The sequence below is a fragment of the Rhinatrema bivittatum genome, chromosome 4 (assembly GCF_901001135.1).
Source record: "Rhinatrema bivittatum chromosome 4, aRhiBiv1.1, whole genome shotgun sequence".
Classification (NCBI taxonomy): Eukaryota; Metazoa; Chordata; class Amphibia; order Gymnophiona; family Rhinatrematidae; genus Rhinatrema; species Rhinatrema bivittatum.
Genome location: NC_042618.1, coordinates 9,190,274 through 9,334,452, shown reverse-complemented (window position 1 = coordinate 9,334,452; position 144,179 = coordinate 9,190,274). Strand labels below are relative to the sequence as shown.

Genomic DNA, 144,179 nt, shown 5'->3' with positions numbered 1-144,179 from the left:
GGGGATGGAGTGTAACATCAGGAAGACCAGGTAGAGTTGCAGTAATCTAGTCCTGTTAGAATCAGAGCTTGTAGAACTGTATAGAAGTCGTTAGTGTAAAGTAGGGGTTTTAATTTTTTCAACATGTGAATTTTGTAGAAGGATTTTTTTTACTATCGCAGAGATGTTATTAGACATTGCTAAGTTTAGAATTACTCCTAGATTATGAGCATGATTTGCAATTGGAATGGTACAATTTTCAAAAATAAATTCAGGAAGTGGACGATAGGAGGAGTGAGGACTGGTAGATACATAAATAAATTCAGTTTTTCAAGTGTTTAATTTGAGGCGATTTAGTGAAAAAATGTTTGACCAAGATGATGTATAAGATATAGAGAACTGGATGTCATCTGCATAGATTCTAAAATGTATTCCCATACCTGCAAGCAATTGACAAAGAGGAAGTAAATAAATGTTAAATAAGATAAAGATAGCAGATAGACAAGACCCCTGAGGTACACCTGAGTTAGTGTAGTACCAGTTAGAACAGTGTTCGTCAATGTTGACTTGTTGAGGGCGGTTAGATAGAAAAGATTTAAACCATTGAAGAACAGAACATGTGATGCCAATGTGTTCAAGGTTCTACAGTTAGGAGGATTGCTGGACCCTAGGCAGCATGGATAATATACTTAGTTATATATATTATCTCTGTTCTTACTGTCCTGCATCTTTAACTGTTTACATTTTTAGTATTTATTTACTATTTTATTTGTTTATATTAGTTTATTATGAAACTTTGTATTGACTTCTTTTAATTTTAATTTTGGAAATGCAAATATTTTTAAATGAATATTTGTTAACTAATGTAAACCGATGTGATATGTTCTCATGATACATCGGTATATAAGAATAAATAAATAAATAAATAAATAAATAAATAAGGGGAAGGTCCTGTCAGTCAAATCTGATTGATTTTTTTGATTGGGTGACTAAAGAATTGGATTGAGGAAGAGTGCTCAATGTGATCTACTTGGATTTCAGCAAAGTTTTTGAAACTGTCCGACATAGGAGGCTTGTGAATAAAATGAGAAGCTTGGGAGTGAGTGCCAAGGTGGTGGCATGGATTACAAACTGGTTGACGGCTAGAAGAGAGCGTGTGATGGTAAATGGAACCTACTATGAAGGATTGGTGTTGGGACCAGTCTTGTTCAATATCTTTGTGAGTGACATTGTGGAAGGGATAGAAGGTAAAGTTTGTCTTTTTGTGGATGATACTAAGATCTGCAACAGAGTGGACATGCCAGAACGAGTAGAGAGAGACATGATCTAAGGAAGCTTGAATAGTGGTTGAAGATATGGTAGCTAGGATTCAATGCCAAGACATGCAGAGTTATGCATCTGGGGAGTGGTAATCCAAAAGAGCTGTATGTGATGGGGGGGCGGGGGGGGGGGGGTGAAGGGCTGTTGTGCACAGAGCAAGAGAGGGACCTTGGGATGATAGTGATCTAAAGATGGCAAAGCAATGTGACAAGGTGATAGCTAAAGCCAGAAGAATGCTGGACTGCTTAGAGAGAGGAATAACCAGTAAGAAAAGAGGTGATAATCCCCTTCTACAGGTCCTTGGTGACGTCTCACCTTGAGTATTGTGTTCAGTTCTAGAGACTGTATCTCAAAAGGGACAGAGACAGATTGGAGGTGGTCCAGAGAAGGGCAACAAAAATGATGGGGGACTCTCCATCAAATGACTTATGAGGAGAGGTTGAAGGACCTAAATATGTATACTAGGGAAGTGTAGAAGGAAATGATACGTTGCTATTCGGTATTTGTTGCGCCAGGACCCAAATCCGTTGCATCCGTTTTCATAGGGAGAAACCCGAATCATCCATGAGTTACATTTGGTATTCGTTTTCCATTAAAGTTGGAAAAACAAAAAAACCCCCATCCCAACCCTTTAAATGTAATTAACTACAACCCCCCCCCCCCCACACACACACACACACACACACTCCTGACTCCCCCAAGACTTGCCAAACGTCCCTGGTGGTCCAGCGAGGGCCTGGGAGTGATCTCCTGCACTTGGGCTGTCAGCTGCCAGTAATCAAAATGGCGCTACGGCCCTTTGCCCTTACGATGTCACAGGGGCTACCGGTGCCCTGTCACTTGGTAGGAGCAATGGACGGCTGGCGCCATCTTGTGCTCCTACCATGTGACAGGGGCCAACCAATGGCACCAGTAGCCCCTGTGACATCGTAAGAGCAAAGGGCCGTCAGCTGCCAGTAATTAAAATGGCACCGATGGCCCTTTGCCCTTACAATGTCACAGGGGCTACCGGTGCCATTGGTCGGCCCCTGTCACATGATAGGAGCAATGGATGGCCGGCGCCATCTTGTGCTCCTACCATGTGACAGGGGTCGACCAATGGCGCCATAAGCCCCTGTCACATAGTAAGGGCAAAGGCTATCAGTGCCATTTTGAATACTGGCAGCCGACGTCCCACGTGCAGGAGATCGCTCCCGGACCCCAGCTGGACCACCAGGGACTTTTGGCAAGTCTTAGGGGGGTCAGGAGGGTGGGGGTAAATTCGGTATTCGTGGGGGTTTGCGATACATTTCGAGAACCCACGAACACAACAAATAGGGACCTATCCGTTGCAGTTTGCGCATACGTTTAAAACGAATGCACATCCCTAATGTATACCCTGGAGGAAAGGAGGTGCAGGGGAGATATGATATAGACCTTCAGATACCTGAAAGGTTTTAATGATGCACAATCGACAAACCTTCTCCACTGGAAAGAAATAAATAGAACTAGGGGTCATGAAATGAAACTCCAGGGAGGACCACTCCGAACCAATGTCAGGAAATATTTCTTCACGGAGAGGGTGGTGGATTCCTGGAATGCCCTTCCAGAGGAGGTGGTGAAGACAAACATGGTGAATGATTTCAAAGGGGCTTGGGATAAACACTGTGGATCCCTAAAGGCTAGAGAATGGAAATTAGGAAAAGAGCACATGGGGTAACTTGCTGGTGTGGCGATTACTACCTTTAACCAATAAGCCTTCATATTGTTGATGCAACTCCATTATTGCTCTCTGCTTTAATAAGAACAGAAGAACATAAGAACATAAGAAATTGCCATGCTGGGTCACACCAAGGGTCCATCAAGCCCAGCATCCTGTTTCCAAAAGAGGCCAATCCAGGCCACAAGAACCTGGCAAGTATCCAAATATCAAGAAGATCCCATGCTACTGATGCAATTAGATTCAGACAGCAACCAACAAGACATTGAATTTTATGGTATGGGAAAACAAATAAGCATGTTGGTAACTTGCTGATGCGGTTGTTACTACCCTTTACCAATAAGCCTTATACTTGTGATGCAACTCCTACATTGCTCTCTGTTTCAACGGCAAGAAGTAACAAGGAATTGGACTCAGACAGCAACCAACAAGGACCCTGACTTTGACAGTTTGGGAAACTAAGTATGGGGGTAACTTGAATGGTGTGACAGATGCTACCATCTGATGCCACCATTATGGAGGAAACCTGTATGGTGCCGCAGATACTATTATAAGCTTGCTGAGCAGACTGGATGGACCGTTTGGTTCTTTTCTGCCATTTCTATATTTCTATGTAAGTTAAATACAATTTGAAGGTCTAATTATGCAGATGCCTAAGCCACAGAATTACTATAATTATATAGGGCCGCACTTCTACTGTAATAACTAAATAAGTTGTAGTTGACCCATACTCAATGTATCACACAAATAATAAAAAATATTTTTATTTAACTAAAACTTGTGTGTACAGTTTTATTTAAAAAAAGACATAACATACTCCAGAAGTGCTCGGATTCACCTACAAACCCATTCATACTAGTGACATAAATCATCTAACTTACCAAAAATATAAAATTTTGATAAGATATAAAAATCCCAACAAAGGCCTCTTGTTTTGCCACAACATGTGACTTCTTCAGGGGAAAGAATGTTTTTTAAAGAACAAATTGTTAACTAATTATGTGATCTTTATGAATGCAGGGTCTCATCATAAATGACACAATATAATTTTAAAACTACAATGTATTATATATCACATGGAAGACATATATCAATGTTACACATGACTAGGTGGGCACAAAGGTACAACTAACACAATAAACCCTCGACAATCAATGTGACCGTCAATGTGTAGCATGACACGTTCCTTCACCGACAAGTGGGTTCTTCACAATCTGAACGTCGGCCTTGAATCAATTTCAAGTTTTTGAACACTCCTACTTGCCAAATGATTAACTCTAAGAAGGAATAAACTTTCTTGGCTGACAGTTTATTATTATCTTATTTTAGGAGGAGTCTTCAGAGACTTGCAGCTCAATGCTTTACAAACAGTAAACTAACTGGTTAATAAAAAATATTGAATTTTCTAATAGGCACCATAGTGTGCAAAGGAAGACTTTGCGACTATCTCAGGAGACGCGTCAGTAACGTGGTCTGCCTGACCGCCATCCCTCCCATCACCAAGCTCAGGGGCTATAACGCAGAGCCCAGTAAATATGGTAAGAGGGAAAAGAAGGCTTCTGAACCAGCATGAGCAAGGGGCCGGTGACTGGCAGGTAGAAGACCTGCAATGGCTGGAGTACTGCTCTCATTTTAAGAGATCCACTTCTCATGTTGACCAAGGCTAAGATATTTTTTGGTTTCCAAAATTTGCTAAACCCCACACTGCTCAATGTAAAACCCTTATTTTATCATTTGAAAAGACGCTATTCATTTTTTTTTTTTAATTGTGTCTATTAAGGATTGCCTTTGTGTGTGACAGTTTCATGAATTTCCTACAAGAGCAGAATGGTTCACAGCAATGATAAATCTTGCCTAATAAAATGTAATTAAAGGCAGATAATAATATGCACAGCCTAGGTTTTATTGCTTTGCCTGCTGACTAGATGAGTGCTTGCTCTGATTTTCAGGGGCTTGATACAATTGCGTCGAGGGGTGCACAGTGTGGAGCTCGTCTCGGTTAGGAGGCGAACCAGCAAGACGGAGCATTGCCCGCATGCAGTGTCTGTGGGGCGCCTTTCTGCAATAATGGAGTCACTGGAGAGGTTTTCATGTGTAAATAATACTTGGGTTGGGTATGCATTGAACAGCTTTCTTTTTTCTTTTTTCTGAGAACAGCCCAGAGCAGACGTCTCTGCATGGCACTTCATAATCCAACATCTTATTCTCATTTTTTTCCTTTTTTTTTATGTTCAGTGACCTCTGAAACATGCCTGCCAGAGGCACTTGGGGGGAATAGAAGAGGTAGAGAATGTTTAGACATTTTCTTCATGAAAAAGGATACTTTTTGCAGCAAAATCGGTCGGTCGCCTTTTGAAGAGGAATGCGTGCAGTTCGATTCGATTGCGTTTGAAGAAAGGGGATTTGTGTTTATTCAAGATCAGGTTGAAATTAGAAGTAGAAGTCAGGAGGAAGGTGAAAGTGCTCCCAAGCTCTTCTGCATTAAACAGCCTGAAGGCCAAGAAGGCTTGGATGGAAATGTAAATCTCCGAAACAGTTTGCGATGATTTAAAATGGCAGATTTAAGGTCTGTACAAGTTTACAAAGATTTCAGACACTGTGCCTGGCTTTGATTTCTGAAATAATTTACGGCATGTGCTCGAGGCATGGAAAGAAAGCTCTTCATAGGCTGGATTGAGGGCTAGGATGCGTAGAATTATTTGTTGCAATGCGGAGGAGCTCTGGTCAGTTCCCAAATTAGACTCCTGCCCTCGGGCAAGCCAGGGTGAGAAGCGGTTAAATACCAAGAAGGAGATTGGGTCACTTTTGCACTTTTGGTAGATAATGGTTGATCACATTCGCTTAAACATTGTCCAGTGCTTCTGGTTATGCAACAAAATATATTATACCTACTTTCTACAAGAATAATATAATTTTTTTTTAAATTTATTTATTATATTTTTTTATATACCAACATTTGGTCTCAATTGAGATATCATACCGGTTTACATTCAGGTATTGTTGGTGTTTCCCTATCCCCAGAGGGCTTACAATCTTAAGGTTTTTTTTGTACTTGAGGCAACGGAGGGTAAAGTGACTTGCCCAAGGTCACAAGGAGCAAAACCAGGACTTGAACCCTGGTCTCCTGGCTCATAGTCCACTGCTCTAACCACTAGGCTATTCCTATTCCAGAAAGCAGTCAAAGGAATATAAAAAAAAAACAAAACGCTTTCCTTTGGTGCTGGAGACTTTTCCAAACTGGTGAAGGATTTCACAGAGAAGCTGCTACCACTAAACTAAGCCAACTTCATGTCTTGTGCCTGCTGGCTGACCTTTGATCAGATCACTCCAGTCTTGACCAGCCTGATAACTTGGCAGTGGAGAATTAAGGTGGTCACATAAGCAGATCCCCAGTGCACATGCAGGTAGATATTCAAACTGCCCATGCAAGAGCATAGTCTGGAAATACTTCTAACCTGCACCACTATTCCAAAAGAAAATGTTTCCTTGGAAAATTGCCTAAGTAAAAAAGTTACCCACATAAATATGCATATGTTGGTTATTTTTTCCAGCTAAAAATATATTCATATTCCCAAACTCTGCCCCCAGGAACATCTCCCATACTGCAGGTAAACGTACTCACATATAAGGTGGATAGTATTCCACAAGGCCAATTACGTGGATGAAGCACATTTTTACCTGTGTACATGGCTTTGAATATTTGCCATCATGATGACAGATGATGTCTCCACAAACCCACAGAAAGGCACAAACCATTCACTTATAAGCCCAACAGTGTGGTATATCTCATCCAACATGGGGAGATCTAACAGGCCCTCCAAACCTGTAGTACCTTATAGCCAACCCTTGCACCAGCACACAAATTGTGCAGGGCCTCTGCCAAGCAGAAGCTACAGCCTCTGACTTATCTGTCTTGCTCCATAAAGGCAACTTTAAAAAACATATACAGGAAAGGAAGGCATCCATTAGACCAAAAAAACAATGGACTAAACCATTACCTTGGATTCATGACACACTATAGGGCCTTAAGCACCTTATGCTCTCAGTCATGTTGAGCTGTTACATTGATGCCCTCAGTGACATGTGGTGACATTTCAAGCAGGGGAATTCAATTTTGCTCCCTCAGCTCTTCTCTCCACTCCCAGCCCCGAGTCACGAGCAGTTTTGCTCCCTCAACACCGTCTCCCAAAGACACTTCATGAAACGGCCTTTCTTTCTCTGTCAGAGACCAGTAGGGTGTCTTTCAGAAGCCAGATCACTGCAGGCATCATCGGAGGCATCTATCACCAGGACCATCAAGGCAGGGGGCCTTTAATCATGGTGGTGTGCAGTGTGTAGCATGCCACCGCCAGCAAGTCTAAGTCACATGCCAAAGGGGGGTGCCCCTTTTGTTGTTTTTTCCCAGAAGATGGGGAAGAAAAGAAAGGGAAAAACATCTGTGTCCCTCTCCACATCAACTTCAATAACCAATCCCATGGATCTATTTGTGGCCAGAAGTACTTCTTCATCGCAGATAAATCTGAAAACGGGGTAGATGAAGGTTCCCTTAATTTGGAAGAGTGAACCCTCTTCCTCCATGCCACAAATTGAGTTGGGCCATGTGGAAGACTTTCAACTTATTCCCCTGCTCCTCTGCAATATTTATTGGACAAGTCTCAAGTGCTCCCTCCAACGAATATACCTGGGATTGGTATTTTGTCATCAAGTTTAATGGGAGAGAATATTGGAAGTTCTGCTAGTAATGATTTTGCAAGTAATAAATCTGTGAGGATACCATCTCAAGTATACATTCTTCAATCTTTGGGACCTTCCGAAGCTCTATTAGTAGAACCAGAGAATGTAACATTAGTTGATGTTTGAAGGGTCGTAAACCTTGAATCCAGCCTTATGAGTCAGTCTGGTTCTCTTTCCAGTGTTCAGAATTTTTTATCAGCAGGAATTAAAAATAGTTTGATTCTTCATCATAAGCAGGAAATCCTGGAAAATAAGCTTCAGGCAAAGAATTTACGTTTTCTAAACTTTCCCAAAGCAAATTTTATATCTGGTCAAGAATTGTTTAAAAAATATCTAACAGATGTCCTACAGTTTACCTCATCTAGAGATTTTTCACTTTTCTAATTGTTATTATGTGCCAGAAGTGAAGAGAGTCGTCAGTGCGGAGGAGGAAGCTATTAATGTATTAGCGTCTCCTTCTCCTTCCGATTTATCCTTGTTTCTTCATTCTTCGATGGATAATATTTAAAGAGAGAGCAACTCTGGTTGTTTCCTTTATTTATGAATCTGATAAGGATTTATTTTTCTATCAATATTTTAAATTTAAGGGTAATCTGTTCTGTGGGCAAAAAATCCAGGTCTTCCCAGACATAGCCAGAGAGACACAAATGAGGAGGAAAGATTTCCTCCAGTTAAAATCTAAAGTGCTCTCTACAGGGGCTTCATTCTATCTGAAATACCCTTGAAAATGTTTGGTTGAATGGCAGGGACATAGGTTTATCTTCCTGGGCCCATCTCATCTTGAAACTTTTATTTCTGAGAAGGCTTCCTAGTTAGGTTAAGTAGGGGTGAGCGGTCCCCATGGTACAGAGTTGCTACTTGGATCCTTCTTTTAGGATCAATAGACTTAAGTGTTGTTTGTTCCCAAATAGAATGTGGACTTGATAATATCTTATTTTGTTCCTCTTATTAGTTTGTATGGATGGATTTTCTTTATAGTGATATTTTCCCACTTTTTTGTATTAAAACAAATTTAAAGTTCAATAAAGAGTAAATTAAAAAAAAAAGACACTTCGAACCCATGCGGCATTAGTCTTTTTGTAGCATGTACTGGGTGTGGGCTTGGCCCTCAGAAAGCAATTAGGTGAATTTTAAAAGCTGGAGGCACGCCGAAATTGGGAGATTGGTGACATCTAGCACTAGCGCCTGGGCACCCTAGTTTATAAAATGGCCAGATGCACACACAAGTGCTGATGCATGTACATCTTGCATCAGAAGATAAAGAGGCATGGTCTTAAGTGAGGGCCTCTGCTGATGAACTGGAGATCTGTGGAGATGGTTGAGTCACAAGCCAGGGTCTGGAGCAGGCTGGTTACAGGCGTTCTTGGAGACTGGCGGAAGTCGAAGCAGGCAGGGTTCAGGCATGGTTGTGAGTCAGGCAGTGGGCAGTGGCAGGCAGAGTTCAATCGTAGGTGAGCGTCAAGGCCGAAGTCAAAACCAGACATCCATACCAGGGAAGGCGGGACGGATAGGCAGAACAGGTGGGCAGAAGAAAACACTGAAGAAGTGAAGACCAACCACAAGATGAAGACAAGGACCAGGAACTCAGGAACAAAAGACCAGGAACACAAGAACAAAGACTAGGGACATAGGAACAAAGACCAGGAATGCAGAGTCACTTTGCTCTATTTAACAGTAGTTGATCTATTGCCAAGGCAAAGAGTGGCTGCTGAGGTAGCCTTTTATAGGCCCTTGTTGGTGATGTCATCATCAGGTGCCACAGGCATTTTCCCACAGCAGACCCTTTAAGAGGAGTAACATCGGGCGTGTGCCCACCTTAGGAGGAGCCAGGGGGAAGCAGCAGCATCAGAGGCAGGTTGAGTGCGGCGGCCTGCCACACATCCATTCGGAGGACTTTCCCGGCCAGCATTGGAGCATGTCGCTTCAGGCTTGGGGCTGGAGGTAAGTCTACAGGCCTGCCCCACGGATCACAAAACAGCCTGGGCACGCATCCAGGTTCAGTGCCGTGTCACTTTATTCTTCTATGGAGGAGATGTAAGTTTTAAAAAAAATACAGACATCTGAGAGGGGTTTGAGGGATCTAGGGTAACTGCGGGGAGTGCAGGCTATATAATAAGGTGATTTTGGAGGACCTAAGAGTAGAGATGTGAATCGGAACTGGAATTGGTTCCGTTTCCGTTTCCGATTCACATTGTGAATTATTTTTCGTGCAGCCCAATCGGGTTTTTTTTTATCGTCTGCGCCCGAGCCGATAAACAAAAAACCCACCCCGACCCTTCAAAACATCTCCATTAGCTTCCCCCACCCTCCCGACCCCCCCCCCCCCCCCCCCGCCCCAAAATGTTTTAAATTACCTGGTGGTCCAGTGGTGGTCCCGGGAGTGATCTCCCGCTCTCGGGCCGTCGGCTGCCACTAATAAAAATGTCGCCGATGGCCCTTTGCCCTTACCATTTGACAGGGTATTCGTGCCATTGGCCGGCCCCTGTCACACGGTAGGAGCACTGGATGGCCCACGCCATTTTTAAAGATGGCATCGTACGATATTTTCAGTCGTCAGAAATACGATTCACATCCCTACCTAAGAGTATACTGAGGGAACTGGTGGATAAACTGGTGAAACATCTCCTTGGCTAATATGCAGTTGCACGGTCATAAGCCAATTTATGCTGCTGGGTGTGCAGATTAGGAACAAACAGATGCACACCTAGGCTATTTTATAACATGCACGCATATGTGTGCACATGTTTTAAAATGGCCTTATCTCTGGGAGCATGCCAATGTACATTTTTCTATGTGCATCCGCACGCCCATTTGAAAGTTACTGTCTATGCCTTTACCATCTTTGCAACACTGTCTGTTACAGAGAAACCTGTCTCAACACTCATGTCTCTGTGGTCTAGCTGCCAGCTCTCCAGTATCTTTCTTATGACTGATATTCAATGAGGTATGGAGATTGTGCATCAACTGGGCTTGCTCCTAAATCCACCTGCACCCTGTTACTCCGTCCTTGCTAGAGCTGTTGCCAGCCCTTGCCTCAGCCGGGTCTCACCAATGTGCCATCGTGGAGAGTAAGCGTGCATAGCATTTGTGCTGGTCCAGATATCGCTGGTGAAATGCACGCTACTCTCCTCCGCCCTAGCTGTGCTTGCAAGTCTCACCAATCAGACACTTTGAGGTAATGACTCTCTTGCTTGGCTGGTTGTGGTGAAAATTGCAACTACTGGGGTTACGGAGGTCAATAAAGGATTCACCATCAGAGAGGAAAAATAATATTGCTCTTCGTCCAGCTGGGTCTTCTCAAAAAGAAAAACTGACAGAACCCACCCAGAGATTTCCAAGGGGAAGAGAGGGAAGACAGATTCTTGACAGCAATAATTCAGCAAACTGTAAGCATTACATTTTATTTATCACACTCTAACTTTTGCAAGGATAAACATGAAATAGCATTCACACTGTCAGTAGCAGTACTTAATACTTTTCTCTCCTATTCACGCAGATATCTATAACTTGAACAATGAAAAGAACCAGTTCTTTAACCTAACAGAGTACTCATCAGATAAGTGGGTTTACTTCAAAATTGCTTTACTCTTTGTAAACTGTAATGGCTGAACTATTATTTCTGTAAAAGAATTGAGTCTTTGTGGTAACGTTTGGTTTTTCGGGTGCAGGGAGGAATGAGACTCCTGGATCTGGTAAGTATTAAATTGTTATTCTCCCTGTTATATTGGTGTCGGTGTCTCTCTCTTGATTGAAACTCTCTTTCTGTCTCTTTTGTGTACCGTAACGCTCTCTAACAGGCCGATACAGTACAGTGCGTTCGCCCACTCTCCCGCGACTTTTACTGTATCGGCCCGTAAGTGTTCTCTTTTCTCTCCTTTATAATATTTAAATTCAAGTAAATAAGTAAGATGGCCTCAGTCTCTCTTCCTAGGATTCCCTGTGTAAGTGTTTGGGATATCTCAGGTTTTCCTAGTCCAGCTAGACTGTGGGTAGATGTTGAAGTGAATAACACTTAGCTGTTCCCGCTGCTCTTTAGCTGCTCTTCGTCTTCCACCAAAGTTTGATATCGCTGCTGGTGAAACGCTGATTGAGGTCGAAGCTTGAACAACTGGAGGGGCCCGGTCACCGGATCCAATCGGGGTGCGTAGTCTCCTTGCTTGTCCTTTTCCTAAGCTTTAAATAACAAAAATAGTGTACTCTTAAGTACAGTGACACTGACAGTCTCTTCCGCAAGTGTACTAATTTGGGTTCCTCATATTGTTGTCAGGAAGTCTTATTGGACTGCACTAGCTTAGTGAGTGAAATAATAAAATAATTACATTTCCCTCTCTTCTATCCTTGCTCAGAGGAATAGTCAGAGCAGTTTCTTCAGTCTGCTTAATGTTGATCACACACTCAACTCCTCAGTATTATTCTCAAGCCAGGTATTTTGATATATAGAGAGCAAGTTTAGGTCAATTCATATGACTAGATCTCTCTTGCAGGCGAATATACATCTGTGTACAGATTTGGCTGTAGTGCAGGTGCCAGTATAATAACTCACAAGCACCGTTGCACTTGACTCTTCTCGGTGCCTTCTCACTGTCTGAAAGTGCAGAGCCTGGTTTACCAGCCTTCTCCAGTGTTTATTTTATTTCCTTATGAATTAGGATAGTGGTTTTAATATAAAGCACTGTCCTCTCTCTTACTGTACTAGTACAGCTTCTGCAGTCAGACCCTCCTTTAAGTTTACCATTTAAATTAACAAGCAGTCTCAACCAATTGATAATTAAATTCAGTAATAGCTTGCCAAGAACACCTTACCTCAGGTGATGAAGCAGAGCGCCTGTGCCCCTCACAGGGGACTTTATCACCTTCTAACAAGTATAAACAGAGAATTGTGTATATATACACAGGGAATCAAAACTTCTCTCTCTTTTAATTATAGTTGTGATGAAAAAGGTACAGAGAAGGGCGAACAAAATGATAAGGGGAATGGAACAGCTCCCCTATGAGGAAAGACTAAAGAGGTTAGGGACTGTTCAGCTTGGAGAAGAGATGGCTGAGGGGGGATATGATAGAGGACTTTAAGATCATGAGAGGTCTTGACCGAGTAGATGTGACTCGGTTATTTACACTTTCGGATAATAGAAGGACTAGGGGCCATTTCATGAAGTTAGCAAGTAGCACATTTAAGACTAATCGGAGAAAATTATTTTTCACTCAACGCACAATTAAACTCTGGAATTTGTTGCCAGAGGATGTGGTTAGTGCAGTTAGTATAGCTGTGTTTAAAAAAGGATTGGATATGTTCTTGGAGGAGAAGTCCATTACCTGCTATTAATTAAGTTGACTTAGAAAATAGTCACTGCTATTACTAGCAAATGACTAGAATAAGATAGGATGTGATTATCCAATTAGGCAATTATCACACCAAGAATAATATACCGCTCTATCAGCAGTCAACTACCCAGCGCTCTATCAGCAAGTACGATTACGTACACAAACATCAGCATGATTGTCTCCCACATTCCAGTTCTAAAATACTCGAACTTCACCTCCAACATAATGAGATCGAAGACAGTCAATCCATGCTACAGTTCTCTCATTCCCATCATGACTTCCCCATTGACACAAATCATGGGTCTAATGACATTCTCCATACTCCTTTTGAACACACAATCTCTTCTAAAAAAAGCCATTCTACTAGGGGACATCATGACAGATGAGGCTCCTGACATTTGTGCCATCACAGAGACATGGCTTAAAACCACGGACGTCTCAATAACTAACCAACTACCTACAGAGTCATACGATATATTCTCTATTCCAAGATCCAAAAAGAAAGGAGGGGGACTGCTATTAGCAGCAAAGAAGTCTTTTAAACTCACCCTACAATCCTGCCATCCACCCTACAAGATGGAAATTGGCCTTTTTAAATCGAAGAACCTCCAAATCTGTTTAATTTATGCTCCCCCGGGCATATTAGAAAAAAACCCATCCTCTCTCACCGAATATATTGCGAAATATATCAACTTCAACATACCCACCATTATACTAGGTGACCTGAACCTTCACTTCGACCGCACCCCCCTTACCTCAGCTTGTGAAGCAACACTAGCTTCTTTGAATGCAATGGGATTTAAACAAGCTGTTACAGGCCCAACGCATAAAGCAGGCCATACTCTGGATGTAATTTTCACGAACTCCCTAATAATATCAGATCCGCCTCAATGCACTCCCATACCATGGTCGGACCACTTCAGAGTTGACACTAGATGTACCGTGAACAATAATCTTCGCCAGACATACCCGAAACACAAAACTATTGAATTCAGGAAGAAATGTAAAATGGAAGACATTATAGAAGCTATAACGGAGGAGAGCAACAAATTAGATCTCTCGAACGCCAACTCAGCATGTATGACTTGGCATCAAATCACCAGTGACATCGCCAATCGTCTTTGTCCGCTTATAACTAAAGAGATCAACGCTGAGAAGAAAGACAAGAAACCTTGGTACACAACTGAACTCAGAAAGATGAAACAAGAGCTTCGTAAATTGGAAAAAAAAATGGATCAAAAACCATGACTCGATTCAGCAACAAAAATTCAAATCACTACTCCACAAGTACCGTAAATCAACCGATGAAGCTAAAAAAAACTATTACTCAACAAAAATTCATCAATACCAGTTTAATCCACGTGCCCTTTTCCGATACGTTTCTAATATAATCTCCCCCACAACTAACATCTACCCTGAAGATGAGACCAAAAATAAATGTGAGAAATTAGCCGCCTATTTCCAGGACAAGATATCAAATATCATGGCTCGTTTTACATCTCCATATCGGCCAACAATTCCAGCACTAACAGGCTCCCAAAATGATTCACCCACACTCTCAAATTTTGAATTATCTACTGTATCGGAGACTGAAGCAATTCTAAAAAGAATCAAACCAGCATTACACCCCGTTGACATTATGCCAACAAAAACGCTCCTAGCCATTCCTACTAGAATAGCCCCAGCGATCTCCAACATCATTAACACCTCTATAACAGAGGGAGTCTTTCCCACACAACTCAAACATGCTATAATAAAGCCTACCCTTAAAAAAGCAGACCTGGATCCATCTGAACCGGCTAATTATCGACCAGTATCGAACCTCCCGTTATTATCAAAAATATTAGAAAAGGTCATAAACAAACAACTAACTGACTATCTAGAGGAAAATCATTTACTCTTCCCATCGCAATATGGATTTAGGAAGAACCATAGCACCGAAACACTACTAGTGTCCCTTTCAGACTCCAAACTCAAATCCCTTGATACTGGTAACTCTTATATTCTGGCCCTTCTGGATATCTCCTCAGCATTTGACATGGTGAACCACAATACACTCCTCTCTCTCCTTTCACAAATTGGCATCACCAGCACTGCCTTATCCTGGATACAATCATTCCTGAAAGATAGGACTTACAGTGTCAAAGTGGGACACCATACGTCAAAACCTAGAAATCTGTCACAAGGTGTCCCTCAAGGATCCTCACTTTCCTCAACTCTTTTCAATGTATATCTATCTCCACTCTGTAATCTACTGAAGAAATTGGATCTCCGGCATTTCATATATGCCGACGACGTCCAGATCATTATTCCAATCAAGGATTCACTTGCTAAGGCCATGGAAACCTGGGAATCAGCACTTACTGAAATAAAAAATCTACTCATGGAAAACTTTATTGCAATCAACACCAACAAGACTGAACTACTCATTATAACACCACACAAGAACACCTCAACTAACACGCAACATGATCCCTCCTCAACAACAGACCACACTAAGCTAAAGCAGGTCCGCAGCCTTGGGGTCATTATTGATAATCACCTTACTTTGGACAATTTCATCTCAACCACAATCAAGAGTGGCTTCTTCAAGTTACATACTTTGAAAAGAATTAAACCATTATTACATCCTCAGGACTTTCGGACGGTGTTACAAGCCACAATTCCACCAAAGATTGACTATTGTAATGCACTACTACTGGGTCTCCCTAAAAGCACAATTCAACCTCTTCAGATGTTGCAGAATGCCGCTGCTCGTTTAATTACTAATACTCGACGGCATGAACATATTACTCCAGCACTCATGTTCCTACATTGGCTACCCGTATCCTTCAGAATTACTTTTAAAGTTCTCTCACTCATCCACAAATCAATTCACAACCAAGAGATGCAATGGTTCTCTGATCAGCTCATTTTTCGCACCTCCAACAGACCAATTAGAAATATTCACCAAGCGAAATTAGCTGTCCATCCACTAAAACACATCAAACACGTTTCCACCATAGACCGATTATTCTCCATAGCGGGTATCAAAATCTGGAACAACATGCCGTTGGACCTGCGTCTTGAATCCTGTCACAAAACCTTCAAACAAAACCTTAAAACATGGTTGTTTGAACAAGCATTCACTCTATGAATCTCATCTAACCTAAAAATTCAGCTATCCCTTATTATTCCTCACTGGCTCCAAATTCTTTTCCTCGCATTTTGTATTTACATTCTGCTATTCCATACCCCCCCCACTGTTACTCAATTTAGGCTATTGTATGCAATGTGACATTGGTCTTGCTGCTGACAGTTAATTTGCTCCTGCGAATACATGGTTATTTATATTTTATTGTTTGATATTTTAATGATGTATGCATATTATCTTTAAAACCCTTGTTTCTGTAAAGCCTGTTGCTGTCAAATGTTTTACTGTTTTTTAAACTGTTACATGTAAAGCCTGTTGCTAATTTATTGTTTCACTGTAAACCGAGGTGATGTATGTCTATACGTACCGCGGTATAAAAGAATCTATAAATAAATAAAATAAATAAATAAATAAATAGCAATGGTAACATGGAATAGACTTAGTTTTGGGTACTTGCCAGGTTCTTATGGCCTGGATTGGCCACTGTTGGAAACAGGATGCTGGGTTTGATGGACACACTGAGAGTTTCTAGCAGCTCCTAGGTTCCACCATGGGCTCTGACAGCCCCAATCAGCTGCCACTCTCCAAGAGCTCAGTTAAGTATTGGAGACCATATCTCAGACGGGACAGAGACAGGATGGATGTGATCAAGAGAAGGGTGACCAAAATGCTGGGGTGTCTCCATCAAATGACTTATGAGGACAGGTTGAAGGACATAAATATGTATACCCTGGAGGAGAGAAGGTGCAGGGGAGATATGATACAGACCTTCAGATACCTAAAAGGTTGAAATGATGCACAATCGACAAACCTTTTCCATTGGAAAGAAATCAGTAGAATAAGGGGTCACAAAATGAAACTCCAGGGAGGATAACTCAGAACCAACATCAGGAAATATTTCTTCAAGAGAGGGTGGTGGATGCCTGGAATGTCCTTCCAGAGGAGGTGGGGAAGACAAAAATGGTGAAAGATTTCAAAGGGGCATGGGATAAACACTGTGGATCCCTAAAGGCTAGAGATAGAAATGAAGAAATGAATGCATGTACATAATTTGCTGTTGTGGCAGTTACTACCCTTAACTAATATGCCTTCACACTGTTGATGCAACTCCATCATTGCTCTCTGCTTTTACGGCAGGGGGAAAAGAGGAAAGGGGGGAATTAGAATAAGACAGCAACCAACAAGAACATTGCATTTTATTGCATTTTTCTCAGTGGAAAAGGGTAAACAGTGGAGTGCCTCAGGGATCTGTACTTGGACCGGTGCTTTTCAATATATATATATATATATATATAAATGATCTAGAAAGGAATACGACGAGTGAGGTTATCAAATTTGCAGATGATACAAAATTATTCAGAGTAGTTAAATCACAAGCAGACTGTGATACATTACAGGAGGACCTTGCAAGACTTGAAGATTGGGCATCCAAATGGCAGATGAAATTTAATGTGGACAAGTGCAAGGTGTTGCATATAGGGAAAAATAGCCATTGCTATATACGATGTTAGGTTCCATATTAGTAGCTACCACCCAGGAAAAAGATCTAGGCATCATAGTGGATAATCCTTTAAAATCGTCGGCTCAGTGTGCTGCAGCAGTCAAAAAAGCAAACAGAATGTTAGGAATTATTAGGAAGGGAATGGTTAATAGAACGGAAAATGTCATAATGCCTCTGTATCGCTCCATGGTGAGACCACACCTTGAATACTGTGTACAATTCTGGTCGCCGCATCTAAAAAAAGATATAGTTGCGATGGAGAAGGTACAGAGAGGGGCAACCAAAATGATAAAAGGGATGAAACAGCTTCCCTATGAGGAAAGGCTGAAGAGGTTAGGGGTGTTCAGCTTGGAGAAGAGACGGCTAAGGGGGGATATGATAGAGGTCTTTAAGATCATGAGAGGCCTTGAACGAGTAGACGTGACTCGGTTATTTTCACTTTCGAATAATAGAAGGACTAGGGGGCATTCCATGAAGTTAGCAAGTAGCACATTTAAGACTAATCGGAGAAAATTCTTTTTCATTCAACGCACAATAAAGCTCTGGAATTTGTTGCCAGAGGAGGTGGTTAGTGCAGTTAGTGTAGCTGGGTTCAAAAAAGGTTTGGATAAGTTCTTGGAGGAGAAGTCCATTAATGGCTATTAATCAATTTTACTCAGGGAATAGCCACTGCTATTAATTGCATCAGTAGCATGGGATCTTCTTAGTGTTTGGGTAACTGCCAGGTTCTTATGGCCTGGTTTTGGCCTCTGTTGGAAACAGGATGCTGGGCTTGATGGACCCTTGGTCTGACCCAGCATGGCAATTTCTTATGTTCTTATGGTCTGGGAAAACAAATAAGCATGGGGGTAACTTGCTGGTGTGGCAGTTACTACCCTTAAACAACATGCCTGATACTTTGGATGCAACTCCAACATTGCTTGTTGCATCAACATCAAGAGGTAACAGGGAATTTGACTCAGTCAGCAACCAACAAGGGCCCTGACTATGACAGTTTGGGAAACTAAGTAAGAGGGTGACTTGTATGGCACAGCAGATGCTACCATAAGCTGTCTGGGCAGACTGGATGGACCATTTGTTCCTTTTCTGCTGTCATTTTCTATGTTTCTATGTTTTAAAAATTAAACAGTAGTTAAATCTCAAGCAGATTGTTATGAATTGCAGGAGGACCTTGCAAGACTGGAAGATTGGGCATCCAAATGACAGATTAAATTTCATGTGGACAAGTGCAAAGTGATGTATATAGGGAAAAATAAGCATTGCTGTAGTTACACAATGTTACGATCTATCCTAGGAATTACCACCCAGGAAAGAGATCTAAGCATCATAGTGGATAATACATTGAAATTGTCAGCCCAGTGTGCTGTCACCGTGGTGATCAAAAAAGCAAATGGAATGTTAGGAATTTACTAAGAAAGGAATGGAAAATAAAATGGAGGATGTCATAATGCCTCTGTATCACTCCATGATGAGACTGCACCTTGAATAATGTGTGCATTAGCTCTACTGGAGAAAGTACAGAGAAGGGCGCCCAAAATGATAAGGGGCATGGAATGGCTGCCTTATGAGGAAAGGCTAAAGAAGTTAGCGCTGTTCAGATTGGAGAAGAGATGACTAAAGGGATATGATAGAAGTCTGTAAAATCATGAAAGGATTTGAATAAGTTAATGTAAATTGGTTATTTACTCTCTCAGATAATAGAAGGACCAGGGGCTAAATTCTAGCTGCATATGGCTTTAAATTTAGCCAGCTAGCCATTTAGATGGATAACTTTTCAGTTAGTCCAAATGGCTTTTGAATATTGCCCTCTAAATGAATTATTTGCTTTGGTGTTTACTGAGGAGATTGTTGGGGAGATACCCGTTCCAAAGACGGTTTTCAGCGGTGATGATTCAGATAAAATCATGGTGAGTCTGGAAGATGTAGTAGCCCAAATTGACAAATTGAAGAGTACAAAATGGCATGGACTGGATGGTATACATCCTAGGGTTCTGAAAGAACCCAAAAATGAATTTCAGACCTATTACAAGTAATTTGTAATCTGTGTTGGGCAAAATGGTAGAAACCATTCTTAAAAATAAAATCATTGACCATGTAAATATAGAGCTTAATGGGGAAGAGTCAACTTGGTTTTAGCAAACTTTTCTTACCAATCTTTCAAAAATTTGTAAAGGTATAAGCAAGTAGGTAAAGGTAAATCAGTTGATATAGAGTATTTATATTTTTAGAAGATCCACAAAAGGACATCGCCTCCTATCCCATGACTTTTTAAGTTTTCTTAGAAGCCTCTCATAAGGGACTTTGTCAAACGCCTTCTGAAAATCCAAATACACTACATCTATCGGTTCACCTTTATCCACATGTTTATTAACCCCTTCAAAAAAATGAAGCAGATTTGTTAGGCAAGACTTCCCTTGGGTAAATCCATGCTGACTGTGTTCCATTAAATCATGTCTTTCTATATGCGCTACGATTTTGATCTTGAGAATAGTTTCCACTATTTTTTCCTGGCACTGAAGTCAGGCTCACTGGTCTATAGTTTCCCGCCACAATAGGACCTCCTATCTCATAGCTTTGAAAATTTCCTGAGGAGTCTCTCATGGAAGACCGCCCACATCCTGGCCTCTCCTCTCTCTCCCCCCCCCCCCCCCCCCCCCAGATTTCTGTTCTTTCCGTTTTTCCATCTCTGGTCCTCTCACTGTTTCCTCTCCCCAACCCTGGGATCTCTTCCCTGCACTGAGACTTCAGATCCCTTTTCCTCACCCAATAAAGTGAAAATTATACAAACTCAAGCAAGGTTTAAAATCTAACATAAAAGACAAATGTTTTATCAATATACTCCAGAATGTTCACATTTTATTTGCCACAGAACTGTAGGGCTGTGCCTGAGACCTGTACTGCGTCGGGGGGAGTAACAGCACCATCAGTGCCTTAGGGGCAGCAAAAATCCCAAATCCGTCACTGACCACGCAGCACTTAGGCATCCCCCGGAGCTTCTTCCTACTGAGTCTGCTCACCGCACAATATTTAGTGGCGACTGCTGGAAACTCTCCTAGCTGTGGTCAGTAAGTGGCGTAGCTGTGACTGCTGGTCGTGGGCTGACACAAAACAGCCACCGATTTTACTCTCCTGCACCCCCTGGGACCCTAATCACTTTCTGTACGAGTTCAGTTGTACCCTGGGAATATCTATAACCATTCCTAGGGTACAACTCTCTTATACAGGTTAAATAGGCTGCAAACAACCGTACTTGGCATGACACAATTCCCAGACAGGTATCCTGAGGTGGGGGGGGGGGGGGCAGGGGGCGGGGAGGGTTCCTGGTAGAGATGTGCATCGTTTTTTGTGTTCGTGTCGTTCTTCGTTTTTCGGCCGCCATGGAAAATGTCGTTTTTTTTCGGTTCGGGTCTTTTTTTTCGCAAAAAATCGATTTTTAGTTAGTGCGCGCTAACTCCCCATTAGTGCGCGCTAACTTCCCGTTAGTGCGCACTAACAAAAACCGTTAGATTTTGTTATTTTTTGTTACTTTTTGTTAGTTTTTGTCAGTGCGCACTAACGGGAGTTAGCGCGCACTGACTCCCGTTAGTGCGCACTAATCAGAAAAACGAATTTTTGCGAAAAAATGGGAAAATCCTGATTTTTTTCGGGCTCCCTGAAACAGACTTAAAACCTGGCTATTCTTGAAAGCCTTTCCAGACACCAACTGAACCCACTCTCAACTCAAGCAACTAAGAACTCCCGTCAGGGTAATCAACAACCTTTGACAACTCAATAATGTTTTTTTAATGAGGCAGGTTTTATTTACCTTGGTTTTATTTACCTTGGTCATTCTTTTGTTATCTCAGTGTTAATCTCTCTTTTGCCTTCTCTTCATTCCAAGTTGCATTTTATCCCTGTTTTATTGTAACTGCTACCTTATTCTTCTATCACATGTTAATGTTTTTAAGTTATTAAGTATTTATTCTGTTGTCACACCTTGTTATTTGTAAACCGGCATGATGCGACTCCCATCGCGAATGCCGGTATATAAGAAATTTAAATAAATAAATATAAATAAATAAATGCCGAATTGGACAATTTCGTTGCAATTTTCCAATTCGGCAAAAACGAATGCACATCTCTAGTTCCTGGTTCCTGTCCTTTCAACCAGAACCATGATCAATGCTTGCTCCTGCATAGCAGCTACAAATCATAAACTGTGATCGTTCTGATGAAGTTTTCCATCATGCTTTTCAATTAAAATGCCAGCATGTGTATGGCATATGCCAAAGGAGAGTTGACGTAGGACATCATAAGGTGACACCGCATTTGCTTTAAAGAAAAGAAATTGAAAAAGTGAGTACGATGACATGGGGACATCTTTTTAGAAGTTGCATGTAGAGTAAAACGGTACCTGTCTCCATCGGAGTTACAACCGAACAGTGGTTATTACCCTGGGAAGGGGTACCGGACACCAGAGTTTGACCAGTAATATATAAAATCCCCGGTATTTGTGTTCTTGTAGCGTTACTCCATACTTATGATGAAAGAGTTCAGTTTATTTCATTTTTTTTTTCTGAAATGTACACAAATATTACTTAATGCCTCACAGAATCTAGAAATGGTTCCAGTTTCTTATAAAATAAGTAGTAATTTCAATTGTTGCTGGATTGTCTATGTGCTGTAAGTGCCTCTACTGTGAACCCTTTTCTGTACTTTTAAATATGGCATTGAGTTCATGATTATTCTAAAGATATCCCTACTGTATCTATGGAGCCAAATGTGTCATCAGGAGAAGGGGTGCTCTTGCTATGGCATTTCTAGTGATTTAATATAAATCAGCAGACCCAGAATGTATAACCCTGCCGTACAGGGTGTTTGCATTAACCCACAAAGGAGAACTGCTTTCTGTTCTGGCTGCAATCATGTGTATTGTGCAAAGGAAAGCACAAGCTAATTGCAATCAAGATAAAAATATTTCCTATTGTCCCCCATCTTGCAATAGCTGTTAGTGCTGTGTTGCCTACAATGGTTTTGTTTACCAGCGATGGCATACGTTCTGCCTCATTTCAGTGCAGGCCCATTGAAAGAGCCAACATTTTGCTTTTGTGTTTGTTTTGCATATTTACCATCCAAAGCAGCACAAGTAAGAATGAAAGGGAGGTGCAGCTATCGACTGGGCTTTTTCCAAAGTGCACATAATGGGCCCAATTGACATAAAATAGGAGAAACCCTGTCATGCTGAATGTGTCATTAGAGAGGCTGCCCAGGCAGATGCCCACTGTAAAGCATCGGGGGAATGGGATAATAAATATCTCCTAGATATTTGGGAGAGCCATCTTGATTCTTGAATGGGCTTCTCCCACTGCATGGTGGGAGGTTTTGTCTTCAAGGTCTTTCTTTGAATATAAATATTTCGGGACCTTAATTTCTAGCTTTTATTTTATTTTTCCAGGGACTTTATCAGTGCTTATTAAAACACACAAAAACTGGGGATAATTGGTAGGAAAAAATGTTATTTTTCCCCCACTGATTTTTCTCTTGTTTTTATTCATTTTAAGAAACACAGATCATTTCCTAGGAAAAAAATAAAATAAAATTGAAAACAAAGGTCCCTAAACATATACATCCCCAGACAGGTGAAGTAAGGAAAAGAATATGGTTTGAGATCTGGAGAAAAGTGTATTGTACTTTCAACTTTCCTCCTCTCCAAAAATGATAGAAATCCTTTTTGTGCTGCCACCTTTTCTGGCCAGAAAATTGAGAAGTATTCCATGTTGTCATCGGTGTGGACTCCAAGCGGACCCAGGTTGATAAATAATACAAGAAGACATGAATTCTCAGAAGCAGGGGCTGCTTAAGGCAGTCTGCTGAGGAAAGAGATGGGGTCCTCCTAAGGCGAGGCGCAGATCAGACCAGCAAGAGTTCAGGAACAGAGCCTTGATGGTAACATTCACGCAATAGTCTCTTGAGGCAGCCCAGGAGCTAGAATGGATTAGGCCCTCGAGGAGCGAGTACCTGGTTCCAGGGAAAGCTCTGAGAGAGAGATGGTAACTCACTGGTGTTGTAGGCAGCTATGACTTTCAGGCAGAAGAGGTATTCAGCAACCAGTCCGGGAACATAGGCCCTCGAGGAGCGAGTACCGGTTCCAGACTGTGACCTGAAAAACAAAGAGAGAGCGAGGCCCCCGAGTAGCGGGTACCCCTGGTAAGTCCAAGGAGTCAGAGTAGCTTGGATAGTAATCCAAATACAATCCTTGCTAACTCGATTTCAGAAACCTTATATATCCGGAACGGTTGATGTCATCTTAGGAGGACGCCCCCGAGGTTCGCGCCACTGCTGGTACATCAGTCGGGGCCACGCCGCGCGCATGCCCCTAGGCTCCCGTGTATCATGGCGGATTGCAGCGTCGAGCCGTTCCGAGGACGCTGGAGGAAGACGGCTGAAGGACGCCGTGGCAGCCAACCTTCCTCTAGAGCAAGAGGGAGTCACCAAGGAGGTGAGAAGGGCAGAGTGGAGATGTCGAGCAGTGATGGTCGCAACAGCAGGCAGCTTCAGCTGATAGGTCACTGCTCCCACTCGGTGTAGGATGGGGAATGGCCCCACATACTTGGGAGCTAGTTGTTGCGAGAGCAGTCGGAGGTGGATATGCCAGGTGCTGAGCCAGACCTTCTGTCCTGGAAGAAATACTGGAGCGGCACGATGGTGGGTATCAGTCACCCATTTGGCACGATCGGCCGCCTGACAGAGACATTCTTGACCTGGTACCACAGCAAAGGAAGGATTGGGCCATGAACTGCACTGCAGGTGATGGCATGCTGAGTGGAACCAGGAGAGACAGGCGGGGCTGCAGACCAAACACCACCGCAAATGGAGAGGTCTCAGTGGCGGAGGCGACATGGGTGTTCTGTGACAACCATGCCCTTGGGAGAAGATCGACCCAGTTGTCTTGTTGGTCATTAACATATGACCGGAGGAAGGCCTTCAGGGAGCGGTTGGTTCTCTTAACCTGGCCGTTAGCCTGTGGGTGGTAGGCAGAAATCAGGTTCAAGGTAATGTTAAATTTTCTGCAGAGAGATCTCCAGTATTTTGCAACAAACTGAGGACCATGGTTAGAGATGATGTCCTGCGGCAGAGCGTGGAGACGGAAGACGTTATTCAGGAAGAGTTGGACGAGTTCAAGAGCCGACGGTAGGCCCGGTAAAGGCACAAAATGGGCCATTTTGGAGAAACGGCTATTATGACCCAGATTACGATGTGTCTCTTGGAAGGGGGCAGGTCCACAATGAAGTCTGTATGAAGGCTGGTCCAAGGTTCGGTGGCTGATGGAAAGGGCTGAAGAAGCCCTTTCCATCAGCCACCAGTAGGAGGTTTTTGTTGAGCGCAGTCTCGGGAGTCTTTACCATACTGGCCCACCGGTAGTGTCTGTGAAGCATCTCGAGGTTTCAGGCCTGGCTATGATGGCCAGCGAGCTGGGAGTTGTGGGCCCAATGTAGTACACGCTCTCAGAGGCGACGAGGCACCACTGTCTTACCAGCTGGCACAGTGGTAGTGACTGCGATGGAGATACTGGTGGGATCTATTATATAGGTTGGAGTCTCAGGAGTATCTTCCGGCTCTACCATGTGACAAGATATTGGCGCGGAGATTCTTCTCAGCTGGGCGGTAGCATAGTTCAAAATTGAACCGAGTGAAAAAAAAGAGCCCAGCGTGCCTGTCATGCATTCAGAAGCTGAGCCTCTCTCAAATGTTCTAAGTTTTTGTGGTCCATGAAAATGGTGAATTTGTGCTGTGCTCCCTCAAGCCAGGGGCGCCACTCCTGGAGGGCGAGCTTCACGGCCAGATGTTTGCGGTCCCCGAGGGTATAATTGTGTTCTGCAGGAGAGAACTTGTGGGAGTAAAAAGAGCATGGAACAAGGACTCCCTTCGTGGAGTACTGGCTGAGAACTGCTCCGGCGCCAATGGCGGATGCCTCAACCTCTACTATAAAGGGACGATTTGAGTCCGGATAGAGGAGATATGGGCCGAAACGGAAGGTCTCCTTAATGGCCTGGAACACAGACTGGGCTTTGGGACTCCACTCCCGGAGGTCACATCCCTTCCTAGACATGGCGGTGAGTGGAGCAGCTAGCATGGAGTAGTCTGCAATAAAGTGACAATAATAGTTTGTGAATCCCAAGAACCTTTGTAGAGCTCGTAGTCCAACTGGTTGGGGCCGGTCACAAATACCTTGGAGATTGTCCGGGTCCATAGTGAATCCTTGGCTGGAGATGATGTTGTCCAGGAATGGGAGGCTAGACTGCTCAAAAAGGCATTTTTCAAGTTTGGCATAGAGGTGATATTCTATAAGTTGCTGGAGAACAGTCTGGATATGAGAGCGATGGTATTCCAAGTCTCTGGAAAAAAACAAGATGTCATCCAGATAAACTACGATGAAGGAATATAGGAGGTATCGAAAGATCTCATTCATCATCCTCTGGAAGATGGAAGGAGCGTGCATAGCCCGAAGGGCATGACTACATATTCGTAGTGTCCATCCCGCATATTGAACGTGCTTTTCCATATATCATCTGGTTGAATGTGGACCATGTTATAGGCCCTGTGTAGGTCCAACTTAGTAAAACTTTGCACCCCCTGGAGCCGATAGAATAGCTCACTGATGAGTGGCAGCGGGTACCGGTCCTTGCAGGTGATGGCATTCAGGATTTGGTAGTCAATATACGGCCTTAAGGTACCCTCCTTCTTTACAAAATAGAAACCAACGCCCGCAGGGGAGGTAGAGGGTCATATGAAACCTTTGGCTTGGTTTTACTTAATGTAGTCAGACATGGCCTAGGTCTCTGGAAGTGAGGGAGGATTTATTCTGCCCTTGGGAGGTGTGGTACTGGGCAAGAGTTCGATTGGGCAGTTAAACGTCTGGAGAGGGGGTAAGATGTTGGCTTGCTGCTTGGAAAAGACATCTTGGTAGTCAGCATAGGGCGTAGATAACCCAGGAAGGGTAGTGGATGTTAGCACTGGTACGGATAGGGATAGTCGCTGTAAACAATGTTCTTGGCACTGAGGTCCTCACTGGGTAAGCTGGAGTGACTCCCAGTCGAAATGTGGGGAGTGCAATTGTAGCCAGGGTAGACCGAGAACAATGGGGTGTACTGACCATTTCAGGATCATGAAAGGAATCTCTTCTTCGTGGAGAATCCCTACGGTCAGTCGGATGGCTAGGGTGAGATGGGTGATGTGATCAGGTAAGGGTTCTCCATGGATGGAGGCGATTTGCAATGGTACTTCAAGGGGTTGAGTAGGAATTTTAAGTAGCATGGGATCTTCTTAGTGTTTGGGTAATTGCTAGGTTCTTATGGCCTAGTTTGGCCTCTGTTGGAAACAGGATGCTGGACTTGATGGACCCTTGGTCTGACCCAATATGGCATTTCTTATATTCTCATGGTCCTTTTCTTCCTGCCCATGGGGATGGGATTCCTGCGTGTGCACTGCTGGGGTTGGATCTGGATGCAGAGCGAGATGGCCGTGGTAAGAGTATTTTTGGGAGCACTTTTGCCACGCCCCACCCCAAATTTTGCCCCTATTCAGAGGTCCCCTCTTTATACAGGCACACACTTGTGCCTTTCTGCCCCAGCACTCCGGAGCAGGACTAATCTAGACGTGCTCTAGCAGTGAGGAAGTGAAAGTAACACCAGAAAGTCAAGCAAGGCCTGTGGTATTCCAGTAAGCAAAGAGAAAAGCCCAGCTGGGCAGGCCTCACATCCATGATCTGCCATCAGTCTGTGTTTCTCATCCTGCTTTGTGCCGGGGAACATGGCTTCCATCACCCTGTGTTATAGAGACCCACGCCTGACGGCATGCGGCTTTGAACACGTTTGATACATTTAAAATTTGACTACACATTTATGTTAGATGCAAATACGCAGTCTGAGTTAATCTGGAAGTATAAGCGCATACTGAGCTGAACGCAGTGCCTTCTTTAATAGAGTGTGGGCTATGCAGAATAAGAAGGCATAAAGAGACTGTAGACACTGGGCATTGCAGGTTAAAAAAAAATATCAGAAATCAAAAATCAATACCCAGATTAGAAAAAAAAAAGGTTCAGAGAAGGGTGACCAAAATGATAAAGAGGATAAGGAAAGTCTAAAGAGGTCAGCTTAGAGAAGAGTCAGCTAAAGGGAGATATAATAGAGGTCTACAAAATCATGAAAGGACTTGATCGGGTAAATGTGAATTGGTTATTTACTCTTTCAGATAATAGAAGGATTAAGGGGAACTCCATGAAGTTAGCAAGTAGTACACTTAAAACACTCATTCAACACCTAATTAAGTTCAGGAATTCATTGACAGAGGATGTGGTTAGTGCAGTTAGTGTAGCCGGGCCTAAGAAAGGTTGGATAAGTTCCTGGAGAAGGAGTCCATAAGCTGCTATTAATCAATAAGGAATAGCCGCTGCTTGTTGCCAGCATTAGTAGTATGGGATCTATTTAATGTTTGGGTAATTGTCAGGAACTTGTGATGCGGATTGGCCACTGTTGGAAACAGGATGCTGGGCTTGATGGACTCTCGGTCTGACCCAGTATGGCATGTTCTTATATTTTTATGCTTTTATGCACTTAAAGGTGAATTTTCAAAGCCCAGCATGCACATTAATTAGGGGATGCATGATAAGTCAGGTTCACACCCGCCAACCATATTTTAAAAAGAGCCCAGACAACCACGTAAATGCCTCGACAAGCACATCTGCGGGTGTGGGCAGGGAATAGCCAGGACATGGGTGTGTTGGGGGTCTGGCCAAGAGATGCGTGCGTAAATAAGTCGCTACTTATCCGGCTAAGTAACGCTGAACATCTGCCTCTGTAATGGTAATAAAATGCATAACAATTTTAAAACCCTAACCTTCAATTGAATCCTGCTCCCTACTCTTTCATTAGTTGAGCTAAGACAGCAAAAGCTCTGTCAGTGTTAAAAGAAAAATCCTTACATGTCTTGCACTGAAATACAACACTGCAAATTCCTCAAGATACATTTCTAAAGTGGAGGAAATAAATGGGAATTCAAATCCCCGGCACGGCGCTGTAAGTTGTGGGGACGGAGCCCACCATTTTTCCATTAGTGCTCCTCTTTTCCATTTCACAGGATCTTACATGCAATCAATATCCGTTGGAAAGGACTCTGCTGATGCCAGTTGAGTCAATTGCCCAGAATCTATAATGCTCTGGCCGTCGCCCGCCACCTGTGACAGTGTTATGATCGACCTGTGCAGCTGTCACGCTCGTGAGAATCTCTTTCAGCTGCGGTGACTGAATCCATTAGCAGCAGTCGCTTCTGCAGGATGCTAATGAAAGCCCAACCTGCTAAGCAGAAGCTTGGGAAGAGATTGAGAAAAGTCAAATCTCTCACTAAGAGCAAAAACCCAGGAAGCCTGAGACACCCTTTCTTCCTTTAACATTGCTAAAAGACCCCTTTTGCGGAGGCAATTTGCATAGACTTATTAATAAGCCCCATGCAAATTCTTGGAATTCAGGGTAATCTGGATGTAGAGCCAGAAATCGGTGTGTGCTGTTTGTCTCCTGTAACAAGTAGTGACATACAGTCATTCTTGATTATCACTTGTTTTCTAACCAAGCTCTCTAAAAAGAAGAACTAGATATAATGAATGTTCAATAACCCTACCACGTTATTTTAATATGACTCTGCTGAATTTATAACTTATCCAGCACCCATAACAAATATAGCAGCAAGTGAATAAGAAATCTGGATCCTCATAAGCTAATGATGGATATCAAATGCCAAAGAAGTCACCCTATAGGCTCATAACATCAGTCTCATTCCACATCCATCCTCTCAAAAAAACCACACAGCACAACAAGGACAGAAAAATGCCAAACAACTTATGGAGGTCAAGGCCACAGCATTATTAATATAAACTGTATCCAAACAAGAACAAACAAAGACATCCATATTACTTCAGACTATATCCCCCAAACAAGATCTGCCCCAGTAAGCTATCCACTATGCCCCAGCAGGATATCCTACCCCCAAATCACTCGACCTGCAGGCATAAGCATCACATCTCTACAGGGCACCCACCACGGCCAGCAAGGAGCTTCTCCCAGGATGACTGAACCCTGTCAACCAGGAACAACCCCCCCCCCCCCACACACACACACACACACACACACACACTTCAGCTATGCAAAGAACTTTTCTTACTACTCAAAAACCCCAAAGCTTGGGTAATCTGCCACAGACATGCACAGGTCAATGGGTCCCCAAAAATGCAAATTTTGAATCTCGCAGTACCACACCTTCCATGGCCTCTTCAAGGGAGTTTTTAAAGAAATCAAGTCCAATATAAGACAAATTTACTCCTTCCAAGCAAAATAGTTCCAGACAATAAACTCAAGAACAATCATACAAAATATGGGCACCCCCTTATGAACACAACCAAGAGCCAATTTGCTGATTCAATTTCCTAAGTCTCCAACCCTATAAAGGCTGCTCCCATAAAGAAGGCTGTGCAATGAAGTTTGCCCAACACAATGTTGTGCCAAGAAACCAAGACCTAAGTGTGGAAAAGTCCTTGCACACTATCTCAATCAGTTGTTGGCAAGACCATCTGCCAACAGTGCAAAATCAACAACTCTGGAGAAGACAGAGACTAAATCCATAAGGACATAAAGGGTAGCGGCTAGTCCCACTGCATGCCCTTCTGAACACAACATTGCACCTTCATGCCAATCTGACCAAGTTCAAGATGAGGACCATAAGGGAACCACCAAGAACGCTCATGAGCCTAGTGAATAAAGGAATGCCCAATGATCCATACCAACCTTCCAACTGGAGGAGCATCTAAAAGAAAACAAGAACAGTTAACAGCTAAGCCTTGTCCTCATCCTCTTGAGGTCTGATGGAAGAAACGAAAGTGCTAGACTGCCAGCTCCCAATGCGCTGAACAACTGAGTCTAATTGCTCAGCCTCCGACTCACAAATCACAGTACCAATGCGAAATGAGTGAGTGCCAAAGTGACTAGCATCTTCACCCAGTACACTAAGGACCTTTCATACTACCATCGGAAACTGGTACTTTGTCAACAGAGAAAGATAGCTGAAACCTATTAGTAGCCTAAAAACAAGAAAACCTTGCACATTCTGCATCTGGCAAGTCACTAAACCACTGACTGAGCATAGAATCAGCCAACAACCCACTCACAACTGATTGGTTTTCGAGCATGGAATAAAAAGATGCACCCTGCCCAAGTCAATCTGCACGTGTTCATGTAATAATTCTAGGCAACTAAGCCTCTGACCGATATGGAGAATGAACTCACCTAAAAGGTCAAATCAAAAGCTGCCCAAAACAAACAGGGGCAGATTTTCAAAGGGTTACGTGCGTAACTTACACGCATAACCCCGAGAAAGTGCCCTTGCATGCGACGAGCCTATTTTGCCGGCAGCCATGCCGGCAGCCATGCCGGAGGATCGCGCACCGGCCAGCTGGCCGGCGTGCGCAAGTTTCGCCTGCCAGGTGTAACTAAGACAACAAAGGTAGGGGGGAATTTAGGTAGGGCTGGGGGGTGGGTTAGATAGGGGAAGGGAGGGGAAGGTGGGGGGAGCGGAAGGAATGTTCCCTCCGTGACCGCTCTGATTCCGCCTCAGAGGGAATGGGGAAAGCCATTGGGGCTCCCCTAGGGCTCAGCATGCGCAAGGTGCACAAGTGTGCAACCCCTTGCGCGCGCCGACCCCGGATTTTATAACATGCATGCGGCTGCAGGCACATATAAAATCGGGAGTAGATTTGTGCGCACCGGGTTGTGCGCACAAATCTACGCCCGCACGCGTGTTAGAAAATCTGGCTCACAGGTTTCAAAGTTTGAAATGCAAACATCAGGTAAAATATGCCACATGTCTACCAACAGATCATGAGTGATAGGGCAACGCCAGTCCAGCTACACTCACATGCGTTTCGCCCAACCCACCAGCAAGTGCTGCACCAAAAACCTGCTTGCCAGGTACCTCCAACCATGCACTCATGCAGAAAACAAAAAAAAAGAAATATGTGATGCCACCACAGTTTTGGACAGATCGACCCAAAAGGAGGACATTATTTATTTATTTATTTTAGATTTTTATATACCGGCATTCGAGACAGCAGTCACATCATGCTGGTTCACATAAAACAGGGGTGCAAAGTAAACATAATAACAATGGTGCTGAAAAGGCAGTTACATATAACAAGGTGATAAGAACTTGGCTTAGAGGAAGAGAAAGGACAGGTTATTAACACAAGTGAACGATAGGAGATAAGGAGATAATGAGATAAGGAGATAAGAAACATGAAAACGATAGGAGATAAGACATAACATTGAATCTAAGACCAGACTCCAATCCCATCCTTGCGTCAGAAGAAAGTCTGCCACCTTTTGATAACTATTGTTGTAGGATCTCCGCATGGATGGTGCTAATGACCAGGAATGAAATTGGACTACAATCAGCATAACATGATCTTCTTCAATAAATCTGCATTTAAAACATTCCTAGTTGACCACCCATTGATTGCATCTACCACCCCAAGGTTATCACACCGTTTTGTTCCTCAGCCTATCATCACAAACAACCAAATAAACACATTAATAGTAAGTCTAAGCTGTAATGCTTTATTTTCAGGCAACTAAAAAACCAAGTCTTCAGAATCTAATTCAATATCTACAAAGATAATACAGGAAGCAGAACCCTCAGTCTTGTTCTGTGCAATAGGAATACAAAAAAACTCAATAACCTATGAAAAAAACTAAAAAGAACCCCAGCACAATGATCAGAGGGGATGGGCCAACGAATACAAAGTCAGCCAAGTAATGGACAATATTCCTACACCCAAAAACCTGGGCAGTGACCCCGTGAACAAAAGAACTGAACAGCTTAAAAAGAGCACAAGAGATGGAACAGCCCATTGGCAAACCTGAACCCTATCTCGGCCATTTAGGCTTCCATGCCACAGCACCTCACCACTGGTCTCGTGGTACAAAATTGTTCACCGAACCTCCCTCCAGATATGAGAGGTTATGAATCAAGTGAAATGTTCCTGATTCCTTTTTAGGGGCCACCACATGGAGAAAAAATCATCTTCTCAAATGGTGGAGCCGTAAAAGGGTCAGCTACCTGTGTTTGAGAAATTTCTGCTATCCTGAAAACTACCACATCATGAAAGTTGGTTGATGGATATCATGTTAGGAACCCTCCCAACCACACCAGACTCAAAGTAAGAAACATGAAAACACTTCATAAAACCTGAAAATAAAGTTAAAGCCTCATCTTTTCTGGGATACCTATCCAGCCAAGGCTGCATAACTGAGGCATCATCCAGAGTAGGGGCCCTGGAAAAAAACTCCTTCACTTGGAGGCCCCCAGGGGCCCAGTATCTGACTTCTTGAAACATTTATTGGCTGCGCCCATATTGGGAGGGATCATAATGAGCCATCTCACTTGCCAAATGCAAGAAACACCTAGTCCAATTGAGGATATTAGGTGCCACCTTCCATTCTGTCCCTGCAACTGTCTTATTATTCCCTGACTTCTTACTAACCCTGTCCCCTCTAACAAGTGGAAAATGTCAGCGTACACCCCTTCCTTATCTTATTATGATAAGCCCTGGACACCCCTTCCCACAGTTCTGAGAGCACCACTAATGCTGGAGGGCCTCTCTCACCACTAGGGGCCTGTTGATTTACTGAGGGATGTGGAGGAGCAGAGCATGAAGAAGATTATGAAGTACTAGAAGAGTCTAATGGTGAAGAATCCAAAGACTACCTACTCCTGTGCTTGAGCCATCTACTTTCTGAAGCTTCAACGTGTGGATCCAGGGGGACCTTCCCAGGGCGGATCCTTAGTCCTGCCCGAAGCAGACATGGCAGATGTTCCTGTAGCGCCACCCGAGCATATCTCACCTCAGGGCGGCCACTCCCAGATACAGCTCCAGCCAATCTAGATGCTGGAGCTCCCTCAAGATGCAAGATCAGGGCACTGCAGCTTGGATGATTGTGCTACTCCTGAGATGTTTCCAGACTGTCCACATTGATCAAAGATGTGCAGTTTAATGATCTGATGGAACTTGTGAAAACACAACTTGGCCCTCCACTTTGTCAAAGTTCCAACACTAGAAACCCCACCATATGAACACTAAGGAGACCCTAAGCCCTGACCCAGAACAGGAACTACTACCCAACCTTGTGGCCAGAGGATAGGAAAAGGAAAGGATCCATACTCTGAGCCTGAGGAAGGACGTCTCCACTTTAAAACAGATGCCATGAAGGATAAAGTGGCTCCATAAACAGGCCTCATTCACAGAAGACACCCAGAACCCATTGAACTAGAAAGGAGGTATGGAAAGATAGGAGAGGCCATAGAGAAATCCTCAACCCTGGTAAAGGGGCCTGCCATCAATCCAAAAGGCACCACAGGGAATCCTGGCACTCAAGAGACTGAGGCTGAAGCAGGATTAAATCCAACTATCCTAGCATCCCCATCAGAATAAACCACCCTATCTCCTCATACCCTTGTGGTCAGCAGAAGAAGCTTCAATGGAAGCTGACTCATCCCTTCCCCGGCAGCCTCGGCGGTTCCCACAGTAACCTAGCCCCAAAGATACCCCAGACAGTGCATCCCCGAGCTGATTAGGCCTCACCCCCAAGCCGATGTTCATGAACACAGCTGATATCAACGGTGCAGACAGAAGGCCCGAGCCAGCCTGACTCACCATGTCAGAAAGGAGGTCCAAACCGGTCAGTCTCACCATTGCACTGGGGGGAATGGAAGCCATAGGGACAAAATGCTCTGCTTGCCACAAATTCCGCTTCAGTGACACAGTAGCAAAGTCGCTGCTGCAACCACAAGCCACCGCTTGATCATGATTGCCAGGATAAGCTGAGACTGGCCTGCTGCCCCAGGCCAGTCTCAGGAAGAAGAGTGAGGTCCTGCATGGGAAGGCTTGTGACCTGCCATCACCTTTGGTAAAGACCTGAAACAAGGGTTCCAGAGAGCAAAAGGAGGGTGGAAGGCAGAGTAGGCCGGCCAAATTTATAGCTGCTGTAGACCCCCTTCACCTGATCCCTGTGCCCAGTGAGCCAACCGGCGGGAGCTATTCCTTCAGCCTGGTTCAAATTAGGCATGAGGACCCATAGCAATCCCCAATGCCTCCAAACCCCCTGAAAAACCTAATCTCCCCTCCCCTTTTCTCCCTCTTCTCACCGCTTGTGAGAGAGAGAGTAGTGAGCTTGAGCTGGGAACTGGATTACACCAGTCAGCCCCAGGACTGATCCCAAACTGGATTTAAAAAAAAGAAGTAAAAAACTGTGTGGCTGTGTTCTCTCTCTATCCTGCAGTAGTTGTTGCAAGAGTCACAGTATAAATGGGCTGATGCGTGGTACAGGTGCGGGGCCAGGGATTCCCTCTCTGTAACCCAAAGGAGAGAGCTAGTGAGCATAGGGCAATGAACTTCTCCTCGGAAACACAGAATGAGCGTAGAGCCAGGAGCTCCATCACCTGGACTGCAGAAGGAGGGAGACGTTCAGCATAGGGGAAGGAATCTGTCCCAAGAACACGGAAGGAACATGGATCCAGGAGATCCATCACCTGGACTGCAGAAGGAGGGAGACGTTCAGCATAGGGGAAGGAACCTGTCCCAAGAACACGGAAGGAACATGGATCCAGGAGCTCCATCACCTGGACTGCAGAAGGAGGGAGACGTTCAGCATAGGGGAAGGAACCTGTCCCAAGAACACGGAAGGAACATGGATCCAGGAGCTCCATCACCTGGACTGCAGAAGGAGGGAGACGTTCAGCATAGGGGAAGGAACCTGTCCCAAGAACACGGAAGGAACATGGATCCAGGAGCTCCATCACCTGGACTGCAGAAGGAGGGAGACGTTCAGCATAGGGGAAGGAACCTGTCCCAAGAACACGGAAGGAACATGGATCCAGGAGCTCCATTCCATGGACTTAAAAAGGAGGGAGACCAGATATGTGAATGGTGGATCCGCTTCATAGGACCTAAAAGACAAAAAGCATCCTAGTTAGAACTGGGGAATGCCCCAGGCCTCGGGAGCAAAGAAACAGTGAGTGCAGATTAAATTTTACAAAAAAAAAAATCACTGATGCAATTGTTAATGGATTTCCACTTGTATTTCTTAAAAACAATAGAATCCTCTGAAAGAAGGTCTGTTTTAATGATATTAGAGTCTGGTATGCTTTGTGGGAATCAAAAGTGTTAACAGCATGGAAAACAATCATCAGGGTCAATGATTGCCCATTTCTCAGGTCTGCAATGTTCATTTCTGTCCAGGGATCTCCAGTATATATTTCTTTTTCATTCCTAATCTCATTCCTATTGACTAAACTGAAGATGAGGCTCCCCATTCCTCTCGAGTCCATGATAAAAAATATTCTTTACCTCCTTACTATTGATTGTGTCAAAGGACAACTGAAGTGCGCACAGTCTTGGTAAAGGATAATCCAGGTCACTAACAGTTTGAACTTTACCCTGTCAAGAGTCTCTTCTCGAGCCGGGACAGGAACTCGCCAAGTCACTGCAGCAGTGATATCTTGAAATTCCTTCCAAATATATTCCACAGCCATCTCGCTTTTATTTGGAGATAACACCGCTGTGAGATGTTATGAGGCACGACAATACCTCCAAAAGCAACTTTTAAATTAGCCTCTTACCTGAATTATGCTGTTTGTCAGTGGTCCAGAAAGAAAAATATTGTATCATTAACAACAAAAAAAACAGATTTCACCAAACCCCACATCCGCCATTCCCAGAAAAACAAAGCTGAAGCCTGCATCAGCCTGAAAATTGAAAAAAAGGACTGGAGGTCTGAAGAGAAATGCGAGCAGGAGTCACTTAGAAGATTTTCATTTCCGAGTTTGAACGCCTGTGTAATCAGAAAGGGTCTTTCATTGTTTCTTAAATGTCCACGTGCGTGGAATGAGAACTCCAGGGGGCGGGGCCAGCCACAGCGAAAGCCAGGGGTGCAAGCCTTTAGGGATCCGCAGGGTTTATCCCACGACATTTTGAATTTGCTTACTCTTTTTATCCTCACCATCTCTTCCGGAAGGGCATTCCAGGCATCCACCACCCCTCTCTCTGTGAAAAATATTTCCTGACATTGGTTCTGATTCGTCCCCCCTGAAATTTCATATTGTCACCCCTGGTTCTACTATTTTCTGGGTAAATGAATTAAAAAAGGCATTGGATAAACACTGTGGATCCCTAAAGGGGATGGGAGTAACCTGGACAGAGCCGCAGTTACTGCCCTTAACATAAACATGGGGGTAACCAGCACGGAGTGGCAGTTACTACCCTTAACAGAAACATGGGGGTAACCAGCACGGAGCGGCAATTACTACCCTTAACAGAAACATGGGGGTAACCTGCATGGAGCGGCAGTTACTGCTCTTAACAGAAACATGGGGGTAACCAGCACGGAGTGGCAGTTACTGCCCTTAAGAGAAAGCATGGGGTAACCTGCACGGAATGGCAGTTACTGCCCTTAACAGAAAGCATGGGGTAATCTGCATGGAGCGGCAGTTACTACCCTTAACAGAATGCATGGGGGTAATTTGCCTGGAATGGCAGTTACTACCATAAGAAGATTGTTGGGCAGTCAGGATGGACCATTTGGTCTTTTTCAGCCGTCATTACTATATTACCATATAACTATGAGAAGGAATCTCCAAGGGATTTTGCTGTGAAGACTTCCATGCGCAAGTTCGCCCAAATCCACACAAATCGCTAATTCCCTCACTACTCACCAAGCTTACATTTAGGCTGCAGGCTTCCTGGGAAATGTGCAGGATTTCTTTCTTTCTTTAAAACATTTCTATGTAATAATTTTTAATAAATGAGCATTCAATACGGATAACAGTAAAAACACAAGCTATCAAAAAGTACATACACAATATAAATATAAGTAAACAGTGCCAGAATACAGTTCTTTATTTATTAATCTGATTTTTATATTCCTTTCTTCGGCACTTCAAAGGAGATTATAGGGGTATGCATTCATTTGCAACATATTGGCAATCCGCAACATATAGGGCCATATTTGTTGTATTCGTGGGGAAGCGAAACGTATCACGATTCCCACGAATACAACAAATCTTCACCGAATTATTCGGCCGTCTAAAGGAGTGAATTTAAACAAAACCCCCACCCTCCTGACCCCCCAAGACTTGCCAAAACTCTATGGTGGTCCAGCGGAGGTCCAGGAGCCATCTACTGCACTCACGCCGTCGGCTGCCGGTATTCAAAATGGCACCAATAGCCCCTGTGACATAGTAAGGGCAAAGGCTTTCGGCGCCATTTTGAATACTGGCAGCCGACGGCCCGTGTGCAGAAGATGGCTCTCAGACTCCCGCTGGACCACCAGGGACTTTTGGCAAGTCTTGGGGAGGTCAGGAGTCCCCCCCCCCAAGACTTGCCAAAAGTCCCTGGGGGTCCTGGAGCCATCTCCTGAACTCGGGCCGTCGGCAGCCAGTATTCAAAATGGCGCCAATAGCCTTTGACCTTACTATGTCACAGGGGCTACCGGTGCCATTGGTCGGCCCCTGTCACATGGTAGGAGCAATGGATGGCCGGCGCCATCTTGTGCTCCTACCATGTGACAGGGGCCGACCAATGGCACCAGTAGCCCCTGTGACATAGTAAGGGCAAAGGCTATCGGCGCCATTTTGAATACCGGCAGCCGACGGCGTGAGTGCAGTAGATGGCTCCCGGACCCCCGCTGGACCACCAGGGAGTTTTGGCAAGTCTTTGGGGGGGTCAGGAGGGTGGAGGGTTGTAGTTAATGGAACGCATGAACGGATCGGGGGGCCCCCCCTTGCCAAATGCAACGTATCTGCCCCCCTCCCCCCACGAATACGAATACCAAATGTAACGTATGCGGTCCCTCTGCACATCCCTAGCAGATTACATTCAGGTACTGTAGTTAAAACCAAAGGAAAAAAAAATGCTGCTATATAATGCTTTATTTATTTACTTACTTAATAAATTTGTTAATGCAATAAATCTGCCTTTGATGAAGGGCATAACTCTAAACTCCTAGGTAAGTCACCCTCACTCTAAACATAGCTGTTACTCCACAGCTCTCACCCAGAGATTATGTGGCTAGGAAACTGATTTTAAAATAATCCCTAGACCTTTAAAAAAGGATATTGCATCTAAATACCCTGCTAGAAAGGGATCAGTTCAGCGTATGGCAGCCGAAACCCAAGCCCACAACCTATTACAGCTAATCTTTCCCGGGGCCTGACAACTTTGCTTCTTTGAACCTGGTGAAGTTACTCTGGTAAGAAGTGTCCTTTTCGGAAGATGTTAAAGACATACTTAGTCATGGGATTAGCTGTGTTTTTCCAGAGATGAGCTCTGATGATTGGCATCTGGCATTAAATTAATCTGATCTGCTTTCATTTAATGCTGCCGAGTTCAGTTGATTATCTTGTTAGCAAAGATTTTTTTTGCAATTACAGTTTGTAAGTCTCCATCCGCCTTTTCATTTCTTGCGTCTTGCAAAAATGAGCTTTACTGCTTGGGCGCAGGCTGAAATTACTTAATAAACCAGGCTTTTATTTATTTCGTAACTGCGTACATTCATTAAAGCCTGGTAGATGTTGGAAGGGTCCGTCTGCTTCTCCCCTTAAGGATTTTATTCCTCACGATATTAATATCCCTTATAATGTGGGAGGAGGATTGTTACCTAGCACCTAAAATGCTAGCGTTTGATGCTCGCCAAGGCTGAAATGCACTGGCTTAACAGTAACGTGACACCCACTCCATCCGTTGGGAAGGGGAGCGCATTTCCCAGCCCTGCCGAGAGCTGACCCACTCCATGAAGAGTGGGGGAAGGCAGATTCTGTGAAAGGGGAACAGGATAACCCGTGGAACCGAAGATGATCCCACTGCAAAAGAAACATCCCACGCTGCCATATTGGATTCCAACCGAAAACATCGATTTTACTGAAAGAATCAAAAGTCAATAGATACAAAAAAAACCAAACAAACCCCAAACTCCAGATAGTTTTTCGGGTTATCAAAATGACATCTGCAGACACAATTCTTCTGCTTGCTTAAGGCATGTCACACTTAGAAATACAGAAACTTGAAGGCAGGAAAAACACCCCATACTGCCCGGCTAGCTTGCCCCTTCACACGGCTGCTCAGCTCAGCAATCCCTACCATTCGCTTGGAGATCCCATGCCTTCTTGAATTCAGGTGCTGTCCTCATCTCCGGAGCTGCGAGCCCCTCTGGTGGAGCGCGCTGGCCCGCGTCGGGGCTTGCAATGCAGGAGGGCACGCAGGCGGATCTTTCATCCTCTCGCCGCTTTGCTGGGGATGCCGAAGGACCACGTGGTTATGGGGGCATCGCCTCAGCTCTCAGGCTATCATGGAATTATAGCAAGAACTCAGAGGAGAGCCTGGATCCCGTCACAGAGAGGCCCCGCGCTCTTACCAGGCCTCACCAGATTATTGTGCGCCCTGCATAATGTGGCATTGGCTCATTCCAAACAACAGTCGGGGTTCATCAGGGGAATGTCCCAAACGTCTTTTTCCCCACTGTCTGGGCCGGGTCCTAACAGCTGTACGTAGCCGCTATTAATCTTTACATAAGATTCCCTCATGAAAGACAGGACCTGCTGGACTTGAAGAGAGGTTTTTATGCCATTAACAATTTTCCAAATGTTCTGGAAGTTATCGACTGTACTCACGTAGCCATCATCGCCCCTTGTGGCAGGGAAGGAGGTCTACTGCAAGAGAAAGCTCTTGCACGCCATCAATGAGCAAGCGGTCTGTGACGCTCGACCGTGCATCGAGCGCTGCTCCCGCCAGGTACCCGGGAGCTGCACACTTAGGCAATCTGGCCTGTTTGAACAATTTGAAGACGGCCTCTACGGTGACGGTTGGCTCATGGGTAAGAGTGGTGCTTCTTTCTAGCATCCCTTTCCAGCTATGTGTTTACAGAAAAGGCTGTCAGGGATGTTACTCCATCAGTTACGTGACAAGTGATTTGCACAGTTAGGTCAACAAGGCCTGGGGCCAGGGCCTGCATTTCTCTTTCCATGCTGTAGAGGTGCAATTGACAGTAGTAAACAAAATAAACCAGATAAACCTAACAACAAAGAGATGTGGCTGTCCTAATGTATTCATATTGATTGTAAGTCAAAAAGAGTCACGTCTCGCCATACAGTGTGCATAGCTTGGCATAACTTGCGCCTTCTTGCCAGCCTCGGCTATAACTTTGACCGTGTCTTAACCCTCACTTGTTGGCAAGATAGTCGCATAGGTATGATGGAATGGAGCCAAGGGCTGTAAAAGATTTCACAAGTAGCTCTACTGCTTAAAGACACAGCCTGAAGCTACAAGTTGACAGCTACAATCATCAGTCACACATTGTGCATGTTACAGCCAGGTTCCTTAGCTGACATCCATGTGCATCTGAATGTATCCACGTGTATCCTGGTTGTGTATTGTCACATAAGCATGCAAACACACAGTGTCAGCACTGCCTCATCAGTTTCTGAGACAGTGCTGACATCAGAGTGCTCACATAGCAGGCTTTCACTTGGCGCCTTTTGGGAAGCACATGTCCAATATCATGGCTATCTCAAACTTCTAGCATATCTCATAGGTGCTGCACACAAACATGCACAGCTGGGCCCTGCTACATCTATAAGCAGTCAACTCTCATGCACAGATGGTGAGGGTCATGTTGGTTATGTTAGCTGCACAGGGACACCATTTAAGGATAGCGATCTATCTGAAGGTTGGATTGGGAATAGGATGGTGTCATGCCTTCATATGGTGTAGAAAGTCACCTCTAAAATGTACAGGTTCTAGTTTACCCACATGTAACAGAACTAAAGATTCACCTCATTGAACCCAAGGCAAAGCTGTGTTAGAAGCTATGAACCTACCCTGACATGTCTCAGGTAGCCATTGGGAAATATTGAGATGTCAAGGCGCAGCAATGCCCTTTGCCTGTCCAGCTCAGGGCTAGTCATATTGTCCTGCTTCATGTAGGTACATAGAAAATCAGCAGAGTAGTTTGTTCTGATTGGTAGTAGCAGTTACAGTCCTTATCCTGTCTGTGGCCACTCTTAAAGCACATAGGCTGAGGACTCCAAGAGAGACCTGCTATCAGAACGGTCATGTTCCAAGCAGAGGCTCCACCTTTCAGGTCTTTTCAGGCTTGAGGCCCTTGCTTGTCCTCATGGCTGCCATGACTTGTGGACAACATAGCAGAGTTGCTGTCCTATAGGAAAGGGTCTCCTGTGGTGGTTGGCCAGTTTACAATTTGTGGATACAGAGACCAAGACAGGTATGCTGATAGACTCTCAATCATCAGCTCTGTGTACAGTATTAAGACAATAAAAGGTGTTGTCAGCTGATGACGTCAATGAGCCAACAAGAAGCCTCTTTATGAATCCTGCCATGTGCAAATTGCCAAACTGCTCCCAGAGCTATCATGTGGTAGGCATGATGTCTTCTGCACTTTTGGTGTTTTGTAGAGACATGTCCTTTAGGGCACCTGAGGCCTGGAGGTGTCCATGTTTGTAACAAGGAAGATTCAGTGAGTATATATGCTTCTAACAGATGCCTGGTGTAGACAGTCTTCTGTGAGTAGTAGTGACTGTGATGACCTCATTAGCTTGGTACAGACATCGTTGATGGTTAATGATGAACAGGCCAGGAACAGCAAATTAAGGCCTGGATAGGTTAGCAAAATGCTGGAGATGGTCTGTAAACAGCAATGTCTTAACAGATGTGTGTGTCTAGATTTGTCTGGATGAGTGATGTGCTGTGTTAGCCTCTGTTTATATCTATGTCTGGTAGGGATGTGAATCATTTTTATACCGAATAGAAATATTGTACGATATTTCTTAATTCGTTATATATCGGGTAAAACAAGAAACGAACACTTTTTCCCCAAAATTTTCGTGAAAATAGTTTTTCGGGTTAGTGCGCGCAATGGACAGCCGGCGCCATCTTAAAAAATGGCACGGGCCATCCATTGCTCCTACCATGTGATAGGGGCCGGCCAATGGCACCGCTAGCCCCTGTCACATGGTAAGGGCAAAGGGCCATCTGCGCCATTTTGATTAGTGACAGCTGACAACCTGAGAGCAGGAGATCGCTTCTGGGACCCCCGCTAGACTACCAGGTATTTTAGGAAAGTTTTTGGGGGGTCGGGAGGGTGGGGTTTCTAAATAATTAGATTTAAAGGGTCGGGGTGAGTTTGGGGGTTTTTCGTCTGTGTACCCTTTCTTCCCCCCCCCCCCCAAAAAAAAAAACGATAAGAAAACCACAAGAAAATTTTATGGGGTTTTTCTATCATTTTTGGGGACCCACCAATACTTGACAGATTAGAAAATACCGTACGATATTTTCATCTGTCAGAAAAACGGATATGTGTAGAAGATGTCTGCTAAGTAGATAGTGAGCCAGCCACACCAGGCCAGATCCCTTTAGACTTACTCTGTCATATTTACACACTGACCGGTTAGGCCTACACTTTCCCGGCCTTAAGTAGCTGCATAAATTTAGGGTGAATAAATTAGATGGCACTTTTTTCTTGCTGAATATATGGGACAGATTTTGCTGCTAACTGCAGCTACATCAGTTGTCCACTACCCAGATTCATTATTATGGACCTCAGTGTAGTTACAGCCTCCTAGAACACTGTGTCATCTCAGAAAGTAGCCTCTTTATAAAGCTTGTAGAGTCTGCTGTATGAGGACTGAGGAGTCACAGAGGTGTTGAGGATAGAAAGAGATGAGGCCTGCTGAGACTTGGGACCAAACCGATTACAAAAGATAAGGCCATCGCGGAAAGATTAAATGATTTCTTTTCTTCGGTGTTTACTGAAGAGGATGTTGGGGAGGTACCCGTACTGGAGAAGATTTTCACAGGTAATGATTCAGATGGACTGAATCAAATCACAGTGAACCTAGAAGATGTGGTAGACCTGATTGATAAACTGAAGAGCAGTAAATCACCTGGACCAGATGGTAAACACCCCAGAGTTCTGATGGAACTAAAAAATGAAATTTCAGACCTATTAGTAAAAATTTGTAACCTATCATTAAAATCATCCATTGTACCTGAAGACTGGAGGATAGCTAATGTAACCCCCAAATTTAAAAAGGGCTCATCGGGAGATCCGGGAAATTACAGACCGGTTAGCCTGACTTCAGTGCCAAGAAAAATAGTGGAAAGTGTTCTAAACATCAAAATCACAGAACATATAGAAAGACATGGTTTAATGGAACAAAGTCAGCATGGCTTTACCCAGGGCAAGTCTTGCCTCACAAATCTGCTTCACTTTTTTGAAGGAGTTAATAAACATGTGGATAAAGGTGAACCGGTAGTTATAGTATACTTGGATTTTCAGAAGGCGTTTGACAAAGTTCCTCAAGAGAGGCTTCTAGGAAAAGTAAAAAGTCATGGGATAGGTGGCGATGTCCTTTCGTGGATTGCAAACTGGCTAAAAGACAGGAAACAGAGTAGGATTAAATGGACAATTTTCTCAGTGGAAGGGAGTGGGCAGTGGAGTGCCTCAGGGATCTGTACTGGGACCCTTACTTTTCAATATATTTATAAATGATCTGGAAAGAAATACGACGAGTGAGGTAATCAGATTTGCAGATGACACAAAATTGTTCAGAGTAGTTAAATCACAAGCAGATTGTGATAAATTGCAGGAAGACCTTGTGAGGCTGGAAAATTGGGCATCCAAATGGCAGATGAAATTTAATGTGGACAAGTGCAAGGTGATGCATATAGGGAAAAATAACCCATGCTATAATTACACAATGTTGGGTTCCATATTAGGTGCTACTACCCAAGAAAGAGATCTAGGCGTCGTAGTGGTTACCCGGGCCGCCTGGTCTTAGGTGTGCCTCGCAGGTTCTCCTAGAGAGGAAGCGCAGGGGCGTGCCCACCACGAACAAGGGTGCACGGTCGATGTCCAAGCAAGAATGTCCAGAGGTTGCAGGAGGCCAGAAGAGAGTGTCCGAGTGGATAGCGAGGCTCAAGGCCAGGGTATCAGTCTAGAATGGTCAGCCGAAGCAGGGGTCAGTACCTGTAGTCAATCCAGGAGTAGTCAGGTCAGGCAAAGGTCAAGTTACAGGCAGCGGTCAGACGAGGTCAGTGGACAGGCAGAGGTCGGTTCCAGGCAGCAGTCAGATGTGGTCAGTGAACAGGCAGAGGTTGGATCCAGGCAGCAGTCAGACAAGGTCAAGAGCAAGCAAAAGTCAGTACCGTGAGATCAGTCCGAAGGGTACTACCAGGGATGAAGAGACGAAGGAACAGGAGACGCTGGACAGGAGACACTGAACAGGCAAACTAGAGAACACAGGAGTGTATGACCTGAATGAGGTGCTTGTTGGACGGACACCGGACGGAACGGAGGTCCCAGGATGCGGTCAACCGGGAGTGGGTCCCGACGAGCCACTAAACTGGCAGCCATGGAACGGCCCGATTGTCAAGGCAAGGAAGTGGTGTCTGACCACTTCCTTAAATCCTGCTGTCAATCAGGGCGCGCCGCGGAGTTGGTATCTGCCCTTGGCCCTTTAACAGGCCGGGCGGTCCACGTGCGCCTAGGGGTGGGACCCACGCCATGGAGGACGCCGAGCCCCGCCCTGAGGCCTGGACGGGAGACTGTGAGCGGGGAGCTAGGGACACCGCGAACTGGCTGCGGCTGCGGAGGAGGAGAGGCCGGTGACAGGAGAGAAAGGTGAGCAGGGCCGGCCGCGGAGCGTAAGCGGCCAGGACGCGCAACAAGCGGCGCATACATGCTATATGTGTGTATTTGTACTAACTTTACACATTTTTCACATGGAGATTTCACATGTGTCATTTTCTTAGCACTTATTGTCTTTTATACATGCAAGTCAGTTTTATCAATCTGTCCACCAGGGTACCCCAGTCCATCGCGAGCTCATCGAGACCCTTCTGGTTCTTCAGCCTGAATTTCCCCCAGTTTACCCACATCACTCACATCACAGTCGGTATTTGGCGATAAAGATGTGTAGTCTCATTATACCAGACAATTGGCGGGTGCAAATATACACAAGTAACAGACCTTAGGCACATCGCTTTGGTAGGCTCTAAAATAGCAACTTATACGTGTAAATGTTGGTCCTTCCTGGGAACAACTCTGGACTACCCCTTTTTTACATGCACTATTTTGCTCACGCATGCTTAGATACGCGTGTCTGTTTGGGTTACTACCTTTAACAGAGCACATGGGGGTAGCCTGCATGGAGTGGCAATTAGTAATATCAGAATGCATGGGGGTAGCCTGCATGGAGTGGCAGTTAGTACCTTGAACAGAACACATGGGAGTAACCTGCACTGAGCAGCAGTTAGTACTCTTATCAGAACGCATGGGGTAACCTGCATGGAGCGGCAGTTAGTACTTTTATAAGAACGCATGGGGGTAGCCTGCACGGAGCGGCAGATGCTACCTTTCCCAGAACACATGGGGGTAGCCTGCATGGAGCGGCAGTTAGTACTTTTATAAGAACGCATGGGGGTAGCCTGCACGGAGCGGCAGATGCTACCTTTCCCAAAACACATGGGGGTAGCCTGCATGGAGCGGCAGTTAGTACTTTTATCAGAATGCATGGGGTAGCCTGCATGGAGCGGCAATGCTACCTTTCCCAGAACACATGGGGGTAGCCTGCATGGAGCGGCAGTTACTACCGTTAACAGAACACATGGGTGTATCCTGCACTGAGCAGCAGTTAGTACTCTTATCAGAACAATGGAGGTAGCCGGCAGTTACTACCTTTAACAGAACACATGGGGCTAGCCTGCATGGAGCGGCAGTTAATACCTTTAACAGAACACATGGGGGTAGCCTGCATGGAGTGGCAGTTAGTACTCTTATCAGAATGCATGGGGCTAGCCTGCATGGAGCGGCAGTTAATACCTTTAACAGAACACATGGGGGTAGCCTGCATGGAGCGGCAGTTAATACCTTTAACAGAACACATGGGGGTAGCCTGCATGGAGTGGCAGTTAGTACTCTTATCAGAATGCATGGGGCTAGCCTGCATGGAGCGGCAGTTAATACCTTTAACAGAACACATGGGGGTAGCCTGCATGGAGTGGCAGTTAGTACTCTTATCAGAATGCATGGGGCTAGCCTGCATTGAGCGGCAGTTACTACCTTTAACAGAACACATGGCTTTAACATGCACTGAGCAGCAGTGTAGAGATGTGAATCGGAACTGGAATCGGTTCGGATTCCGGTTCCGATTCACATCGTGGGGTTTTTTTTGTCCGGCCCGATCGCGGTTTTGTTTATCGGCTGCGCCCGAGCCGATAAACAAAAAAAACCACCTGACCCTTTAAAACTAATCCCTTAGCTTCCCCCACCCTCCCGACCCCCCCAAAAAACATTTTACAGGTACCTGGTGGTCCAGTGGGGGTCCCGGGAGTGATCTCCCGCTCTCGGGCCGTCGGCTGCCACTAATAAAAATGGCGCCGATGGCATTTGCCCTTACCATGTGACAGGGTATCCGTGCCATTGGCTGGCCCCTGTCACATAGAGGGAGCACTGGCTGGCCAGCGCCATCTTTAAAAATGGCGCCGGCCATCCAGTGCTCCCACCATGTGACAGGGGCCAATGGCACGGATACCCTGTCACATGGTAAGGGCAAAGGACCATCGGCGCCATTTTGATTAGTGGCAGCCGACGGCCCAGGAGAAGGAGATCGCTCCCGGGACCCCTACTGGACCACCAGGTACCTGTAAAAAGCTTTTTGGAGGGTCGGGAGGGTGGGGGAAGCTAAGGGATTAGTTTTAAAGGGTCAGGGTGGGTTTAGGGGTTATTTTTGTGTGCTGTTTTTCCCGCCCTCCCCCAAAACGATAAGAGAACCCCCACGAACAATATTGTGGGGTTTTCCTATCGTTTTGGGGGAGCCCCCGATTTCTGACGATTTTGAAAATATTGTACGATATTTTCATTCATCCGAAGCCCGTTTCACATTCCTAGCAGTTAGTACTCTTATCAGAACACATGGGGGTATCCTGCATGGAGCTGCAGTTAGTACCTTTAACAGAACACATGAGGGTAACCTGCAGGGAGCGGCAGTTAGTACTTTAATCAGAATGCATGGGGGTAGCCTGCATGAAGCAGCAGTTAGTACCTTTAACAGAACACATGGGTGTAACCTGCACTGAGCAGCAGTTAGTACTCTTATCAGAACACATGGGGGTAGCGTGCACGGAGCAGCAGTTAGTACTCTTATCAGAACGCATGGGGATAGCCTGCATGGAGCGGCAGTTAGTACTCTTATCAGAATGCATGGGGCTAGCCTGCATGGAGTGGCAGTTAGTACTCTTATCAGAATGCATGGGGCTAGCCTGCATGGAGCGGCAGTTAATACCTTTAACAGAACACATAGGGCTAGCCTGCATGGAGTGGCAGTTAGTACTCTTATCAGAATGCATGGGGCTAGCCTGCATGGAGCGGCAGTTAGTACTCTTATCAGAATGCATGGGACTAGCCTGCATGGAGCGGCAATTAATACCTTTAACAAAACACATGGGGGTAGCCTGCACGGAGCGGCAGTTAGTACTCTTATCAGAACGCATGGGGCTAGCCTGCAATGAGCGGCTTTTAGTACTCTTATCAGAATGCATGGGGGTAGCCTGCATGGAGTGGCAGTTAGTACTCTTGTCAGAACGCATGGGGCTAGCCTGCATGGAGTGGCAGATACCACCTTTAACAGAACACATGGGGGTAGCCTGCATGGAGCGGCCGTTAGTACCTTTAACAGAACACATGGGTGTAACCTGCACTGAGCAGCAGTTAGTACTCTTATCAGAATGCATGGGGGTAGCCTGCATGGAGTGGCAGTTAGTACTCTTGTCAGAACGCATGGGGCTAGCCTGCATGCAGCGGCTGTTACTACATTTAACAGAACACATGGGGGTAGCCTGCATGGAGCGGCCGTTAGTACCTTTAACAGAACACATGGGTGTAACCTGCACTGAGCAGCAGTTAGTACTCTTATCAGAATGCATGGGGGTAGCCTGCATGGAGTGGCAGTTAGTACTCTTCTCAGAACGCATGGGGCTAGCCTGCATGGAGTGGCAGTTAGTACTCTTGTCAGAACGCATGGGGCTAGCCTGCATGGAGTGGCAGATACCACCTTTAACAGAACACATGGGGGTAGCCTGCATGGAGCGGCCATTAGTACTCTTATCAGAACGCATGGGGCTAGCCTGCATGGAGCGGCTGTTAGTACTCTTATCAGAATGCATGGGGGTAGCCTGCATGGAGTGGCAGTTAGTACTATTGTCAGAACGCATGGGGCTAGCCTGCATGCAGCGGCTGTTACTACATTTAACAGAACACATGGGAGTAGCCTGCATAGAGTGGCAGTTAGTACTCTTATCAGAACACATGGGGCTAGCCTGCATGGAGTGGCAGTTAGTACTCTTATCAGAATGCATGGGGGTAGCCTGCATGGAGTGGCAGTTAGTACTATTGTCAGAACGCATGGGGCTAGCCTGCATGCAGCGGCTGTTACTACATTTAACAGAACACATGGGAGTAGCCTGCATAGAGTGGCAGTTAGTACTCTTATCAGAACACATGGGGCTAGCCTGCATGGAGTGGCAGTTACCACCTTTAACAGAACACATGGGGGTAGCCTGCATGGAGCAGCAGTTAGTACTCTTATCAGAATGCATGGGGCTAGCCTGCATGGAGTGGCAGTTACCACCTTTAACAGAACACATGGGGGTAGCCTGCATGGAGCGGCAGTTAGTACTCTTATCAGAATGCATGGGGCTAGCCTGCATGGAGCGGCAGTTAGTACTCTTATCAGAATGCATGGGCGTAGCCTGCATGGAGCGGTAGTTACTACCTTTAACAGAACACATGGGGCTAGCCTGCATGGAGCGGCAGTTAGTACTCTTATCAGAATGCATGGGGCTAGCCTGCATGGAGTGGCAGTTACCACCTTTAACAGAACACATGGGGGTAGCCTGCATGGAGTGGCAGTTAGTACTCTTATCAGAATGCATGGGGGTAGCCTGCATGGAGCGGCAGTTAGTACTCTTATCAGAATGCATGGGGGTAGTCTGCATGGAGCGGCAGTTAATACCTTTAACAGAACACATGGGGGTAACCTGCATGGAGTGGCAGTTACCACCTTTAACAGAACACATGGGGGTAGCCTGCATGGAGTGGCAGTTACCACCTTTAACAGAACACATGGGGGTAGCCTGCATGGAGTGGCAGTTACCACCTTTAACAGAACACATGGGGGTAGCCTGCATGGAGTGGCAGTTACCACCTTTAACAGAACACATGGGGGTAGCCTGCATGGAGTGGCAGTTACCACCTTTAACAGAACACATGGGGGTAGCCTGCATGGAGTGGCAGTTACCACCTTTAACAGAACACATGGGGGTAGCCTGCATGGAGTGGCAGTTACCACCTTTAACAGAACACATGGGGGTAGCCTGCATGGAGTGGCAGTTACCACCTTTAACAGAACACATGGGAGTAACCTGCATGGAGTGGCAGTTACCACCTTTAACAGAACACATGGGGGTAGCCTGCATGGAGTGGCAGTTACCACCTTTAACAGAACACATGGGGGTAGCCTGCATGGAGTGGCAGTTACCACCTTTAACAGAACACATGGGGGTAGCCTGCATGGAGTGGCAGTTACCACCTTTAACAGAACACATGGGGGTAGCCTGCATGGAGTGGCAGTTACCACCTTTAACAGAACACATGGGGGTAGCCTGCATGGAGTGGCAGTTACCACCTTTAACAGAACACATGGGAGTAACCTGCATGGAGTGGCAGTTACCACCTTTAACAGAACACATGGGGGTAGCCTGCATGGAGTGGCAGTTACCACCTTTAACAGAACACATGGGGGTAGCCTGCATGGAGCGGCAGTTACCACCTTTAACAGAACACATGGGGGTAGCCTGCATGGAGCGGCAGTTAGTACTCTTATCAGAACGCATGGGGCTAGCCTGCAATGAGCAGCTGTTACTACCTTTAACAGAACACATTGGGGTAACCTGTATGGAGCGACAGTTACTACCATAAGTGAAATTGCTGGGCAGACTGGTTGGACCATCTGGTTTTTATCTGCCATGATTACTATGTTACTGTGATAAGTGCTGCCTCTCCTGACCTAATCCTGCCCAAAGATTGCCTCCAAAGCTATGCAAGTAAACGTACCTGTGTTGCTGACATAGAGGTTGGGCAATAATAATAAAAAAAAAAGCCCATATCTGCAGGAAGGGCTTTCTCATTATTGCCCTCCAAAATAGAGAAGACCCTTAAATTCCCGTCTCCCCCGGTGTGAAATAAACCTGAATATAGCGACAGTGGGAGTCTTGCATGAGGAGCGCTGATAGAGCTGTGGGCAGTGGAAGAGATCCACATACTGCAGACAGGGCCGGTGCAAGGGGATTTGGCGCCCTAGGCGAGCCTTCTCCCTTGCGCCCCCCCCCCCACCCCCCAGTCTCGGCCCCGACCCTTACCTCATTCTCGATCATGCCCGCTGACTGGGGTTTTCTGGGTCGCAAGCAGGTTGGGCACTGCTTGCGGCCTGCCAAACTCCACTCCTCTTTGCCACCACTTGTGGCTCCATATGGCTCGCACCCAGTGGCGCACCAAGGGTCTCCGGTGCCCAGGGGCCAATGCATGTGTGCCTCTCCAGCATCCCCCCTTAATCCTTCTTGTACTAATGCTTAAGGTCACAGAAAATCAGTGGTGTCTCCAGACAGAAGAATTGGGGGGGGGGGGGGCGCCAAAATGACATTTCTTCATCTCACCCACCTCTATAGCATGGATCCTGCTTTAAAATTGGTTATTAAAAAAAAGTGTTAATAAAAAAGTCCAAAGGGTCCTCTGCGTTATTTTAAAAAGCTGGCCAGTTTCACACTATAAAATTATGTTGATAGCCTCAGTCAACTGATTCTATGTGGCTATGAGAGTGAAGTCAGGAATATATAGGAAGGGACCGAATGTCAATATAAGTCCTGCACCTCCAGTTCTGTAACTCTGTGCATCCACTGAAATTCCCCCAAACAATGGAGCTTGGATGTTTCCCTTACAGCTCATCATACTGAAAGATATTTTCAAATTCTGGTGTCACTTCACAGTAACAGCAGCACAAACAGCTTCCACTGCCAGGCACATTGTGAACTAACACAAAACACCACAAAAAAGACACTCAAAATCTATACTGCAATCCCATCATAACATAACAGTAATAACACCAAGGACTCAAACAACAATAACCCTACCTGTGAATAAGCAAGGGTAAATATTACACTGGGTCCTAGAATACCAATACTCCACCTACTGAGGAAACAAAACAAACCCGATTGCTATAGATCCCTATGCTAGCAGAATCTCTCATCATGGTCACACACACAGAGCAGAGACAGACCCTCACCAAATACAGAATACAAAATAAAGGAGCACAAATTAGAAAAAACTGAAATGGAAACCCCAAGAAGCCAGACTCTGTGTATTAACAATGGAAAAACAGAACCACCATTCTTCATAAAACAAATAAAATCAAGAAACATAAAGCATCAGTTATAATAGTAAAACCATACTAATAAAATAATATTTTAAAACTACTGATAAATAGAATTTCTATTAATTAAAATCATATACATTTTTTACAATTTCCTAAAACCAATAAAATATTTCAAAACAGCACATATATCAAATAACACACAATAATTAAAACTAATAAGGATTTTAAAAAGCCCCTGCTGTCCATACATGGGAGCTCTTGATTGAGGTTATTCTCTCTCTCTCACACATACTCACATGTCCATTCTCTCTCACACATACACTGTCACATACATACACATTCATGCTCTTATACCCAACCATAACCTCTCGCTCTCACAGACACTGACACACTCAGGCTCTAAGGCACTCTCTCCCCCTCCCCACCCCCCCCCCCCCCACAAACTCTTACTCCCCTGGATTTTCTCATACACACTCATGCTCTCACTGGCTCCCTCACATACACACAAACACACACTCCCAGGCAAGCTTCCAATCGTTCTCACACAAACACACACACACACACACAGGCAAGCTCCCAGTCATTCTCACACTGACCCCCAGGCGGGCTCCCATTCATTTTCACACCACTCCCTCCCCATCCCCCAGGCATGCACACATTCATTCTCACACCCAGACCCCCAGGCAGGCACCAATTTACTCTCTCTCACACACACACACATACAGCACAAACAGGCAGGCATCTATTCTCACACATACAAACCCCAGGAAGACACCCATTCATTCTCATACACAGACACACCCTCAGGCAGGCACCCATGCATTCACACACATACACCGCCAGGCAAACTCCCATTCATACACATGCACACACTAAAGGCAGAGACCCCCCTCTCTTTCTTTTGCCAGCAACCTCAGAGCCTCTCTCATTCCTCTGCTGCCACTGTCACTGTTGCTGTATGGCTATTGCGGAGGTGCTGATTGCTACTATTGGCACTGAAGCCCATTCTGCTGCCTCCTCTGTGCAGGCCTCATGGTACATTGTGAGATCCGCATAGAGAAAGTGCTACTCTTGCACATTCCCAAAGATTACATGTTCCAATCAGTAAAAAATAATTTATTTTTTTTTACATTTGCTGTCTGATCTTAGTTTTCTAATCAGTTGGTCACAGGCTTTTTTTTTTTTCCACCTTCCCTTTCTTATTTTTTTGCCAATTCCTTTTATAACATATTTCTTTTCTCTCCATCTGTCTTCTTCCCTCAAACACACAGTCAGGTTCTCATTCTCACATGCTTTCTCTCTCTCTCACACACACACACACACACATACACAGGCACTCACTCTCACATGCTCTCTCTCATACAATCATGTATACACCGTCTCTCTCTTGCACATGCTGTCTGACTCTGGCACACAGGCTCTCTCTCACTCCCACATGCTGTCTTGCTCAAGCACAGGCTCTCATTGTCACATGCTCTCTCTCATACAATCATTCATACACACAGTCTCTCACTGGCACATGCTGTCTGACTCTGGCACACAGGCTCTCTCTCACTCCCACATGCTGTCTTGCTCAAGCACAGGCTCTCACTGTCACATGCTGTCTCTCTCACACACACACAGAGGCTCTCACATGCTGTCTCTGCAAACATTCAGGTCCTCACTCCCACACACAGTCTCTCAACTCATCTCATACACGCACACATACACACTGTACAAACCCTCAGTCTCTCTCTCACCTCTGGGCCTCCTCTTCACGGCCGCTGCAGGATGGGCTCTGCAGCGGCCCCGGACTTCTCGAGCCGCGCTGCTCCTCTTCTGTACGCGGCTGATGCTCCTCCTCTTTCCTGCCCGCGCGGCTCCGGCAACATTTTTCTTCCGGGGCCGCGCGGGCAGGAAGGAGGAGAAGCTCCTGCATTGGCTGATGATCCTCCTCCTTCCTGCCCGCGCGGCTCCAGCAACATTTTTCTTCTGGGGCCGCGCGGGCAGGAAGGAGCTGGAGCACCAGTATGTTTAGACGCGATTGTTTTCTTCCGGCCGTGGTGACTTGAGCTCCACCACGGCCCCGCCGATCTTCTTGCTGTGTGTATTCGGCACACAGCATAGCAGTAGTTCACCGCTCAGCCGCTATTGGGATGACGTCCACCGGCGGCCATTGGCCATCAGCGGCTCGGCGCCCCCTAATGCTCAGCGCCCTAGGCGATCGCCTAGTTCGCCTAGTGCTTCCGCCGGCCCTGACTGCAGATACAAATATTAAAAAAAAAATAACAAGGACCAAACACTGAAAACTAAAAAAAGAAATCAATTCATTAATTTGTACAAGGTCCACAATACAAATACACATGAATTATTGAAATCAGAGGCATGAAAAGCATGAGAAATCTCTGCAGCCAGCAAGCAGCTCTCAATATATTCACCTCCTCGGGGCATTGGGCTTCTGCTTCCATGGAAGGTGGTGTGTAAAACCAAATTATCATTATTAATAAAAAAAATCCCCATCTATCCCAAAGATTGGCTAGAAACTGCTGGAGATGTGCGGCCCTTCTTCTATGGGGAATAGTTTGGGAGGATAAGAAATGCATGGATCATTAACAGAACACAGAGAGGGGGCTGAGCATCCAGAGTGGGCACCGGTTACTGCTCTGCTAATGTGCAAATGCACAGTGGAACTAATTTAGCCGTGAAGGAAACTTGTGCAACTAATGAACCGCACGAGCCCCAGGCTCCCTGAAGAAATCAGGCCCTGTGCAGCCAGTTCCCTGCAGTACCGAACGATGCTTCAGAGCGGCAGGCTCGCTCCTGCAGGATTTCCCGGGCTTAGGTCATTAAGCAGGACATCTCCAAGGCCAAATAAAACTTCTGGAGTCAAGGAATGTGCAACTCCCGTTCAACTCGTAGGTGATATTCCCTTAGAGGGCATTTCCAAAGCCATTCGCCCAGGTGTGAAAGCCGCTCAGCCAGGACACCGCTCCTGTCCTCCTCTGGACCACTGCCAGATAGCCGGAATCAGAAATGCGTCGAAGCAAACCTGCCGAAGCGATGTCCTTTCTTCCTTTTCAAGGTCTGCGACTTCACAGTTAACGAGATGGCTCCTCCCTCGAGACCGCAGCGTCCCCCTCCATCCAGGGAAGACGTTTATAAAAAGGCTGGTGTCACCCTGAACTCGGGGGGGGAGGGGGGATACTTGAAGATTGCCGGGGTCAGACAGGAAAGCTATGAGGGCTAAGTCACATGCACAGTCACAGGGCGTGGTGCGCCGAATGCTGGTGGAGGTTGCGTCCGTCCAGGGACCCGCCCGATACCAGGGAGCATTCCATGGTGGCAGCGATTGGCGGGACGCCATCTGCTGCAGCATCGTCACAGGTCCGTTCAAAGGGATGCTTCCTCGGGGGAGGGGGAGGAGGAGGCTGTCCTCCAGGACCCAAGGCGTTAGGCATGCCACGCAGAAAGTGCGCTTCAAAGAACCAGAGGGGTAATGGATTGGTGTTCCAACACGACGTCTTTTACTGAAGCACCCACGCAATCAAAGGAACGGTCACAGAAATTGCGCGTTTCCTTTGGGAAATTCACAATCCAGAGATAAACACATGAAACAGCACCTGTGGGGGTCCCTCCTTTCTGCACCACTGGAACTTAGGGACTTTCAGGACTCAGTACAATGGACACACCCTCCAATTTAGAGTTCCTTAGAAATCATATCTGAGCGATGTTGTAGCTTGTCTCCTAGGCGCGCGTGTGTGCCACGCTGCCATGTTTAAAGGGACTGTGGCGGAAATTCCCCACGACTCCTAGCTAACGTCATGGATACTGCCCTATAAAAGACAACTTCCTAGCACAAGATGCCTCAGCAACAAGTCCTGCTCCCTACAGCAGAGCATGTTGCTGCAGACTCTGATTTCAGCCCAGCTTGTCTTCAATTCAGCCTTGCTTTCTTGCCTGACCTCCCTGCCTATTTGTCTCTTCTTGCCTGACCTCCCTGTCCCTTCTTGCCTGACCTCCCTGCCTATTTGTCCCTTCTTCCCTTTGGATGGATATCTGGCTTGACCTCAGCCTGATTTCAGATCTCGCTTGACCGCTGCCTGTCACTGACCTCTGCCTCCTTCTTGTCACACTTGACGACTGCCTGCCAACAACCTCTGCCTGCTTCTCGACATGCTTCACCACTGCCTGCCACTGACTTCTGCTTGCTTCTCGGCACACCAGATTGACACCCAACTACGACCCTGCCATCCAAGAACCTCCTCTCCTGCTCACAGCACAGATCCCACCTAAGACCTGCCGGCTTCAACACCCGAAGGCTGAACCCGAGGGAAGCAAGGACTGGTATAGACCAAGCTCCAGCTGGGTCTCTGCTTTGTCCGGGTCTGCCTGCTGATGATAGGAACCTTCAAGGCTCCTCCCCTCAGGCTGTGCCAATCCCGCCTCAGCCTAAGGGTCCATGAACGCAACACTACTGGGTCAGACTAAGGGGCAGATTTTCAAAGGGTTACATGTGTAAGATACGCGCGTAACCCCCGAAAAGCTGCCCCTGCGCGCGCCGAGCCTATCTTGCATAGGCTCGGCGGCGCGCACAAGCTCTGGGATGTGCGTATGTCCCGGGGCTTGCAAAAAGGGGTTGGGTGTGGGTGGTCTGGGGCAGTTCGGGGGTGGGGCATGGCGTGGCCTGAGCCTCCAGGCACAGCAGCCATTTGCCGGCATGCGTAAGTTACACCTGCCGGGAGGCAAGCGTAACTTCTTCAACAAAGGTAAGGGGGGGTTCTAGGGAGGGCTGGGGGGCGGGTTAGGTAGGGGAAGGGAGGGGAAGGTGCGGTGGCGGGGAGGCGGAAGGAAAGTTCCCTCCGAGGCCGCTCCGATTTCGAAGCGGCCTCGGAGGGAACGGAGGCAGGCTTGAGCATAGGACAGACGAAGGCTGAGGATTCTGGACACTCATGACAGGACAAGGCTGAAGACTGAAGATTCATGACAAGATGAAGACTCTGAAGACTTGGAACATGCAGAAGGCTGGAACAAGAACTCCGAGGACCAGAGGCAGGACTCAAGAAACACAAAAAAAACACAGACTCAAGAACTCGGAACTTGGACTCAGGAACTCAGAAATTGGACTTGGAACTCGGACTCTAAAACCAAGGAAGAGACTCCGAAGACTTGAACCATTGGGGAGACTCAGAAGAATTGGAGTGAAGATTCTGAACATCAGGACAGGACTCTAAAGGCAAAGTACAGGACTCTGGAGCAGGCTCAGGACACAGAATGCAGGAACCAGAGAAGGACCAACAACAGGAAGATGATCAATTATCAAACGAGGCAAGAGACCAGGAACATAACGAGAGATCATGAAAGACCTTGCGAAGGCTGAGCAGACTGAGGAGCCCTTTTATAGGGCTGACATGAAGGACATCATCTCATCTGGGGGTGCCAGAGGCTTTTCCCACCAGGGCCCCTTTAAATCAGGAACTGAGACGCGCATGCACACCTAGGGAAATACCAGCAGCAGTGATGGTGGAGGCAAGAGCAAAGTCGGCGACCCTCTGAGCCGCAAAGATCAAGGCAGCATCGGCAGCAAATCACAGTCACAAGAGGAAGTGGCGGTGTCGGCAGCAGCTCAACACCACAAAAGGAGCAGAGCTTGCATCTGGCTGGCACTGGGTAGTGAGGCCGCTTGTGGGGCCCTCCTGTGAATGGTATTGTAACAATGTTGACCTGCTTAAATGTGCACTGAAATGACACAAACAACATTAACAATATTTTGTTAGGGTTTTTTTGAGAAAAGGAAAAGACAAAAAGCGATATAACAAATATCACTGATGTTTACGTGCTATTTAAAAAAAAAAACACATCCCTAATTATTTAAAGCAGACCGTGAAGAACTTCAGAAGGACCTTGCAAGACTGGAGAGCCGGGCATCTAAATAGCAGATAAAATTGAATATGGACACATGCAAAATGATCCAAGGAGGGCAAAATACTCACAGAATGGCAAGGAAAAGAAACAACCAACAACCACCCGTTTAACAAAAGTAAATCCCACAAAAATTATAAGCCAATTTATATGCAGAGTCAATTATTTTGTAAAACCTACGAGCATACTGTTTTGCTAATACTTGCAAGCATACTTAAACCAGCAGTTCACCAATACCTCTGCCAGTTCACCATTCTAGTTTACCCAGTTCACCCAGTCCTCCCACTGAAAAACTGCAGACAATTTGGTGTAAAATTGTACAGATAGGTATGATAATTCTTACATGTAAATCTTGTCCTGAAATGCCTCCAGGCTGCCTCTCTGCTGTGCTGGTAAACGGTGCACATGAAACCGAAAACACGAGGCTACCTTTGATGTTTATAAACCAGCACCTACGCGAATACATGCTACCTACATGCATGTGTGCTGTTTTTCTGCACGGAACCTCTTGGACAATTTGCTCAAAGGCTAAGTAATGTTTGCATGTTGTAAAAATATAGCAAACACTACAACAAAACAAGCAGTGTAAACAGGAAACGGAAACAATATAACCAAAATGGAAACCATAAAACCAAAACGAAAATAATGATGCAATGCATTTTTTCCATGCACATCCTATATATATATATATATATATATATGATATAACTCCAAATTTAATAAATGCACACATTTTTACATACACTAATGTTTTTTTTATATGTAGTGTTATATAGAAACAATATTCTCTGTCACTAGATCATTTATTAAATTGTTGTGTAAACATTAAATTAGCTTAATGACATGAAAGATATCCTTGAATTTCTCTGCATGTAAATGTGAAATTAAAGCTTCAACTTTTAACTTTTTTATCTTGAAAAATACAAAGCAGAAGGTAATCAATTTAGCAGGCAATGGAAGAGAGAAATAAGTTAGTCTGGCTTCAAATAAGACAGCAGATTGTATTGTACTTACAATGGATACTTTCAGACACAAAACAATTTAAGTAAATTACGTCCTTGGGAACACAGAGTTTCTTAATGGTCACATACAACAGTCACATGAGCAGCCAATCTGCGACATTTCATTGCCAAAATAATATTAATAATTTCTCGGGCAGGCAGAAAGAAAATGCAATGAGAGACAGAGATAAAATATTTATAGCAGGAGGCCGGGAAGAGAGAGAAGAATACCAGGGGAAGGGATTTGCTATGAAATCTCCTGATATGGCCTGAGGGATGCCTCATGAAGCAGGGAAGGGGAACGGCAAGGCTCGTGCAGTGCTGCCATCGCCAGTGTCTAAGGGTTGACAGGAACGGGAGCGGACGTTCGGGCCGATACAGTAACGCACGGCCCGGGTTTGGCCACGTGTTTTCCACGCGCTAGCTTTACCCCGATACAGTAAAGCCCGCGGGAGAGCGGGCGCTCCGAGGCGAGCGCCCGCTCACCTGATGCGCGCACAGGCCACTCTCCTGTGCGTGCGATTTAGTAGGCAAATGAGGGCCCGCGGTAAAAAGAGGCGCTAGGGACACTAGCGCATCCCTAGCGCCTCTTTTTTGACAGGAGCGGCGGCTGTCCGCAAGTTTGACAGCCGATGCTCAATTTTGCCGGCGTCGGTTCTCAAACCCGCTGACAGCCACGGTTTCGGAAAACGGACGCCGGCATAATTGAGCTTGCATCTTCCGAGCCGTGGGCCGCGGGGCGATTTAATTTTTTTTTTTTTAAATTTTACATTTTTTTTTCAATTTTGGGGCCTCCGACTTAAGTCTGAGGGTGTACAGAAAAGCAGTTTTTTCTCCTTTTCTTTTCTGTGCACATTCCCGGTGCCGGCAGAAATTAACGCCAGCCTTTGGGCAGGCGTTAATTTTTGAAAGCAAAATGTGCGGCTTTGCTGCACATTTTGCTTTCTGGATCGCACGGGAATAACTAATAGGGCCATCAACATGCATTTGCATGTTGCGGGCGCTATTAGTTTTGGGGGGGTTGGCCACGCGTTTTCGACGCGCTATTACCCCTTAATAAGGGGTAAAGCTAGCGCGTCGAAAACGCGCAGCCAAACCCGGGCTAACAGTGCGCTCCGCCGTACTGTACTGTATCGGCCCGAGTAAGGGGTAATAGCGCATCTAAAACATGCAGCCAATCCCCCCAAAACTAATAGCGCCCGCAACATGCATGTTGCGGGCGCTATTAGTTTTGGGGGGTTGGCCACGCGTTTTCGACGCGCTATTACCCCTTAATAAGGGGTAAAGCTAGCGCGTCGAAAACGCGCAGCCAAACCCGGGCTAACAGTGCGCTCCGCCGTACTGTACTGTATCGGCCCGAGTAAGGGGTAATAGCGCATCTAAAACATGCAGCCAATCCCCCCAAAACTAATAGCGCCCGCAACATGCAAATGCATGTTGATGAGCCTATTAGTTATTCCTGCGTGATCCAGAAAGTAAAATGTGCAGTGGAGCCACACATTTTACTTTCAAAAATTAACTCCTGCCCAAAGGCTGGCGTTAATTTCTGCCGGCCTTATCATAGCGATATTAAGTTGGAGGACCCAAAATTTAAAAAAAGTTTAAAAATTTAAAAAAAAAATTTAAAATCGGCCCGCGGGTCAGAAGACGGACATTCAATTATGCCGGCGTCTGTTTTCCGAACCCGTGGCTGTCAGCGGCTTTGAGAACCGACGCCGGTAAAATTGAGCGTCGGCTGTCAAACTCGCTGACAGCCACCACTCCTGTCAAAAAAGAGGCGCTAGGGACGCGCTAGTGTCCCTAGCGCCTCTTTTTACCACGGGCCCTCATTTGCATACTAAATCGCTTGCACAGGAGAGTGGCCTGTGCGCGCGTCGGGAGAGCGGGTGCTCGCCTCGGAGCGTCCGCTCTCCCGCGGGTTTTACTGTATCGGCCTGACTGTGAGTCGTGGAGCGAGCGTAGTATTAGTGAGGGAGGTTCTTGCGCAGTCTGATGGGCCAGGAAGGAGTAGAAAACCCAGGCTGTCTTGAATATGGAAGCTGACCTTGCACGCATGCGGTGCGGGCTTGGAAGACACCGGAGAGGAGATGCTTTGCTGATAGGTGTGCACCCTGGACAACAGGATACTCAACCCGATGCTCAAGAAGCTGGAAAGGAGTGTGCGTAATGAAGCCTGAGAAATAGAGGCATGAAGTAATGATTTGCACAATGGACCCCTAGTGAAATCACTTCTAGGATAGGAGTTCAGATGTTGATTACCTTGGGTGAAGCATGTCTGCCTTAGCTTACCCAGCTCGGAGTGTTGAATTATAATAATACTTGTAATAATAATCCATTGCTTATTTTCTCCTCTGCTTTTTGAAAACTGCTTCATTGCATGCAGTAAAAAAAATGTTCTGCACCTCACCCTATCCCAGTGCTTACGGAGTCCCAGTGAGTCGGAGCGCCCTGCCGCCCTTCACCCCTTCCAGTCCTCTAGCGGGGCTCAGCAGCAGGGCCGGAGGAGGGTGCTGTCTTTCATTCTGTGTTGTGAGGCGTTTCTCTTTTTTATTCTGATTGTGCCCCAGAGGCGGCTGCACCGAGACGATCTGCCAGGTCCGAAAAACGTCCAGGTGCTTCAACAGGACCTTATCTGCCAGACCTTTCACTCTGCACTCGTATTTCTCAAGCGTTTACGTACGTGGCCGGGGGCACTACACTCACAATATCTGGTTTGGATTCCTGTAAGGCTGAAAGATATCTTCTGTATCCAAACTCCTGACACTGCGGCTTGTGACGACGAGTATTAATGAAATGAATAATAATGAGAAGAAAAGATGTTTTGATCTCAGATTCCCTCTCTGGGCTCGGACACATGCCTTAACATTATTTTACTTTCTTACCACTAGTATTCAAGGCTGCCTGGGTGAGTCCAAGTCATCCAGTTTCGGGGTGAAGAACGAGGGGCTCGTTGCCCCCGTCCACTACTGCACAGAGCCCCAAAACCCCCGACAGGAAAAGCTCAATGTAAAGCAGCGGGTCTCAGCTCCCAAAGAGGTCTGGTTTCAGGGTAAACAGCGAATTCAAACGAGCCTGAATATACAGCTATGCCCCATGCATATTTATGCTGCTAGCCTGAAACCAGGAAAATAAGCTCCAAAGGGCCTGATACGCACCTGCAATTCCTCTTCTTGTAGTTCACTAATATGCATATTTAAATTCAATCCTCAACCCTCTTATAGAGTGCAAAGTGCCTCCAACAGAAATCTTTAATGTGTCACTGAAGGGTAGATTTCCCATAGATTGCATAAAACACGTGTACAGTACACTTTGTGGCCGTACAAACCCTGCTGAGTTTTACGCTGAAGCTTCTTGTCTACTACGTGTTGTAATATTTGCTTGGCAAAAACTCCACACTTACTCCATCTAAAATGACGACATAACGTGTGCGCCCATATTTTGTAGCACCTTTGAGTAAAATTTCAAAGGAGCTCTGTGTGGAAAATGAACATACTCACAGGCGAGTCGCCTGTATTCCCACACGTGCCGTTTTATAAACGTCAAAGGTGGTTTCACGCACATTACTTACTGGTGCAAAAAAAGGGGCATCCAGGACCGGGATCAAGGGCTACATGTGCGGAATTGCTGTTTTAGAAGAGATATTCACCTATAAATGATCAGACCTTTTTCAGTGCAATTTTACATTGACTCACGCTATTGATGTCGGACTTGTCTCTAGTCTGCAATTTTTGGGTGGGAGGCCTGAGTGAACTTGAGGGGGGGGGGGGGAGTTCAGGATAAGGAGGTAGAGGGTCTTGGTGAGCTGGAGGTGGACTGGGTGAACTGGCAGAGGAATCAGCAAACTGATGATTTCAAGTGCACCTGCCGGTATTTTTAAAACTGTATACGCGCATAGTTCAGGAGAGACCTTCCTCCATGCATTAATCAGGATTTTTACACTCATATATGTTATATATTTTTTTTCGCAGGTCAAATATACACATGGATGTTTCTAACAGGGTCATTCATCAAAATGCGTTATGGCATTAACATACACGATAATACCACAATGCTAGCGCAAATTTTGGGAAAGGAGGGAAAAGGGGAGAATTTATGAAAATGGGCAATATCACACAGTTTTAACTACACCTTTTTTCCTAACGCGTGCCCAGCAATCTTTCCTGGGTGCACGATGCAATATTTAAATGAGGGGTTGCGCTAAAATTGTGCATCCCTGGCGCCTCCTCGCATCGGGCGCAGAGGAGAGGTGGCGGGACAGTACAGGTTGGGAAAACGGACGCTCAATACGAGTGTCCATTTTCTCCTGCTACCGGTACCATATACGTGCATGAGATACAGGGCCTGGACCAGTTATCTTTTGCAGGCCCTCAGAATTTTTTTTTTCCCCAAGAATTTTTTTTTTTACCTGAATCTGCTTTCTGCGGTTCCTCCTACTTTGTATCATGACGATACTAAGAGGAGGAATCACAGAAAGCTGGCATTTTTATTTATATCAAGGAGCCCTTGAGAGTGGCGTACCTATCCACCAGCCCCGGGCTGGCGTAAAATTAGCCGTGTTGCAATGGGCGCATTGGCCGCGCAGGAAATTTTTTGAACCACTGATATTAGCTAATAGGCTCAACCGTATGGAATTTACATGTGATGAATGCTATTATCTATGCACTGATTTGGACGTGGGGCATTCCATGAAGTTAGCAAGTAGCACATTTAAGACTAATCGGAGAAAATTCTTTTTCACTCAATGCACAATAAAGCTCTGGAATTTGTTGTCAGAGGATGTGGTTAGGGCAGTTAGTGTAGCTGGGTTCAAAAAGGGTTTGGATAAGTTCTTGGAGGAGAAGTCCATTAACGGCTATTAATCAATTTTACTTAGGGAATAGCCACTGCTATTAATTGCACCAGTAGCATGGGATCTTCTTAGAGTTTGGGTAATTGCCAGGTTCTTGTGACTTGGATTGGCCACTGTTGGAAACAGGATGCTGGGCTTGATGGACCCTTGGTCTGACCCAACATGGCAATTTCTTATGTTCTTATGCTTCAGGGTTGTGGACTCCCGTCCAATCACATGTTAAGCCATGCAGTAGCCGCAGCGCATGGTATTGAATTGGCCTGTAACTGTGTAAACCCTGTTTTATTTCAGTAGTCTTTGACATACAGGTCTATGCAGTAAAGCTTAACACAGACTTTGCTGACATTGTAGTGGGTGCTAAAAATAATATGATATGCAGCAATGGCTTAGAATGAACACGAATCGGGATCAGAAGACGTTAGCATATGTGCACAAAAATATGTTTATATATTGCCTGTGATTGAAAAGACATTAGATAGAAAAAAGGCTTTAGTGTGTGAACGGGAAATAGCACAGTATGTGCTCCTCTATCTTTTGTATTTAGCAAACACTCAGCCTTTACCTCAGACCAAATGTTAACCTTCGGTCTGCAAGCTTTTCAAAAGGCTCTGCTATCAGCATTCACAACTGTGGTTTAAAGATGAAAGTGATGTAACTCTCCAGAATGTAAAAGGCACAATGCTTTCTCTGCCTAATAATTGCACAAGGTCATACATAAAAGCATGGTGGTGATGATCACTGCTATTATGGATGAAGGTTATTCTGGTCAAAGTCAATGATCATTATAGTCATTCTGACCCAGAACAATAGTCTGGATGCTGAGGGCTTCTTTCAGGTCAACAAAACTACTAAACACATCACTCTAAGAGATTGGGCCTTCTCAACAGCCGGCCCCCTTTTATGGAACTCCATCCCACCAGACCTCAGACAAGAACCCAGCCTCCCAATCTTCAGGAAAAGACTTAAGACCTGGCTGTTCAAAAAAGCATTCCTGGACACTGATTAACCCTTGCAGCCTGTTGAACTACCTCCCATTGTAAAAATGTTAATTTAATGTAAATATCTTTATCTAATGTTATCCTCTCCCTTTCTTCTCTACTCCCAGTTCTAGTACCTTGTTATTTGTAACTGCTTCCTCCTCACTAATAGGTTACTCATTTGTTCTTTGTACACCCCTGTTCTATGTAAACCGGCATGATGTGATTGTATCATGAATGCCGGTATATAAAAATTTTAAATAAATAAATAAATAAATAAACATTAAATGTTGTTTGATTAGAAAGTTCTCTTCGGAGAACTCTGAGGCACTCCAGGACTGTGTTATTTTGCTGGCATGGCACTACCCTAACTGATTATCTGTTCATGGGGGTGCTAGCCATAGAAACCCCCATTTCTTATCAGCCCTGGCCCCCAACACTACAGAGTGCTCTTAAAGGTGAATTATAAAAGCCCTACGTGCACCAAAGCTGGGAGATATACTCAGACGTCTGGCCGGCGTGCGCCACGTGGATTTCAAAACTGCGAACTCGGAGATATGCTCGAGTACGCACATATCTCCGAATTCGCATCTACTTCCTGGTATGTGCACAAACATTTTTTTTGAAAAAATAAAAAGGGGCAGGTGTGAGCGTGATCTCGGTGGGGCATGGGCGTTCCTAGATTTCTCGATGAAATCTGCATAGAAGTATTTATTATGTGCACAAGCGCGCACCGAGGTCCCCTGCCGCATAACTTTACTTCTGCTATGGATGGCGTGTAAGTCCTGAAACACAAAAAAACTAAAGAGGTTAGCGGGGTTTTAAGGTCAGGGGCTAATAGGGTAAAAGATACGCTAGTTAACTAGGCAGGTCAGGAAGTCCTGTCCTTTACCCGAGCGAACTGGGGAAACTGGTAATTGTGTCAGAGCTCATATCTACTAAAATCCCCTCGCTTACGCGGTAGAGGTTGCATTTGCGCACACATGCACACGTCCATATACAATTGCACGCGTGTATGTGCGCATATGTTATAAAATGGCTGCATCCATCAGCGTGAGCTGGCCTACGTGCGTGCCTGTGAGCCCACACGGCTGTTTCAAATTCGCCGCCTCCGAGAGGGGACTGCTCGGATAATGGTGCCCTCCTGATAAGAGTGGGCAGATTCCTCCTTGGGATGTCCCCTTTCAGGATCCCTTGCTTCACCAACCACGCCCTGTCATGTCGCTGTTTTATGTTTCTCACTGATGGACATAAAAAAAAACCACATTCACTTCGGGTTTGCCCTCTCCTGGAACTCTCTGTACCTCTTCTCCTGGTGTCCTGAGGCTCTCCCACTTCACCTCTCAGCATTGACAAGCAACTCTGTGTGCTGAACTTTCTTTGATCTAGATTTGAAGCTGGGAGATGGGATGTAGCGTGGGGTGAAGGGGGAGGGGGGAAGTGAGCGGGCTCAGTTTAGTGCACAAATACTATTCAGCTTTCCTACCACATAGAAACATAGAAACATAGAAATGACGGCAGAAGAAGACCAAACGGCCCATCCAGTCTGCCCAGCAAGCTTCACATTTTTTTCTCATACTTATCTGTTTCTCTTAGCTCTTTGGTTCTATTTCCCTTCCACCCCCACCATTAATGTAGAGAGCAGTGATGGAGCTGCAACCAAGTGAAATATCAAGCTTGATTAGTTATGGGTAGTAGGGGAAGTAGGGGAAGTAACCGCCGCAATAAGCAAGCTACACCCATGCCCATCTGCTTTACCCAGACCGTGCCATTCAGCCCTTATTGGTTGTTTTTCTTCTCCCCTGCCGTTGAAGCAGGGAGCTATGCTGGATATGCTTGTAGTATCAGTTTTTCTTCTCCCCTGCCGTTGAAGCAGGATATGCATTGAAAGTGAAGTATCAGGCTTATTTGGTTTGGGGTAGTAACCGCCGTAACAAGCCAGCTACTCCCCGCTTTGTGAGTGCAAATCCTTTTTTCTTCTCCCCTGCTGTTGAGTGATTGCATTCTAATAGCAAGGATATGCTATCAGGGAAATATTTAACCTTCCATATGCCAAAATGTAGTGAACTGCGCATTAAAATATGTTTTAGGATGCACATTACATTTCTACAGGCTTGCACAATAAAAAAAACAATTTGTGTACAAGGTTTGTTGTAAACCCCAGATATGAATGCCTATCATTAATATCCCCATGAGCCTGTTCCCCAAAAAATACTTGATTTCACTCTATACTGCAGTCATTCATCTGTTTTCAAGAGATTTTTAACCCACTGTCATTCTCCAGGGCAGTCCTTAGCCTGTTCCCATGCAGATTTTGGAATCGGCACACAATAATTGTAAACTTGTTCCGTGCACATCGTGTTTCAGTACAGACCAGAGCCAACCTTCATACTAAGTATCTCTGCTGCCAGCACTGCATTTTATTTCATCTGCACGCCCATTCCTGGCTGGGGGCCACTAACAGGCCGATCCAGTAAAAGTCGCGGGAGAGCGGGTGATTCAGTATTTAAATGAGGGCCCACGGTAAAAAGAGGCGCTAGAGACACTAGCGCGTCCCTAGTGCCTCTTTTTTGACAGGAGCGGTGGCTGTCAGCGAGTTTGACATCTGACGCTCAATTTTGCCAGCATCGGTTCTCAAACCCGCTGACAGCCACAGGTTCGGAAACCAGACACTGGCAAAATTGAGCGTCCGGTTTTAAATTTTTTTTAACTTTTGAGACCTCCGACTTAATATCGCCATGATATTAAGTCGGAGGGTGTACAGAAAAGCAGTTTTTACTGCTTTTCTGTACACTTTCCCAGTGCCAGCAGAAATTAACGCCTACCTTTGGGCAGGCGTTAATTTCTGAAAGTAAAATGTGCGGCTTGGCTCCACATTTTACTTTCTGTATCACGCGGGAATGACTAATAGGCCCATCAGCATGCATTTTACATGTTATGGGTACTATTAGTTTTGGGGGGGTTGGACACGCATTTTCGATGCGTTATTACCCCTGACTGAATAAGGGGTAAAGCTAGCGCGTCAAAAACGCGCGTCCAAACGCAGGTTGACAGTGCGCTCCGCCACACTGTACTGTATCGGCCTGTAAGAGCAGCATTGTGAGCTACAATCTTACAGGCAGAAATGTGTGAAACTTTCAGAAATGGGTTCAATGGTAAATCCCCGACTTTCCTGGAATATTTGAAAAATATAAACATTTTCCAATTTGGAACGCACTCGTGAGTTTGCACAGGGGGTGGGGATTTTATATGATCTTATTATTTAGTAAACGTATCCCCAGTTCCAAGCAGATTACATAATGACGCTCATAAATATACTTACATCAAATCATAACTTCCACGAAACCTTAACAACAAAGCTAAAAATAAAACCTCTCCCGTCATCAAAGATTCAAAACAAAAAACTTACTAGAAGCAGTAACAATTGAGAACAAAAAACTGTTGAACTTAAAGCAAAAATAAAAACACAGGCACAGTAACTTTGAAACCGGTGTGCAGGTGCACACGGGCACGTTTGCGTCGGCCGGCGCCCAGGGTCGTGGCGATTTTATAACTTGCATACAAATCCCGCTTCCACCGCCTAAGTCAGAGGATTTGAAAAGAGGTGCGCCCACACCATTCCCAGTTTACCAGTTCGTCCACCAGTTCACCCGGTTAGCAGCTAAGTCTTCCATTATCCCCTAGCTTGATAGCCCCTCCCCTCCCCCCCCCCAAGTATCCCAGACCCTTTAAACCCCTCAGAAATGTCTCGGTTCTTTTATTTTATAACTTACCCGTCATCCATAGCTGGTCAAGTTACGCGGCAGGGACCTCGGCGCGCACCAGGGCGTGTAAGCATTTATGTTCACATCTCCTGTCCAGGCCATGAAATGCCCTTTCTGGAAACGTTTGAGATGTGCAAGCACATGTATCTGAGCAGTTTTTAAAATACAGTCGGCACGCACGAGCCCAACTTCTTTGCGCGTCCCCAGTTAATGCGCTCCCCAGGGTTTTAAAATTCACCTTTTAATGATTACCATTACTTCAGCCATGTATTCAGTGAAAAGGACAGTACTCCTCAGAAGCTTGTACAAATCGATGGGGTTTCAACGACTTTCTGCACTTACTTACAGACGACTCGTTCTTTCACTCTTCAGGGAGGGCGTTCCAAACATGTGAATCAGCCGCACAACATAATCGCTCTCTGGACTCAGTCAAATGAATAATTTGAATGGACGATACTTCCCAAAAAATTCCAAAAAGATAACATACACAACTGTTGAAAGATTCTTAAAGAAGTGTTAAAACAATTTGAGGCTAACCCATGAATTGCTCTAAAACCAGAATAATTATCTTAAATGTTTTTCTTGAACAAATGGGAAGTTAATGTAACCTCTTTGATACTGGAGAAATAAGATCATGAATCCTCGATCCAGAAAGCATCCATTCTGTAGGACTTGTAAAACTCTTAATGTCGAATAAGGAAGTTCCACAAATAAACGATTACAAGAGATAAAAGATGAAGCTACCAAAGCATTGCATTACCGTCTATAAGCCACACACCAGAGCATCTGGAGTTTGTATAAAGGAACTCTTTACTACATCCTTAACCTGGGCATGCATGACAAAAACGAATCCAACCCAAATCTCAAATCTTGAACTTGATTTACGATTGGAATCTTAGTACTTCCAACCCGAGTCTCAGAAGGTATGGTCGAGACAGGGATGGGATACTGGCTAGATAAAGAATCTCAGTCTTCAGAATTTCACTTTGAATTACTTGGCAAATCCAAAGTGGATTTCATTGGACTGCTTTGGATATTCACGGCTCTGGGTTTTCTCGACAAACTGGATGTGGCTTGAAATGCACCGGGAATTGTTCACACAACCCTGCTTATGGGGATTCGGCACCCGTACTTCCCCGGCTTCAGGAGGTGGCATCCCTGTGTTCTGTAATTTCGCTGCTGCTGCTTCTTTTGTCAGAAATAGTAATAAAATGTCACACAGAGCATGAAGGATCATTGATTGAGAAACTTCAAAAAAATAAAATTAAGATTTCTGGGACCAATTCATGGCCAAGCAGTCTCTTCTGCGTTGTGATGTTTTCATTGGAATTGCTGCCTTTCAGCTCATAAAACATAAAATCGAATCAAAACCTAAATATTCTTTTATGGAGCTGTGAACATGCAAATCCTTTAAACACTGTTAACATTTGCTTGAGCACCAAACATTTAACCCCTCATTAGAAGATGACTTTATCTTCTGGGAGATGGAGTAGCTGGTGAAATATCTACCTTCAGGGGAGTAATTTTATACCATCCAGCAGACATCTGCGGGCTGTGATACACCGAAGTTGGACCAGTTTCCAAAGCAAACTTCAATGCACAAGATTGATTTCACAATTGTCCAACAAAATCTACCCGCAGAAAATTATGCCTGCAGCATTGTATGAGAAAAGTTTTGAGGGGAAATTTGTGCGCTGTGATTTTCAAAATTGAAAGGTATGTGTGCAAACACAAGCCCCACCCAGAATGCCTCTCCCCGGGGCACTTAAACTTGCACACTTATAGGGCGCCGTTTTCCAAGGGTGAATTCTGCAGGTGAAATTCGCCTCCTTCTATCTTTGGTTAGTCTGTGACCCCTGTCCAAAGCTCACACAGGGCAGGTCATTTTCAAAGGAGTGCCAGGTGTAAAGGTCACATACTATTGAAGCAAGTTTCAAAAGCCCATTTAGGCCCTTAAAAGGGCCTTTGCATGTGGAAAACCCAGTTGAGAGCGTGGGAATGCTTTTTAAAATGACCCCCTCTGGTTCCAGACGGTGTCGGCATTAGCTTGGCAGACAGACAGAAAACCTGGCATTGCAGCTAAACAAAATGGAAGCAAGATTAAAAAAAAATACTAATAAATAAACCTACAAAAACCCTCTTCAAAATGGTTTTGCTTTGCAATTCTAAGTAAAAGCAGAATCCTTTATTGCAATAAGAAGGGATGATTATCAACTAAAGTCAGCAGACAAAAGCCTGTAAGTGATCAATTGTTTTCATTAGAAAAAGCACCTGATTCAATAGAAATAATAATTACACAATTGAGTTTCTCTAATTACTTGTGCACAAGAAGTAAACGTCCTACATTCAGGGTCAGTGCAAGGGTATCAGGCTCTGGCAGCTCTGGCGTGGCCCCCTCTCTCTCCTCACTCTCCAGTCACCCTCTGCTAGGTCCTGGATCCTTCTTCTCTTTCCCTGTCCACCTGCCTAGCATCCTCTCCACCACAACTCCCCCACCCGCCCAATTTCCTCTCGATCTCCACCTCCACATCTGCTCGGTGTCCATTCCCCTCGCTCTTGGGGTGCCATTTTTTAAAACTGGGTATAAAGCACTTGGAGATTCCTGAGGATTTTGCTTCCCCATCCCCCAAAAAAAAAATCTTTGGTGCCCTGGATGCCCAAAAAAAGTGTTTTCAATTCTATGATCTCACTGCCTTCCACTTGGGCCTTGTCCTAGGCACAGGCTTTAGTGAACGTAACCCAGCTACAGCATCAAGCCCTGGCTTAAGCCTAGGCCCTTTGCTGAGCCTTGGCAACTGGGATCCAACCCAGGGCTGGATCCCAGCGTTGGGCCTAGGCTCAGGCCAGTTCCTCAGCAACTGAGACTCAGCCTCCGCTGGACCCCGGCATTATTAGACCTAATCCTAGACCTTGGCTTCGGTGACTGGGAACTGATCTCAGCCAGGCCTCAGCATTGGACCCGGGCCTTGGTGACTGGCACTCGCCCTCAGGTCAGGTCCTGGCTAGGCCTCTTTCTTGTCTTAGGGAGCCTGGCTGGGCGTCGCTTTTTAATTCACCACCGGTGAGATGGGATCTGCTGATGGCTCCTCTGGGCTGGGCCTCTCTCTCTTTTATTTTCGTCACCAGCAGGATGGGATCCACTCATGGCTCCTTAGCCCAGGCCTCTCTATGCACAGTAGAGTGTGGGGACAAAAGGCAGCAGCTGCTATGGGATTCTATAATGTGACACTACTCACTCAAGGGAGTCAGTGGTTAACCACAATATAGAATCAAATATACAAAAATGTGGAACCCAAACAAACTTCAAAAATTTTTAGCCTATGAAGGTGTCAGCAAGCCTTGACGTTATGTGTCACTTTTCACTTAGACACTAACCGGTCTTATCGATCATTCACCTTCCTCATTTATTTAATGCAAACAATTTTTTCTTTTTTCTTATTTCTTTTTCTTTTTCAATAGATTAAAAATGTCCTCCGTTTATATTAACCAAAATGACTCTTTCAAAAATGGTTACCAGCATTGCCCTTACACTGGCCGGTGTTTCGCTGGGTAAGCTTCCTCAGGGGCATATAAAGATCATTGTAATATGAGCCATATATCTAAAAAAGATTATAAAAATGTATAATTAATAATACAAAGGAGGGAATGAAAAATAATACTTATCTTAAACCACCATGGCTACCTTTTTCGACGGGACCAGACGTCTCAACCATCTCACAGAAAAGACGAACGGAGGAACCGGGACCGAGGCTGGCGTCCCTTTAAATACGCCATTTTGAATTGACGTCAGCCATCATTAATGACGTAATCACTCTGCCAAAAATAAATCTGTCAATGATGATTAGAATTAACCCAAAAAAGCATGTAAATCCTGTTCATTATTTAATCCTAATGGAGAAACAGTTCTTAACCGATAGATCCAACGTTGCTCTGATTGTAGTAAAATGCGCTCACGATCGCCACCGCGCCAATGTAAGGGAACATGATCTATTGCACAAAATCGCAAATCATCAAAAGTATGTCCCTTTTCCAAACAATGTGACACTAATGGTTCATTAACTCTTGCATTTTTAATATTAGAGCGGTGCTCGATCATGCGTGTTTTTAAAATACGCTTCGTCTTCCCAATATACAGTAAAGAGCATGAACATTCAATTAGATACACAACCATAGATGAATCACAAGTGGTATCAAATCGCAGAAAAATTTTGTAACCAGATGAAACAATCAATTGTTCTTGAATGATCATAGAAGAATGACAGACTGAACATGTATTACAAGGATTGTGTGAACCAATTGACCGCTGAGAGATGGGTGACATCAAAGAACTGTCAGATTTGACCAAAATGTTTTTTAAATTCATAGCACGTGAAAAAGTGATACGAGGAGGAATTTGAAAGACCTCATTCGTTTGTAAAACATGCCAATTTCTAAGTATTGACTGACGAATTTTGTAAGCCACAGAGGAATAAGGTAATATACAAGTATGTCGCGTAGAATCATCCATTGGTCGGGGAAGAAAAAGCCAATCACGATTTGAATATTTAGCTCTTAAATAGGCTTTTCGAATACTTGAATATGGATATCCTCTAGCTGTAAAACGTTCAAATAAAAGACGAGATTGTTTTTCAAAATCCACTGTAGTTGTACAAAGGCGTCTAAGACGAATAAACTGGCTAACAGGTAAGTTGCATTTAAAATTCCTAGGATGTGCACTGGAAAAATGCAAATAAGTATTTGAACTAACAGACTTCCTAAAAAGGGATGTCACAAATTTCTCAGCCTTAATAGTAATTTGTATGTCTAAGAACGTGATGGATGTCGAATTAATAGAAGCAGTGAACTTCAAATGTGTGTTTTTTGAATTCAGCCATTCCAAAAAAGATGCAAAACTGTCTTCATCCCCTCTCCACAACAGAAAGACATCATCTATATATCTTTTCCAGACTAGCAATTCCTGCTTGTATGGATGATCTTTCAAAAATTATTCTTCAAAATGATGCATATAAAGGTTAGCCAGATCTGGGGCCATTGTAGCCCCCATAGCGGTCCCACAGATCTGAAGAAAAAATTTTTTGTTAAAGGCAAAGAAATTCTTCTTCAAAGCTATTTGTAGCAGCTGTACCAAGAATTCACTGGGAATCCGATGAGGTCGTGGTCGTAGGTCAAAAAAAGTTTCTGCAATGTCAATTGCTTCATCCTGTGGAATTGACGTATAGAGAGCTTCCACATCTAAGGTGACCAGTTTTAAATTGGTCATGCTGGTAACCATTTTTGAAAGAGTCATTTTGGTTAATATAAACGGAGGACATTTTTAATCTATTGAAAAAGAAAAAGAAATAAGAAAAAAGAAAAATTGTTTGCATTAAATAAATGAGGAAGGTGAATGATCGATAAGACCGGTTAGTGTCTAAGTGAAAAGTGACACATAACGTCAAGGCTTGCTGACACCTTCATAGGCTAAAAATTTTTGAAGTTTGTTTGGGTTCCACATTCTATAATGTGACTCATCTGATTAGCCCTCTGGGGCATACCTGAAGCCCCAGTAAGCCAATCCACCCCTAGTTCCTGCAAGACCTCACAGTGCAAGAGACAACGTCCTCCCCTGTATCTAATGCAGATCTCTGGGAGTTCCTGCAGGATCTCACAGCGCAGGAGACAATGTCCTCTCCTGTATCTAATGCAGATCTCTGGGAGTCCCTGCAGGATCTCACAGCACAGGAGACAATGTCCTCCCCTGTATCTAATGCAGATTTCTGGGAGTTCCTGCAGGATTTCACAGCGCAGGAGACAAAGTCCTGCACTGTATTTAATGCAAATCTCTGGGGGTTCCTGCAGGATCTCACAGCACAGGAGACAAAGTCCTGCACTGTATTTAATGCAAATCTCTGGGGGTTCCTGCAGGATCTCACAGCACAGGAGACAATGTCCTCCCCTGTATCTAATGCAGATCTCTGGGAGTCCCTGCAGGATCTCACAGCACAGGAGACAATGTCCTCCCCTGTATCTAATGCAGATTTCTGGGAGTTCCTGCAGGATTTCACAGCGCAGGAGACAAAGTCCTGCACTGTATTTAATGCAAATCTCTGGGGGTTCCTGCAGGATCTCACAGCACAGGAGACAAAGTCCTGCACTGTATTTAATGCAAATCTCTGGGGGTTCCTGCAGGATCTCACAGCATAGAAAATAATGTTTTTCACAATGAATAATACAGAAGGGAGTTTTAGAGTTGGCCTAATGGAAACCAACACACATTTCTCAACTATCAGAAGAAATTCAAGCATGAAGTTTGGGCACTGGAATGGTTTCAGTTCTGTACTACTGGACCTATCCCACCTCTTAACGTGGCTGTCCCAGGTGTCGGATTTGTTTCGACGGGCTCATTTTACTTGTGCTGTAACCATTTCTGAGAGGTATCCTAAGCAAACTTTGGAGATGAAAGGTTAACCATGCCACGGGGGGGGGGGGGGGGGGAACAGCTGTCCAACGGAAGTCCGGTATGGTGCGGCCAGGTCGGCAAACCCCCCCTGCCAAGCTCCGTAAGTGCTTGTCGATTTCATGAATCTTAACAATGCGAGGGATTTACAATGCATTGCGGCTCTTCCCGATGCACAACATTACCAGAGCCCAAGCAGATTGCTACCCAGGTGGTGGGAGAGAATACGCTTTTTACTTCGAAAAGACATTATGTGATAAAAAATAAAAAAAAAATTCTAATTGCAGTAAACAAAACCAGAAAAAAAAAAATCACTGAAAGAGGACAGAAGAGCGAGATGAGAAAGCACATTTCCATAAGGAAACAAAGAGGCAGCTGTTTTGGAGGCGAGGCGCCCATGTGTACATAAGCACATGATCTGGCTTTTGTTCAGCCCATCTCTCTCCCTTTCCCGCACTCACATTATGTGCCTTTTCGATTTATCGTTCAGATGCTTCTAATTTCCTCACCAAACGCCCACTCGTGCCTACAGAACTATTGTTTTTGTTTTGTTTCCTTCTGCTGTTGTTATCAACCGCCGAAACCAACTCTGCCGCGTGCTCCCCATCCGAGTGGCTTTTTCTCCACATCTTCTTCAAACAGATGTTTCCAGCCAATGAAAACAAGAACGTTTTCTCTACCTTTGCTCCCTAGAATGACTGAGAGATTCAAATGTCTTGTTTGTTTTCTTTTTTTTTTTCATTATGCTGAATTCAGATTTTCTCATCTTGTGATTAAAGAGACGGAAACAGAAAGGAGACCTTGATCTTTGAATATCGTACAGGTTCGGATATGAAATTTGTTTGCGCTCTGTTCATGTTTATTTAATAATAATGGCATCACTCTGAACAAGTCAGTGTTACTGAATGTACTGTCTGCATGAAAACCATTTTTCTTTGACATCCACATTGTTTCTTGTGGAATTCACATGTTTGCAAACATTATAATACTTTTAAGGACCAGAGGAAAAAGGGACCTGAATGGTCTCAAAGTTTTTGTATTACAGCCTCTTTTTCTTGGTCCTTTAAAAAGGTGTTCTAGCCTTCTCCAAGACAAACACAGCTACTAGAACTGTTATTACGGGAGCAATTTTCATTGGCCCATATGGCTGCAAAGTCGGCTAATTTTCAAAGAGAAACTATGTAGGACAATGTTTCCTTTCCAAAATTGCCTACAAAGTCCCATCTGCGGGTAGACAGTACCTGCAGACTCCCCCCTAGCAATTTCTACAGGAAGAAAACGATGTGAAAAACAATTCATTCCCTTGACTTCTCCTTGCCTCCAGGAATACCTTCCTTCAATCTGACTAAATAATGTACACATGTGATGGGACCCCACAAATATGTTTGGCCTGGCTGGAGAGGGCAATGATCAGACAGGCCAATTTACTAGGGATGTGCATTCGCTGGAAATGATAAGTGAAATTTTAACATTTCCTGTTTTCATTTACATAGAAACATAGAAAATGACGGCAGACAAGGACCAAACGGCCCATCCAGTCTGCCCAGCAAGCTTATGGTAGCATTAGATGTGCCATACAAGTCACCCCCTTACTTAATTTCCCAGATTGTCAAAGACAGGGCCCTTGTTGGTTGCTATCTGAGTCCAATTCCCTGTTACCTCTTGATGTTGATGCAGCAAGCAATGTTGGAGTTGCATCCAAAGTATCAAGCATGTTGGTTAAGGGTAGTAACTGCCACACCAACAAGTTACCCCCATGCTTATTTGTTTTCCCAGACTGTAAAATCCAATGTCCTTGTTGGTTGGTCTTCGAATCTAATTGACCGTAAAATCCTAAGTCCTTGGTTGCTGTCTGAATCGATTTCCCCTTTTCCTCTTTTCCCTCTGTCATTGAAGCAGAGAGCAATGATGGAGTTGCATCATTAGAAGGCTTGTTGGTTAAGGGGTAGATTTTCAAAGGGTTACACGCGTAACTCCCAAAAACCTACCCCTGCGTGCGCCGAGCCTATTTTGCATAGGCTCGGCGGCACATGCAAGCCCTGGGACGCTCGTATGTTCCGGGGCTTTCAAAAATGGACAGTCTGGGGGTGGGGCCGGGGGCATGGCGGCAGTTCAGAGGTGGTCCGAGGCGGTCCCGAATCCTCCGGCATAGCGGCCTGTGCGGGGGATGGCGAGCCGGAGCACGCAATTTATGCCTGCCTCGGGCAGGCGTAACTTCGGAAACAAAAGGTAGGGGGGATTTAGTTAGGCCTGGAGGGTGGGCTAGATAGGGGCAGGGAGGGGAAGGTGGGGGGGAATCACAAAAAAAGTTCCCTTCAAGGCCGCTCCGATTTCGGAGCGGCCTTGGAGGGAACGGGGAAAGCCATCGGGGCTTCCCTTGGGCTCGGCGTGTGCAAGGTGCACAAGTGTGCACCCCTTTGCGTGCACCGACCCCGGATTTTATAACATGCGCGCGATATGCACGCATGTTATAAAATCGGGCTTAGATTTGTTAGCGCCGGGTTGCGTGAACAAATCTACGCCCATGCGTATTTTTAAGATCTGGCCCTAAGGATAATAACTGCTACACCAGCAAATCACCCCCAAGTAGGGATGTGAATCGTTTTTTGACGATTTAAAATATCGTCCGATATATTTTAAATCGTCAAAAATCGATAGGGCCACGATACAATACCAATTCCCCCGATTTATCGTTAAAAAATCGTAAATCGGGGGAAGGGGGAGGGCAGGAAAACCGGCACACTAAAACCCCCTAAAACCCACCCCCGACCCTTTAAATTAAACCCCCCCCCCTCCCGAACCCCCCCCCCCAATGCTTTAAATAACCTGGGGATCCAGCGGTGGTCCAGAACGGCGGTGGTCCGGAACGGCCCCCTCAATTGAATCCTGTTGTCTTCAGCCGGCGCCATTTTGCAAAATGGCCGCCGCAAAATGGCGGCGGCCATAGACAAAAACGATTCGACGCAGGAGGTCGTTCCGGACCCCCGCTGGACTTTTGGCAAGTCTTGTGGGGGTCAGGAGGCCCCCCCAAGCTGGCCAAAAGTTCCTGGGAGTCCAGCGGGGTTCAGGAAGCGATTTCTTGCAGCGAATCGTTTTCCGTACGGAAAATGGCGCCGCCATACGCGTATGGCCGGCGCCATTTTCCGTACGGAAAACGGTCGTTCAGCGGCGAACCCCCGCTGAACGACCTCCTGCAGTCGATCTCCTGCCGGCGCCATTTTCCGTACGGAAAACGATTCGCGGCAAGAAATCGCTTCCTGAACCCCGCTGGACTCCCAGGAACTTTTGGCCAGCTTGGGGGGGCCTCCTGACCCCCACAAGACTTGCCAAAAGTCCAGCAGGGGTCCGGAACGACCTCCTGCGTCGAATCGTTTTTGTCTATGGCCGCCGCCATTTTGCGGCGGCCATTTTGCAAAATGGCGCCGGCTGAAGACAACAGGATTCAATTGAGGGGGCCGTTCCGGACCGCCGCCGTTCTGGACCACCGCTGGATCCCCAGGTTATTTAAAGCATTTGGGGGGGGGGTTCGGGAGGGTGGGGGATTTAATTTAAAGGGTCGGGGGTGGGTTTTAGGGGGTTTTAGTGTGTCGGCTCACGATTTTAACGATTTTCACGATAGTTTACACACCCAAACGGCAACAATACGATTCCCTGCCCCTCCCAGCCGAAATCGATCGTTAAGACGATCGAGGACACGATTCACATCTCTACCCCCAAGCGCTCTATTCTTCATTTCCATCCTCTAGCTTTTAGGGATCCACAGTGTTTATCCCATGCTTCTTTCGTTTTTTAAAACACAACGAGCAACAAACAAAATGCTGTTCTCATTCATTTTGTTTTTTAAAAATAAAGCCACTAACACCAGAAAATGTTTTTTAAAAAAAATCACTCCTAGCCCTCCCCTTATTTCTCTCCCCACCCTCAACTTTCTTACCCTCTTCATTGCTGGAAATATTCTTCATGGGGCAAAAGCAACCTCTGTAACTTCTGCCCTGCCAGAGAGTCAAGCTGGCACCATTGTTCATTTCTGCCACACAAAATGGTATCGGTCCCATCAGAACAAAGTTCACAAAATATGTATCAAGGTTTACAACAAGTTATAGTAAATAGGTTTCTCATATGAAAATAGTGGGGAAGTTATCTGGCTAATATCAGCTGGATATTCAGTGGAATAAACGTCACACTGACTATCCCCGATTTAAGGTTATCCTGCCAAAGTTATCCAGATAACCAGATACTCTTCTGAATATGTTCCATTATGTATAAAGTTATCTGGCTATAATTAGCTGGCTAATTTAACATATAACCGGATATATTCAGAAGAATATAGCTGGTTAAATAGTGATCCAAAAGGGGAAAAAATAAAGATAATGAGCCTACACACAAGAACCCCTCCTACCTTCCCCAAAAGCTCCAAAGACCTGCCACGCCCTCCTCAACTGGCGGCAAATTAATTTGTAAAAAATGATAAGGTTGGAAATCTACCCAGACGAGAAGAAAACAATTCCTAGCGTTAAAAGACAGGGTTCTTTCTTTAGGAGCATTATTCCTACTAAAATTCCCATGCAAATGCTGTGTTACTCTACTTGGAAACAAATTCATTTTTTATGATCCCTTACATTTGGAAACTTTTCTTCTTGATAAAGAGTCAAAACCTATATGATCTAGAAATTGCTGAGGTATTAATGTAAAGAGTAGATATATAGATTATCTCTCATGTGAAACTATGTTAGTATATTTAATTGCTTAATATAGCACTCTCCAAATTATGATGAGGACTGGAGGTAAGGTAGTGGATTGATAATCCAATTATTAATGATGTTCTTTGTTTCTTGGAGCTTTATTTGATAAAATTTCAATAAACAAAAAAAAAAATGATAAGGCTGGGATCGTAGTCTCATCCCATCCATCACCTTCACTGCCCCATTGTTGTGCCCGTCAGTCGCAGATGGCTGCGACTTCTCATGCTCACCTCTTTTTTTCCCTGCACCGTCAATCATTGGGAGAATGGCAGCCTCCACCAACCAACGCTGTCTTCCCCGGCATCCCCGGGACAGCATGGGCGCTGCCGGCATCACCTAGGTGCGCACGCGCAGGGCCTCCTTATGAATATGTCGTGGCGGGAACCTCGGGGGCGTCCCCTCCCGATGACGTCAATGCCGCTTGTGTACTTATACATTCTGGCCCATTGCTAAGACGAGTTAGCAAGGAGTTCTCTTGCTTGTTAAATCCCCTCTAACTTGGATCTTCTGATCCAGACTCTCCTCCTGGCATTCAGTTGCTCTGAGTACCCACTCCTCGGGGGCTCTTCTGCATCTTGGCTATCCGCTCCTCGGAGGGCCCTCCTGCTTGGGACTTCCTGACCCGCTCCTCGGGTATCTCTGCTGGGACTTCCTTGTGTGAGTAAATTCTCCAACTTCTATCAACTTTACTGAAGATTCCATGGTGTAGCCCGTTCCTTGGGCCACTACCATTCTTCAGTCTGTCTACGCTACTCTATCTGTGCCTCAGGATATTACACCTTCTATACGAGGTCTATGGCCTGCTTCCTGTATCACCGACATCTTCCTCCTTGGCATCTATAGTTCAGCTTCCTCGGCATACCCCGCGCTGGGGCCACTACCGGATCTGCACTCAGAGGTATTTATATCAACCTGCAGCAATCCCTGGGTGAACCCAATGCTGAAGGCCACTACTGGACCTTCGTATCTGCATCATCATCCTGACTACTGTATTTGTTCAAAGACTGTGTTTATTACATTTCCCACTCCTCGGGTTATGTACTATCTTTTCTCCTTAATAAAGTCTCTCTCACAGCTGTGTCCTACGTCGCGGAGACCACGTCCACCGACGGTGAGGACCACAGGGCTCCTCCCTGTGGGCGGAGACATCTCTCACCTCGGCCTGGGGTTCACAAATTCATCAAAACCAAAACACCCATTTCTGGGTTTTTGTTTTTTTTTAAATATGAGTTTCCAACTCTACCCCTCCCATCCTCCTGTAACTTGAATAAAAGTATTGATGTGGCCCAGACTGCAACAATATCTTACCTCAATCCAGGCCCAATGCTTCTATGCTTGCATTGCAAGGCAGCCTGAGCTTTTTTCCTGATAATGAGGTATAGGAGTAGCGGTAACTTGTTTCAGATTTTTGAGCATAAGAATTGAAATCACAGCGTCTCATTCAGGATAGTCTAGCTGAAGCTAAAGGAGGGAAAGATGGAAGAGCCATTTGGGAGGATCAGAGGTCTCAGAGGAGAGTGTAGGGAAAAAGAAGACGAGAGAGATACTCAGGCTGATTTATTCATACACTCGTAGTAGTATTGGTGTTCTGTAGTCAGTTGCTTTGGCCCCTACTAAGATTCTAGCAGCCATGTTCTGTAGCAGCTGGAAATGCTTCAGACTAATTTGTGAGATACCATTAAATACAGAGTTCCAACAGTCTATTCTGCTGGTGATTAATGCATGCATCACGTTAGCAAGGTTATGTTTACTAAGGTATTATTTGCACAGTTTGTGAATCTGGCACTGATGCATAACGGACATTTTTGTCACCTTAGACTTATAAGCTTTCATCATAAGAACATAAGAACTTGCCATGCTGGGTCAGACCTAGGGTCCATCAAGCACAGCATCCTGTCCAAGAGAGGCCAAACCAAGCCACAAGAACCTGGCAATTACCCAAACACTAAGAAGATCCCATGCTACTGATGCAATTAATAGCAGTGGCTATTCCCTAAGTCAACTTGATTAATAACCGTTAATGGACTTCTTCTCCAAGAACTTATCCAAACCTTTTTTAAACCTAGCTACACTAACTGCACTAACCACATCCTCTGGCAACAAATTCCAGAGCTTTATTGTGCATTGAGTGAAAAAGAATTTTCTCCGATTAGTCTTAAATGTGCTACTTGCTAACTTCAAGGAATGTCCCCTAGTCCTCCTATTATCCGAAAGTGTAAATAACCGATTCACATCTACTCGTTCAAGACCTCTCATGATTTTAAAGATCTCTATCATATCCCTCCATCATGAGATTTTGACCAAGTTGAACCCCTAGGCTTCATACTGACTCCTTAGATTGCAAGGGGATATCTGCCAAGGCAGATAAGAATTGAAGGGCATGACCTTGACGACTGAGCCAGAGGAGTTCTGATTTGGTGGGATTTTATTTGAGTTTGTGGGTGCTAAGCCATCCGGAAGCTATACAATCTTTTGCTCTAAAAAGGAACTATCTTTAAGATGAAAGAATAACATAATCTTCCACTGTGTGCTAGATTCCTGAGCAAATGTAACTAAAAGTGTTGCTCTTTCTGTAATTTCAGAATGAAACTGTTCTAAAAAACCTTAAAATCAAATTTACTGAAGAACATAGGATATGCCATACTGGGTCAGAGCAAGGGGTCCAACAAGCCCAGTATCCGGTAGCCCCTGTGACATAGTAAGGGCAAAGGCTTTCAGCGCCATTTTGAATATCGGCAGCCGATGGCCCGAGTGCAGGAAATCGCTCCAGGACCCCCGCTGGACCACCAAGGACTTTTGGCAAGTCTTGGGGGGGGGGGGGGCAGGAGGGTGGGGGGTTGTAGTTAATTAAATTTAAAGGATTGGGATGGGGGTTTTTTGGGAAACAAATGCATATGTAACTAATGAACGGATCGGGATCCCCCGAGAATGGATGCAACGGATTTGGGTCCTGACGAATATGAATACCGAATGGGACGAATCCGTCCCTGCTGCACATCCCTAATTCTTTCACTGGAGTTGCTGAAGTATTCAGTTGTACATGTAACTGACTGAAGGCAGCAGCCAGGCTTTCCAGAGAGCTAGGCCAGGAATGGCCTGCAAGGCTGTGAGCTGAGCCGAGTCCATGGAATTAGCAATCTGTTGGGTTTGTGGCATACTTGTGGACTCCTGGTCGAAGTGGCGATGACTCCTCCCATGGGGAGGGGCCCCGTGGGGAATCACAACAATTGGCTAGACTCTTAGTAAGCTGACACTGAGTAAAGAAAGCTTTATTATACTGCTGTTGATAAGGTTGAGTCTTGCCCAAGGAACAGACAGTACTCTAGACCAGCGATATCACAGTAAGCTCAGACAGTCTCGGAGTAGATGGTCTCACCCAGATGTAGCACAAGGTCCGGTGGTGTTCCGCAGCGCGGGATAGGCCGTGAACCTGAAGGGTGGAATGGAAGAGCTGGAGCGTTGTGATACCCACAGAGAGGCAGTGCTGATAAATTTCCTTTGGTTGTAGAATGAAGAGAAGGACCCGTGGTCCGAGGATGCCCTGAGCAGAATAGGCCCTCGAGGAGCGAGTACCTGAGAGCGCCGAGGGTTTCCTGAAAGAAAGCAGACAGGACCCCCGAGGAGCGGGTGTCCTTAAAGTTAGGCAATTGAACCCCGAAGGGCAGGTAGAAGCGAGAGGCCCCCGAGGAGCAGGTACCCAGAGCTTCCGTAGGAGCGAGATACCCCAGAGGGTAGTGAGGAAACCAAGCGAGCAGCTTAGAAGCGGTCAGAGTAGCAAAACCGAAGTCCTTGCTAACTCGTTGAATTGGAGCGGAGCGGAGGTTTAAATACCCGGAGGTACTGACGTCATGTGGTGGGGCCGCCCCCGAGCTCTTCCCACTATGACGTATTCAAAAGTGTAGGCAGCATTCGTGCGCGCGCCCTAGGAGGCCTCACGAAGAAGCATGGCGGATGGGGACGCCCATGCTGGTTTGGAGACGCCGAGGGTTTCGGCAGACAGCAGCGGAGGCAGCCATTCTTCCAATGGAGGAGGAAAATGGCAGAAGAGAGGTGAGGCAGAGCGGTCGCAGCGACCGATGGACGCAACACTGGCTTGTCTTGAAAATCAGCATAAGGAGACGAAACGATGTGAATTTGCATATCATGAAATATATGGCGTTCGTAATCTTCATAGACTTCCTGACTCATGCAGAAAATGTGTTGTGGCTTGGAAACAAAACCAAAAAGTTATAATGTGGTGTAACTGTGTGTGTGTATTCATGTAATTTTTAAATCCCCCCCAAAATACTCAGAATCATTATAGTTCCACCTCACATGTCTTCAAAAGTTTGTGCGCATCAGATGGAAAAGGAAAACGTTATTAGGTGGCATAATTGCCAAAAGGTTATTAGGTGGTTTAATTATTCAAGTGTATTTGTGGAATACATGGATCCCCAAAAAATAGCTCGTTCTTTTTTCTTGTGGAGCTCCTGACAGATCCTACAAATTGGGTATGGATCAGATGCAGAGTGAATGCAAAACCAAAAAGTTATTATGCGCTTTCGTGGAGTCTGTAGATCCATGAAAGAACATCTTTTTCCAACTCCTCATGACGTCCTTGACGTGCCCTGGAAATTTGGTGGACACTGCTTGGCAAAGTATTAGTGGGTTAAGCCACCCTTCTTAGGAAAGTAGGCCAAAAACTCATTCATGCTATAACATTGTGAAATTAACATTGCAGGTCTTTAGAGCAGCAAGAGAATACTCTGGTGAAGTTTAAATTAATAGGAATGCACTGATCTCTAACTGCAAACCCAATCCTTACGAGAAATACCAGCAATAGGCGATTTGGGATTTATAAGTGGATTTGCCAGGCAATGGTCATTTAAATAATGTTTTAAGAGTTTCAAATAAATGCTAAATTAAGATTGAAGAAGACATTTAATAGGTTAATGAAATAACAATTGGTTGTTAAAAGAACATACATTGAGGTTCCATAACAGGAGACAAATCATCCAGCCAATATAATTAGCTGACAATTACATTAGCAATCAAGGTACAGTTAAATTCCTATTGATACACTTAAATAATAAGGGACGTTAATATATTTAATTGGCATTTAACAAGAGATCTCCAGCAAGTTAATTAGATATCAATTTGCATAGGCAGTAAAAGTCAATACTTTTAACAAGGTGCATATTCATGAGGTTGAGTTCTTCTTTTAACTCATGACATGCATCTGTCCTTAACCACGAATAAAGGTTGTGTTTTAGCTACAGTAATTACCATAGAAGGAGAGAAACGTGGAAAATGGGAGCTTGTAATCATCTGATGCAGCACCACAGAGCCGACCTGACCTCAAGCTTTAACCTCCCATTCTCCCCTGACCTCGTCTCAGTGCTTTCTTCAATTCCTTCACTGTTTTCGGATAGTAGAAAGACTAGGGGTCACTCCATGAAGTTAGCATGTGGCACATTTAAAACTAATCGGAGAAAGTTCTTCTTCACTCAACGCACAATTAAACTCTGGAATTTGTTGCCGGAGGATGTGGTTCGTGCAGTTAGTATAGCTGTGTTTAAAAAAGGATTGGATAAGTTCTTGGAGTAGAAGTCCATTACCTGCTATTAAGTTCACTTAGGGGCGGATTTTAAAAGGCGCGCGAATAGCCTACTTTTGTTTGCGCTCCAGGCGCAAACAAAAGTACGCTGGATTTTAGTAGATACGCGCGGAGCCGCGCGTATCTGCTAAAAACCTGGATCGGCGCGCGCAAGGCTATGGATTTTGTATAGCCGGCGCGCGCCGAGCCGCGCAGCCTACCCCCGTTCCCTCCAAGGCCGCTCCGAAATCGGAGCGGCCTTGGAGGGAACTTTCCTTTGCCCTCCCCTCACCTTCCCCTCCCTTCCCCTACCTAACCCACCCGCCCGGCCCTGTCTAAACCCCCCCCTTACCTTTGTCGGGGGATTTACGCCTCCCAGAGGGAGGCGTAAATCCCCGTGCGCCAGCGGGCCTCCTGCGCGCCGGGCCGCGACCTGGGGGCGGGTACGGAGGGCGCGGCCACGCCCCCGGACCGCCCCGGGCCGTAGCCACGCCCCCGTACCCGCCCCCAAAACGCTGCCGACACGCCCCCGAAACGCCGCGACGACCGGGCCCGCCCCCGACACGCCCCCCTCGGAGAACCCCGGGACTTACGCGAGTCCCGGGGCTCTGCGCGTGCCGGGAGGCCTATGTAAAATAGGCTTCCCGGCGCGCAGGGCCCTGCTCGCATAAATCCGCCCGGTTTTGGGCGGATTTACGCGAGCAGGGCTCTGAAAATCCGCCCCTTAGAGAATAGCCACTGCCATTAGCAATGGTTACATGGAATAGACTTAGTTTTTGGGTACTTGCCAGGTTCTTATGGCCTGGATTGGCCACTGTTGGAAACAGGATGCTGGGCTTGATGGACCCTTGGTCTGACTCAGTATGGCATTTTCTTATGTTCTTATTCTTATGTTCTTATAAGCAGTTAGTACAGCTTTGGGGTGGTAAGTGGAGCATGCTTTTCCCTTTTAACACATTTTCTTTTAAACCCACAAAGCAAAGCCTTTTATAAAAATAACAGGGCCTTTGCTTGCTTCAGGTTCCAGCTTCCTCTTTCCTTTTCGGCAGTTCTGTCCTTACCTGTGCAGACAATGCTTCCCATTCCTTGGCCTCGTGCCTACATTATTCTGCAAAACGGCATCTGGCCAAAAGGGAGGGAGGAGGCTTTTCTTTTTTTTAGGTAAATTGTAGTTAATGTAGCAAAGTCCCAGCTGCAAAGTTTGTCTGCCTGTGACCAAAAGAGACATGAGCAGCAATCAGAAGGAGCAGAGCAGTAGCCCAGTGGTTACAGAGCAGCAGGCTGAGAATCAGGACAGGCAGGATTCAAATCCTGCTTCTCCCACGGATGTTCCTTCTGACCTTGGGCAAGTCATACTGTCCTCCATTGCCTCAGGTACACGCTTACAGGTCAATTTTAAAATCATTGCTTGTATGTGGACAGCGAACAATGCAGATTTTAAAAAGCCACAAGATACGCACACATACACCCGGGTGTGTGTGAGGAATAAGGAGGCAGAAAAGGGGAGGGTCGTGGGCATTCCAGGTGGGGGCCGAGACTTACACACATACCTCTGAATTTTAAAACCGGAGTGCACATAGGCGAGGTATCCGCGTAACTTTACTGCTGCTCCTGATGAGGAGCAAGTATGGGGATCTCAAGTTTTAGGGCTTACAGGACAGGGTGAGGGGCTGGGCCAACTGGAGAGTATGCAGGATGAAGAAACGAAGAGGTCTGAAAGAGCTCGATATTAACTGGACTCGCTGATGGAATAATTGGAAAACTGGGAATGAGCTTTGCACGAGCATGTTTTAAATTTCTCTGACATATATGCATAAAAGCTGGCAAGGTCCTATGGAAGACACATGTGCACTAGCTGTGCTCAAGTAACCTCTTATGTGTGGTTTATGTTAGGGGTGTACATTCGTTTGCAACGTATTGGCAATCCACAACGTATAATCCATATTCAATGTATTCGTAGGGGTCATGAAACGTATGACGAACCCCCACAAATACAACGTATCACAAACGAATAAACCCCCACTCTCCTGACCCCCACCCAAGACTTGCCAAAAGTCCCTGGTGGTCCAGCGAGGGTCCTGGAGCAATCTCCTGCACTCGGGCTATCGGCTGCCGGTATTCAAAATGGCGCCGATAGCCTTTGCCCTTACTATGTCACAGGGGCTACCGGTGCCATGGTCGGCCCCTATCACATGGTAGGAGCAATGGACGGCCGGCGCCATCTTGTGCTCCTACCATGTGACAGGGGCCGACCAATGGCACCGGTAGCCCCTGTGACATAGTAAGGGCAAAGGCTATCGGCGCCATTTTGAATACCGGCAGCCGACAGCCCGAGTGCAGGAGATCGCTCCAGGACTCCCACTGGACCACCAGGGACTTTTGGTAAGTCTTGGGAGGGTCAGGAGGGTGGGGGGTTGTAGTTAATTAAATTTAAAGGGTTGGGATGGGGGTTTTTTTGGGAAACGAATACATATTTAACTAATGAACAAATCGGGGTCCCCCGAGAACGACGCAACGGATTTGGATCCCGAAGAATACGAATACCGAATGGGACGAATCTGTCCCTGCTGCACATCCCTAGTTTCTGTATTTTATAAGGTCCGTGTGCAAGTGTGTACGATTAAAAATTCTACCTTATCTTCGCTCGCATGCTGATATGCTCATGAAAGGGCGTACTGGCGCTCATTTTAAAATTACCGTCTTAGATTGGAAGTCCTCTTGGGCAGGGGAATAACTGCAGTACCTGCATTGTAATTTGCCTTGAGCTCGGATTTGGAAAAGGTGAGCAATTAAATCTAAAATAATCCAAGGAGGAACTTGGGTGCAAACGGCCAAAGTCATATGAAGACTGCAAGCAAGGGGCAAACACACCCACCTCTCAGAAGCAGCAGATAATGGACTTGTGATAATGACCTTGCTGACAAGCAGAGCAGCCCTCTTCTCAACCAATCGCCAATCAAAACTGTACAAGCCACCGACCAGAAGACAAGCCGCACGCCACAGACCAAGCCTAGGTTCTGGGTAATGGGCACCACCCCTCAGTGGGACTATCCAGTCTGAGGGTATCAGCTGGGGATGGCGAAACTGTAAAGATCAGATCACAACAAGACCAAACCTTTGATGCTGAGAGTGGAGAATACCAGAGAGAGACGACCAGATGACCTCCAGAAACCTACCCTCGTCACTAACAACCAGCAGCTGGACTTGCTGAGATCAGACCTAGGAAAGGGCAGTATCCTTGTTTAGGGGTGCAGAGCTCACCAAACTACGATAAGAGCAAAGAGGGTTGAAAGCCTTGTACAATAAACCTTGGTGAACCTTTATTATTTTGGGGTACAGGACTGTGACGTGGCAGCCTGGGGCTCACTTTACTGTGCCTAGCGTCTCCACTGAGAGTCTATCTCGTGCACCCAACACCATATCTGTGAAGAAATATCTCCTTAGTTTATTCTTGGAGAAGGAGGAGGAGGAAGAGGAGGAGGGAGCTGGAACCTCCACAGACCCATTCAGTAACCATCCCTGCAGACCAGGAGTCCCCAAACCTTTTAAGCAAATGAGATCTTTAAAATCACTGAGAGGGCTGCTGGGGGTGGGGGTTGGAAATGATGATATGAAATGAGGGGGAAGGGAGGGGGCAGGGTTCCTATGGAGGAATGGCAGATAACGTGTCAGTAAAAAGCATTTCTAGGAATTTGGCAACCCTGCCACATCCATGGGAACCTGATCGTCTGCCTGCCCACTTCCTCAGCATCTGCATCTGCCACCTGGGGGAATGGGGGGAGGGGTGTGTTTGTGACCCACGCCCTCACGCACCCTCCCATGCACCCTTGATCTTTTTCACCCATTTCTTCCACCCTCTCCCTTTTTCCTTCTTTTCCACTCCCTCACCCTCTCCTTCCTTCCACCCCCCTCACACTCTCACTGCTCTCCCTTCCCTTTCCCTCACTCACACTGTCTTCCATTCCTCTTGCCCCATCCTCTCCGATCCAGGCATCTTTCACCTCTGCCCGCAGGGGTTTCACTGTAACTGGTAAATATGGATCTAGTTCAGCTGGAGCAAAGGGGTGACTGCAGTGCTGCTGCCAAGCTCCTCACCTGCCCGAGCGCACAAGGCTGGAGGTCGGGGTGAGCAGGGGAGATGGTGTTTGTCGCAAGACAGAGAGAGAGAGATTGGATCTCATTCCCCACCCGAAGCAGAAATCAGTAGCAACAAAACTGTCTGAGGCCTCAGCTTGACTTTCCCTGCATCCGGCTCTCTCCCTCGGCTGCAGCACTGACTTTTCTTTCTGCTCTTCATTATCCAGCCAAAAACTACCCAAAAACAGCCTACAATGATAGACTACAAAATAAATACGGAAAACATTTCCGTCCTTTCCAAAAATCATATTCATTCACTTTTCCTTTGGAAAAACACATTTCACAAAATGACTCTTCTAAATCACCACTACCAGGCAAACATTTCCACGCCTGTGATGAAAATGCAGTGATCTGCTGTGGACACAGAATTCCTCCCAGAAATGCTCTGAAAATGATTTCTACAATCCTCCCACCAGAGAGCAAGAGAGAGGAGGAGGAGGAGGAGGAGAAAGACCAGGGAGAGCAGAGTGCCAACAAGCAGGGGCTATAGGTGGAGAGGGAAGTGCAACATGAACAGGCCGCTGCAGCCTCTTCTCCTCTTCAGCTTCGCTCTGCACTCCATTATCCTCCTGCCTGATCCTGCCACTGTGACGCCCTCCCCCCCCACCCTGCCACCACCACCACCACCACCACCACATTAGATGCATTCTACCAGCCGGGACTGCAAACCTTGCCAGAACTTCCACCAGTTCTGATACCAGCAAAAACTTGCAGGTCGCACTTCCCTCTGTCTGCTGAGCCAGCGCGTTGCAAGGCCCAAACTAAGAGTAAGAGCCACTTGCAATTTTTGGAAGCTGGTAGCAGAGCTTAGTGCATGCCAGCCGCATGTCTATCTGCCTGTCCAAAACTAGTATTGGTGAAGCTCCAGCCTCTGTCCATCAGCCCACTCTGCCTGCCGATGGTGGGGACCCATAGTTTCCTACCTACGGGTTGCGTCAACCCCACCTCAGCCCAAGGGTCCACCTCTGGTGCAACATAGACCAGTCATCAGTATAGTTGACTCTGTGTTAACATGAAATGCTCCAAATTTTTACTGGATAAGGATAGATAATAAAAGACCTGTTATATGGATGTCAATTGAAGTCCGAGGGTACCTTCATACGATGCTGATCAATATTTCAGCTATCGTGTCTGTGAGCCATATATTAGGCTTCAAAATCATTAGGTACCTCAGTAGTATCGCTCTTTATGCCAGAATGTCCACTTCCAGATCATTTGATTAATGTTGGTTAGAATGTAGCCTGTAATGTCACTTATCTTATATTGTTCTGTAGTCGGTCTTGCACAGCCGACATCTAGATGTTTCGGAGACTGGCTCCTTCTTCAAGGGCTGGATATTTTCAAGAGTGACTCGTGGAACATTATTAATTTCTGTGGAGAGCATAAGTAAAGACATCTTTTGGTTATTGAAAAAAATTTTCACTTAACATGACCACTGAAAAATGGAGCCTGATACATACGTGCTGTATTTGCTCCAACCCCGTTTCAAATAATTCCATTCATAAGCTTTTTTTACATCAGCTCCAAAATACAGTGACTCAATGAAGTTAAACATCGCCAAATTTTTTTTTAAAAAAAACTCTTTTGAGATTCCATCTTTATTATTATTCTAGCGGAGCTCCTCAGACCGCTTTCCCAGCGGAACAGTCCACATTTGACAAGTGTATTCTGCCTACACAGCACGTATGTATCAGGCTCCATTTTTCAGTGGTCATGTTAAGTGAAAAATGTTTTTCAATAACCAAAAGATGTCTTTACTTATGCTCTCCACAGAAATTAATAATGTTCCACGAGTCACTCTTGAAAATATCCAGCCCTTGAAGAAGGAGCCAGTCTCCGAAACATCTAGATGTCGGCTGTGCAAGACCGACTACAGAACAATATAAGATAAGTGACATTACAGGCTACATTCTAATCAACATTAATCAAATGATCTGGAAGTGGACATTCTGGCATAAAGAGCGATACTACTGAGGTACCTAATGATTTTGAAGCCTAATATATGGCTCACAGACACGATAGCTGAAATATTGATCAGCATCGTATGAAGGTACCCTCGGACTTCAATTGATATCCATATAACAGGTCTTTTATTATCTAGATTTGATTTACATGTTATATTACCTTGGGTCTTCTTACCTAGCAAATTTTTACTGGACATAGCAATAACATGAATGACATATAAATAGAGGAACTTCCTTAGATGTCAAACTGGTGACGTAAGTCCGGCATTGCACCATGATGGTATGTCAAGATTGACATGTCATCACTTAAATAATGGAGTACCATTCAATCTCTAGGTTTAGACAGCGAAGGGCTACTGTGTTCAAATAAAAGATCCAGAATTGTTCATGTAAATTAAGTCTTTTAGTAAGATCTTCTCCTCTTGGAGATGTACCAATGTGTTCAATGACACCCTACCATAGATCAGTAAATGCATGATGGAAATCCTCACAATGAGAGACTAAAGGGCTTGCTCCTTCTTTGTGGTTAGACAGCTGCGATGTTCCATGAGACGAGTCCAAATCATTCTTTTTGTTCTGCCAATGTATATTTTAGAACAAGGGCAGACTATAAAATATACTACAAAGTTAGATCAAAAATCAGTGGAATGAGAAAAATAAATGGTATGGCCTGATTGGGATCATGCCATTGAGTGCCTGTAATGCTTGTGGAACAAAACGAACAATTGCCGCATGATCGATGTCCTACGGGTGATTGCACATGTCCAATAAACGGCAAAGTGGCATGAATTAAATAGTCCCTAAGATTTTTACCTCATGTGTACGCAATTAGCAGCAGCATTGAAAAGATGAAATGTAATTTCAGAATCTCCCTATGATTTAAAAGAATGGCTTTTATTTTTGATGACACATGAGAAAATCTTAGTACACACACAGGTCACTCGTTAGATATTTTTGTTTGATCGCATAGGAACCATTGGCATTCAGTATTGAAAGCTCTTTTAAAAACTCTTTTTATGACTGCAAAAGGGTAACCTCTAGCCAAATACAGAGGACTTAGAATGCGCGCTTGGTCAATAAAGTCCTTCTTATCCGAACAGATAATTCTCAAAAATTGTCCCACAGGAAGATGGCATCTAAGATGGTACGGATGAAAACTGTAAAACAATAAAAGAGAATTTCTTTCCATAGATTTGTGAAACAAAGTGGGGTAGATTTTAAAAGGGTTACGCACATAAGTTATGCGCGTAACCCTTTAAAACCCCCCCTGCGCGCACCGAGCCTATTTTGCATAGGCTCGGCGGCGCGCACATGCCCTGGGATGCGCGTAAGTCCCAGGGCTTTGCTAGCGGGGTGTGTCGTGGGAGTGTCAGGGGGCTGGCGCAATGTTCAGGGCATTCCAGGGGTGTTCTGGGGGGCGTGGTTCCGGCCTGGGGGCGTTTCGGGGGCATGGCCGAGGCCTCCGAAATCGCTCCCGTGCCAGAGAATCGCGCGGTGGCAGCCGATCGGCAGGTGTAACTTTCGCGATAAAGGTAGGGGGGGTGTAGATAATGCTGGGGGGGTGGGTTAGGTAGGGGAAGGGAGGGGAAGGTGGGGGGAGGCTGAAGGAAAGTTCCCTCCGAGGCCGCTCCGATTTCAGAGCGGCCTCGGAGGGAACGGGCAGCACGCGCAAGGCTCGGCGCACGCAAGTTGCACAAATGTGCACCCCCCTTGTGCGCGCCGACCCCGGATTTTATAAGATACGCATGGCTATGCGCGTATCTTATAAAATCCGGCGTACTTTTGTTCGCGCCTGGTGTGCGAACAAAAGTACGCGCGGGCGTACTTTTCTAAAATCTACCCCAGTGGTTCCAGTACAATGTCCCATTTTGAAAATCAATATAGCTAAAAAAAATAATCCTAGAACTGTGATAAGAAACTGTAAATTGTAATTTTTTTGTCAACCGAATTTAACCATTCAATAAATTCTAGGAGATGTTCTGAAGTTGAAGTCCAAACGAATAGTATGGCATCAATGTAGCATGACCAATTTTTTATATGTTTGAAAAAGGTAAAAGGTATAAAATAGCGTCTTCAAAATGAGCAACAAACAAATTAGCCACACTGTTGCAGGAAGAAGATAACCTGTTAGGTAAAGTATCTGCAGAGTCGGCCCGAAGAACATCAGCAGCTGCGCCAACCCCAAGAAGAGCAGCAATGCCAGCCCGAAGAAGAGCAGCAACGCCAACCCGAAGAAGAGCAGCAACGCCAGCCCGAAGAAGAGCAGCGTCAGCCTAGAGCAAAACAAGGAGCAACGTCAGCCTCCACGGCTAATGGGACTCCTTTCTCGAGGCTGCGAGGGCTGGAAGAGGATGAGGCAGTTGCTGCCTCTAGTTTGGTGGGGAGTGAGCGAGTGTGTGTGTGTGCATGTGTGTGTGAGACAGCATATATATAAGTGTGTAATTAAAAATCTGTTTGTGTGATTGAGAACCTGTTGGGCCTATTTTAAATCACCCCTGCACGTAAAATACAGGGGTTACACACGCGGCCGGGCCTTGTGTGCCCAGGCGCATTTCAGAAGGGGCCCAGCCGCACGGGTAACCCATGTTATGCGCACAAGAGCTGGGCCTCAGCAAAGGGGCAGTCCGGGGATGAGGGGAGCTGGCGTAAGTTCTTAAACAAAGAAACAAAAAAGGAAGGGTCGGAAAGGAGAGGGGAAGAGGGAGGGATGTAGGAAAGCTCCCTCCCAATCCACTCCTTAATTGGAGCGGACTGGGTGAAACTGGGGGAAGCACGATCTCGTCGCCGCACGTAAATTGGCAAAATCTACCCCCCCCCCCCCTGTGTGCGCCGTGTGCACAGGCGTGCATAGATTATAAACTCCAGCGTGTATGAGGCTCCCAGATTTTATAACATGCGCGCAGCTATGCCCACATGTTATAAAATACGCAGGTCCATGTGTGCGCACCAGCTCCTGCAAGCGCGCTTTTTAAAAATTCTACCGCTGTATGTGTAAGTGAGAGCATGTATATGTATAAATAAGAGCATGTGTGTAATTGTGTGATTGAGAGCCTATGTAAATGAGAGAGAGCTTGTGTGTAATTGTGTGATTGAGAGCCTATGTAAATGCGAGAGAGAGAGAGAGAGCATGTGTGTAATTGTGTGATTGAGAGCCTACGTAAATGAGATAGAGCTTGTGTGTAATTGTGTGATTGAGAGCCTATGTAAGTGAGAGAGAGAGAGCATGTGTGTAATTGTGTGATTGAGAGCCTATGTAAGTGAGAGAGAGAGAGAGCATGTGTGTAATTGTGTGATTGAGAGCCTATGTGAGAGAGAGAGAGCTTGTGTGTAACTGTGTGATTGACAGCCTACGTAAATGAGAGATAGAGCTTGTGTGTAATTGTGTGATTGAGAGCCTATGTAAGTGAGTGAGAGAGAGAGAGCATGTGTGTAATTGTGTGATTGAGAGCCTATGTAAATGCGAGAGAGAGCTTGTGTGTAATTATGTGATTGAGAGCCTATGTGAGAGAGAGAGAGCTTGTGTGTAATTGTGTGATTGAGAGCCTACGTAAATGAGAGATAGAGCTTGTGTGTAATTGTGTGATTGAGAGCCTACGTAAATAAGAGATAGAGCATGTGTGTAATTGTGTGATTGAGAGCCTACGTAAATGAGAGATAGAGTATGTGTGTAATTGTGTGATTGAGAGCCTACGTAAATGAGAGATAGAGCTTGTGTGTAATTGTGTGACTGAGAACCTACGCAAATGAGAGATAGAGCTTGTGTGTAAATGTGTGACTGAGAGCCTATGTAAGTGAGAGAGAGAGCATGAGTGTAATAGTGTGATTGAGAGCCTATGTAAGTGAGAGAGAGAGAGCATGTGTGTAAATGTGTGACTGAGAGCCTATGTAAGTGAGAGAGAGAGAGAGAGCATGAGTGTAATAGTGTGATTGAGAGCCTATGTAAGTGAGAGAGAGAGAGAGAGAGCATGAGTGTAATAGTGTGATTGAGAGCCTATGTAAATGAGAGAGAGGTTGTGTGTAATTGTGTGATTGAGAGCCAATGTAAATGAGAGAGAGAGAGTTTGTGTGTAATTGTGTGATTGAGAGCTTATGTAAGTGAGTGAGTGAGCATGTGTGTAATTGTGTGATTGAGAGCCTATGTAAATGAGAGAGAGAGAGTTTGTGTGTAATTGTGTGATTGAGAGCTTATGTAAGTGAGTGAGTGAGCATGTGTGTAATTGTGTGATTGAGAGCCTACGTAAATGAGAGAGAGAGAGCTTGTGAGTAATTGTGTGATTGAGAGCCTACGTAAATGAGAGAGAGAGAGCTTGTGTGTAATTGTGTGATTGAGAGCTTACGTAAATGAGAGAGAGAGAGCTTGTGTGTAATTGTGTGATTGAGAGCCTACGTAAATGAGAGAGAGAGAGCTTGTGTGTAATTGTGTGATTGAGAGCCTGTGTGAGAGAGCAAGCATATGTGTAATTGTATGATTGAGAGCTTATATAACAGGCTGATTCAAAAAACCCCACGGGAGAGCCAGCGCTCAGTGTTGATCACCCGCTCTCCCAACACACACCCAGGCACCTCTCCTGGGCACGCGATTTTCTATATAAATTAGGTCCCGCGCTAAATAAGGAGGTGCTGGTGACACTAGCAAGTCCCTAGCGCCTCCTTATTAGCGGAAGCAGTGGCTGTCAGCGGATATGACAACCAACACTTAATTTTACCAGCTTTGATTTTCAAACCTGCTGACAGCCATGGGTTCGGAAAATGGATGCCGGCAAAATTGAGCGTCCGGTTTCCAACCCACAGGCCGGCAGACAGCTTTTTTAAAAAAAAAATTTTTAATTTTATTTTTGGGACCGACTTAATATTGCTATGATATTAAGTCGGAGGGTGTACAGAAAAGCAGTTTTTTCTGCTTTTCTGTACACTTTCCTGTTGTTGTCTCTGATTAACGCCTGCCTTTGGGCAGGTGTTAATTTCTGAGAATAAAATGTGCAGCTTGGCCGCACATTTTACTTTCAGTATCCCGCGGGGATAACTAATAGGCTCATCAACATGCATGTGATGGGCGCTATTAGTTTTGGGGGGAGGGGGTTGGCCGCGCGTTTTCCATGCACTATTACCCCTTACAGTATAAGGGGTAATAATAGCGCGTGTAAAACGTGCGGTCAAACGGGGGTTAAACGGTGCACTCGGCTGAGTGCACCATTCTGTATTGGCCTGTAAGTGAGGGAGAGAGCATGTGTGTTACTGAGATAAAGGAGAAATTTGCAAACAACCCCCCCTTCTTCTCCTAATTCACAAAATCTCAGGGCACCTGGAAATTGAACGTTTTCAGGTATGGAGAGCACAGCATTTTTTAATCCCTATTATTTTTAATTATTGGGTCTTTGTGTGTGCTGTTTTTAAATATTTTATTGGTGTCTAGAAATTTTGTATGAGTTTTTAAATATTGGATATTGCATTCATTAACTGTTCTTTTACTGCCATTGATTTTATATTTCTTGCTTTATTTTATGAGGAGAGGTGATTTTTCTCTTTTCTTTGTTGCACTGCATACAGAGACTCTGGCTTGTTGCAGTCTCCAGTTCAGTTTTTGTCTTTATGTTTCTAGTTATGCTTTATTGTCTCTTTATTCTTTGTTAGGTGAGGGTCTACACATGCGACTGAGGCGAGGTATTCTGCTGGTGTGTAGTTTCTGTGTAGGGCTCTGTAGCAGCCTGGCTTGTTCCATTTTCCTAATAGGAGCATACAGTCTGCTGTGTGAATCGATGTGCAGTAATGAATTAAATAGCCTTCACTTGCCTTACATTTACATTTATTAAAGTTCATTAGACGCTTAACACAACAAGGTCTAAGTGACGTTCAAAATAAAACATTCGTAATTTCAAAATCTTGTGCATAACAAAACATATAAAACGAGATATGTATTATAGCTTGTCCTAAGCCCTGAGCTCAGAGGGGTGCCTTCAAAACAGTGAGGTTCAACCCGCTGTCGTTAATACTCAGCCTTTTTAAATGAAAAGGACCTCTGAATGTTTTCATATGGTGGCTGGGTCATAATTCCGGAGGAAAGGAGTTCCACAGATTTGAAGCTGCGATTGAGAAAGCGGATCCCTGGTCATAAAGAGACGAGCACATTTCAAAGAAGGAATGTCGTCAATCAGACCTCTCTGAGAAGATCATAACAGAGCAAAGTCCATTTTTTTGCGTTGTTTTGGTTGCAAATAAAAATGAATATATGGTACATAGTAAGCGCTTGCCTGAAATGAAAGCTACCTCTTCCAGCAGCCAATAACAGCACGAAGTGATGAGAAGCTGTTAGAGGCCCTTACAGCTCCCTTTTCCCCAGCATAGATCCATGCCTCGTATAGGATCTGCATCAGGGGGGATACTGCAGTCCAACTCATAATTCTGAAGAAAGCACGAGACTGATGGAATCTTATTCCTCCTCAGACTTAATGTTCATGTTCATTTCTCCTACAAAAAAAAAAAAAAAAGGAAGACTTTGCCCAAACTACAGCATCGAAATCTCAAAGCCTTGCAGTGGTCCTCCATTTCTCCGAAATGAATCGGATGGAGGGGCAGACTGCATGGGTCAGACGGTCTTTTCCTGCCATGTGTTTCTCTGTTTTCCTGGGGCTCTGTTAGTGTGGTGTTTGAATCAATGAGCAGACACTGCCAGGCTACGGACGGGGGCCTGGCATTCGGCAGGATATCATTCACTATTGCTCTATTGAAATCAATGAAGCTAATGTACTGGGCACTCATGCACTGGCAGCACTGACCTACCAAGAAGCTGCCAGATCCAGCAACTTTTACCAACTATTAAAAAAAAAAAAAAAAAAAAGTATGAAACAGAACAAAATGCTGAAAAATCCCCAAGGTTGAAGCACCCTCCCCCGCTCGACTCTTCACATGCACACTTGCCCCCCCTTCGCACACCTACATTCGTACCCCAGCATACATGCACTCAGAGATACAGGCACAGCACAGGCAGCATCGAAGCTCGTCTCTGCCCTCCTCCCCCACCCTCCACTCACCCATGCCTTACCCCCATGCTCGCAACAAGTAGAAAAAATGAGATTGAAGGTTAGCATTTAGTGCTCGATATGCAATGTGAGAGGGAAGACCAGCATGCATGGCATGCAGCCTTCTGCTAATGCAGCTGGGAAAGCATTCCCAAATCCGCACTCTGCAGGCTTTCCCCATTTGTTTTCTGGGCAATGTGGGAATTCTCCCCCCCCCCCCCCCCCCCCGCCCTTTTCAGCAGTATTTGACGTTATTATGCCAAGAGAAAAATGAAGACTAAAGGAAAGCAGCCCTTCTGCTATGAAGTGCGGCATACTGGATGCGCTCGTTAATAATGCATCCTCCGGATAATTAATGGAAAATGCCAATCTGCGCCAACAAAAGGAGGTGGAGGGCTCCTAAGAGCGTGCATGTCTTTTACAGCAAATGCATTAACGCCCATAAAAAAATCATTTTTCTTCTCCATCTCTAAACTTTGGAGCAGCTTTCTCCCCTCTCCTCAGGAAACTGGCTCTCCGCGTATGAAATCCCCCTGAGAAAGCTATACTTCTTTAAAAAAAAGAAACCCTGCACGCCTTTGATTATTCACAATTACCCCAATTAAACCTTTTTTGCACAGCCTGGAAGTCAAGTTCTTTGTCATCTGAAGGAGCCTTTGACCCGACTCCCCCACCCCCCCCCCCCCCCCCCCCCCCCCCCCCGGACAATATTATAATATTTTGCTGTATTTACCAGTCTGTCCTAGTAACTATGAAGCATCTTGGGAATTCTTTCTCTGAAATTCTATGTTCCTGATCATCAATTAGGGAAGTTCCAGAGTGGCAAATAATCCCCATGGTGTGCCAGAAATAAACAAGTCACCTAAATCCTCCTTACTTGTAAAAAAAAAAAAAGCAAACAGCAGCAGCAGGATACTGGGGCCCTCATGTTCTATTTTAGTGAGGAGAAAGGATCCTGTTGAAGGGACTGCCTCAGCCGGCTTCTGCATGTTCTTTGCTGTTGCACAGATGCAATTTCTCTCACATTCAGCACTGCAACCATGCTCCTTTGCTTTGATTCCTGTTCTCATCTGTTGCTGCATTCAACATTGGAAGTTCCTGGCTCTAGAACAACCAACAAGGACTGAATTACATAGTCGGGGTAAACAAATAAGCATGGGTGTAGCTTGCTTATTGCGGCGGTTACTACCCCTAACTAATTAAGCTAGATATTTCACTTAGATGCAGTTCCAACACTGCTCTCTACATTAATGGAGGGGGGAAGGGAAACAGAACCAAAAGGTTACTAAGGGCCAAGAGTAACAGATAAGTATGAGGAAAGAAACAAAGTGCGAAACTTCTGCCGTCATTTCTATGTTTCTATATGCATCTGTGTGTACACAGTGAGGTAAATTTTCAAAGGTGCACACGTCCATGTGCATGCAGTTCCCGGTGCGCGCAGCTCCCAGTGCATGCACATGGACGCACAATTGTATAATATGTGTGCCTCGCCGCGCGCATGTCATAAAATCCAATACCTGCGCAAACATACGCACCAGATTTTGTTTTGCTGCATGCACATGCGTATGGGTTCCCACTCGCATGCACGAGGGGGGATTTTTTAACACACATATAGCGATGAGATCGGGCCTTTGCCCAGTTCCCTCCCGGTCCACTCCAATAAAGGCGTGGTCTGGGAAAGAACTTTCCTATCCCCCTAACTAACCTACCTCTCTTTTTCCCTCTCCACCCCGAACCCTAAACCCACCCTAATTAACCTTTTCTTTTTTCACAGCTTACCTGCTCCTCCAAGCAGAAGTAAGTTGCGCGCACCAGCCAGCTGCCGGCACGCCCTTCACCAGGACAGCGTAAAATGGCACTGTCCCAGCTGCCCCCGACCACCCACGCCTGTCCCTTTTCAAAAACCCGACACTTCCACACGTACGGGAAAGATATGCACATAGCTGGGCCGCTATGAAAATGCGTTCGGCACGCACGTAGCCTGGCCACGGTGCGTATCTGGTGTTATTGGCGCATGCTGGCATTTGCAAATTCACCCAAATATTTCATTGTGTATGTGTGTGTGTGTGTTTATACACAGTATTCCTTTGTGTATGTGTGCATGTGTGTTTATACACAGTATTCCTTTGTATTTATGTGTTTATACACAATATTCCTTTGTATTTATGTGTTTATACACAGTATTCCTCTGTGTATGTGGGTATGTGTTTATACACAGTATTCCTTTGTATTTATGTTTATACACAATATTCCTTTGTGTACATGTGCATGTGTGTTTATACACAGTATTCCTTTGTGTATGTGAGTGTGTGTGTGTGTGTTTATATACAGTATTCCTTTGTGTTTATATGTTTATACACAGAATTCCTTTGTGTATTTGTGTGTGTGTGTGTGTTTATACACAGTATTCCTTTGTGTATGTGTGTTTGTGTTTATACACAGTATTCCTTTGTGTTTATGTGTTTATACACAGTATTCCTTTGTGTATGTGTGTGTGTGTGTGTGTTTATATACAGTATTCCTTTGTGTTTATGTGTTTATACACAGTATTCCTTTGTGTACGTGTGCATGTGTGTTTAATACACAGTATTCCTTTGTGTTTATATGTTTATACACAGTATTCCTTTGTGTATGTGTGGATGTGTTTATACACAGTATTCCTTTGTGTTTATGTGTTTATACACAGTATTCCTTTGTGTATGTGTGAATGTGCCTATACACAGTATTCTTTTGTGTTTATGGGTTTATACACAGTATTCCTTTGTGTATGTGAGTGTGTGTGTGTGTGTGTGTGTGTGTGTGTGTTTATATACAGTATTCCTTTGTGTTTATATGTTTATACACAGTATTCCTTTGTGTATTTGTGTGTGTGTGTGTGTGTTTATACACAGTATTACTTTGTGTATGTGTGTTTGTGTTTATACACAGTATTCCTTTGTGTTTATGTGTTTATAAACAGTATTCCTTTGTGTATGTGTGTGTGTGTGTGTGTGTTTATACACAGTATTCCTTTGTGTACGTGTGCATGTGTGTTTAATACACAGTATTCCTTTGTGTTTATATGTTTATACACAGTATTCCTTTGTGTATGTGTGGATGTGTTTATACACAGTATTCCTTTGTGTTTATGTGTTTATACACAGTATTCCTTTGTGTATGTGTGAATGTGCCTATACACAGTATTCTTTTGTGTTTATGGGTTTATACACAGTATTCCTTTTTGTATGTGTGTTTGTGTGTGTGTTTATACACAGTATTCCTTTGTATTTATGTGTTTATACACAGTATTCCTCTGTATATGTGTGCATGTGTTTATACACAGTATTCCTTTGTGTATGTATGCATGTGTTTATACATAGTATTCCTTTGTGATTATACACAGTATTCCTTTGTGTACGTGTGCTTATATGTTTATACACAGTATTCCTTTGTGTACGTTTGCATTTTCATACTCTGTACTCCTTTGTGTTTATGTGTTTATACACAGTATTCCTTTGTGTTTATGGGTTTATATACAGTATTCCTTTGTGTACGTGTGCGTTTTCATACTCTGTATTCCTTTGTGTTTATGGGTTTATACACAGTATTCCTTTGTGTACGTGTGCTTATATGTTTGTTTATACACAGTATTCCTTTCTGTATGTGTGCGTTTTCATACTCTGTATTCCTTTGTATTTATATGTTTATACACAGTATTCCTTTGTGTATGTGTGCATTTTCATACTCTGTATTCCTTTGTATTTATATGTTTATACGCAGTATTCCTTTCTATATGTGTGTTTGTGTTTATACACAGTAGATTCCCTTGTGTAAATAATTTATCCTGCTCAGAATAAATTTGGAGTCATTCTAATAATATCCCAAACCCTATTTACTCCTTCTTCTCTTTTCTCAGTAAAGGTATCCATAACTCCCTTCTCCTTTTTTCTGGCTATCTGAATGACTTGATTTTAACTTGCTGTTGGAAAAATAAAATTGTAAGTTGCCAGCATACCTGTGAGTTTTTGGGGCAGGGTGAACATTACAATGCTATTAATATATTATTCCATATTAGTCCATTTTAGGAAGCATTCAGCCCGATAACTCAGAAATTTTAGGGCTAAATGAATATTTGGGCATTTATCTTCTGAAATTCTAGCCTGATAATTTTTTATTCATGTTATGGCTCTGGTTCACGTGGAACGTGGGGAACAGCACCCCTGGAGTGGCACGGGACAGCTGGGCGAGGCTGGAGCAAGGCTTGGGCAGTCTGGTACAGCTAAAGCAAGTCTTGGACATGTTGGTAAGACTGGAACCCAGGCTTGGACTAGAACAGAGTACAGGTAAGACTGGAACCGAGGCTTGCACTGGAACAGAGTGCAATTAAGGCTGAAACTGAGGATTAGACTGGCACAGCATGCATGTAAGGCTGGAACTGAGGCTTATACTGGAGCAGAGTGCAAGTAAGACTGGAACCAAGGCTTGGATTGGAGCAGAGTGCAGGTAAGGCTGGAACTGAGGCTTGGACAGGAACAGAGTGCAGGTAAGACTGGAACGGAGGCTTGGACAGGGACAGAGTGCAGGTAAGACTGGAACGGAGGCTTGGACAGGGACAGAGTGCAGGTAAGACTGGAACTGAGGCTTGGACAGGAACAGCGTGCAGATAAGACTGGAACTGAGGCTTGGACAGGAACAGCGTGCAGGTAAGACTGGAACAGAGGCTTGTGTTGCGCCGGAGGTGGACCCTTGGGCCGAGGTGGGGTTGATGCAACCCATGGGAGGGATCCTACAGGTCCCCACCGTCGGCAGGCAAATAGGGCTGATGGGCAGAGGCCGGATGGCGCTTCACCAAAACCAGCCCTAGTTCCCCGCAGGTTGAGACTTTGGGTGCCGGGGCCGGCTGGATTTAGGTGGGCCTCCGTCAGTCGTCATCGATGGAAGGATCAAGGTCAGCCCAGAGGCAGCAACAGGAGAGAGTGAATCTGTACTGGATGAGGTGGAGTTCCGGAGACCCGGGTACCAATAGAACCAAAGTCAGACAGGGGGTGCCCAAGCAAGAACAGGCCAAAGCCTGAATAGGCCATGTCCAGGATGTAGACTGAAGAAGCGTCATAGGGCAAGCTGGAGTCAGGGCTGGTGGCAATCTGGAAGCAGTGGCAAGCAAGGCTGAGGTCTAATGAGGAGAGAGTCAAGAGCGAAATCAGGCAATGCAAAGGTCTGGGTGTGGAGAGAGACAACAGAGTAGTCAGGCAATGCAGAGGTCTGGGTCTGGAGAGAGGCAATGGAGTAGTCAGGCAATGCAGAGGTCTGGGTCTGGAGAGAGGCAATGGAGTAGTCAGGCAATGCAGAGGTCTAGGTCTGGAGAGAGGCAATGGAGTAGTCAGGCAATACAGAGGTCTGGGTCTGGAGAGAATCAACAGCGTGGTCAGGCAAAGCAGAGGTCCGGCTTGGAGAGATTCAATGGCGTGGTCAGGCAAGGCAGAGGTCCAGGTTTGGAGAGAGTCAACAGCGTGGTCAGGCAAAGCAGAGGTCCGGGCTTGGAGAGAGTCAACGGCGTGGTCAGGCAAAGCAGAGTCAAAATCTGTGAAGGCAATCCGAGGAAGGGTTGAAGATCAGGAATGCAGGAACGAGGAAATCAGGAACAGGAATCAAGAGGATCAGGAACCAGGAACACGGAGAATCACTAGGAGTCAACGAGTACTCGGCCAGCAAGGAGAGCTGTTGCAAAGGCAATCTTAGGAAGCGGAGTCCAGGTTAAAAACCAGAGCTCCGCTGACGTCATCATCCGGGGCCGCAGCTCGGTTCTTGCCATGGGCCCTACTTAAGCCTTAGAGATGCGCGTGCATGCACACGCCTAGGGAGTGGCGCAGCACTGAGAGGTAGCGTCTCTCCGTGGGCCATGCGAAGAGGCCTGACGCAGAGCACCAGGATCTGTAGCTGAGCCAGAGGCACCAGGGGCAGCCCGAGGATGGAGCTAACGGCCTACCACCACCAGGGTTGAGGGACCAGGCACTGGATTCACTTGAGAGAAGTAAGGGGATAGAGCCGCGGGTCTGCCACAGCCGGCACACGTAACAGTACCCCCCCCCCCCCCTTTTCACACACACCCCCTTTGAAGGTCTGGGTTTGCCCGGAAGGGCACGATGAAATTGAAGGAGGAGGGCTTTATCCAGGATGTTACAAGCTGGCTCCCACAAATTTTCTTCAGGGCTGTAACCTCCCAGGAAAGGAGGTATTCCCACCGGCGGCCCCTATGGCAAACATCATGGATTTCATGAACCTTGTAGGTGATGTCGGTCTCCGCAACCAATGGAGGAGGTTCAGGAGCTTTTTGTGAAGGCCAGAATAAGACCACAGGCTTCAACAGTGATACTTGGAATGTATTATGGATTCCCAATGTAGGTAGCAAACGAAGATGGTATGTAACTGGTCCAACACGACAAATAATTGGAAAAGGTCCAATATACCTTGGTGCAAACCTCTGGGAAGGTATTTTAAGTCAAATATACCGGGTGCTTAACCAGACTTTCTGGCCAGGGAGGAATTCAGGAGCCGAGCGTCGATGGCTGTCAATAGATCTCTTTGCCCGGGAAGTGGCTTGGTGTAAGCGAAGATTCATCTGGTTCCAGAGCACCTTGAGGGCATCAGCAGAGGCTTGCGCAGCAGGAGAAGGTACTGATAATGGTATGGGCAGAGGTGGACGTGGTTGCTTCCCATAGACGATGGAAAAGGGTGACATACCTGTGGCAGCGGCAATATGGGAGTTGTGGGAAAACTCCACCCAAGGAAGAAGTTCGGACCAATTGTCTTGGTCATTTATATAAGCGTGGAAGAATGACTTGTCTATTGGCTTGTGGATGCTCCGCTGTTGTTAAACTGATATTGATGCAAAAATTGCTACAAAGAGCGTGCCAGTATCATGCAACAAATTGTGGGCCCCTGTCAGAGACAATGTCCTTGGGCAAGCCACGTAATTGAAAGATGTGACGAAAGAACAGGCGTGCCAATTCAGGAGTGGATGGAAAGCCCAGTAGTGGAACAAAATGTGCCATTTTAGAAAATCTATCTATAGTAACCCATATGACCTTTAGATGGTGGTAAATCCTTGATGAAATCCATGGAGAGGTGTGTCCACGGTTCTTCGGGAGCTGGGAGTGGCTGGAGCAAACCCCATGGTCTTCCAACCGAGGGTTTTTGCTGAGCACAAGTGTTGCAGGAATCGACGTACACTTTAGCATCAGAGACCATAGTGGGTCACCAGAATAACCACTGGAGCAGCGCTGGGGTTCACGCTCGTCCTGGGTGGCCGGCAAACTTAGAGTCATGTGCCCACCGGAGGACTCTTTCACAGAGTTGACGGGGCACAACAGTCTTCCCAGTGGGAACTGGGTAAGTGGCAGACAGACAAATACAAGCTGGGTCAATAACATGACCGGGTTCTTCCGGGGTGTCTTCTGGTTCAAAGGAACATGATAGGGCATCTGCCCGGAGATTTTTCCCAGCTGAATGATAACAAAGCTCGAAGTTAAATCTAGAAAAAAACAAAGCCCATCGGGCTTGACGGGCGTTGAGACATTGGGCATGGCTCAAGTGTTCCAGATTCTTGTGATCTGTGAATACAGTGAACTTATGTTGAGGGCCCTCTAGCCATGGGTGCCTTTCTTCTAAAGCTAATTTGATGGTGAGTAACTCGCGATCTTCAATGCTATAATTTTGTTCCGCTGAAGAGAATTTGCAAGAGTAGAAGGAGCACGGGAGTACAGATCTGGAAGCAGGCCAATGATGTCAGTTTGAAAAAAATCTGTGGACTTAAAACAATATTGCTATCTCTCAAGTGCGATGCCAATAGCGGAAAGCTTAGCTGAGGGAGAGAAGGAAACAGAGAGTGGTGGAGAAGTAGGCCACGCTATTAATACAGCTGCATCGTGACTGGGCAGTGCTGAAGTTTTTACTAAAGCGGACTTTCAAAATTGAGTTAGTGAGTTTTGTCATTATATGGAGGCCATTAAGAAAGAAATTTTGGAGAATGTTACTGAGTTACGGAGAGATTTTAATGAAATGAGCTTGTGAGTGGCAAAGATGGAGGCAAGGCTGGATGAGCAAGAAGCAGTTCTCACAGAAAACCAAAAGCTGATTTCTGAGATTGAGGATGCATCATCTTTACTATCTGAATGCCTTGATCACCTAGAAAAAGGTTGAGAAGTGGCAATTTGAGAATTTGAGGGCTGCCAGAGGGCTGCCAGAGGGCCTGGAATTTTCAAACTATATACAGGGTCTGATTAGGATGAGTATGGCTATTTTAGGCCATGGTGAGGAATAGGCTGAAATTCCAATGGCTGATCTGGATAGAGAGCATAAATCTTTGGCACAACCTAGAGGCAACTGGTCAAGAGACATAATAGCATGTTTCCATACATTTTCCTTGAAAGAAAAGGTGCTAATGCAGGTGAGGAAAATAGAAAGGCTGATGTGGAAGGGTCACAATTTGGAGATTATTCAAGATATTTCACCAATTACAATCCAAAAACAGAGTCTGTTTCGAGAAGGTTGTGCTTCGGAAGGAGAATATCAAATACAGATGGCTTATCCCTTTCAGCCTTAGCTTTGCTATTAATGGAGCAACTTCATGGGTAAAGTCAGTAGAGAAAGCAGAGAAGATTCTGCGAGAGGCAGGACTGTCATTTCGGCAGACAACTCAGAATCTGGCTGTTTTTTCAACCACAGCAAAGGATGGGCTTCCTAAGTGGCAGTGGGTGGAGGAAGTGGCTCAAAGACAATCTGAAGGTTCCTCTTCTTCTTAAGATGCTAACCCCTGAGGGACTGAGAATTGAAAGAGATTGGCCAACACAGTCAAGGCGTATTAAGAATATTTAGAGATGGAGAATTTGAGAGCATTGATTTTTTTTCAGGCCGTAAGCCTGTTAATAGTTATGATGGCATGCATAATTATTAAGACATGGTTTGAGGATTTCAACTGTTAATCATTTGTTTTATTGCAGATTGGAGTTCAGGGTCATGGTTGAAGAGGTTCGGAGTGCTGGTGTCAATCCTCTGAGAGGAGACGTGGTTAATATAAAAAGGGGGGAGGGGTAAGGGAGGCAATTAGGGGGATGGAGGGTGGGGGACATAGTGGGTTTGTAGTGGAAGGGAAGAGGACTTTTTTTGGAGGTTATGTGTCTAGTTCATTGTTTGTGGAATTCACCTGGGGTGGGATCAGGGTTGGAGAAGGGAAGACTGTGGGTTGGAAGTAAAAGATCATTGGCTGTATTGTTTTTAGTGTACAAATATGAATCATTTATAATATTTCATTAAATGCTAAGGAGTTTAATAATCCTAAAAAAAGGAAAGATTCGTATTAAAGAGGCGGTGCAGTCCAAGGCAAATATTTCATTTTTGTTAGGAGACGCATCTGTGTAAATGGCCTGAGCCATTGCTGCTCCTTAGGTATTTTCCACAACAATAGTTTGCAGCAGCAAATGTAAAGACTAATTACTGTGGAACAAGGATATTGTTTGCTAAAGATCTTGTACTGGATATAAAGTCTGTGATCAAAGATTAAGGGTAGGAAGGGGGGACATTTTTGTTTCATTTTTAGGAGGATTTTTTCCCATGAATTTTATTTCATGTAATGTTTATTTTGTTTCCTTAGTTTAAAAAAGATGAAATAAACATTGAAAAACCCCCCCCCCAAAAAATGGTAAATAAAAAGAAACGGTGCCTGCCAGGGCCTCCTGTGCTTCCAACCCATCCCTCTCACCCTCCTCCCTGGCCCTCACTTATCCAATCTGGGGGGGGGGGGGGGGGGGGGATCAGCAGACGAGGCCTAGGCCCTGCCCAAGCCGTGAGGTCTAGGCTGAGATCGCGGGGACCTACCATGGCCTAATCCTATGCAAAGCTGAAGCTTTGGCTTGGGCCTAGGTGTCGGGGGTCAGCTGGTCCTGAAGCCTCTGCCATGCATAGCTCCCAGCGTCACATTCAGGCGCAGGCTGTGGCCCTTTCATCGGGTCATGACCTATGCCTAGACTTTGGACCTAGGCCTAGCCAAACTGGTGACTTTTTTTTTTTTTTTAATTTCTTCAAAACAAAATGAGATTCCGACAAAATTTTGTTGGAATTTAACTCATTCCATTTTGAAAATGATACGAAATGAAATAGGACATTTGGTCTCATTTCCTAGTTTGTTTCTCCCGCATGCCCATCCCTGTCAGAGGCCTGGAAGGTTGTTACATTATCATAAAAATAATACTGAAGAAGGAAACTTTCACTTTGGTTAATATATAAAGTGCCAAATTTGGTGCAGGGTCTCTTTTTAGATGCTTTATCTAAGATTCTTACAAATTGGACAGAGAGCGGTTAAACAGTGTGTGGACAGTCACAGCCAGGGTTAGGGCAGGCAGCAAATGAAAGAGAGTCTGTATCCGAGCAGGGGTCAGGGCAGGCAGCAAACAGGCGACATCAGAACCCAGGCAAGGATCAGATAACCAGAGCAGACAGTCCAAGAGGCAAGGGCAGAGAGGACGGAAGAAGGAGCCGAGGCCTGGGACAGGCTTGGCAAAAGCAGGCCTCAAAACAACCAGCACCGCAGGCGGAAAGCACAGCAGGGATCCCGCTGCCGAGGCATGGGGGGGGGGGGGGGGGGTGGGGCTGAGCTTCTCCTTACACCAGAGCTGGGATGACATCTTCGGTTAACGCCCACAGAAAATGCTGGCTGCATGGTCTTATAAACGGGTTACAAGAAATGCAGGTGGTTTCAAGCAGGGGGGCCTAGGATACAACACCCTGCAGGAAGCTATGCCAGGGGTGTCTGGAGGTAAGGGGGCGTTACAGTCTTTTAGCATCAAATCATAGCTGTCAGGCATTCACTGGATCCCCCACCCTCGTCTTTTCACACCTGCCAAAGGGTCCACCCCTTTGCAGATTTCGGTATCATCTGCATGAAAGGCAACCCATTCCCAGGAGCCCTTCCCCACAGCGGAAGCTCTCCAGGACAAGCAGGGCCGTCCATTGCTCAGCTTGCTCATTTGGAGTCTTGGCGCGACGCTCCTATCCTGGGAGAACGCTGGGACCGTGACATGAATTAATATTTGCAAACCCAGATGTCACTTCCAGGCGCCCGGGCTCCTCTTCCAGTCTCAGAATTCCTCTTTTACCCTAGATGCCGCTTTCATTCAGGGGCTGCCAAGAGCTCATTAAGCTGAGGCTGGGGAAAGAGTCCTTATAGTTAAACATCTGAGAAGTTTCTTTTCAGAAAAGAAAAGCTACTCTGACTCTACATGGCCAGAGATGTTATTTACTTAACTTTCCTTTATAAAAAAATAAATAAATAAAAGAGTTGTGCCCTATCTTAGGGAGCAGTCCAGGATACGAGTCCCTTTTTTATCAATTCAGATGACTCAATTATGAGTTTTGAATTTTCTGGGTAATTGTTCTTAATTGCCTCAGTCTCAAAGAAAGATGTTCAAATCCCGCAGTAAATTCAGGAAAGTATTAGATGAAAGGGGTCATCTCCAGATGATGACACTAATGAAGTGTAGTTTGGCTGCCGTGATCACCCTTCAACCCCCTTCACCCTATCACTGATTCATTTCTGGCAGCCACGCTGCTTTGTATTTCCTGGTAGTGTCATCTTCTGCTCATAAGAAAGCTGACCTGTAGAAGAGGGGATTAACTCTTGACAGCTAGTCAAAAAAAATGCATTTAGTCCAATAAAAAGGTATCACCTGATATATTTCTTTTGTTTTTAATGTGGTAACTTTCTATTTTTGTACTAATGAAAAGGACTGTGAAATCTGGCATATCTTATTCTAATGGATAAACTTCCCTTTCCCAGACCGCACCAATGCTATTGCAATGCAAATGAACAGACAAACATAAGGAGCTGCACATTCAGCCACCAGCTAGCTAGGAAAGTTAGCCAGATAAACTTATCTAGCAAGCTTCGCTGGGATGTTGTTCAGCGTCATGGTCATGCCACTGCACGTACCCGGCTCTCTTCAAGTTAGCCAGCAAAGTTTAGGACTGGTCTTTCTCTGGCTTAAATTCATCTAGCTACATTAGCCAAAGTACACTAAAAATTAGCATTTTCTGCTCAGCACAGCTGCTGGATGCTGCCCTGGAACGACCATAGAAAGTCCTTAACGTAGCCAGGGGCAGTAAGATAAGCAAGCTTCTCAAATTCATGGTCTGTCCTGCGAAATGTCAAACTTAACTAAACAAATGCACTGAACATGGACCTCAATATTATTTATTTAAAAAATAATTTAAGGGAATGTCCCTAGAACACTAAGGAAGAATCTCAATTGGGTAGACTGGATGGGCCAATTTTGTATTTTTTCCTGCTGTCATTGGTCATTTACTATGCTATTATGTTTCAATGTACTGCAAGAATCAAAGGTGCAGTGAGAAGGTGCAATCAGGAAAAAGAAGGCATAGGGGTGATGAACACAAGGGACAAATGATGAGACCTAAAAGTAATATGTGGGATTTTTAAATTCTAAAATACAGTGTAGCAATGCTATAATTACACTTCTGATACACTGTTCTAGTAATTCTAGTGATGAATGCATACTGTTGACGAAGCAGATCCATAATACAAAGTACAGTGTAAATACAGTGTCAGTACAACAAAATATTTAACTGAGTGCGTTGTATTGCATTTATAGAGTGAACTATGCTATAAAGTTATTCAGCACCAGGAACAGCTCTTCTGGATCTGTCATTCGCCAAGACATTTTCAGTAATTTACATGCATAGGTAAAAGCCAACATAAGACAAAGTGACTATTGAGGCTGATAACTGGATTGTTATCAGGTAAATGTACACACACAAATGTATTCATACAAATATAACACAGCTGTAAATTTAGGCATGTTACCAGCATGTGATTTGTGTGCGCACCTTTGGAAAATGTAAGGTGCAAGTGTACATCTAATGCATGCTCATGAAACACCTCTAGAATGCCTATAATTAATGCAGACAGATTTGTAACTTGTATAAAAATATGCAAATACTTTCAGGTGATGGAAAGTCCACTTGTCCACTGTGAAAGAGTGGCCCTATTTCCCTTTCTTAACCTGTGCTGGACCAGAAATTTAGCCTGGTCCACCTTAAATCTTACAGGGAGAGAGAGCTTGGTGGGCAGCATAAGAGTGTGAGCCCAGCTGGGATCAGGAGGCCCCTGCATCTCCAGGTGGCAGCTCTAGAATACATTGCTGACCTAACCAAATCCTATGGTATGTAGTAAGTCCAAACCCCTCCTCACCTCCATCACTAGCAATGCCTCCGCTCAGTCCAGGTATAGTGTGCCTACAGCACATATAGGCAAGAGTTTACCCATATATTATCTTGTAGGCAGTTTTATAACAAGTTGAAGCTATATCCATGGGTAAAGCACTGTTTTACCTGCAGAAATTACTTTACAAATGGCTAAGTGTGAATTGATAGCTTAGCTTTATGGTCTTCAATCTAAATAATTATCAAGGGTCTCAAAAGGTTATTGTTTGCAACTTGTACTATAACAGACAGACCACAGGCATGACCAGACACTACCAACTGTCTGTAAGGAACCAGATGTGTGCTTCTCTCCAGATCTGTCTCTTGCTTTCTGAACAGTCACTCTGGCTTATAAAATGTGTCGATAGCGCTGAAGCCTATTTTTGGGTCACTGAACTGCGGCCCTCTTGGCACCAGCCGGGGAAAATGCTGAGAGAGAGGATGAAAATCATGATTCACTTGAGCTTTCGATCAATCACTTTTGCAGAGGAGGTTGGTTAGCAAGATGCATTATTTTCAAAGGAACAAGGGAGGGAAAGCCATTCACATAAAGAACTTGGTTAAACGTTTTGACGTAGCTTTGTTATGAAGGGTTTCTTTTTTTTTATTTTGTTGGGGGGGAGGGGTGGCCATTCTAGCAATCGATATTGCTAATGAAACGCTCAGCCTTGCCTGCTTGCTTTCGTGTAAATCTTTCCAAGCACTATACAATGCTGGAATGTACTGAATTCCAAGGGTAGGACTGGCCTAGCCTGTCGCCAAATACATCTCAGTGCAAATATTCGACAAAAACTGGGCCTTCTTAGGCAAGTACTGTCAGAGTACTAAATACTGCAGGAAAAGAATAGATTGTTCTCGGAAACCTGAAACGCACCAAATTATTTTCTGATAGAAATATGTTTAAGCTCAAGTAGAGGGCTCAGGTATCCCCATCTGATTCATCAGTAAAAAAGAAAAAAGGCCGATTTTAAAATCTCTTTTGAACCTCCATAACATCACTAAAATAGTTAATATTTTTTTAATTTTAGTCAGTTATGGCTCTATTTTCGAAAATCTAATGCTGAAACCTTTGGTGCAAAACCCACATTTTTCTAATTCATTTGCACATGGATGTACTGCGTGATTTTAAAAATTCAAGCAGACACACACACAATAAAAGCATGCACATAGCAAACATGTAAGTGGAGAAATATCCGCCATACACAATCTGATCCACTGCTTGAGCAATCCAGTTACCTTCCTCTTGAAAGATTACCGATGACCTCTTCATAAAAGAGAGAAGAACTAACCTAACATAGTAACACGGTGAAAGATGGCAGATCAAGGCCCAAATAGTCCATCTAGTCTGCCCAGCAAGCTTTTTTTCGGGGGGTTTTTTTTTTTTTTGGTAAGTAGCAACTGCCACGCTGCGCAGGTTACCCCCAGCAAAAATGTAAACTTTAGATGTAATAGAAAAGTTTCCCCGTTTCTTCATTGCCATTCTCTAGCTGCGCTGGAAGCGTACGTTATCACCGTAAGTGCCCGGCCTGCCACTGGACAGTTACGCTGATATCTTACGCTTCCAACGCAGCTGCCCAAGGCTACTCTGGAGGTGCTCGGGATCACATTCTTCTGCCCTCCCTGGCTTCTAAGTGGTGGGTGGGAGGGCTTGGGAAGGAGGGGGTGAATAGCATGGGGGAGGTGAGGGGTGCGAGGAGCCTGCATTTATTTTATTATTTTCCAGGGAGGGAGTGAAAAGCTGGGGGTGGGAGAATATAAGTCCACTCTTTTCCCTTTGGAGAGGTTTGTTTTTTGGGGGGAGGGGGGGGGGGGCTTGGCCAGAACTGAGGAGGTGGGAATCGACCTGCGGTTTTAATTTTTTTTTTCTTTAAAATTACCACTTTAACTGATATATTTTGAAGATATCTGATTAAGTGGCAGGTTATCCAGACACACAAGGCCAAATAGCTTTAGACCTAACAGGACACAGTTAACATTTGGCCCATTAGGTTTAAAATTATCTAACTACAGTTAGCCAGATAATTTTAATGAGAGATCGTCATAAGGACGATTATCCCACTGAAAATCCATGACAAGGTATTCAGCTAACTGTAGCCAGATATCTGCCCACCAGCTTAGGGAATATGCGTTGCAGCATTTGAGGTGTTCAATGTTAACAGTTTATAAAATACCATATATTTCTGCTGTGAAAATATGTTTCAGTATGCTTGTATATTTCCAAGGCCAGAAAATGCATGTATTAGGGATGTGCAGAGGGACCGCATATGTTACATTTCGGTATCCGTATTCGTCGGGGGTCAGATACGTTGCATTCGGCAAGGGGGGCCCCCAATCAATTCATGCATTCATTCTTATTCATTTCCCAGCTAAAATTTAATTAACTACAACCCCCCACCCTCCTGACCCCTTCCCAAGACTTACCAAAACTCCCTGGTGTCTAGCGGGGGTCCGGGAGCCATCTACTGCACTCATGCCATCGGCTGCCGGTATTCAAAATGGCACCGATAGCCTTTGACTTTACTATGTCACAGGGGCTACTGGTGCCATTGGTCGGCCCCTGTCACATGGTAGGAGCAATGGACGGCCAGCGCCATCTTGTGCTCCTACCATGTGACAGGGGATGACCAATGGCACCGGTAGCCCCTGTAACATAGTAAGGGCAAAGGCTATCGGCGACATTTTGATTACTGGCAGCCGATGGCCCGAGTGCAGGAGATCGCTCCTGGACCCCTGCTGGACCACCAGGGACTTTTGGCATGTCTTGGGGACCCTCCTGACCCCCACAAGACTTGTCAAAAGTCCCTGGTGGTCCAGGACCCTCTTGACCCCCACAAGACTTGCCAAAAGTCCCTGGTGGTCCAGCGGGGGTCTGGGAGCAACCTCCTGCACTCGGGCTGTCGGCTGCCAGTATTCAAAATGGCACCGATAGCCTTTGCCCTTACTATGTCACAGGGGCCGACTAATGGCACCGGTAGCCCCTGTGACATAGTAAGGGCAAAGACTATCGGCGCCATTTTGAATAACGGCAGCCGACGGCATGAGTGCAGTAGATGGCTCCCAGACCCCCCGCTGGACCACCAGGGAGTTTTGGTAAGTCCTGGGGGTGTTTGTTTAAATTCGCTCCTTTAGACGGCTGAATAATTCGGTGAAGATTCGTTGTATTTGTGGGAATCGCAATACGTTTCGCTTCCCCACGAATACAACGAATATGGCCCTATACGTTGCGGATTGCCAATACATTGCAAACGAATGCACACCCCTAGCATGTATTCTCTACTCATTTTATTTACATACAAACATATATTTTATATGTGAAATAATTATGACACTGTATAAACACAAACCCAGAAGTTAACATGGAAGGTAAGCATGAATACCATTTTGAAAATACTTGTGAGTGTACCTGGAATCACCAGTTTGCTGATACTTCCATCAGTTCTCCCAGTCCTTCTCCATCTCACCTAGACCCTCTACTGCTTCACTCTGAAAGTCCACCAGTTCACCCAGACCTCCCACCTAAAAATTGCAGGGAACAGACAAGTCTAATTTCACTTATGTGAGTCAATTAGCAGTTGAAAAAGTGTATGAATAAGTTTGGTCATGTGTATATCTCTTACAAAATAGCAACTCCCATACATACTTCAGAATCTCCTTTGAAATATCTCTAGTCTTCCCTTTTTTTCTCAGTAAAATGTGTGCCTAAAACTAAAAGTACACGCTTTCTCTTGATGATTATAAAATAGCATATACATATATGCCACTTTCATGCGTATATACTATTTTTACACTCAAAACCCCTTTGAAAATTCTCTCCTTAGATAGTAGGCCATCTGGGGCAAGGAAATACACAGTGTACATGAATGTTACTCATCAATTAACAGGTATGAGCCAAATTTAAAAAATGAAAAAAAAAACTGATCAGTTCTTGATTACAAGTTTTCCTAAACAGTAAGTTACTGTTGATTTCAATTTCATTACTTCAGCATCACATGGTTAAGTAGACTATGGGAAGAGAAATGTTGTATCACACAAAGGAGGTATTCCCTAACCTACCTAGGACTTGGCTCCGGTCTTTGGCTCACCACAACTTGGTTCCTTTCCCAGCCAACTTTTGTGAACTTCTCAGTCCAGCTTTCAGATTACTTCTAGCCCATGTCCTTGTGAGATAGTGCCACTAGTGTTCCCCTATTTACCTGTGCAGGACAATACTAGGTGCCTGGCCCACCTTAAATCCACTAAGGATAGTAAGCCCTAAGGGTGGATCATGTGGGGCAGGTGGGGATCAGAGGACATAACCAGAGACTGGGGAATAAAAGCTGGGGTCCAGATGGGGATAACCAGACTAGGCCTAGGTCTCCAGGAGGAAGGCAGCTCCTGTAACATAATGCTGTCCAAACACTGAGCTGAAACAAAGCTGAACTGTGAGTACTGAGGGAAGCAGTACTGAACTGTTAAGTGAAGAGCCTACACTATGATGAAGGGAAGACAGTCTACTGTTGTGCATGTGTGAAGCACTAATAAAAACATAGGGGCAGATTTTCAAAGCCTACGCACATGAATCCAAGTGGACTTGCGCGCGTGGGGGGATTACACACGCTGAGCCTATTTTGCATAGGACCGGCGACACGCGCAAACCCCGGGATGCGTGTAAGTCCCGGGGCTTGAAAATTGGGCAGGGCGTGGGCGGGGCCAGAGGCCTCTTCACTGCCACTGGGCCCAGGGATCGCGCACCGTCACTCGGCCGGCACGCGCAACCTATGCCTTCCTGGAGCCAGGCACAACTAACAAAATAAAGGTTGGGGGGGGGGGTTTAGGTAGGGCTGGGAGGGGAAGGTGGAGGGCCAACCCCGGATTTTATAATATGCGTGCGGCTGCGCATGCATGTTATAAAACGGGTGTACATTTGTGCGTGCCGGATTGCGCGCTGGAATCAGACTAGTTTGTTTCCAGGCCTGTGGGATTCATTGCTCGTTCCCACAGTTCTCTTTCCATGACCTTTTGAGGACTGCCAAGTCTATCACTCGATCACAGCTGTTTTGAAATTTCATGACATACCTCTGGCCCATCCCTGGCTCATCTCACAAAATAATCCATCCATATACAAAACTTCCAGTTCTGTTAAAAAAAAGTAAAAAAAATAGAAAAATAGAAAAAAAAATTTTGAAATAGGCCCGTGGCTCGCGGGTCAAAAACGGTTTCCGAGCCCGTGGCTGTCAGCGGGCTCGAGAACCGACACCGGCAAAATTGAGCGTCAGCTGTCAAACCCGCTGACAGCCGCTGCTCCCGCCGGCCCTAATTAAAATACTGAATCGCGCGCACAGGAGAGTGGACTGTGCGCGCGCTGGGAGAGCGAGCGTTCGCTCTCCCAGTGTGTTTCGGATAATAGAAGGACTAGAGGGCACTCCATGAAGTTAGCATGTAGCACATTTAAAAACTAATCCTAAAAAATTATTTTTCATTCAATGCACAATTAAGCTCTGGAATTTGTTGCCAGAGGATGTGGTTAGTGCAGTTAGTGTAGTTGGGTTTAAAAAAGGTTTGAATAAGTTCTTGGAGAAGTCCATTAACTGTTATTAATCAAGTTGTCTTAGGGAATAGCCACTAGGGATGTGAGTCGTTTTTCTGATGGATGAAAATATCGTACGATATTTTCTCATAGGGGGGTCCCCGAAAGCGATAGGAAAACCCCACGGAATTTTCATGCGGTTTTCTTATTATTTTGGGGGGGGGGGGGGGGCAGGAAGAAAAGGCACCGAAAAACAACCCCCAAACCCACCCCAACCCGTTAAATTTAATTATTTAGAATCCCCCACCCTCCCAACCCCCAAAAATCTTTTCTAAAGCACCTGGTGGTCCAGCGGGGGTCCCGGGAGCGATCTCCTGCTCTCGGGCCGTCGGCTGCCACTAATCAAAATGGCGCCGATGGCCCTTTGCCCTTACCATATGACAGGGGCTATCGGTGCCATTGGCTGGTCCCTGTCACATGGTAGGAGCAAAAGATGGCCCGTGCCATTTTTTAAGATGTGCCGGCCGTCCATTGCTCCTACCATGTGACAGGGGCCAGCCAATGGCACCGATAGCCCCTGTCACATGGTAAGAGCAAAGGGCCATCGGCGTCATTTTGTTTACTGGCAGCCGACGGCCCGAGAGCAGGAGATCGATCCCGGGATCCCCGCTGGACCACCAGGTACTTTAGAAAAGTTTGGGGGGGGGGGGCCTGGAGGGTGGGGGATTCTAAATAATTAAATTTAAAGTGTCGGGGTGGGTTTTTTTTTTCTTCGGCTCGGGATAGCCGAACAAAAGCGCTCAGAACCATGGGCAATGAAGGTTTCCTGCGGTGATTCTACGAACACGATACCGGAAACGAGTCCGATACCGATTCACATCCCTAATAGCCACTGCTATTACTGGCATCAGTAGCATGGGATCTACTTAATGTTTGGGTGCTTGCCAGGTTCTTATGGCCTGGATTGGCCTCTGTTGGAAACAGGATGCTGGGCTTGATGGACCCTTGGTCTGACCCAGTATGGCATTTTCTTATGTTCTTATAGACCATTCAGTCCATTCACATCTTCTGCTCAGCCTTCTACTCCCCTCCTTTCCTTCCGAGATCCTTCGTGCCTGTCCCATGCTCTCTTGAATTCCATACTCGTCTCTACTACCTGTTCTGGAAGGCCCGTTTGGGAATGTCAGCAGGAATGCTAATGAGTTCTAATTACAGTAATTGGCAATTTTTAGTGATTAGACACTAGGAATGTGCATTCATTTTAAATGAATGGGTAAAATACAACAAATGAGTCCATTTTTGATACATTTGTGGCTCCCTGAAATGACTGGAGGGTCTCAAAAATTTGAACAAAAATGTTTGTTTCCCATTCAAGTCTATGGCTGTGAACTGCTGAGCAAATAAATGTCACCCCCTCTCTAGTTATAGGGGCCAGGAGGGCTGGAGCACTCAAGGGTCTTGGGGCCAATCCTTTCAGTTTCTGCCATCTGACAGTCTAAGGGCCACGGGACAGGGTTCTTTCTAATGGCGGGAGGACCAAATCCTGCAAGATCTGAGATGGCTGGGGTGACTCTTTAGATGTTGCCCTGGGGGAAAGGGAAGGGGGTAACAGTTTTCATTAACTTTACAGGATGTGAGGCTCCGCTTGAGTGTTGAAAAATACATCTTAAATAGCAAATTGTCACTGCTCACATCAGTTCTTGGCACAAGATGGAATCTGCAGGTCCCCCGATGTATCTGTGCAAGTGTCTCTCAGTATTGGGCAAGGAAACTCTCACATTCCATGGTTTGGATAAGTAAGGGCCCCAGTTGGGCAGGGTATCCTTAGCTGGGATGGAATAAGCTTTCCAAAAAAAACCGATGTCAAAAAGGATTACAGTCTCTGCACAGTCTCCCCAAAGTGTATCGTTCACTCTGACTCCTAACAAAAATGCCACACTGTGAAATGCTGCAGGCTGCTTTTATATACAGCAGGGAACTGGCCATTCCATCAACCTCAGTGGAGGAGCTTTTCTAAATGGTGCACCTCACCTTGCACTACCTTTCCTATCCTAACTGAGTTGAAGACTAAGACCATATTGTGAAACAATTGGTAACTATAGCAACCAACTGTTACCAGTGTGATAACACAGCCTCCTGGGAGCCAATGTAGGACAACTTAACAAGGAGACTAGATGGAGAACAAATCATGGTGAAGCATCTTTTAAACTAGCTTATAGCTGCCATATGGAGCAAGTGACATTGATGTTCACTCGCTGAAAGGTCTGAGCATAATCATATGCAAGAAAGTGTCCATTTCCTCTCTAGCAGTTGGTAGAAAAGGATCTCTTTTTGAGAAACTCCCTAAGAATTAAAAAAATAGCTTTAGAAAAGTTGACATTGGCACTGTTTCTGATCTTCTCTGCTGCAGTGGTCTCACTCACTGTGTCAGAAAGATAGAGGTAGTGGTATTGTGCTTTCTCTTTTCACTGGGGGAGGATAGGAGTGTGGAGATTGAACCAATGCTTTTGTCTCTGTGTGTCTGAGTGACTAGTGCAGTGCAATGAGGTTAGCACACTGACAAGTGAAGATTAAAAAGTTTCTTGCCAGGCTGCCAGACTCACAGGATCTATTTAAGTTTCTAGTCACCAAATCCACAAAGTCAAATATCTGAATGCACACAGTATGAGATGCAAAGTTCAAGTATTCATAAGTAAACTCAATATTGCTTGTTAGAAAAACATCATAATGCAGTTTTGTGACCTTCATAACATCCATGTGTGCAAAGCTGATTATTTGCTCCCACATGTATAAATAATCATGGGTCCCTAATTCTCTTTTTGGCATTTTAAATTTCTTATGCATGTAAAATGTTTATTTTCCATAAATTGCCCATTTGTTCAGCAGTAGTTCTTGAATCAAAGAAACCTCCAAGAATCACCTAATGCTATTTAGAAATGACATCAGGCCTCCTCCATGGTTTCCTTCCGAGTCCCTAGGACTTTTCACCTATTTGGTTAGTGGTCTTTGCCCTTCATTTGGAGCCTTTGGGTATTCTTGCCACTTTGGGTGGCTCCTTTGCATCTCTCATGATGTTTTGGGTTCTTCATATCACTTTTTCAGTTGCTTTGAACCTCTATCTCTGCCTTGGTGGGTTTTCTGACTCTTCTGGTGTTCTTTTCTCCCTTCGTGGTGTCTTGAGCTCTTCATTCCAAACTTAGTACTGCTTTGACACTCTTGCGCAGACTTGGGGGGGGTTCACGCCACTGATGTTGGTGCTCTTTGTCACACTTTTGCAGCCTTAGGTTATTCTGGACACTCTCGATGCTTCTTTGCTCCTCTGATCGTGCCTTAGATAACTCCTGCCATTACTAATACTGGTTTGCCTCATTGAATCTCCTTGAGCTCTTCAAGCCACTTTAAGTGTCATCTTGTCATAATCTTGAAACACTGGCATGCCTTCAACCTTCAGATGATGGCTACCCACCAGCTTCATTATAAAAGATTATACAAGCCCAATCTAGGAGCCTAAAACAGGCTGCATTGTTACCCCTATTGTCTATAATAGCAAACAAATGAATGATTAAAACGAGCAAACTTTTTTTTTTGTATGAAGCAACTCAAATGAATGACTACAAACTACAAAAAAAAAAAAAAAAGAGAATGACTCTGCACATCCCTAGTAGAAACTTGATCACTGGTAACTGGTCTGTGACCACAAACTCATTTCATACAGGCTACTACATGGCTTTCAGACAGTTATTAATTTATTTCAGCTTACAGTCGTCTTTCAAAAAGCAAAATCTATGGTCAGAGCAAGAGTAGAACATATGATAACAGGATTTTTGTTAAACTAAAAAAATAAAGCCAATGCAAGAACAGACACAACTAAAAACAACCCTGAGTAGAAAAAGAGAAAACAAGTCTGTAGGCTACTTCAGGGATAAAAACTAACACTCAAACTAGAAACCTATAAACAACCCTGAATAAAATAAACATAATTTTCATCTTTGCTACAGGGAGAAAGACACACTGAAGGCAAAGGATTTAAGCTCACCTAATGCAAAATGTCTTTAATTCACCAAACGAGTGACTTGAAAGACGCAGGTCTTCACAGATTTCTTGAAAGCTGCATAGAAAAATTATGGCAGAAAAAGACTCTACAGCCTGTCTAGTCTGCACATTCCCACCAAATTCTTATCTGTGTAATCCATATCGCTTTCTCAGATATCCCTTATGCTTAACCATGCTTTCTTAAATTCAGATTATGTCCTTTTCTCCATTGCCTCCTCTGGGAGGCCGTTCCATGCATCCACCATCCTCTCTGTAAAGAAATATTTCCTAAGATTACTCCTGAGTCTACCCCCTTTCACCCTCATCCCATGATCCCCCCCTCCTCCCCTCATTCCAGAGCCTCCTGTGCATTGATACCTTGCATGTATTTAAATGTCTCTATCATATTTCCCCTATCCTGCCTTTCCTCTAGGGTATTCCTGTTTAGATCTTTATCTGTTGCTAAATGCTTTACAACGAGGACCACTGACCATTTTAGTAGCCTCCCTCTGGACTGACTCCACCCTGTTTATATCCTTTTGAAGGTGGGGTCTCCAGAATTGTACTCAGTATTCCCAGTGAGGTCTCACCAGGTCCCTATACAGGGGCAATATCACCTCCCTTTTCATGCTGACCATTCCTCTCCCTATGCAGCCAAGCAGCTTTCTGGCTTTTACCATCGCTTTATCCACCTGTTTGGCCATCTTAAGATCATCAGATCCCACTCTTGTTTCATGGTTTGAAGATTTTCACCCCCTAAACTGTTTGTACTGTTCCCTTGGATTCTGTTAAACTAACAAAAAAAGAGAATACAAAAACAGACACAATTAATCTTCTAATTCTTGAACAGCTTTAGACAGAGTGCTCCAGAGAACTGGGGCTGCATATGAGAAGGCCTTATTTAAGTACTTTGAAGATTGCAGCTCCCTTTGCAGAAAGAAATGTAATTAATTTCATAGGGAGATCTCAATGCTCTATTTGAATTATAAAGAATAAGCCAAATATGTGTGTGTGCAGGGTCCAAATTATGAAGGTGCTTGTGTACCAGTGTCAAACCTTTAAAATCAATTTCCCAGCTACTGGGAGCCAGTGCAGCACTTTTCAGGGTTTTGAAATATGAACCCCTAATCAATACACCAGTGATTAGACAATCTCTTCCCTTACAGGCCTAAAAGCAGAGCTTTGCAGTGGTCAGTCATTGCAGTAATTGATGCTGGCTCTTCAGTAAGCCTTGGGGTATTCTTGCCCCTCTCACAGTGCCTTGGGGTGTTGCTGCCTCTGTCTGGGCAGGTTTGTCCGGTCACGGTGCCTTATGCTATTCATCCCACTTTTCGTGCCACTTGACAGTCTTTGTGTCCCGCAGCGCATGGTCCCTCTTCTGATGACGTCCGCCTACATATGTCATTAGAACTGAACAGAAAACCCCAGTTTTAGAGCCCCGAACAGAAAGCATTGCTTCTCCCATTGACTTTAATGAGAAACAAATCATGGAATGACTTACATAACTGAAAAAAATGAAGTTCATCTGAAATGAATTGTACAGTGGCATACGAAATGAATTCATGAATCACAACACTTTCTTTTTTCTGTGCTCATCCCTAATCCCTGTTTATGAAAAAGAAGGACTGGAGCTAATTTTGTTCATCCTACCAGGTACGTAAGACCTAGATTGCCTGTCAGACATGGGATGCTGGGCTTGAAAGGCCTTTAATCTGACCCAGTAGTATGGTATTTCTTATGTTCTCAAATGGTTGATCTGGCCTTCATTTTAATCTGGTCAATTAACTGCAATGCAAAGGGCTCAAACGAACTGAGCAGATGCACTGATGCTGCAGCTATGTAGGGTGAGGAAGAAGCAGCAACGTTTAAATCTTTCCTAATACTGACAATTTTGTCTGGCTTAGATTTACTAAGCCGCAATACGGTGATATTGCGGGTTAAGCAGTATGTAACATGCATTAAATGCTGTTTATCACACGACATAGAAACATAGAAACATAGAAATGACAGCAGAAGAAGACCAAACGGCCCATCCAGTCTGCCCAGCAAGCTACACACTTTATCCATTTTTTTCCCTTTTTCTCTCTCCCACCTGTTACTATTGGCTTCCAGTACCCTCCAGCCCTAATTCCCCTAAATATATAAACATCTCGGCCCAGGCACCAGTGATTTCCCATATGTGTGTGTAGCTCTTTGGGACAGGAGCACTCACAAACCAGGCTGGACTCACTGGACAGAGGTTCAAATTAACATTCACTGTGATTTCTCTCAAAATATTCAGTAGGTACAATAAATAAAATGTCCTTAGATTTACATAATGCGAAATTAAAGGGAACCCAGTTCAAAAACAATGGGTCCAGCGGAACATCATAAAAAGCAAAATAAGATGTCCGCAGGCCTGATGGCGTGCTCAGACAAAACGAAGCGCCCGGACAGTGCAATCATCCACCTTAGTGCAGGTCTCTTTATGTGTAAACATTGTGAAATATTTTTAAGTTATACATTTTTGAACAGATAAATCCCGATGATGAAGATCTGAGAGAAAAAAACCCGACACGGGCGGTGTTTCGCTTAGACGAGCTTCAACGTGTAAGGACCGCAAAGTACAAAAATAGCTCTTAAACCAAACATTTCAAAAAATACATCAATAAAGTACTTATCTGTGTGCCCGAAAAAGAATCTACCAGCCATTCGGACCACCAGGTCTCAGCCGGATTTACATAAGCCAGGATTTAACTGATGCAGGGGTTTGGAACAGGATTATCCTCCGGGGAGTGGAATGATAACTGTCCCCGTTGGTCTGGGGTTGTCCTGACCATGACTGGATCCCTTACCCAGGACCTGAGCTCCATGAAGAATTCCAAAATCCAACCTATCAGTCTCCTGTTTCCCAGGGTGGAAACTCCTGTTGGGGGTCTCCAGGTGACTCTCTCCCTTTGACTCCACTTCGAAAGACACACGCAGTCTTCCAGGAAGAAAGGCCTGCTACTGAAAGCAGTCGTTCCAGCTTCCAGCTCAGGGCAAGGAAGGCTGACAGAAAAATACTTCCTTCTGGGTGGAAAAATCAATCTCTGATCTAAACACGGTCACTGCAACCTCTTCTTGAACTGGGTGAAGAGGAACACAGCTCCTTCCCGACCAACTGAACAGGCCCGGTGCCACCGGGTGTGCAAACTGTGCAATTGCAAAGGGTGGCACACCCGGTGGGGCATCATCGGGAGCAGGGAGAAGCTTGTGCTGCCGCCAGTGGACCCGATCCCACCAGAGGCAGAAGAGAAGGCCCGTGGTGCTGCTGGTGGACCCAATCCCACTGGCGGCAGAAAAGGAGACTACAGCAGAGGAAGCCTTTCTGCAGCTCCTCCTCCGGTGCTAGCCCTGCAACATTGAACACTCACAGTGCTACAACTTCCTGTATTCTCGTGAGATGAGAATTCAGGAAGTGCTAGTACCGTGAGTTTGGAATTACCGTGGTGCTAGCACAGGAAGAAGAGCTGCAGAAGGCCTGCTCTCCACAAAGTAAAAGGTACAGGCAGGCAGTAGCAGTAGCAGCAGTGGAGGAGGAATGAATGAATGTGTGTGTGAGTGAATGGGAGGCTGCCTTGAATGGGTGGGTGTATGACTGGGAGATTGCCTGTGATGGATGTGTGTGTGTGTGTGTGTGTGAGAGAGAGTGAATGGGAGGCTGTCTGGGATGGGTGTGTGTGTTTGAATGGGAGGCTACCCGGGTGTGTGTGTGAGGCTGCCCGGGTGTGTGTGTGAGTGAATGGGAGTCTGCCTGTGATAGATGACTGTGTGTGTGAATGGGAGACTGCCTGTGATGGGTGTATATGTGTGTGTGAATGGGAGGCTGCTTAGGATGGGTGTGTTTGTGAATGGGAGGCTGCCTATGATGGGTGTGTGTGTGCGTGTGAATGGGAGGCTGCCCAGAATGTGTGTGTATGTGTGTGTGAATGGGAGGCTGCCCGGGATGGGTGATGTATGTGAATGGGAGGCTGGAAGGGATGTGTGTGTGTGTGTGTGTGTGTGTGTGTGTGAATGGGAGGCTGCGCGGGATGTGTGTGTGTGTGTGTGTTTGTGTGTGTGTGTGTGTATGAATGGGAGGCTGCCCTGGATGAGTGTGTGTGTGTTTATGGAAGGCTGCCAGAGATGGGTGATGTGTGTGAATGGAAGGCTGCCAGGGATTTGTGTGAGTGGATGGGAGCCTGCCTGGGTTGCATATGTGTGTGTGTGAATGGGAGCTTGTCTGGCGTGGGTGGGTGTGTGTGCACATGCATGCATGGGAGCCTTCCTGGGATGAGCAGGGTGAGTGTATCAAAAGTTCCCAGGTATGGAGAGCATGAATTTTTAAAATCCTTTTTAGTTTTATTTTTCAGGTGTTATTTACTGTGTCTGCTGTTTTGAAATATTTTATTGGTGTTTGGGACATTTAAAACAACTTGTATATGAGTTTATAATTATTTGATCTTTTATTCATCCATTTTTAAATATTAGTATTAGCATGTTTTAGTTTATGATTATGCATATATTTTATTTCTTGATTTCACTGTTTGATGTTTGAGGGATGGTGATGGTTCTGATTTTTCATTGTTGCACTGCATAGTGTCTGGCTTCTTGTGGTTTGCAATTCACTTTTTGTCTGCACGTTTGTATTTCTACTTTATGGTTCCTCTATTCTGTATTTGGTGAGGGTCTGTTTATGTTCTGCATGTGTGACTGAGGTGAGGCATTCGCCTAATAGGAAGTGTATTAGGGCTTTAGGCTTTCGGAGGGTCAAGCCCACACCCAACACACATCACAATAGGCCTAATATCGTATGGGTTCCAAGTGTCTTTTATGCAGGGATTTCTGGTTGGCATCACAGCAGTGCATGTAAATTTATTTATTTTATTTATTTATTAGCTTTTATATATCGGCATTCGTGGGTACATCATAATGTAAGTGATAGTGATATTTTTACCTCAGAATACTGTACTTTGATATTTTTCATGTAAAATATAAGGGGTAGATTTTAAAAAAGAGCGCGATCGTGTACTTTTGTTTGCGCAGCAGGCGCAAACAAAAGTACGCTGGATTTTATAAGATACGCGCATAGCCGCGCGTATCTTATAAAATCCTGGATCGGCGCACTCAAGGCTGCCAATTTTGGGCAGCCTGCACGCGCCGAGCCGCGCAGCCTGCCTCTGTTCCCTCCGAGGCCGCTCCGAAATCGGAGCGGCCTCGGAGGGAACTTTCTTTCGCCCTCCCCTCACCTTCCCCTCCCTTTCCCTACCTAACCCACCCACCCGGCCCTATCTAACCCCCCCCTTAACTTTGTCCCTCAATTTACGCCTGCTAGAAGCAGACGTAAATCTACGCGCGCCAGCGGACTGCTGGCGCGCCGTCATCTGACCCGGGGGCTGGTCCGGAGGCCTCGACCATGCCCCCGGGCCAGCGCCACGCCCCCGGTCTCGCCCCCGAAACGCCGCATCCCGCCCCGAAACGTGGCGTCATTCGGCCCCGCCCCAGACACGCCCCCTTTTAAAAAACCCAGGATTTACGCGCATCCCGGGGCTCTGCGTGCGCCGGCGGCCTATGCAAAATAGGCGCGCCGGCGCGCGAGGGCCCTGGTCACGTAAATCCGGGCGGATTTACGTGAGCAGGGCATTTAAAATCCGCCCGTAAATGCATAACTCTTAACTCTGTGTGTGGAATGGAGCTGGGGGCATTGTGCGAGGCTATAAGGTTCACCTGGGGCACCTAATACCCTCGCACCAGCCATGGATTCAGTGATGGGGGGGGTGTCAGTTTTTAAAGTTTGTTTCACTGAGGGGAGCTGGGCAATGTTTTGGTGGGCCCGGGTCAGAAATGAATGAACGGCGGGTGGGGCAGCACAGTAATCGTTCGCACAGGGCAGCAAAAAAACCTAGCGCCGACCCTGCAACTGAACAGGGGATTCTTTCTGCCAGAAGGCTCAGGTCAAACTGTAAAGCTCAGTAAAACTGCAAAAATCCTTCTGCTTCTCTCTCTCTCTTCCCTCCAGTCCACTTCTTGGGATGTGGCAGGGCAGTGTCTCTCCCTTCTGTGCTAAACTGGGGGCCTAGCTTGGAGAGCACGATGAAAGCACTCCTTCTCCCTCAAAATCAAATCTATCCTGCCTCCCTCTAACTCGGGCTAACTCCCCCCCCCCCATAGACTAAGAGGCCACCAATCACAGGCAACCCCGGGGGGAGGTGCTGTATAGGAATGATGTCTCTTTCTGAGCTGTAACAATCCTAAGGGCAACTGACAGCTAGGGCCCCATCTAGTGGCTGGCCAGGGTGTTGCCACACTCATATGTCTAGGTTGCCAGAGAGAGGAAGGTCAGTGAAAGCGCTTCGAAGATCTGCCACTTCCTGAAACACTCACTACCAACCCCAGCTGGATTTGAAATTGGCAATCCAGAGGTAAAAAAAGACTGTATTAGTCCGCCGAACCCTCCAAAACTGCTCTGCTGAGAATACCCTTAAATAATCGATACAAATCTCTGTCACTGTTTTGTAGTTATGTCCTTTTTTACTCGCTGTTTTATATTGAAAACATTCACCTTGTCTGCAGGGGCACGGCAAATATGAATGCTCTTCCTTCCCCCACCCCCACCATCTTCCTCTTATAAATTTTAAAAAGCCACCAATTAGCACAGACATATTGTAGCCGAACACCCGGGACAGTAGCGGACCCAACTTACTGACCTCCCATTCGCTCTGCAAGTGAAATGCAAAACGCTTCAGGGGCAGCGCGGCTCCCGGGATGCTGCTCTGACACATTACACGCAGCTGCTTCTTTAGCCGGAGTGCTAATTATTCACACTGGAAACATCTGAAATGATACTGATGAGAGAAAATGCATTTTTAACTTCAATTAACCAAACCCCCTTGCACCAAAGGGAGTCACAACACTAGAGGAAAGATTCTTGAGTGGAACTGAAGGTTAATTGCCAATTATGCAAAAAAAGTTTGCTGGAAATGTGAACAAAAGCACAGTTGCAAAGCCTGGTTGGCAGTATCTTGTCTGTAGCAAAGTATTTGATGGTTGCTAAACTGGGCCCAGGTCGTGTTTAGATTATTTCAGTGTGTGATAAGAACCGGGACACGATTATGGTGAATTCGAAATATTCCGTTAACTCAGAGAGTAGATCACAGGAGTCGGCGATAGAGACAGAGAGTAACATAGTAACATAGAAACGAGGGCAGAAAAGAACCAAATGGTTAATCCCAGTCTTCCAAGCAAGCTTCTTATGGTGCTATCTGCTGCACTGTGCAGGTTACTCTGTGTTTCTCTTAAGGGTAGCAGTTGCCGCTCTGTGCAGTTATCCCTTATGATAACCCATAAAAATGTACTGCTAGCAACGTTTTCACTGGGCGGGGAGCCTTCTTGAAAATTCAGACAGTGCTGCTTGACGTTCTTTGCTTATGGATTTGGCCGTAGAAGCAGTCCTGTGATTTTCCCCCGACGTCTGCGTATTCCCCAGACTGTTAAAAAGTCAGGGCTCGTGTTGATTGTCTTTGAATCAAATTCCTCTTTCCTGCCAGACCTCCCCCCAAAGCAGAGAGCGATGTTGCAGTTGGCATCAAAATCATCAAGGCTTATTGGTTAAGGAGAGTAATCCCATGCCTTCTGTTAAGGGCGGTAACTGCTGCTCTGTGCAGGTTACCCCCAGGCTAATCAGTTCCCCAGACCGTAAAAGTCAGGGGCCCTCATTGGTTGCTAGCAAAATCCAATTCCTCTTTTCCCCTGCCATTGAAGCACAGATCGACGTTGTACTTGCATCAAAAGTATCAAGGCTCATTGGTTAAGGGTAGTAACAGCCACACCAGCAAGTTACCCCATGCACTCTTTTCTTTATTTCCATCCTCAAGCCCTTAGGGATCCACAATGTTTATCCCATGCCGCTTTGAATTCTTTCACTGTTTTCATCGTCACCACCTCCTCCGGCAGGGCATTTCAACATTCACCATCCTCTCCATGAAGAAACATTTCCTGACATTGGTTCTGAGTCATCCTTCCTGGAGTTTCGTTTCCTGACCTCTAGTTCTACTGATTTCTTTCCAGTGGAAAAGATTTGAGGTTTATGCATCATTAAAACCTTTCAGTTATCTGAAGGTCTGTATCCTATCTCCCCTGCACTTCCTCTCCTCCAGGGAATACATATTCAGATCCTTCAGCCTCTCCTCATAGGTCTTCTGACACCAGTTTGGTCGCCCTTGTATGGTCCACCTCTATCTATCCTTTTGCGATATGGTCTCCAGAAGTGAACACAGTACTCCAGTTGAGGCCTCGCCAATGACTTGTAAAAGGTATCATCACCTCCTTTTTACTGCTGGTTATTCCTCTCTCTCTGCAGCCCAGCATTCTTCTGGCTTTAGCTATCGCCTTGTCACATTGCTTCACCGTCTTCAGATTGCCAGATATTATATTATCCCAAGGTCTCTCTCTTGGTCCGTGCACATCAGTGTTTCACCCCCATCACATACAGCTCATTTGGATTACCATACCCCAGATGTCTGACTCTGCACTTCTTGGCATTGAATCCCAGCTGCCAAGTCTTCGACCACTCTTCAGGCTTTCTTAAATCACTTTTCATTCTTTCTGCTCCTTCAGGCATGTCCACTCTGTTGCAGAAAGGAGGATGAGAGGAAAGGAACAGAGGAAGCAGAAAAGGATAGGAGAATAAGGAAGAGTGGGATAGAGCAACAGAAGGCCAGAAGGGGCATAGAAGGGAGGGAGGAGGCAAAGAACGTGGGAGTAGGGAGAGCTGAAAAGGAAGGAAAGAAGGATAAAATATGACAGAGGAGAGGAAATATGACAGAGGGTGAAAGGAAAAGAAGCTTTGAGGTGGAGGAAGGAGGTAAGAAAGTATTTATTTATTTATTTAATAGTTTTTTAAACCGACTTTCATAGTAAATAACCATATCGGATCGGTTTACATTTAACAAGGGTATAACTGGAGTAACAATTCAAGTAAACGAAAGATAAACAATAGGTAGGAATAAGTCAAAGTTACAATTAACAGGGAAAGGGAACTTGGAAGCTTGCAACAAGCTGGAAAGAAGATAAGGCAGGAAATAAATATAAAGTGTTACCATAGAGCGTACGGTTAAAAGCTTAATGGTGCTTTAACCTGGAAGAGTCAGAGTCCATTCGTGAGTATAAATGCCAGACCGGGAAAGAGTGACAACTAGTGATTGTCTGGTGGATCGGCAAAGGCTTGGTGAAAGAGCCAGGTTTTAAGTCTTTTTCTAAAAGTTAAAAGGCAAGGCTCCAATCTGAGATTTGATGGGATGCTATTCCAGATGGAAGGGCCTGCTATCGAAAAAGCTCTGTCTTTGGTCGTGGAGAGGCGTGAGGCTTTAGTGGGGGGAAATTTCAGGGTGCCTTTGAGAATATCTCTAGTTGGTCTGTTAGAGGAGTGGAGTTTGAATGGGATTTCCAGGTCGAGTTGAAGATGATGATGGATGGTTTTGTGAATTACGGTGATTGATTTGTATAGAATTCTGAAATTAACTGGTAACCAATGTAGGTTCCTGAGGATGGGTGAGATGTGTTCGCCGCGGCTGGTACTGGTCAGCAATCTCGCTGCCGCATTTTGTATCATCTGCAGTGGTTTGGTAGTGGATTTGGGGAGGCCTAGGAAAAGGGCACTGCAGTAGTCTATTTTGGCGAACAGTAGCGCTTGGAGGACCGGTGCCATTTTGCGCAAAACGGCGCCGGCCATACGGCAACACGATTCGACTGCAGGAGGTCGTTCCGGACCCCCGCTGGACTTTTGGCAAATCTTGTGGGGGTCAGGAGGCCCCCCCAAGCTGGCCAAAAGTCCCTGGGGGTCCAGCGGGGGGTCCGGGAGCGATCTCCTACGCTCCTGACGTCGGGGGACAAAAAACAAAATGGCGCCGGCGCTACCTTTGACCTGTCATATGACAAGGCAAAGGTAGCGCCGGCGCCATTTCTACAACGCACCGGAGGTCCGAGAGTAAAAGATCACACCGGGACCCTTCCTCTGGACCCCAGGTAATTTAAGGCATTTTGGGGGGGGTTCGGGAGGGTGGGGGATTTATTTTAAAGGGTCGGGGGTGGGTTTTAGGGTTGTTTTAGTGTGCCGGTTTTCCCGCCCTCCCCCTTCCCCCGATTTACGATTTTTTGACGATAAATCGGGGGAATTGTTATTGTATTGCGGCTCTAACGATTTTTGACGATTTAAAATATATCTGACGATATTTTAAATCGTCAAAAAATGATTCACATCCCTAGTAAGCAATCCTGTTGTGGATTTGTAACCGGATAAAGGACAGGAAACAGAGCGTAGGACTAAATGATCAGTTTTCTGAATGGAGAAAGGTCGTTAGTGGAGTGCCCCAGGGCTCTGTATTGGGACCTGTGCTATTTAACATATTCATAAATGACCTGGAGAAAGGAATGACAAGTGAGGTGACCAAATTTTCAGAACACATAAAATTGTTTTGAGGCATTAAAACAGCAGCAGATTGTGAGGAACCTTGTGAGACTGGAGACCGGGCATCTAAATGGCAGATGCAATTTAATGTGAACAAGTGCAAAGTATTGCATGTAGAAAAAAAAATAATCCCAACTACAAATACATGTTAAGAGTCACCACCCAGGAAAAGGACCTTGGAGTACTTGTGTGAATAGTGCCTTGAAATCTTTGGCTCAGAGTGCAGAGGCAAACAAAAAGGCAAATAGAATGTTAGGAATTATTTGGAAAGTTATAGAGAACAAAACTGAGAAATTCACAGCTTTTATATAGATCCATGGTGTGATCACAGCTCGAGTATTGTGTGCAGTTTTGGTCACTGCATCTAAAAAATAAAAGATGTACCGGACATAGAAAAGGTAGAGAGAAGGGCGACAAAAATGGTAAAGGGGGGTGGGGCCATGAATGAGTCCCTCCCAGCTGCGTGCTGCCCTGCTTCCGGCTCGGCACATTGCGGCTCCCTGTGTCCCAGAGATGCAGCCATGACGTCACAAAGAGATATCTTATAAGGAGACTCCCTGCAGAACACTGAAGCCCCATGCCAAAGGGGCAGGCCCCTAACCTCACTTTGGTGGGCTTCAGTTTTTGATTCTTGACTGCTTTCACTCCTCAGCATCATCACGGTTTCTTCTTTTTCTCTTCCAAGGGGTGGGTTCATGCAGTTCCCAGCAGCGCACTGTTCCTTAAACGTTGGGACCTTCGGTGCATATTCGCTCAGGTGAATTCCTCGCTGCTGACAGCGCTGGTTCAGCCTGTTGGATAAACACGTTTCAGCCAACAGGAGATGCCAGTTACTGGGAGATTTACTTGTCCGCGATAGTTTCTCATGGGAGGGGCCAAATATCACGGGGGGCATCCACCCAACATTTGACCGCTCCACGATAAACTATCGCCACAGTACCAGGCCCGATGCTTTTATTGCGGCGCAAACAGGTGAAAACAAAATCCTGCTGCAGTACGGAGCCTTCCCACATGATAGCGGTCCACCTCTGTCGCTTAAAGGGCACAAGGCCCTAAACCTTGCCTCCGCCAATTAGTAAAAAAACCACCCCAAGAGTCTTTGGAGAACTCTGCCCTTCCCTGCCACATTCTGAGGTGGCTCTGGACCCTAAATGTAAAAGAAAATGTAGGAAATTGCACGGCTACTGCCCCCGCCCTTCCCCCTCCCCCTTATTCAAAAAAAGTGCCCCTATGGCTTTAGTCTACCCCCCCCCCCAACATCCCAATCCCTTCCCCACCCCCTCCTCCAGAGGGGTTCATCCGTCCGCCAGTGGGGCTGAAGTTTAGAAGGATGATGGTGTTTGTGCCCTGGGAAATCTTAAGTCTGGGCAGATTGCAGGTGCCCCAATGGAATTCATCTTCCAGAGGCCAAAAAATGTTGGCCTTGAAGGTCTATGCTGGACCACAGCTCTTCTTGAAAAAACTATGAGTAGAAAACTATGATTTTTTTCCTCTTTTTTAAACTCAATTAAGGATCAAGTATCTACTTTTCAAATAAATGCTAAGGACCATGATAAGAGACTTAAAAATCTTGAATCACCCAACCTTAGGTAATCAAGAGTTCCACTGCCGCTCCTTGTGACCTTGGGCAAGTCACTTAACCTTCCACTGCTTCAGGAACAAACTTAGGGCCGGATTCATCAAGGTACTTTCCCAGAGACACAGAATGAGAGAAAGCCTTAGTGAATCAGGCAGTTAGATTGTGAGCCCTCTGAGGACAGGGAAATACCTACCGCACCTGAATGTAATCCATTTTGGAGTGCCGGAAAGCAGAATATAAATAAGTAAATACATACATATATTCAGATCTGCTTCTCTTAAGGATTGCTCTACTATACCTAGGCATCTTAAACTATTTGAACGCTGATGGTGATCCCTTGATGCAGGTGGCCATGTGCTGCCGAAACACTGCAGCACTGGGTTGCGTGGACAGTGTATGAAAACTCGCCACAGCGTTGTAAGCACAAGAAAGAAAAGTTCCCTGTGCAAGTGAAGTTATGGCGCCTTGAATCTGTATATGAATCATTTGGAACCTTTCTGCGGAAGGGACGGTGTTGAGTGCTTTAGGAGCCATATAGACACTGACAGTGGAAACCAACTTAGAGATGGAAAAGGAATAAATATTGGATTTTCCAGCTATTTGTTACCTGTTCACATTATGTCCGAGAGCTCCAAGAAAGACTCATGCATTTCAGATTTTCGGGCATGATCCCTGCAATTTGAGAGGAGAAGTGAAGAAACATAGCAGACTAGTCATCAGTGCACTGTGTGCAATGAACACAGCATTGTGTAACATTTATGAGTCAACTTGGACTTCAAATATGTTTTTTGATCGATGGGGAATGCCCGAGGTAACACCTAGGGTGGATGCATGACAGCGCCATATGCCATTCTTTTCTAGATTGAGTCCTCTTGGGGCTACTATATTAAGATTAAAGATCCAGAATTGTTTATGCAAATTAAATCTGGTTGTACGATCACCACCTCTCAGAGACACCTCAATTTGCTCAATAATATCCCAACGCAAATCAGCAAAAGTTTGATTATACTCAGCGCAATGTGAAACTAGAGGGGCTTGTTCTTTTTTTGTAGTTAAACAGCTAAGGTGTTCGGTAAAGCGGGTATGAATCATTGTTGTAGTTCTGCCAATGTAAAATAAATCACAAAACTTGATTTGCAGTCTGTTGATGCTGAAAAGGTAATTATGCATCCAGATTGAGGATTACATAATTTAGTACCCGAATAAAAAGAATAGTTACCACAGAGACGATGTCCCACAGATCTTGTATTGTATTGCATCATTGTATCTTGTATTGCAGAGGTAATATTGCATATACTAGATAATCTTTAATATTTTTACCCCATGTATAGGCAATTAGTGGGGGTAAAGAAAAACAGAATGCAGTCTAAGGACTTCCCAATGTTTAAAAATCATTGCCTTCATTTTAGATGCTACATGAGAAAATGTTAATGCACCCACACGATACGTTCAGAAGTAATTTTAGGTTGGTCATAAAGTAACCATTGGCGTTCAGCATTACACACTCTTTTATATGCTTTTTTTATATATGAGAAAAAGAATAAACTCTGGCCAGAAGTCGAGCGCTTAGAATACATGCTTGCTGAATGAAGTCCTTTTTATCCAAACAAATATGTTTAATTCTCAAGCATTATCCTACAGGTAAATGAATTCTAAGCTGATAAGGATGGAAACCAGAAAATAATAGCAAAGAATTTTTCTCCATTGATTTTCAAAAAAGCGATGGCTCAACATGATGGTCCACTTTAGAAATCAAGATGTCTAAAAAAGGAATACTTGAATGACTGTAAGTGATGATAAATTATAAATTATTATCCACGGAATTTAACCATTCAATAAATTCCAAAAGATGTTCTAGAGAAGATGTCCAAAGAAAGAATATGTCATCAGTATATCAGGACCAGTATTTAACATTTTCAAAAAAAGGTGACAAATACAAAAAAGTGTCTTCAAAAAGAGCTACAAACAAATTGGCTACCCTTGGAGCCATGGTAGCACCCATGGCTATACCATGATGTTGTTATTGCATATTCTCTGCAAAACAGAATAATTCCAAGTGTGGGCAACTTATCAACCAAACAACCAAAGACTGCTTCCACAAACTTCACGTATTAAAAAGAATAAAACCCCTATTTCATTTCCATGACTACAGAACAGTGCTCCAAGCAATAATATTTGCGAAAATAGATTACTGCAACGCTATCCTACAAGGCCTCCCAGCTTCCCATACAAAACCTCTCCAAATGATACAGAACACGGCAGCAAGAATTCTAACAAACAAAAGGAGAAGAGATCACATTACACCAGTCCTTAAAGACCTTCACTGATTACCAATCCACTACAGGATAATTCATAAGTCCCTCACCACAATCTACAAAAATATCCATGGACTGGCTCCACTCCATCTACAAATAGCTCTCAAAAAACACTCCTCCAACAGACCCATCAGAGAAGCGTATAGAGAATATCTACAAGTACCACACACTAATACCACCCAACATATAACATTGAGAGATCGGGCCTTCTCCACAGCAGGTCCACCACTATGGAACTCAATCCCCTTAGAATTACGACAGGAACCATGTCTTCCAACCTTCAGGAAGAGACTTAAAACATGGCTATTCTTGAAAGCATTTCCGGACCCTTAATGATTCTCTTCCAACAAATGCAACATCTTCTATTAATCGGAACCAGACACTACCAACCATTCAATACAACGTTATATTACTTGTTAAACTTTTATCTTTCCTCTCACTCTACTCCCAGTTAGAATAACCCCTGTTTTATTGTAACCTATTTTTCTATGCACTTGTTATAATTTGTAATGTATACTCCTATGTTTTAGTTATGTTCATTATAATGTATTGCTCACCCCTTGTTTTATGTAAACCGACATGATACGAACTTCCGTGAATGCCGGTATAGAAAAACACAAATAAATAAATAAATAAATAAATAAATAAAGTCAGATGGAATGCGTTGAGGTCTAGGATGCCGCAACAAGACCTTCTCTATAGTAGTCAGAGTGAGAGGCTTGCTGTGGTATGTTGTTTTACAAAGAGCGGATCTCTAAAGTGACCAAGAGAAAATCAGAATCCTGTATTGATGCTGTCTGTAGGGTGGTTGACATATGTTTAGTGTCTCTAACATATGATTTGACGAGTAAACTCCTCCTGTAAAAAGCCATCATCAAATGTAGGTAAAGGTTCCAGAACAGATACTATTGAGGACATGATTGGGTGACCAGGAGCTTTTTCCATATTTGTATGGATGCTAGGAACTGTGTAAAATGCTGGAATTCTTGGACACTTTGGTGTTAAATTGGAAATCTCCCTTTTAGCCAAAAAAAGCAGCTTGAATAGCCATTGAACATCTTATGTAGCAAAACATGTTAAGAAAATGATATAATTTTACACCTGCAGTTTGTACAAATTTAATAGAGATGTGAATCGGAACCAGAATCGGTTCGGATTTCAGGTCCGATTCACATCTCTAAAATTTAAGCACCCAGACTTTAGCCCAAATTTTCAAAGTGGATTATATACAGAAGTCTGCTTGGAAAATGAGTGAATACATGCGGAAAGAAGAGTGGCAGAGGTGCACACATTGATGGCAGGTATCAATGTAGATTTACATGCAATGACTTACAAAATCCAAAGTATATATGTAAATGTTGCCCCTTCCCCTGGCATATGTAAAAGTACTTTTTGGATTTCTAGCCCACCTATCCGAATGATGCTCAAGGCGGCTTCCAGCATTATTAGAATTCAGGTACAATAGAGGCAGATATTCAAAATACAACGTCCATGAAAGTTAGCTCTGGATAGCCCTTATCCGGCTTAACGTACATGGGATATTTTCCATTACATATGTTTTAGTTGACTGTTAATCCCATTTAATTATCCCAATTTTACTCCCTCCCCTCCCATCCCCATTTCAAAGTTCTCTCCTTATCCTGTCCCCCTTGGTTTTATTACCCTGGTTCACTCTGCAGCGTTCTATGCAATGTGTTATGTTCCATGTAAACCGATATGATGTACCCACGAATACCGGTATATAAAAGCTTTTAAATACATAAATATTCAGCAGCTCAGCTATGCTGCTGAATATCCCCGTCAAAACTGCTACTTAGTGGGAGTAAGTCATATCTGGCTAGCTTAGACCTACTCTAAGGCAGCCCTAACTCTTTTGGTTAACCAGATAAGTATGAATATTGACTAAGTTAGCTGGATAAGTAGAGTCGCCCCAATCTGCCTACTAGATTTCGGGCTATCTATTTAGCCAGATACGTTGCTACTTATCCAGCTAAGTAGCACTGAATATCAGGAGCTATAATTTTTGGTGGGTAAGGAGGTGGTTGCTCTGCATGTTCGAGTCTTTCAGTTGATGTCTCTATATCACCAGGCACTTATCCCCATTAAATTTCATCTGCCATTTAGATGCCCAGTTCCCCAGTCTTGTAAGGTTTCCCTGCAATTCCTCAGTCTGCCTGCGTTTTAATTACTTTGAATATTTTTTTTCATCCGCAGATTTCACATTCATTCATTACTTCCTTTTCCAGATCATTAATGAATAAGTTAAACAATATCGGTCCCAGCCCAGATCCCCAGGGCGCACCACTATTTATCTGCTCCCCCTGGAAATACTAACCATTTTGTTTCCTGTCTTTTAACCTAGGGTACCTGAATGTAATCCGCGTTGAAGTGCCGAGAAGTGGAATATAAATCAATCAATCAATAATCCACTTACCAGTCCCCAATAGGACATTGCCTCCTACCTCACGTCCTGAGGAGTCTCTCAGGAGGGGCTTTGTCAAATACCTTCTGAAAATCCAGATACACTATGGGGCAGTTTTGAAAACCCTGCAGCCCTTGCCCTGCACATTTTCAAAGGAAAACTGAAGATTCTCTTCCCAAAGTGCAAGGGGCTTCCCAAATCCTGGGTACATTAGTACCTGAGGACTTTGCGTGTACTTTGCAGCAGAGACAAAGTCTATGGTTTAAAACCATGCACAGGGATCAGGAGTTGTAGCTGCTCCCATATCAGACGGGTGTGGCAGCTGCTTGTTTTTAACCTGTAGATAATGGGGGGGGGGGGGGGGGGTGCCTGCTTTGGCAGATTCGCCCCGGGCTCCAAACCCCCTACTGTCAACCTTGAAGGCAGAAGTGGGGAGCTTCCTTCTAGTCCTAAAGGTCGCAGGCCCATTGAAGCATGCACACTGCCTCAACTGCATGCAGACGCAGCTCATGCATATTCATTAGGGATATCCTGAAAACCTGGCTGGCGTGCGGCCTTTGAAGACCAGAGATTCCCCCACCCCTTCCGCATGGTGGTGCATTGGCCTGAAAATCCCCCCCCCCCCCCCCCCCCCCACACGGTAGGAACAGTCCGTGCCATGAATTTGCAATTGCAAAATGACAACATGATGTAGCCGGCATTGTGAAGAGAGCTTTGTTTTATTTCTATGCAATCCATAATGCAGGGAAACTGTCTAGTAAGGCCTGGATTTTGGGGGTGAGCTTTCGCTCATGAGCTCCTGTCATGATTGGGGATGTGCATTCATCTAAAACGAAATACACAATGTCAATGACAGCCTTGTCTATTTCATTGGAACCATGAAACGAAGGGAAAAACAAAACGCTGACATTTTGTTATTTCTAGAGTTTCGTGTTAGTGCGCACTAACCACAAAATTAGGGAAAAATGAAAAAAAAACAACCCCCAAAAACGAACCATTTAGAAAATGTAATCAAGCAAAAAATGCCATGAAATGAAAATGACCCAAAAACACCGCACACCCCCCTAATCGTGATTATTCTGCTCATTTCAAACGTTCTCTAAATGTGATGGCTGGGTTGGGTGGTTCGTTTGCCAGAGTGGAGGTGGCAGCGCGGAGACCTCTGCTGTGAGCACAGCGCCGTTTTATGGAGCCCTTCCCACAGAAATGTATCTCTAAATACCCTACAGCTGTGAAAACACACTGACAGTGGAATAAACAAACATTGGAACAATTCAGCTAATTAAGCTGAGCAGATAATCAGTGCAAAAGTTTAACTGTTTAGGGATTTGAATGAGCTGGCCAGGCCCGAAATAGCATTTATAGAAGGAGTAGAAATATTAAAATAAGAGGGCAGCCTGATTTTTTTTGTGGGTTGCACTGCAGTGCATCATGATTTTCTAAGGAGCACGAGGTTTTTTTTTCTGAATAATATCCATGGTTTCCTTACAGTGCAGCCTCAGTCTGCAAGCGAGCAGGGCTAAAGCTGTGAGATTACACTGAATTCAGCATTGTGCTGCGCTGCGGCACCTCATGACAGAACAGTTTACCGTGGCGCGGCACTATTGTTGCCTTTCCAACCATTGACAGATAAACATAGCGTTTCTGTCCATGTCTTCTGCAGCTAAAAAATAAATAAATAAAAACATTGAAGGAGGTCTATTTTAATTGGAACTCATCCCTGCTTAAAGGGAAACAGAGAAACAGCAGTTGCTTACCAGTAAACGGATGTTCTCTGTGGTCAGCAGAACAAACAGCCACACAATTTCTCCCTCATCGAAAGTTGAGGGCAGGCTAGCAAATAGGTTGAGGAAGAGGCATGTGGCAATGTTAGTATGGTAACTCCTGCACATGCCCAGAAGATGTACAAAAGGTTTCTGAGCTAGGAGAGAGTGATGATCAACTTGGCCACACTGGAATATATCGCCCATTGCGTGCGGCTGTTCTGCTGTCCATGAAGAACACCTGTTAGGGGTAAGCAACTTCACTTTATCACTCATTTTGAATAAGTATCCAGAGCAGATATCTGACAACTGGCATCCAGGAGGTTTTGGATAGATTTGGAAAGCTATGATTTAACGTGGGGGAGGATTGGGTGAACTCTGGATTTCTGTGTACAGCACAGAATTTAAGAAAGATTGAGTTGTTCCTCATTTTTGATCATTTGAAGTACTAAAAAAAAAATCAATATGACATCTCTGAAAAAGCAAAGCAGCTGGCCACACAAGAATAACTTAAAAAATGCCTTCCAGCTATGGCAGTTCTAGATGCCCTGATAAAACGTTTTGCAAGAAAAGAAAAGGAAAAATGTAGGTGTTTGTAATTAATTTTCTGCTTGGTGTACAATAAGTCCTTATTTAGGTTTGGCAAATGTGCATAGCGTTTGTGTTTTTTAACCTGCATTTTTTAAGGAAGGATAGCTGCATACTGTACTGTAGTCCGCGAAAAGTAGATTGAAAACTGAAGGTCAAAGATCATGGGGATGTCTTTATTATGTTTTCATTTGAAAATTCAGAAGATGATCTAACTTTTGATATTTTTATTGGCAAACCATTTTATCCAAGAATTCTGCTTTTCAATGATTCATTAGAACTCAAGTAATTGCTGTCTATTCTAAACTAACACTTTTATAAAGTTAACAACACAACCTGGTCCATTAATTAATCATAATTTTACTGTTAAAAGCAACCCGAATTAGAGCACCAATACTAGAAATGTTTTAAATTTATTTTTTTTAATTTAATTCATAAAGGTGATATTAATCTCCTTAATATTTGAAAGTTCCTTCTACATAACCATGCCTATCATTATTCAGTGCTGCTTTGTGGATTATTTCAGTTCTTCATTGCCCTGATCAATGTAAATACACACTTATCAAAACAACTGAAGAGTAAATCCTCACTCCCCCAGGGTGACTATCCGTTATAAAAGTACACCTATTAATCCAAAATTTGAAAATAGATTCAGACAAATATCAATGAATAAGACTAAAACAGAAAGCAAGAGTTGCATAGTAAATGAAGTCAGATAAAATGAAATGATGTATCCAGTCTGCCCAGTTGAGATTTGTCCTCGTTGGGTAGATGGGCATATACATTCCCTATGCAACTCAAAACCAACTACGAAAAATAGAAGGACTAGGGGGCATTCCATGAAGTTAGCAAGTAGCACATTTAAGACTAATTGGAGAAAATTCTTTTTCACTCAACGCACAATAAAGCTCTGGAATTTGTTGCTAGAGGATGTGGTTAGTGCAGTTAGTGTAGCTGGGTTCAAAAAAGGTTTGGATAAATTCTTGGAGGAGAAGTCCATTAATGGCTATTAATCAAGTTTACTTAGGGAATAGCCACTGCTATTAATTGCATCAGTAGCATGGGATCTACTTAGTGTTTGGGTAATTGCCAGGTTCTTCTGGCAGGATGCTGGGCTTGATGGACTCTTGGTTTGACCCAGCATGGCAATTTCTTATGTTCTTAGCAGAAAAGGACCAAATGGTCCATCCAGTCTGCCCAGCAGGCTTCTAATGGTAGTATCTGCCACGCCGTGCAGGTTACCTGCTATCTTGTACAGTTATCCCCAAGCCTTAAGATAACCTATACAAAAATGACTGCTAGCAACATTTTTTCCTGGTGATGAGCCTTTCTGAAAATGCTGCTTGACGTGCATAGCTTATGGACTTGGCCGTAGAAGCAGTCCTGTGTTTCTTCCCTTATGTCTGTGCAACAGCATCCCAGACCGTAAAAGTTGGGCTCTCGTTGCTTGCTGTCTGAACCCAAGTCCCCTGTGTGCCTTGCACTGAGGCAGAGAGCAATGTTGGAGTTGCATCTTCCAGTCAGCATGCATATTCTTTGTTAACCTGAAACATCAAACATTACTTTATAACTATTTAATATCCATAATAGCCATGTTGACATTTTAATTTCCATATAGATGGAGATTTTTTTTTATTGGTTTGAAACTTCATAACTAAGGCACGCTGCCTAGCTAGTGCATATTAAGACAGCATTTTCAATAACCTGATAGAAAATCAATTCATAGATGGGATTCTATCGCTAAGCACAAAGAGGACCACATTCAGAGGCATTTAGCCGGCTAACTCAGAAGTCATCTGACTAAATGAATATGTGAGCACTTATTCAGATAAATGTTAGCTGGATATCTTATTATTCAGCTAAAATTTAACCAGATAACTTAGGGACATTCTGGGGGGATGTTACGCCGGTGGGCCACGGATACCGCGGCCCATCGCGCTCACCTGCTTCCTGTACCGGCTCCCAGTTCCGCTGCGGGACGCTGGAAGTGCCCCCAGCATGCCACTTCCCTTCACGGCCTGCCCCGTAGGCAGGAGGCCTCGACTCGCGGCAGGAACACCGCTGCAGAACTGGGCTCCGCCCCGGGGGCCTCCATAGACATGCACGTGCACCACCGGGAGAATAATTGAAGGGCCTAGGGCAGGAACCCTGGGCTGTCCCCTCTGATGACATCACAGCTAGAAGGGCTATTTAGCTCCTTCCCTGCTCCTCACTCATTGACTTGGCAATGAGTTCTTCTTTGCTGAATCCTCCTTCGCTTTCGAAAGACTTCACTTCCAGACTTCTGCTTCCTTGGCATGAGACTTCCTTGGGTACCCGCTCCTCAGGGGCCCTTCCCTAGATTCTGGTTATCTGCTCCTCGGAGGGCCCTGCGCCTCGGACCGTCGCCTCCCTGCTCCTCAGGGCTTCCTTCTGAACTACTCTCCTTCGACAGTGAATTCCCCGCTCTGCGGACCTCAACCAAGACATCGCTACAAAGAAACCCTCATCAGTATACTCGTACTGTGGACGCCGGGGCATTTCAGGATTAAGTGACTTTCTTCGGCACCCCTCTCTCCTCAGGCAGTGCCGCCTTACTGCATACCAGTTCCATCTCTGAATCTGTCTGCTCTCTTCTGATCTCGACCATCTTCACTACCGCTGCACCGCACATCCAGCTGATCAGACCTCGCCTCCTCGGCGGTGAGACTCAGTGGGGCTCCTCTCCATGGGCAGTATCCTCTCTCACCCCAGCCGAAGGGTCCACTTACCAACTAATCATAACAGGGCATTTTGGAGAGGAGTTATATTGGCCAGATAACTTATCCTGTTAATTCCCATATTTAGAGTTGGCCAGATAACTTAGCCAGCTAAGTCTGGTTATGCCGTAGAGCAACCCTAAAGTTAGCTGAATACAGTTATCTGGCTAACTTTAAGATAGCAGGCTATATTCAATAGTGTGGCTGCAGTATTGAATATTAGGGATGTGCATTTGTCTAGGACGAATTAGACAATTTCAACAAAATTGTCTAGTTCATTCTGTTTCGGCCACCCCGAAAAATGAAAGAAATTTTCCCGAAATAGTGCGCACTAACCAGAAATTTGGGGCGGCCGAAAAAAACCCAAAACGGCCCAAACCGTGGGAAACAGAAATTTCCCGTGGTGGGCTGATAAAGAAGGCTGAACCAAAAGGTTCACCTGAAGCACATCTCTACTGAATATACCTCTAAAGTTAGCCGGCTAAGTTTATCCAGCTAACTTTGCTATCCAAACAGTGACTGCATATGGACCTCCAAATATGCCAATAGATAAGTGGGCTTTGTGTATTCTGTACTCTTGTCAACGATACCTGTATATCTAGAAGATAGGTACTCAAAGCCTGAACACCAATAGAGCACAGAGCACCCCTTGTTAAACAGTATGTGAACATGGCATATTAGCAGACTTCATTATTAAAGCAATGGTCCTTTTCACTTCTGAAAGCCCTTGGCTTGGAGTTTGCTCTTTCAAATCACCTTGGATCCAATTAAACTGAAGCTGAACAAGTTTACAAATTATGAGAAAATCTGGTCTGATATATTTGGTGGGGGGGGGGGGGGGGAATGGATTGCCCAATCCTTAGAATGTACCGAATTTTGGAAATTTGAAAAAGCCATTTTT

The 144,179-nt window shown here is 45.1% G+C and overlaps 1 long non-coding RNA gene across 1 annotated transcript; it reads right to left on the bottom strand.

Annotated features, from left to right (window-relative positions):
- Positions 1–31,984: 31,984 nt before the first annotated feature.
- Positions 31,985–128,209, bottom strand: LOC115089282. Its single transcript, XR_003856037.1, has 3 exons — positions 128,116–128,209; positions 115,274–115,386; positions 31,985–35,712 (listed from the first exon to the last, which is right to left on the bottom strand). It is a non-coding gene; the product is annotated as an uncharacterized LOC115089282 (long non-coding RNA).
- Positions 128,210–144,179: the final 15,970 nt, after the last annotated feature.